This window comes from Hyperoodon ampullatus (assembly GCF_949752795.1).
Source record: "Hyperoodon ampullatus genome assembly, chromosome: 8".
Taxonomy (NCBI): domain Eukaryota; kingdom Metazoa; phylum Chordata; class Mammalia; order Artiodactyla; family Ziphiidae; genus Hyperoodon; species Hyperoodon ampullatus.
Window position 1 is genome coordinate 89,006,939 of NC_136921.1, and position 119,054 is coordinate 89,125,992.

The 119,054-nt window shown below is 39.2% G+C and overlaps 3 protein-coding genes across 3 annotated transcripts; 2 read left to right on the top strand and 1 right to left on the bottom strand.

The window, feature by feature from the left end:
• Window positions 1–20,956: 20,956 nt before the first annotated feature.
• Window positions 20,957–23,392, top strand: SP9 (Sp9 transcription factor; the record flags this gene model as incomplete). Its single annotated transcript, XM_079710419.1, has 2 exons — window positions 20,957–20,977; window positions 21,965–23,392. The coding sequence occupies 2 exons, from the start codon at window positions 20,957–20,959 to the stop codon at window positions 23,390–23,392; spliced, it is 1,449 nt and encodes a 482-aa protein (XP_079566545.1).
• A 10,001-nt stretch (window positions 23,393–33,393) lies between these two features.
• On the bottom strand, window positions 33,394–74,029 carry CIRSR (corepressor of RBPJ and splicing regulator). The gene is given in 11 exon segments (XM_079710625.1): window positions 33,394–33,728; window positions 33,730–34,383; window positions 35,593–35,678; window positions 36,739–36,845; window positions 57,165–57,282; window positions 62,286–62,334; window positions 62,709–62,773; window positions 62,861–62,871; window positions 63,677–63,750; window positions 69,046–69,140; window positions 73,893–74,029. Coding segments are annotated over 11 exon segments (1,371 nt in total). The 5' UTR covers window positions 73,965–74,029; the 3' UTR covers window positions 33,394–33,688.
• Window positions 74,030–76,017: 1,988 nt separating this feature from the next.
• Window positions 76,018–107,107, top strand: SCRN3 (secernin 3; the record flags this gene model as incomplete). The annotated part of the gene is made up of 7 exons (XM_079709825.1): window positions 76,018–76,176; window positions 78,481–78,662; window positions 79,918–80,117; window positions 82,786–82,998; window positions 101,846–102,008; window positions 103,298–103,472; window positions 106,937–107,107. The coding sequence occupies 7 exons, from the start codon at window positions 76,018–76,020 to the stop codon at window positions 107,105–107,107; spliced, it is 1,263 nt and encodes a 420-aa protein (XP_079565951.1).
• Window positions 107,108–119,054: the final 11,947 nt, after the last annotated feature.

Genomic DNA, 119,054 nt, shown 5'->3' on the forward strand with positions numbered 1-119,054 from the left:
CCAATCAAAAAGTGGGCAGAAAACCTAAATAGACCTTTCTCCAAAGAAAACATACAGATGGCCAACAGGCACATGAAAAGATGCTCAACATCGCTAATTATTAAAGAAATGCAAACCACAACTACAATGAGGTATCACCTCACACTGGTCAGAATAGTCACGATCAAAAAGTCTACAAATAATAAATGCTGGAGAGGGTGTGGAAAAAAAGGGAACCCTCCTACACTGTTGTTGGGAATGTAAATTGGTGTAGCCACTATGGAGAACAGTATGGAGGTTCCTTAAAAAACTAAAAATAGAGTTACCATATGATCCAGCAATCCCACTCCTGGGCCTATATCCAGAAAAGATGAAAACTCTAATTCGAAAAGATACATGCACCCCAATGTTCATAGCAGTACTACTTACAATAGCCAAGACATGGAAGCAACCTAAGTGTCCATCAACAGATGAATGGATGAAGAAAATGTGGTATATATATATATATATATATATATATATATATATACCCAAAGGAATATTGCTCAGCCCTAAAAAAAGAATGAAATATTGCCATTTGCAGCAACATGGATGGACCTAGAGATTATTATATTGAGTAAAGTAAGTCAGACAGAGAAAGACAAATATTATATTACATCACTTACATGTGGAATCTAAAAAATAATACAAATCAACTGATTTATAAAACAGACTCGCAGACATAGAAAACAAACTATGTGGGGGGAGGGATAAATTAGGAGTTTGGGACTAACAGATACACACTACTACATGTAAAATAGACAGGCAACAAGGATTTACTGTATAGCACAGGGAACTATATTCAGTATCTTGTAACAGCTTATAATGAGAAAGAATCAAAAAATTATAAATATGTGTGTGTATATATGTATAACTGAATCACTTTTCTGTATACCTGAAACTAAGACAATATTGTCAATCAACTCTACTTCAATTTTTAAAAAGCATAGTGTTAAGAAAAATTATAATAGATCATCAGGGAAAATTCAGAATGGGTGAAGATTACTAGGTATCTTCTCAATGGATGTTGTCTAGGTGATCCTTTGGGGTTTTCTGACTATATAGGTGTCTGTGGTTTTCATGATCTTCAGGCAATTTTACATCCAACTCTAAGTCGTATAAAACTGACGCAAATGAGTCTTGTCTGTAGACGTGACAATAAATTGTCTCTGGTGAAGATGCAATTGACTGTCACCATGTAAAAGAGATGATTCCAAACATTACATTTTATTTCCTGTAAATATTGTTTTATCACCTATTGGCAATTTCATTTCAGCATTCCTGGTTGCTACTATATGTGTTTGTTCTTTGAATTCTCTTTTGAAAAAGTTTTAACCTCTCACTGTTTCTCTCATTAATTATTAATAAGTTAAATAAGATCTTTGACCTGTGTGTTTTTGTATTTACATGACAATTATGATTTTGCCTTATTTTTAAGTATATTTTATTAATAGCATATATGAGTTATTATAATGTGCATTATTACTCTATTTATCATGTTTGAGAGGATTTGGAGAACACTTCAGACTGGACTTTGGAACAAAGTGCCTTTTTGCTAAACCTTGGCTTGGTATCAAATTCTCTATGACAAATCTGGCTGACCACCCGTTTTGTAAATAAAGTTTTGTTGGCACACAGCCATGTTCATTCATTTACATATAGAGTTGACAGTTGTAACAGAGACCATATGACCCACAAGCCTAAAATATTTACTATCTGGCCTTTAATAGAAAAAGTTTGTTGACTCCTCTTTTACTATATGACACCAACCTGCTTTAGCATATAAACTGCAAATGGAAATTCTATTACTTTTTTAGCTTGAGATGGTTAGGGTTTTCTGTACTTCCAAATGGATGTACAATGCCATTTGCAGGGATAGAGGGAACTTCTTCATTTTGGGAGACTGAATATCATAGTGTTTAATATCTCCCACTGGCCTTGAAGTCAGAGTGTCCTGGGTTTGAATCCACACTCTCTCACTTACAGCTGAGAGACCTTGATCAGGCTGTTAAAACTTCCTAACCTTTAACCTTCCTAAGCCTCAGGTACCTCATCCATAAAATAGGGATAATGATATTTTATATGGTAGTTGTAAGAATTAAATGAGCTGCAATATGTAAAGAGCTTAATACCCAGAACATAGAAATCCATGTTGTTATCGGGCATGGGCAAACCGGAAAGCACAGAATAATTAGACTTATGCCTGTTTTTGTAACCTTCAAAATAAAGTCCAATATCTGTCACCAGCCTACCCAACTTAAAGCTTCTCTCCACTATTCCAAAGAAATTCTCTTCTTCTTACTCAAGAGGTAAAATACTTTGGTTAGTTGGGGACACTCCAAGAGGAAACCTCACTAAGGTATCACTAGCAAAATCTCATCTTTATTATGGTAGACTGATTGCAAAAACATGGCCCCAATTCTTCTCTTCCAGGTATGCATGTCTCTTCTGATGTGACTTTGCATCCCATGTAGAAGTGGGATCTATTTTCCCTGCCTTTCTCTACAGGCCTTGTTACTTGCTTAACCAGTAGAATACCGCAGAAGTGAATGTGCCAGTTCTGAGCTAAGGCCTGCAAGAAGACTTACACACTTCTGCTTGCTCTTTTGAACCCTGCCTTCACCATGACAAGCATGGGATAGCCTGCTGGAGAACAAGAGTGCAGAGATGAGTCATCTCATCCATGAACGTCCTGTTTCAATCAGCTCCCAGCTGACCTGCCCACTGAGATCAACCAAGACCAGCTCAGATCATCAGAACTACCTAACCAATGTATAGATTCATGAGCAAAAATACACATTTATTGTATGTCAAAATAAATTAATATCTGATAATTTCTATCACTGTAATCTTGGCTACTGAATGATTGCTCTCTGCTGTTATTTGCTAGGGGAGTGTTGAGCATACATATCTCACACATAGGACTAGAGTGATAATCTGAAAATGTGGTCCTAACTCAACCCTGTTGTGTCAGGACATTGCTGAAGTGATTGATCCAGATGCATACTCAGGTAGAGAATTTCCCATGAAAGACTTGGACAGAAGTCACAGCTCTTGGCTACAGAGATCGTGTAACAGTATTATGAGAACTTTTAAAGAAAAGAGGTAAGTAGTCATTCCATTTACAAAACCAATTCTTACAATAGTGACCATTAGAACCAAAATGTTTGCATGACAAAAGGACTTTTGAGCCCCCTCTGTCTGGTCTCCTGTTTAGAAATAGTAGTTAACAGAACAAAACTGAGTACTGTTAGAAAATGCACTGTTCCTTGGGACTCTAACAAGAAGTGACGTGATTATATTACGGCATGTTTTTCCCAAGGTAGTTAAAAAGAAAACAACATTCTTTTCTGGGTCTCTGGTATTTCCCTTGTAATTTTGAGGATGACTATGCCTTTGCCTTTCCACTGTACTGACCCTCTGCCACCCTGTGTCACTTTAAGCCAGTCATTTAATATGTACTATGGATAAGTTCTCATGTCTCTTCTAGCCCATGTCAGTTACAGGTACAAATTTTTTGCTTACCAATTTTTGTTCTCAGTCATCGGACATTTATTTCGTATCTATTATGTGCCAGGCATCTTACTAGTCACTGGAGATACAGCAGTGAATAATGAGACATGGCCTTTGCCCTCACATTAATAATGATAACAAAAATGACAGCAAGCATATCATTAACAATAACTGATACCATACTACATTATAGGTTCCAAAACACTTTCACAGGCATTTTTATGTTTGACCCTCGCTGTGGCACTGTTAAATGGTTAGGACGAGTTATTATCATCTGCATTTTACATATGAAGAAACTGAGACTCAGTAACATTAAGTAACTTGGCCAAGGCTACAAGGAACTCATATTATCACTTAGGATCTAGAAATGTCAATCCTGATTATTTACAAAAAAATATTTTATAATGAAATGTTTCAAACTTACTAAAAATTGTAGGATGATAAATCCCATATACCTAAAACCCCAAATTTTAAATTATCAATATTTTGACCATATTTTCTTCATCTTTCCCCCATTTTTCCTTTGCAGAAATATTTTAAGCAAATCCAGAGATCATGTTATTTCATCCCTTCATACTCAACATAAATCTTTAAAAAGTAAGGCATTATGTGGTTAACATAACCACAATGCCATTTTCACACTTAACAATATCAATAATAATTACTTTGTCTCATTTAGATACAATTTTTTTTTTTTTTTTTTTTTTTTTCTGTACGCGGGCCTCTCACTGCTGTGGCCTCTCCCGCTGCGGAGCACAGGCTCCGGACGCGCGGGCTCAGCGGCCATGGCCCACGGGCCCAGCCGCTCTGCGGCATGTGGGATCCTCCCGGACCGGGGCACGAACCCGTGTCCCCTGCATCGGCAGGCGGACTCCCAACCACTGTGCCACCAGGGAAGCCCTATATACGATTTTTGATGTTTGCTTGGAATAGAATGAAATTTAAAAATAATTTTGCTATTCACATACTGACTAGCCCAATGTTGTACAAATTTGCCTCACCACAACAGTTTGTTGGATTCTAGATCATCCCTCCTCCCTCAAAGCACATATCTTGTGGTAGAGGATACTATTTGGCCTCTAATGTCTCATCTCTCCCTCTTCCTTATAGATTTGTTACCTAGAAATATGGTCATGAGGAATAAAGACTGTATTTCCCAGCATTCCTTGCAGCTGGATGTGGCCATGTGAGTAAATTCTACTACTACAGATGTTAAGTGAAGTGTTAAATTAGCTCCTGGGTAACATTCTTTTTTTTTTTTTCAAGATTTATTTATTATTATTTTACTTTATTTTTTGGTTGTTTTGGGTCTTAGCTGCGGCACACGGGATCTTCGTTGTGGTGCGCAGGCTTTTCTCTAGTTGTGGCGTGCAGGTTTTCTCTAGTTGTGGCACACAGGCTCCAGGGTGCGTGGGCTCTGTAGTTGTGGTGCATGGGCTCTAGTGGAGGTGTGCGAGCTCAGTAGTTGGGGCACACAGGCTTAGTTGCCCCGCGGCATGTGGGATCTTAGTTCCCTGACCAGGGATCAAACCTGCACCTGCATCCCCTGCATTGTAAGGTGGATTCTTTACCACTGGACCACCAGGGAAGTCCCCTGGGTAACATTCTTAAGGGGAAAGACTATGTTTTCTTTTCCTTTCCTCCTTTTTGCTGACTAGGATGTAGAATCAGTAGCTGGAACTTAACATCTTGACCTATAAGGCTGTGTCCTATGTAAAATAGGTGAGACATCAAGAGAGGCGGAAGATCCCTGATGATCATGGAGCTGCCATATCAGTTTAGAAGTAAGTTTCTATTTTGTAAACTTCAAGCCAATGTTATTTATCTTGGTTTCTGGTTGTTTTGACACATGTAGCCAGATGAATCCTAACTTCTATACACGTCTGTGTACATCTTCCCCATTCCTCAATTATGAAGGAACTAGCACACAGAAAAAGGGGTTAGCTCTGAGCTAATGCCTCCAGATCCAATTTAACTATTCACTGAGATGTATTCCATTCAACTTGATGCTTTAAAATGACAAATTGCCAACTTCCAAAACTCCTTTCCGTTGAGTCTGTCCTTGTAATATGATCAACATCTTTTCTGTCTTCTTAATTGAAAGATCACCCAAACGCACCAATTGTTTGGTTCTTGAAAAAGGTGTTTTGTTCATAAGATTTGCAGAAAGGATTTGGAGAAGAGTGGAAAGGGCCTGAACTATTGTATGCATAGCAAGCATTGGATGGTGAAATCAAGTCCAGCCTTGTGACCTGTCTCAGATCTCTGAAAATGCATCACTGATTTCAGAGTTGGTCTGGGTGAGCTGCAGTGAGCTGTCACAATTGATATTGTCATTATCAGAAGATCACAGTATATGTACAGAAGTGAACTATTGTTAACAGTTCTACATTTAAAAAATTTCTTATGGAATTTTACAGCTGACAAATCCACCCCGATGACACAGTGAAATAGGACCAGGATGTTAAAGCATTTAAACATGGGTTTTTAATTTGTTAACCAAACATTAGGACATTTCCTCAGTCTTTTTTCATATTAAAAAAAAAAAGACTTGCAGTAACAAAGAAAAGTATTAAAGTTTCTTTCAAAGGTGCCCGCTAATTTCGAATATTCCAAAACTTTGCATTATGTAATCGAATAGAAGCTAATAAAAAGGAGTGCACAACTGAGAGACTGGGCATTATATTTTTCTATTATCATTAATTCTCTATTAAAACAGTCTATCACATTTTACTTTGAAGAGATGCGAGTGATCGAGTTATTAGATCAATACTTTTATTACAGTATTTTGAGCCAAAAGAGAAACTCTGGTAGTTACTGAAATTCTGTACTTGCTGTTGTTCATCTGCTGATGAGAAGTTTAAAGAATTGTAATGCGCTTGCCAATTATGCGTGTGAGAGCAAAATGTTAATCAAAACACTGCAAACTTTACACTTGCAAGAAATTAGTGGAAAATAATTCTTAATAAAGAAAGCATAGGGAAGATGTAAAATCCTGCTTTACATCTCAGACTGACTATTATTTTTTAATGGATAACACAAAATATTTATTTCTCACTTCTATGAATTCCAAAATGGGTGTTCATGTTTGGTGAGCAGCTGCAGAGGAAAGACTTTATTTTATTTATTTATTTTCAACACTTCATTTTTTAAAATAAATTTATTTATTATTTATTTATTTATTTTTGGCTGCGTTGGGTCTTTGTTGCTATGTGCGGGCTTTCTTTTTAGTTGAGGGGAGTGGGGGCTACTCTTAGTTGCAGTGTGCAGGCCTCTCATTAAGGTGGCTTCTCTTGTTGCAGAGCACGGGCTCTAGGTGTGCGGGCTTCAGTAGTTGTGGCACATGGGCTCAGTAGTTGTGGCTCATGGGCTCTAGAGCGCAGGTTCAGTAGTTGTGGCACACAGGCTTAGTTGCTCCGTGGCATGTGGGATCTTCCCAGACCAGGGCTCAAACCCATGTCCCCTGCATTGGCAGCAGATTCTTAACCACTGTGCCACCAGGGAAGCCCTATTTTTTTTTTTTAATATTTATTTATTTAGGCTGTGCCGGGTCTTAGTTGCAGCATGCGGACTCTTAGTTGTGGCATGCAGGATCTAGTTCCCTGACCAGGGATCAAACCAGGGCCCCCTACATTGGGAGCATGGAGTCTTACCCACTGGATCACCAGGGAAGTCCCAGAAAGACTTTAATTTTCAACTGCCACAGACAGTGAAAAATAGCTCTCAGATGTTAACTCTCTGCACTCTGTTAGGAAGCTCCCTTTACATGTATATACACATATTATTGCAGACAGTATTTTCCAAAAGGGACTGAAACAGTATCTTATACCCTGAGTGCTCTTTTTACAATGTGATCTTAACACTCCTCCCATGGAGAGGTGGAGTTTATGTCCTTTCCCCTCAAACCTGGGCAAATACTTGTGACTGTCCCAATCAAGAGATCACAAAAATACCATGCTATTTCATCTTGCTCTCTTGGGACACTGGCTCTAGGAATTCACACGCATGCTGTGAGGAAGTCCAAACTAGCCCATGCAGAGAGACCACGTGGAGAGACCATGTATAGATGTCCCGACCAGCATCCACTGCCAGATGTGTGAATGAAGAAGACTCATCCTGATGATTCTAGTCCCTGCTCTTTGAGTTTTCCCAGCTGAGGCTTCAAATATGGTGGAGCAGAGACAAGCCGTCTATACCCACTGTACTCAATCTGAATTCCGGACTGGCTGGGGGGAGGAGAAACAAGGAGATGTTGGTCAAAAGGTACAAACTTCCAAGTCATAGGATGAATAATTTTGGGGGATCTAATGATGTACAGCGCGGTAACTATAGTTAACAGTATTGTATTGTGTACTTGAAAGTTGCTAAAAAAGTAGATCTCAGGGCTTCCCTGATGGTGCAGTGGTTAAGAACCTGCCTGCCAATACAGGGGACACAGGTGCGAGCCCTGGTCTGGGAAGATCCCACATGCCATGGAGCAACTAAGCCCGTGTGCCACGACTGAGCTGCGCTCTAGAGCCCGCCAGCCACAACTACTGAGCCTGTGTGCCACAACTACTGAAGCCCGCGCTCCTAGAGCCCGTGCTCCGCAACAAGAGAAGCCACCGCAATGAGAAGCCACGCACCGCAACGAAGAGTAGCCCCCGCTCACCGCATCTAGAGAAAGCCCACGTGCAGCAACAAAGACCCAATGCAGCCAAAAATAAATAATAAATAAATTTATTTTAAAAAAGTAGATCTCAAATATTCTTACCATCACCATTACCAAAAAATAAAAATAAAAAGGTAATTATGTGAGGTGATGAATGTGTTAACTAATCCTACTGTGGTAATCATTTCACAATATACATTTGTATCATATCAACATGTTGTATACCTTACATTTACCGAACGTTATGTGTCAGTTATAGCTCATAAAAGCTGGGGGGGGGGGCGGGGGGGAAAGAAGCAGTAGATTCCTTTAATGATTCAAGTAGTTAAGAAAAAGCCCTAGCTGATATTGCTGTTTCTGCTTTTTTTTTTTTTTTCCTATTTTGACCTAGAGAGGAATGTGCATATGTTTGCAAAAAATTTTGTTGTTGTTCAGGGTAAGTTTACTGTACAGAAATTACATTTTCCGCAAATGGAAGCAACATTCTCTCTTTCCTCTCTTTTTTTAGTTCTTACCCTGGCTCAAAATGTAATTCCTCAAGTCAAAATATTTTACATAGATAGGGCCATCTAAAATAAAAAGGAAGGACTGGAACCTTAGTTTTGTCGAGCCATTACATTACCAAGGAGGACTTCCTGGGCCAGGAGACTCGTAAGGGGAGGCATCTTACCAACAGGAGCAGAACTGCCCAGCACTTCTTTTGCTACCTTTTGGCTCATTCACACCATAGCCCCAGGTCTTGAAACCAATCTTCCTTCTAGTCAAGAGAAAGGATTTGGATATTTGTAATTTATAAAGTCAGTTTGTTTGTTTTGTAAAGAAAAAGGAATCGAGAGTTGTGTGCATTAGAAGCATGATTGCGAGGGGAATTTTATTCAGAAGGAAATGCATGAATATTCTTACAAATGCTCATAGTCTAGTTGCTCCAAAAAGCCCTAATGTACAGCTTTTTTCCTTGCTGATTCTTCTCTACTTCACCTCCTTGAAATACTAACACATGTTTTATCAAGTCTATAAAACTCAACGCTATGTGCATCACCCCCTCGCTTATTCCGTCATCTCACTAACTAATGTCATTGCCCACTTTGGCAACTGCTCACCTACCAAGGTGTTTCCAGAAAGATTCCATAGTAGACTATTGGCTCTTCTACTCACTTTTCCCCGCCTCTTGCTAAGTCTCAAGGGACTGATCTAATGCCCTCTAACCATCCTCCCTCTTATTTTTTAAATAAATGAAGCCTTTAGGTTTTAGTGTTTCCTCTCACCTAGAAGCTCCACTGGCAGGTTGAGGCCCTTGTATGGTATCCAGTGATAGATGCTGAATCCCATCCTTACTGGTATTTGCTCCTTGGAGGTAAAAAAAATAAATGTTTTATAAAGCTCAAATTGGCCTTATCAAACAAAACATCTGCTAGATCAGTGAATGACGGGTGACAGCAGGAGACAGCAGTGCTGGCCTCTCCAATAGAAGTCACTGCAGTTAATGGAGGCTATTACAGGAAAATTCTGGCAATAAGTTTTCTTTTTCTTTTTTTTCTCCTCCAGACAGCTAAAAAATTTTTTAAAGAAAAAAATATATTCAGTTGCTAGGGTAACTGTGGTTTCAAGACTACCGTAACAAAAGCCAGATATCACATATCAAACTACCAAATTGTTAATTTGACTGGTATTTTAAAATAACTACTTAAAAGAGATGTTTTTTTCCTTATCTAGCTATGGAGAACAGAGAAAAGGGGAATATAGGAGGAAAATAAGGAGGAAAGAAAGAAAAAGGAAACTGGTAGGTTCGTTTAAGAAATGTTTTTGCTTTGCTAAATATTTGTTGGAAATAAAAATCCCTTCACCATGTTACAGATACATATGAATGCAGGAATTATTTAGTCAGATTCAAAACAGAAGGAGGATACTGGGTTATCCTGTTTTCAATTTCTCTTCCCACATTCAAACCCTGCCTGGGTTTGAAATGAACAGCTTTCTGTGTACGCTTAGTAAAGGAACTAGTCACTTAGGGGAGTTAGACATGTTCCGAAATCTTTTATGGGTGATTGTGTTTTTCCTGTGTCTTGCTTTCCATCATTTGATTTAAAGGGAATATAATAAAGCCATTAAGCACTTGGACTCTGGAGTCAGACATGGCTGGGTCTGAATTCCTTTTCTATCTCTTACTAAATTCCTTTAACCACTATGAGCCTGTTTCTTCATTTATAAAAAGGATAAATGATTAGGTTACTTCAATAAACAAATTGCAAGGAAAGAAAAAGAGGGAGAGGGACCTCTGATTAAAAGAGACATGAGAGACTAAATGTGTGGATATTGCTTAGATCTGATTTTGAAAAAAAAAAAGCAATTGTAAAAAATCATTTATGAGATAATTGTGAGGACTTGAACACTGATTAGATGTCTGATAATATTAAGGAATTATTTCAAATGTGTTTATGTACGATTATAACATGGTATTGTGTTTTCGGTCTTTTTTTTAGTTGTCCTTTGATATTTTGATAGTAATGGAATATTTACAAGTAAAACGATATGATGTCTGAGATTTGCTTTAAAATAAGGGAGGAGGAAATGGATGGGGTAGGGATTAAAGAAGGCTGGCTATGAGCTGACAATTATTGATGCTGGGTGATCAACATAGAGGGGTTCATTATAATATACTCTCTACTTTTAAATATATATTTGAGATTTTCCATAATAAAAGTTTAAAAAGAGAGATATCAATAATACTCATAATACTTACCTGATAAGATTATTGTGTTCATTAAATCACATGCTGTGTGTAAAGCACTTGGCAGAATGCTTGGCATATAATAAGTGCTCAACAAATGTCAGCTATTATTGTTAGAGACAACATCTCCTGTTTCCCATGTGCAGACCTGTGAAAGCCAGACCATGAAATGTGTTGCTGACTGGAGCAGCTAACCTCACTCCTTCCCAAACAGGCAGCTGCTAGCTGTTGTTGCATTCGTCCTCCTCCAACCTGATTTTGTACTAGGCCCCGTACTTTCCACACGCACTAAAATTCTGTATTATAGTAGCTGTTGATTTTGCTTTTAGTTCCACGGTAAGTTTTAGCTGGGAATTTCAATGGAAAATGGAAGGCAACTATTAATAAGTATTGAGCAGTTGCTAGGAATTTCCCTACACAGTTTTATTTAACCTTTCTAAAAATCCTTCGAAGTCGAAATTATTAGCTTCATTTTCGAGAGGAAGAAACTGAGAAGCTTCCTGGCCCACCCAAGGTCACAGCATTAAGTGGTGGGCCTTAACTCACACCCAGGTCCTGAGAGCCCCAAAGGGCTTGTGCTGATCCAGGAGCCCTGGCCATCAGCCTCCTTGCCTTTCTTTCCTTGTCCTCGCTTAAAAACAACCACAGTCCAGAAAAAGTTAAGTTGTCCCCAGTCAAAGGAGTCCGATACCATATTTATCTGTCCTGTGGACTTCCTGGCAGGCTGGTTTGCCGCAGGGTGGTAAAAGATCTGCACATCTGATAAGGAGAGTCACAGGCTTGGGTGGGAGCTTGAGGCTGGCAGAGGGGATTCTCAGGAAGAAGTATTAGAAAGAAAAAGGACTTCAGGATTGCCCTGACATTTGTGTTTAATTTTCCTCTTGTTCTAAATGCTATTCAACTTTTATGGGAAGGAGAAAGCAGAGAGAGATACCTTATACGAGAGCATTCAATTCCAAAAATTAAAACCAGGCAGCTACCATCCAAAACCGTGGGCCCCAATTCAAGCCCCAGCTGTCATTTAGTTCCGTGGTTACGCCGACACCCTAAACTTGCAAATCATCAGTTGACTTTAGAATCCAGCTTATTGAAAGCGGGTCAATTCCGTGCTAGGAGAGTATCTGATTACAACCGGAGTTATTGGTTGTTTATATCGAACATTCCCGGGAATGGAGCGGAGAAAGAGACACCAGGAGAAACAAACTCCAGCGACCAAGTGCCCAAGGAGATAGTGCCTCAAACTAGAGGCTCAGCCTCTTGGGCCCCACTCCAGGGCGTCGGGAAGGGTTGGGTTCTTCCAAAAGCCGCCGGGAAGTGGCCTAGCTAATTAACCCTTTCCCTTCAGAGCCCAGAGGCCCTCACTCTTAAGGCCACTCCCGCAGCCGAGCTGCAGGAAGGAGTCGACACCACCCCTCGCCAGAGCGGACCGCCCACCTCCCCAGGCCTGCCTATTCCCTGCTGCGAATCCGGGTCTCTCCGCCTAGCGCTGGGCTAAGGTCCTCTTAATTAGGAAACAATAGCTGTTTAGGAAGAAGCGCAAATATCCCGAGCTCTGCGCGCCCAAGCCTGGCATTCTCGAGAGTTCCCGCGGGGCGAGGAGCCCGGCAACTCAGGGCAGAGGGAGATGAAGAGACGGAGCCCGCTTGCGGAGGCCTGGGCGTCAGGAAGAGCCCGACCTGTCTCCCGGGGCCCTGCCCTCAGCCTTCCCGTCTGGCGGGGACCTGCCGGGTGGGGAACCACCCTCTTCACTGCTGCAGATTTGGAGGGGAGGGGCCAGAAGCCCTGGGGGAGAAGGCGCGGAAGGCGGGATTTAGCCCCTCGGATGTCAGGGCGGTCCCCAGTCCAGCCTCAGGCCCCCGCGCCCGGCGCGCGGGGTCACAGCCACGAAGTCCTTTTCTTCCCCGAAGGGAGCCGGCCCTCGATCCCTCGGAGGGTGGAGATTCCTCACGTTCCCTCTGCTCGCTCCCCGGGGTGGGAGAAGAGCTGTGGGATTAGGCTGGAGTGAATATTCCGTGTGCTCTGTAATCACACACACAGTGAAATCTTCACCGTTGACTTAAGTTACTTGGCGCTGCGAGGGCTGGGGCCCCGCGTATTGATTAAACGCAGCCTCTATTTACCTAAACAACAAATGTAGAGATTAGCAACGTTCACTTGATCACAATAATGGGGTTGACAATTAAGGGGCAATGCATCCCAGATGTAACCGAGCCTTGGAGGAGGGCGGGCGGGCGGCAGGCTTCTTGGAGACGCGCGCTCGGGGGTTGCGGCGGTGAAGGTGCGGAGCCGGACGTAGAGCAGGGGGCGGCGCGGGGAGCGCGGCAGCGAGGCCTCCGGCCACGCGGCAGGGGAGCCCCGCAGCTGGCTTTGGGGGACCCGAACATCCCCACTCCCAGGGTGGCATCTGGAGCGCGGAGTCTGCCTCCCTGCGGCGATGTCACCTGCCTCAAGGCCGTCTCGCCTGCTGCCGCCTGGCAGGGAAGGAGGATCGACGCCGCTGACGCGTGCCCGAGTGAGTGTGTCAGTGTCATCAGTGTGCATTCTGCCTGCGGCAGCGGGGGAAGTGGGAGGGGCAGGAGGAGGCGCACGTGTCTAATGTGTGCGGAGCCTGCCTCTGCCCCTCCGTGTACCCGGCTCTCGATACTTCAATAGGCGAGTCAGGGTGGAGGTGTCAATCTGGCCTCTCGATGGGGGTGGCTGTGACAAGAGAGGACTCTAGAGTGGCTGAAATTCAGAAAGCATGAAAGTGTCGGCCCAGGACAGGCCTGTTCTCGGAGATGTCACAGGAGTACCTGGGTGCTTGGTGGGACTCTTAACCGACCTTCTTTCTCAATCTCTCACTAAGCTGTAGAGCCCTGAGAAGTCCTGGGAAAGGGGGCGGGGTGGGGAATGAAAGGAAACAACTCAGGAGAGTAAGATATGGGGTAATAAAGGACAGATGAGAGCGGTTGGGGGGAGAGGGGTGTGTGTGTGAGGTCACCATCCGCCTAGAAGAGTTTCCGTATCCTGGGCTCCCATCGCAGGTTGGCTGCAAAAGACACAGGTGGCAACTCTTCCAATGCATGTAGTTTCTCTGTTTTCCCCCTCTTCCCTCTGTGCCCCATTATCAACCCGGAATGCTTCCCATTCCACATATAGACACAAACAAAATGATTTGTCCCAGACACCCGTGGACAAGCCAGGACGAAGCCCTTTCCCGCCAAACCACTAAGGCCGGGAAATAAACTGCGCCTGCCGGGGCTCTAGGCGCTGGAGCCCGCGAGAAGACTTGAGTGGTAAGAGGATATAGAGTATTGGAAAAAGGGAGGGAGAAAGGAAGAGAGAAGGTTGGGAAAGAGAAGAAGAGAGAGGAGAAAAGGGGGAGAGGATCTACAGGGACAGTTGGACGTGGGGCTCGGTTACTATCGTCCCCTCCGCGCCCAGGGTCTTTAGGCCCGCTGCCTGTCCCCCATTTCGGAGCTGAGGGCGGACTGGGGGAAGGGGAGATAAGACAAAGGGAATTCTCCCCTGGGAAGTGTGAAGTGCGTCTGTCCTCTCCTTTCAGGCTCTGGAAAAACTGGCTGGAATTTCCTTGTCGTGAGAAGACCGACGAGTCTGCGGTTCAGGAGACAACTACAAACAGACTTTGGGGCGGGAAGAAGGGCGGGAGGAGGGGACTGGCAGGGGCCTGCTTTGATCGCTTTGGCTCGGTTGTAATTTTGTCTTCGCCAGTTAGATTAGCTGAAATAGTCAGCCCGAGCGAGGAGGTCGGTTCCGAGGAGTTCTCTCCCTCCCCGCCCCCCCGCCCCCGCGTCGTGTGCAAGCGGGGAGCTGGGTCGCGGCTCCTCCCCGAGTCGCGCCTGAAACTTCAAGGGCTAATGGTTGTGTGTTCCTGCCGTAATTAGGAGGCCACACAGCACTCGAACACTCCGTTAAAACAAATCTGTAAGTCATCCTCCCCCTCTCCGGGGACAGACCCGGGGAAAGGAGGCAGCTGGGACTGCTCGCGGCAGTGTCCTCCGCTGGGGGAGTGGCGTCGCTGTGAACCCCGGCCTCGGTCCTTCTAAGCTCTTCCTTAAAAAGGAGAGAAAAGGGGCAAAGAATGGGCACCTCGCCATCCATCGAACGAGCCAGGGGAGCCTGTGTCTTTGCTTGAAAAGTTTTCAGAATAAATCGCTCTGGTGGTTCTAAGCAGTGATGAAGAGAGGCTGGGCCCGTGTTTTCTCCAGAACATTGCGATAATGTGAAGGATATGGAGTCGTCCTCCCCCCACCCACCCCTTTTCTTTTTCCTCTCCATATAAACCAGCCATATAAATCATTTGCATTGTTTAAGGTACATTGATCAATCTAATGGCTTGTAATAGGCTCCTAATTGCCACTTGCAGAGTTCTGAAGGCTCCGGTTTGAACGGGGAAGGTTCTCGATTCCAGACCAAGGAAGAGCACCACGGTGACCAGGTCATCTGCAGTCTCAGAGCCTCAGGGGAGGGAGGAAAGGGGGCTTACTAGGGATATTTGCTATACCTTTTTTTCTTTCTTTTTTTCAAATTTCACTAATGAGCAAAGCCCAGGCTGTGATTTATTGATTAGTGTAGACAGGATGATTTTGCTTTTATCAGACAAGAAATCTTCCTTATTTGCATTCCTTGTGTCTGTATATAATACAGTAAAAAAATTCCTTAGCCACAAACCGCTCTTAGTCATACCTTTTCTTTTTATTTACTTATTTCTCACAGCGTAGGATCAGGAATTGTGATAGGAAATAATATGGGGGAAGGGGATGCTGTTAAAGGAAGGAAGAAAAAGCCAAACTTTCTCCAGTATGGAGTCCCGGAGATATGCCTAAAGTCCTGTTTCACAACTTGCAGTTGTGCCTCCTTCAAACCCTGAAAGGAGGAGGGAGAGTTGGAAGTCTCTTCAAAGCCTGCCTATGAAAGTGTGAAACTGAGGAAACTGGTACCCTGGCTGGGAGAAGCTGATGAATGACCAGAATTCCCTGGCCTTTGGCTTTTTAAAAAATATTAGCTTAAGGTCTGAGTGAAAAGATTGCTTTAATATCTCCAAAGATGGTTCGATTAGAGTTGGCTGAGACACAAATGTGCTCCATTTTGGTAGAAATGCCCTAAAAGAGAAGAAGGAAGCCAACAGTGAATGGCACATTTGCTTAGGTCTAATACCCCTCTGTGGTAGTTGGTGAGGGAGGGAGGAAGGTAAAACCCCAAGCCGAATAGGCCCCCCATAGTTTCCAAGTAAGGCAGTAAACAAATCTATGATGCTTGTCGAATAATCTTCCAATAATTGCAGTCATTAAAATCATCACACAGTCTACAGTCACCTTCCTTCCTTTGACACACCAGAGTCTTTCCTTTAATTGTTCATGCATTTTTGGCTCAGATAAACAGATCAAGGCAGGCTTAAAATATATGGCCCAGATACATCTAGCAGCAGAAAATTAGTTGTGTAGCAAATGTTTGGAGTGTACTTAATAGACTAAGGGTTTTCAGTTTCTCCAGTAGACCTTATAGACAAAACGGATGTGCATCTCCTGCCATCTCTAAATAGCAGTAACACTTCTGAGATGGAGAAAAGATGAAAGTTCCAATGGCCTGGTGATCTTTCCTGGCTCTTTTATTTGCAAGGGTTGGGATGGAATGAGGGTGTTATAGAACAAATATTAAATGAAAGCTCAATGGAAATTGTGGGAGAGTTCCTCAGTTTTCAATTTATTTTCTCCACCCAGTTGATCTCAAGGCTAGTGCTTTTAAAAATATAGATATGTTAACTATAAAAGATTCCCTTCTAATCAAAAGCTGCATTTCATTTTCACCCACAACTGACAAACTCCAACTGAGGAAAAGACTCACTGGACTCAACAGGCACTATAGTCTGTATTGGCTTCCTCAGCCCCTGTTCATGGCAGGTGACTGTGGTACACAAGGGCAGCTTTTCGTGTGTGTGGTTTTTTTGTTTTGTTTTTTAACTCATTATTAATGTATCTCCCCAAATCCCACACTGTGCTGACCTGATAATCACTGCTGTAGTGTAGATCATGCAAATGAAAAGCATAATTAATTGCACAAATTACCCAGAAAGGGAGAGCTGTGGCTAAGCAAATAAATAAAGGCATGCCGGAGGACGACAGGTCAGATCAATGCTTTATACGGGCTCCTCTCCCTGCCTTCTCCTTTCCCTGCTCCCGGGCACCCAGGTCCTGGTGGCTGAGGCTTTGGCAGCAGCCAGCAGAACCCAGACGAGAACCTTCGGTTCCTCCTCCCCAACCCCTCCCCTCCTGCCCACATCCTCTACTCTCCCCAACTCTACCTCACCCCACCCCTGTGCAGTACATCCGCTGCTCAACTCTGCGACTGGCCAAAGCCCCTGGGAGACTGGGCAGCCACCTAATATTTCGAGTTATTCAGAAGATAACTGTTCCTCCCCCGTCTCCCTGTGCATCAGGGAGAAGCTGCTTTTTTTTTTTTTTTTTTTTTTTTTTCCCTGTGGCGTAGGAGCTCCAATCCTTCGGATCCGCGCTAATGACGGAATTGTTTCCCCGGTTTTGCCCACTAAATGCAGCAACTTGAGCAGTTGCTCAGATCAAAGCTCTCGGGAGAGGCAGGATGGGGGAAACAATATTTGTTCAAAGGAAGTGAACTCTCTCCTTTAATTACCCCATTCTTCTTTATTAGGATTCCTATTGAAATTTTTTGCAAAAAAATTATGTTGATTTAACCATAGTGTATTTACGATGTAAATATATTCCAAGATGAAAACGTCACGGATCAATTGTAAAGGACCCGGATACATAATTTTAAAAAATCAGTTTCAGTGTATATGAGGTTCTCACCCCACTTTCGCTGCTCAGTCAGATTTGTTTATGCAGAATCGACATTTAATAGTGCTAATTGCACTCCAGTTAAATTGCCCTGATTGCAGAAAGGGAAGCAATTTTCGTGCTCTCTGTCTGGGTTTGGAAGAAATTGTTTTATATTCACCTCTTTATAAAGAAGTGGAGATAAGGCACCGGGGCCTTTGCACAAATTGCACTTAGAGGCTGACTGGCAGCATTCAGGCGCTATAATAGAGCATTATTTGGCCGTTTTGAATAATGTAAAGCGTTTGCTGAAAGCTATTCTCCTGAAAATTGCTTTAACTTTTAAAAGGGTGATGATTCACTCCAAACCAGGCCTTTGTTACATTGTCATTATTTCCCCAAATGTTTTAACAGTCAGCTCAACACTTCAGCATAACACATTGATCTTTGTTTAAAAACTAGATTTTTTAGAGAATGAAAAAAACTGTCACACACACACACACACACACACAAACTGGACTTCTTCTGAAAGATTTCCATGGGGGCCCCACTTTAGAGTTGAAGTGCCCGGAGCGTCTGCCTGCGATCGTTTGGAAGATTTCCTAACTTTTATTGTGATCCGGTGATGTGTATCTAAAGGAATATCCGAGTGCCCACGTAGAGAGTCTGACAGCTGGAACTACACTGAAAACGGAGGGAGGGGGAGGGGGAGGGGAAAGGAGGAAGAAGAGGAGGAGAAGAGACAGGCAACCAAGGCGCCGGGAGCCCGAGGTGCCAGCGTGAATTGTTTTAAATGGTTGACTTGAAAATGTCACGAGTGCTAAGTGGCTTTTCGGATTGTCTTATTTATTACTTTGTCAGGTTTCCTTAAGGAGAGCGTGTGTTGGGGGTGAGGGAGGATGTGGATGGGGGAAACCTCCGCGCTTCTCCTCCCGGGGCTGCACTGGGTGAGTCGGCAACGCCTGGCTGCCACTTAACAATCCCTCTATTAGTAAAATCGACGCGAAGACTCTACGCGAAGCCGAGCACCAGTCTGACCTTCCAGGGCAGAAGTCACCTGTTGGGAAGGGGTCCTGGGTCCCACTGCCGGGCTTTCTGGCTCTTCTGGGCTGCTTGGACTCCCCCTCACCCCTCCACCCCGAGTGTCCCGGGGGCTTTTCACACCTTTCCCCGCCCCCTTCCCCCGCCGATTGCTACCACAACCCCCCCCCCCCAGGGCACAGAGCTTCATTATAGCCGCGCGGGTCTTCTCACTCTCTCCCCTTTCTCTGTCATACTTGCCTCGGTGCTTTCGCCACCTTAAATCAAAGTGCGGGGGGAGGCATTTTTGAGCAAAGATATTCTAACGACTAGCAAAGAAAGCAACCCAGATAGCCTTCTCCACCTACGAAGTGCTCCGGGATACACGCAGGCTCCATCTCAGGGCCGAGAGAAGAGCCACGGTGGTCGCACTCTTGCGCCAAGAGATATTGCAAAAGAAGGAAGAAAACGCTGGGGGCATAGTTCCACGTCCTCCTCACATGCTCCCCCTCCTCAACAACTCGCCTTTTGCACCCAAGCATCTGAGGTTCGTGGTTTAAAATGTCTTTGAAAGCAGGATGTGGGCTTTCAGGAGAATGTGGTACATTAAAACCAGTACCCAGGTCTGTCGAGGGCACTGGTATTTCTGGTTCAAAAGCTGCTCCTGGCTGCCCAGAAAAAGAAAGAGAAAGGGAGACCCAGAAAGAAGAAAAACAAACAGCTCAGCGGGTGCCGAGGGGCTCCAGGATGCTCAGTTGTCCGTCTGAGGACGTGTCTCCTCACACCGACAGGATCCGGAGAGGACTTCAGGATGCTTCCAGCCTGCAAAATGTGGAGGCGCCCACGTGTGGCCTCATCCCAGGCACTCGTGGACAGAGGTCCGGGAGAGAAGCTCCCTAAGCACGTCCACGAAAGCAGGGCTAGGGGCGAGCCCACTTCTCAACCCGGCGCCCTTGCCCTGCAGAGGAGCCTCTAGGCCTAGGCGGTCTGCAGTGGGAGTGGGCTGGAGCTGGGGCAAGAAAACTCGTTTCCAGGCTGAAACGTGACATGCAAATTTTCACCGGGTTAAACAAACAGCCTAGCAAGCTGCAGCTTCAGCGGGGGTGGCGATGGGGGCGGACGCGGCTCGCGCGGGTCTCTGTTTCCAAAGTCGTTACACTGTGAAAATAAGCAGCTTCGTGCAGCGTGTTGTATGGGCTGATGACTCCCACCCCCACGCCAGTCCCCAGCGAAACCCGGCAGATAATCAGCACGTCCCACTGTTTAGTCATATTTGACAACTGGGTTAGCCTGGTATCTAGGCGCTGGCGAAACGGTACAAAGGGTGCCCTCAATTACCACTAGAAGCTTCTGGTGTGAGTGGCACTTGTATTACCCCCCGGGTCAGAGGCCAGAGCGACAATTAGGAAGTCACTTAGGCCGCTAGGGGAAATGGCGGGATGCGGGAGGCTCCAGGCCCTCCCAGCAAGTCTGTGGGTGTAGACCTGGACGGAGAGGCCTATTTCTCTCCTCTCGGAGGAGCTGTCCCTTCGCCCCCTTCTCTTCAATGTGACTCTGAGAGTAAAACTGAATCCAGTGGGAATAAGGAACTAGGTAGACAAATGACAATGATAAAATCGCAAGCGAGAATGATGGATTCCAGCTGAAGTTGTGCTCCGCAGGCGAGAGCCTGGACACACAAAGTGAGCGCTGACATTTCCGTCTCCACTTGGGTCTTGCTGGTGCGGCCTCAGCCTCGGGCCCCCTCCCCTCCTGCCTCCTTTCCCACAAGTGGAGAGTCGAGGACTGTCAGTCCTAACTTGCATCATCTCGGGGAGGTTCGGGGGTCTTGTGGCTCGGTCTCAACGATAGTTAAACCTGGCTTGGTGCGTGTGTGTAAATTTTTAATTGCACTGTAATTTCTTCAATCTCTAGCCCGCGAACCCCCTCCCCCCCCGCCAGCCGCGGTGACTGGCACGCGCCAGGAGCCCGGGCTCGGGCCCCTCGGCGCGTCTGATTGGCTGCGGGGCAGCTCCAGTCTGCTCTGCCTGCGCCCTCATTGGGTGAGAGGCGCCGCCAGCGGCACTTCAAAGCGGGTGCTCCTAGCACTTAGGCTGAGTTTAGCCGGCGGGAGCCCGGAGTCCGCTCGGCGCGAGCGCGGGGACACGGGAGCCGTGCGGTACCCGAACAGTTCTCCCGAGCAGCCGCCAGGTTCAGCCCCGCTCCCGGCCCCGCCGCGCCGTCCAGGGACCTGCTATGGCCACGTCTATACTTGGGGTAAGTCGGAAGTGCGGCATTTGCTTGTTTTAACTGGAGTAATTTTTCGTTATGGCTTCTCCGGGTCCGCGCCTCTGGAGAAACTGTTGCTGCCCGACTGCAGCCTCAGCTTCTTTTAGCACTTTCCACATTTCCAGGACTGATTCTTCCCAAGTTATTGGAATCCAGGAGGTGCCTTTGTAAGAAAAGGATTTGTTAAGCAAGTCCTTTTAATATTCGGTTTTAGAGGTTTCTTTTCTGCACCTCGTGATTTATACCCCATCCCCCCTTGCTTCGGGGATTGTTGCAATTACGCGACATTGGTGTTTCCAGAAAACAGCCTTAATTGTTTTGCAGTCCATGTAGTCACGTTAACAAACATTTACACTTTTGCGGATCCCCAGTTCGTCTGTGACTCTGAAATCCATCGCGGGGGTCGCTTCTACTCGGACTTCTTCTTTTCCTAATTGTGTGTGTGTGTGTGTAAACATTTAAAATGTTTTCTGTTAAAAAGAGTCAAGTCCTAGACACCCTTGGGAAGAGTGCCCCAAGTTTCCCTCACCCCCGGGTCGCTATTTCCGCCGCCTCTGCCCTCACCTGGCGTTGGTTGTCGATGTGTTTACCTCCGTGCTTCACCCCGAAGGGTGATTTGGGGGCTTCTGTGAGAGGAGCGGGCTTATGGCGAACGGAAGGCGAGCGACTCGAGTCCGCTTTGGGGCAGGGTTTGCAGCGACTGAGGCGGGGAGAACCGAGACAGCTTTGATTTGCAGTCCCACTGAAGAACAACTTTCCAGCGCCGGGCCCCTCGCCCTTGTGATCGCCTCTGCCCCGCGCGGGGTGCGGCGCATCCTCGGCGAGCGTGCGGGGAGGAGGCGCGAGCCAGGGAGCCACGACCCCCCGGGACCAGCCGCGGGAGGACGAGGCTGCTCACGGGCGCACTCTGTGTCTTCCTCCCACTTGTTCCTGCCCTCCTCCTCCTTGCTCCCTCCCCCACCCCACCCACTCTAGGAAGAGCCGCGCTTCGGAACGACCCCGTTGGCCATGCTGGCGGCGACCTGCAACAAGATCGGCAACACGAGCCCGCTGACGACGCTGCCGGAGTCGAGCGCTTTCGCCAAGGGCGGCTTCCATCCCTGGAAGCGCTCCTCGTCCAGCTGCAACCTCGGCTCCAGCCTCTCGGGCTTCGCCGTGGCCACCGGCGGCCGCGGCTCAGGCGGCCTGGCAGGCGGCTCTGGCGCAGCCAACAGCGCCTTCTGCTTGGCCTCCACGTCCCCCACGTCGTCCGCTTTCAGCAGCGACTACGGCGGCCTCTTCTCCAACTCGGCGGCGGCCGCGGCGGCGGCGGCCGGGGTGTCCCCGCAAGAGGCGGGCGGCCAGTCGGCCTTCATCTCCAAGGTGCACACGACGGCGGCCGACGGCCTGTACCCGCGCGTGGGCATGGCGCACCCGTACGAGTCGTGGTACAAGTCAGGCTTCCACTCAACGCTGGCGGCGGGCGAGGTGACCAACGGCGCGGCGTCGTCGTGGTGGGACGTGCACAGCAGCCCAGGCTCGTGGCTGGAGGTGCAGAACCCCGCTGGGGGGCTCCAGAGCTCGCTGCACTCGGGCGCCCCCCAGGCCTCGCTGCACTCGCAGCTCGGCACCTACAACCCCGACTTCAGCTCGCTCACGCACTCGGCCTTCAGCTCCACGGGCCTCGGCTCCTCGGCCGCCGCCGCCTCGCACTTGCTCTCCACCAGCCAGCACCTGCTGGCCCAGGACGGCTTCAAGCCGGTGCTGCCCTCCTACTCGGACTCCAGCGCCGCCGTGGCGGCCGCCGCAGCCAGCGCCATGATCTCGGGCGCCGCGGCCGCCGCCGCCGGGGGGAGCTCGGCGCGCTCGGCCCGCCGCTACTCCGGCCGCGCCACCTGCGACTGCCCCAATTGCCAGGAGGCGGAGCGGCTGGGCCCGGCCGGGGCGAGTCTGCGGCGCAAGGGCCTCCACAGCTGCCACATCCCGGGCTGCGGCAAGGTGTACGGCAAGACGTCGCACCTGAAGGCGCACCTGCGCTGGCACACGGGCGAGCGGCCCTTCGTGTGCAACTGGCTCTTCTGCGGCAAGCGCTTCACGCGCTCGGACGAGCTGCAGCGGCACCTGCGGACTCACACGGGGGAGAAGCGCTTCGCCTGTCCGGTGTGCAATAAGCGCTTCATGCGCAGCGACCACCTGAGCAAACACATTAAGACGCACAACGGGGGCGGCGGGGGCAAAAAGGGTAGCGACAGTGACACGGACGCCAGCAACCTGGAGACGCCCCGCTCTGAGTCCCCCGACCTCATCCTGCACGACTCCGGCGTCAGTGCCGCCCGGGCGGCGGCGGCGGCGGCTGCAGCGGCGGCTGCGGCGGCGGCCTCGGCAGGAGGCAAGGAAGCCGCGTCTGGCCCCAACGACTCTTAGAGGCCGGGCGAGAGGCGCGAGCGAGCGAGTAGAGACAGCGAGAGCGAGCGAGAGGTTCGGAGGGCGAGCGGGGTATGGACGGGCGGGAGCTCCACGGCCGCCCCCGGGCCGGCGCGAGGTAGAGCGGCATCCGGCTCGCGGGCCGCCGCTTGCCGGCCACGCCAGGCGCTCCCCTCTGCTGCCCGAGCCCAGACGAGAATCAAACGCGTGGTCCAGGAACAAAAGCGAAGCATCTTTCGACACAAACAACACTTTAAAAAGCTGCACGCACAGACACACACACACACCGGAGACCTACAACCACAAGCACGCACACGAGCGCGCGCACACACACTTACCACTCGCACAAACTTCTCGAGCGAAGAGCAATACACAGAAACGCTCCCTCCTCCCCCACCGCCCACCCCCTTCCACCACCCTTCTCTTTCCTTTTTTCCAAAAACAAGCCACCACCCTGCAAAGGACTGTCAGAACATTTGAGAACAAACGGGACCTATAAAAACAGACCCTTTGCGTGGATTATATTATATATAAAATGCTCCAAGTCCTGCTTGATATCTACTTACAATAAGACTTTTTTTTCTTATAAAAGGAAGCATCAAAAAAGGCCGAAGGTGAGAAATTAAACTGGAAGTCTAGTGACAGTTTCTCTGTATTTCATAACAATCTGTATAAATAGGGTTCAAAAGATTGTGTTCTCTTTTATTTTCTTGTAAATGTTCATTCGAATAGAGTTTTTTTGGTGAATTCCTGAAATTCAGGGAGTTTTTTTTTTAATTTTCTGATGCACTTTGTGAAAGTCAGTATATATGTAAAAGATATTTAAAATGTTGAGTTATCATTTCACTCACAAACACGTAAGTTAAGGTCATCTAAAGAAATTAAATGCGTTTATCTGTATGAAGAAAATCTTGACATCATATTTTCACTTTGGTATTATTAAAGGACTCTGAACAATACACTTTCTTTTTTTTTTTGATCCTGTTACCCCCTCAATAACCTTTAAGTGGACCGACTTTTTTTGTTGGGAAGAATTTCCTTAATGTTAGTTTTAGGTGATGTAAGGTTTATGTGAGTTATAAAAGCGATACATTTTTGAGAAGTGAGAATTATTTATTTGTATATTAACAGCGTAAATTAAATTAGGTTATAAGAAGGTGTAGTTGTATTAAAACGAGAGAGCTCTCAAAAGGTGACATTTTAAAACTCTGGAGCCCCTTCAAAAAAGCAAAGGTCCTTGACAGCTTTAACTGGGGAGGTGCCTACCCCTCCCGGAGGGGTCAGACGAAAACTCCAGTGGGTTTGTTTGTTTTAAAAAAGCAGTTTTAAAACAATCTGTGAAAGGAAAAAGCTTTTTAAAAGAAGTCGTAGCTCCCAAGACCCTCTACGTTGGGAGGTGACTCAGGGGAATAAATCGCTAGAGTCAATACCCCGGAAAAGACATTTCATGCCTAAATGAAAATCTTGTTAAATGTTATTAATTTTGACTTAGAGCACACAGCAGCCCCCTGTGCCTTGTATTCCCTTATTAGGGATTCATGTCTTATCAAATATCTAATTAATCTCCTAGACATCATTTGTTCTGGCCAACTTTATCTCAGCTGGTCCACGGGGAAAACTCCAAATATTCTCCGTGACAAAGCTCCCTTGAAGATCTTTTTAATTGTCTAAATTAACTGCACCAAATTTGCATGTCAAACGGTAAAGGGCAACCTGAGATAAAATGTAAACGTTTTAAAAGCCCCCAAACTAAGCACTTGATTTGATAACTAGGCTTTTTAATGTTATGGAAGACAACTGCTCCTTTCCTTTTCAAAGACGGCTGATCTATGCAAATAGTGAATTGGAAATGCCTAGGTCCCCGCGCCGTCAAATGGCCCTCGCAGGTTATTTGAATATCAGTGGCGCTGCTTCTGAAAAGGTTCAAGGATGCTCTCTGACTTCTTTGTGATTACTCAGTGCGGCGTCTTATTCTGAAGAAAAAAAACTCAGGAATAATTAAAGGCTGGGATCAGGCCTGGGAACACATTTGGGACAGGAATCTCATTTAGACAGTCTCTTTCAAAATAAGGCACAGTTAAATTGACCAGAAGGCAATTATTGAAATGAAAATTATTTTCACTCTCTTTGTCTTCTGACCACCAACTTAACAGCCCCAGTTTAAAAGAGAGGGAGAGGGAGAGACGAAAAGAACATTGGTAAATGAGATAATTTCCCAATTCGAAAAAATGTTAGTTTAGAAAATAAAGTACATATTTACAGAATAAAAATATTTCTAAAAAGCTCCCCACACAATGGGAAATGCAAGTAAAGTCAGCCGCAGTGGGGGGGAATTTTTATTATTATTATTATTACTGTCTTGGGAACTTGAATGAATGTTTTTATTTTTAGGGGGGGGAAATAAATTGTTGTTATTAATAGTCAACCAAATTTTTCTCGCAAACTGCAGTGAAAAGCCAATTAGCAAAGTAGCGATAAAACGTACAGCGAAGGTCCCCAGAGGGGCGTTTGCAGCGTGGCGCTGGGTGGCTTCTTCCCGCTCCTCCTCCTTGCTGTTCCCGCAGCCTCGGCTGCCCCTCTCTTCCTCGAGTGTTTCTTTTCTTTGGCCATTTTCGCTCCCCGCTCAAACAGTTTATCACCGGGCGCCCCAGCCCACACTCCTCGCGCCTCTGGTCCAGGTCTGGCCTGGAGCAGCTGGCCAGGGGGACGTTCACCCTGGGGGCTCGGGGCCGAGGTGCTGGAGGCCGGGAGGGTGCCTGGCGTGTTTGGGGGCTGAGGGCGGGCGGCGCGGAGGTGAGGGTGTGGTGGGGTCTCCCGAGGAATGAGGGCGCCCGGGCGTCTGTCCCAGGCAGCTTTGTTTCTCGTGGATAATAAAAGCAGATCAAAGGGCCTGGCCGTGCAGGTCCCGCTCGCCGCGCGGCTCCCTCCGCAGCCCAGTGATCAAGGCCTCTGCGCGCTGCCTCTGCCCCGCGGGTCAGCCGACGTCCATCACCGCGGCTCCCGGGAACGGCGGGCGGCGGCCGGGCCCGAGCGTCCAGCCAGGGGGTGGGGCAGAGCTCGCGGAACCTGCACGCGGAGGGAGCGGGCCCCTGCCCCCAGCCGAAACCAGCAGGCAAGGCAGACCCCCGCCCTCCTACCCAACCCCCAGCCCCAGGGGGCTCTGGGGGCGCGGGTATACCTTGACTTGAGCGGGCAGCCACCCGCTGCGGCCGAGCAAATTGGAGAGAGCGTGCGTGGGAGGAGAGCCCACGAACCCGGGAAGAGTTCGGTCTCCACCCGAGGTGGAGCCGCGTCTCCCCTGGGCCACCTGGGGGCTACGGGGCCCGGGCCGCTCTGGCTCCTGGGCCCGAGAAAAACGGGAGGCCGCGGCCAGGGGTCGGGGCGCAGACGGGGGCTGCTGCTCGAAGGCCGGTGTGGGGCGAGGGGCGCAAACAGGGGTCCTGAGTCCGCTCAGGCCCGGGTGAGGGGAAATGCGATTTCGTTTCAGCCGGTTTCTCCCAGCGTTTCCTGTGCTGTAGCTTCCTGCGTAGTAGAGGAACGAAGACCAAGTTTTCCTCGGCTCTTCGCCTAGCCAGCGCCGATCCACACCCTCCCCCGGCGATTTCCTTTTCTGGCTTTACATTTTTCCCCTCGGAGTGAATTGGATCCTACCTGATGAAGGGAGAAAAAAAGAAAGAAAGAAAGGTTTTTCTCTCCTCAAGGAGGGAAAACAACATTATTTTGACACGATTAGATGGTGCACCTGAGCGGCTTGTCTGGACATTCCGTTAAATCGTTATAAGTCGTGTAAAATTGAATTTCTTTTTATTCAGATGGAAACTTTATTTATTTTAACTCTAATCTTATTTGCATCTATTATCTGTATTCACCAAAGCTCTCTCCCACTGCAAAAATGCAGATGAAGTAAATCTTACATAAATCCCGCCCATTTGTGTAATTGGTATACTAAGTGTTTATTTTAAGTGAGAATAATTTAGCTACAAATTTTCTTAAGGAATAACATTCTTAACACATTAAAAAAACTGAAAACTCTGATTTGCTTTTATGTTTGACAGTCGCTCTTGATTCCCTTAAGAGGAGCTTGGCGAGTGCGGCTCGCTGGCGCCATCTAGAGGTCCGGGCTGGGAAGGCCGCGCTGTCCGCCCTTGCTCGCCGCTTCGAGCGCGGAGTCGGCGTTTGCCGCGAGCTGCAGCAACCCAGCGAATCGAGCAAAGAAAAGCGAGTTTTTGTGCTTCGTGGGGGACAAGCCCCGCTACTGGGCGGCACTGCTTAGTAATGGCCGGGATTACTGCTCCCAGGAAAGGAAGTCTTTTCTGGAACTTGCTAACTGAAAATCCAAACAAAACACTATAACGCCCTGCTTGGCCCTAGTCTTAGAATTGGCGCACTTAACATTTCCTTCAAGGCAACTTCAGGGTCTTCCAACTTGGAGTTGAGCACGCTGGGCGCTGTCGGCGGCGACGTGGACCCCGGCATGGGGACCCGGCCGTGGCTGCAGCGCCCCCGCGCTCTTCCCCCCAACTACCCGGATCCGAAGGCTCCCGGTCGGCGGGACCCACGTGGGTTATCTGGGACCGACCGAACCAAGTTGATTAAACCAGGCAAGCAGACCGTCCCAGGTCCCCAGGTCCCCATGCCCCCCTGTGAAGGAGAGGGAAGCGAGGGACCCGCAGTTTTCTCCAGCCGGGACCCGGGGATGGCCGAAGCAGCCTCCTGCCTCGCCTCTGTCCTCCAGGAGCCGTCCCGCCCGAGTCGGGTGCTGGGGGCTGCTGGGCAGGCCGGGGCCCTGCGGGGCGCGCAGGGCTCCCTAGGGCTGCCAGAAGTCCCGAAACCCCTGACCCCAGACCCTTGCGAAGGGTCCGCACTCCCTGCCGGCGCAAACTGACCCCTTTGACCCCCACCTTTTCCCTTTGAAACCCAAATCTAAAATCGGATAACACTTGGGGGCGTTGACCAACTTTCTCTCCACTCTGCCTCACCCTCCTCCCGCCGCCCCTTTCCCTCCTCTTCCTAGTCCACTACCCAACCCCTCGTCTTCAGACGTCGTACAGTGGCTTCTTCCCCTCCTTTCTTGTCCCCCACCCTTCCCGCACGTTTATTGTATTTTAATCTTGAAAGCTACACCTCCAAATCCCGCGCCAGAGGCCGCAGAGGCGCCGGAGCCCGCAGCAGCTAGAGCCGGCCCAGGCGCTGGGGCGCCGGGCTCCCCGATCTCGCGCCAGGGAAACGCCGTGCGTTTCCGGGAACTCGCAGCCACCTTTGCAGCCGGTAACTCGGTTGGGTTTGTATTTGCTGTTTTAATACAAACCCCGCCGCACTGCCTGTTTCAAAAAGATGTGCTAATTACTACTTGGATAGCAGGGCGCAAAGTCCTTGTCCATTTCCCAGTACAAAGTAGGTTGCTAGAAAATTTGAAATTGCCTTTCAGCCTAAAGCTGCCTTACCTGAATGTCATAATTACAGTAATTATGTACATCCAAATTACATGCTAATTAAATTAGAATCAAATCGTTCTAAATCGAAATCAAATGAGGTAGTGAAGAATTAATCAATGACAACATAAATAGAGAGCTTCCTTCAGAGATATTTATTGTAACGATCCAAGGAGGGATTTGATCTGAAAAAGTCACCTGTTTATTTACTTTCAAATTAGTAATCAGTTATTATCCCTTCTCCATAATTTTAACCGTTCGGGGTTATTTACCCCCACCCTTTCCAGACGCTGGAGTTTATAGAAATATGCATGAGGTAAATACATACAGACATGCCTACCCTATATGTTATTGATATAAATATATACAGTGTGTTTGCAACTCCAGTTAAGGGGAAGGTTTCAGTAGGTCTGTGGAAACATGTTCCGTCAGGGCCTGTTCTCAGGGACCCGGGAAAGAAAAACAAGGTTTAAGATTTTCCAAGACCCTTGCACTCATACCAGGGATTTTGCATTGTTTTGCAAACATCTAACCGTTTCAGGGTGATTCATTTATAAAAGAAATGCAAAGTGATGTGTTGTCCCCTCCGCCCCCCTCCTCGGCAACCCCAATTTGTTTTCTGCTTGCAGATTGCTGGCGAGAGTCAACATTTTCACTTTTGCCCCAGGAGCGAGAGATTAGCAGCGGCGTCCTAAAGCGCCCTCTTCACCTGTGGAGCCCGAGAGACAAGAGAAATTCGCTCGCTTTCCTAACTAGTGAAGGCAAGTCCACCCTCTGACCTGCGTAGGCGAAAGGCGCTGGAGGCCGGGCGAGCTTAGGCTGGAACTGGCAGGCGAGGGCGCGCGGCGGCCCAGGAGTGCTGGTCCCCAGGGCGCAGCTCCCGTGGTCCGCAGCCTGGAATTTCTTCTGAGTGGGCCACTGGCAGGGTCGCGGGGGAGGGAGACCCTTGCCGCGAGCTAGCCCGCATCCTTTCCCGTTACACTTTGTCGGTGGGGAGTCCAGCGGCCTCCTCGCACGGGAGGCGCATATTCTAGGAGGGAGACGCTCCCCCTAATTCTCAGGCTTTCATCTGGGTTTGAGGTATGTTCAGAAGGTTGCCAGGCGCGCGTCTAGAAGGAAAGCACCACCGTACGCAGGGGTGGAGGCGCCTGTGGGGATGGGAAGGGGCACGCCAGCCCGGCACTCACTCCAGCCCCCTTCCGGCCTCCGGTCTAAGGCGAGGTCCTTGGAAGCCTCGGTCCGGTCAGCACCCAAGCCGCTGGACCTCCACTTCTGACCACCCCCTCGGGAGGACCTTCGAACCGAAAGGACTGGGTTCTTTCCGTGCCTACGAGTCGCGGAAAGGCGACTCACGGGCAATTTGGGCCAGAGTGTGCGTTTTCCATGACAAGCCGTTCCTGCGTTTCACCCCACACCTCGCTTCATTGTTACTGTTACATTCTGAGGGTGATGTTCAGTGTGGCGTGAAGGGAGGAGAAAGGGGGAAGGGCACGAGGATCTGCTTCCTTTTCTGTCAGCAGGAACGGGGTTTGAGGAGCTTCATCAGCTCTCAGTTGCCATGGCATTTCCCAAAACTTAAGAGTTCCCTCCGTCTTATTTGTTCCTCACAACTTTAAAAAAGCGTTTCTCCTTTTGGATCCGAAAAACCCGCTCCCAAGGTCTGCAGCTATTGCATACCTTTAGCTCTTTTCAAGAAGTGGTAACTATCAAGGTTTTCTTTTCAGAAAACCGAAATAAGATTTCTTAATACCCCTCAGCTACTGAAGCTAAAATGCAGCTTTCTCCCTGATCTTAAACACAGGGTGTGGAGGACGCGGCCTTGTTGAGCGGCCTCCACCTGCGTCTTGGCCGAGTGGTCGTTAGGTAAGGAGAGTCAAATGGCGCAGGTGGATTTGAAATCTTTGAGATTCAATGCTAAAACATAGTAAATATTTGGTGAATGAAACTGGGAAACGCCGAGCTCCCAACAGCGTGGACTGATGTGATTCACTATCAGCAAGCCATCTCATGGAAGAACAAGGAAGGTCTCTCCAAGCCTTTCAGATAAAAATCTTTCTTCACATTAAAACCGTATGATACAAAGTAAGATCTCCATTTCCTACTGCAAGGTAAGCGGACCTGCCGCTATGCTGCAGCAACCTCTGCCTATTTTGGCACATTTATTAGATGAAATTATGACTAACTTACCACATAGACATTCAGATAAACAAGTCCTAACCTAGTAACCTGATCGTGCCTGACCATTTGTAAATCGACAGCACCTCCTACAGGAATTAATTTGCTAGTGTTAAATTATGTTAAATGTTAGGCCAGGGAAAAGGGGAGGAGGGGACCCCAATAATGTCTCCCAAGTTGGCCAGTGCAGTGCCAGGCCGCTGGACAAATGTCACTAGGCACACCCAGATTTCTTTAAAAGAATTTCTCTATTAAGGGTAAGAAGAATGACATATCACCAGACTTTTCCTGTGGTTTTCTAAAAAAAAAAGTCACTCACTGTTGGGGACTCTTGTTCTTGAATCGTACTCATTAAACTTGGAGGATTCTTTTTTGGCGTTAGTACTTAGGGGAACCTCTACACATACAACTAGATATCTTTTTTATTATGAGGTTTATCTCTTTGGTTTTTACCTTGTATTTCAAAAGCAAAAGTGTAATTAGATGCTTAACATTTTATTTAAAAAAATCACTTTCAATTCCTTTTACCCTTATCGTTAGAGTGTGCAGAACAAGTCAGGTGAGCCTCTTAAAAGCTATTTATTACCATGTTATGATTGTATGTGAAAATGCCTCCCTTCAGTTTTTAAGTTTGCCAAATTGGAATGCTAGCCCCTTGGGGCTGTCTAGCATCCTTTGGTGACCAAGTCTGAAATCCAAACAGCAAACCAACATTTCCTATAATTACATGGGAATTTTTCTCACCACTGGATAGATAAGAATGTTGGGGCTATCGGTACTTTATAGTTTCTCAATCTTAACTGTGAAGGATAAGTAAACCAGAGATTTGAAAAATTCTTGCAGCCACTTATAAAGTTAAAAGGGGACCACACTTTTGTGGAAGTCAAAGTGTTAAGAAATGATAATGTATTTAATTCATTTTAATTACAGGACGCATTTCAACATTTCTCTTCATGAACACTGTTGGTTCAGAAATCCTTTAAGGCAGTAAATATTGCATAGGTTTTGATATTATAAAAATTATAAAGTCTAAAAAGGCATAAGATAGAAAATAATCAGTGCAACACTGATGAACTCAAGGTGTAAATTAGTGGTCTTTATCAATCTCAAATGTATGCTTTTTTTAAATGAAGAGGGAAAGGGATCTTTGAGGTGCACCGTAAGTTATTGAAGAGTACCGTAGAAAGAATTCAAGTTCTCCCCTCCCAACTCTCTTAAAAATGTAAATAATCAAAGGGTTGCTTATGCCTTTAGTTAGCTGCTTGTAAATCAGAGGACATCTCTGTGTGTGCATATACAAGACAAAGATATATATACCAGACTACACAGAGAGGTTTTACTTAATTCTTCTCTCAAACTTCTTTTCTATAAAATTTATGAAACTAGGACTTCCATTCTCAAAACCATCCAAACTAATCAATATTTGTATTGTATTAAATAAAAGGTGTTTTTAAAACGTGGAACCCTGATAACAATACTTGTGTCCATCCATGATGGTTAGTATATATTTTTTGGAATGGCATGTTACTTGTAATTTGAACTAAATGATTTTTTTCTATAGTTTTCCTTCACCATATGCTTTGAAACACAAGGGGAGACTTGCAGCTAAATTTAAACATACCTTATATACCTATACTTATGAAATATATCTAAACAGTTTACACTGGTTCATTTGTGACGTTATGTAAATGCTTCACCTTTAGAAGTAAAATCTGTAATAGCTGAATGTCAGTAGTAGAAGGGCCATCTGTCCTAGGTAGAATAATGGTCCCTTAATGACAAAGCAATCCCAATCCCTGGAACCTGTGAAGATGTTAGGTTACATGGCACAGGGCAATTAAGGTTGCAGATAGAATTAAGGTTGCTAATCAGTTGATTTTGAAATAGAGTGTAATCACTCCAGTGTAATCACAAGGGTCCCAAAGAATGGAAAACAATGCAGAATGTGAAAGTGTCAGAGTGATTAGATGTGAGAACTTGACTTTGTTAGCTTTGAGATGGAAGAAGGGGCCAGGAGCCAAGGAATGCAGGCAGCCTCTAGAAGCTGCAACAGGCAAACAGACTTTCTCTAGAGCCTCCAGAACCAAACCTGCTGACACCTTGATTTTAGCCCAGTGAGACCCATTTCAGATTTCTGATCTCCAGAACTGTATTCAGTTAAGACTGAGGTTATTTGTTATGGCAGCACAGAAAATTAATAAATCATCCAAATGTAAATAGCTTCTGACCCTAGAGCAAAACACCTGAAGGAATTTAAAGTCTTAAATACTGACCAATCCATTACTTAATTCATAGCAGTGAATTCCTACAATGATTACACTTGGCTTCAAGTAAATTCAAATCTTAAAAGTAATAAATTTGAATTGAAAAAAAATAAACTATACCCATTCAATGTACTGTCATTCTTTTAATGATGTTTCAGAATAAAGAAAATGTCACGCAGTTACATGGGGTTTTTGTTTTAGTATAGGACACAAGAAATATTAATGAACAGAAAATATTTTTACAGCCCCAAAATAGATCACTTACAAATATTTGCCAAGTTCATTCTTATGGGATTCATGTAGTTTTGTAGTTGATATAACAGTTTACAGAGATGAAAAATTAAAATAGAGCTTTTTTATTAGAAAGACAATAGTACATAATTTAGCCCTTGCTAAAGGTATTCAAAAAGAAAGTGGAGATATTTTTATTTCCAGGTAATTGTCACATACAAGTCTCTATTCTCTACTTCTACATTCTCTTTGCATCACTCTAGTGTGCCTGTCTCCGGATAATGCTCTGTGCATTTTCCCTCCTCTGTATCTATCTGTGTCATGGCTTCTGGTGTCATTTCTTCTGTCCCACTCTTCACTGGGACTTCGCCGTGGCCGTCTTCTTGTTTCTCTTGGCTTGTAACCACCATGACTTCTGCTTCGGCTTCTCCTACTCCTCTCATCCCTGCTCTGGCTCCTGCTGCCTCTCTCATTTCTTCCAGATCCTCTCTCCTCTGGACTCTGGTTATGGCTTCTGGGCTTTCTGTCAGAGTCAGAATGCCTCCACTTGCTCTTCTCCCCAGAATTCTCTTGTTTTAAAAACCTAGGCTTTTCCTTGTTACTGTGACTGCTAGAACGTTCTTCATCAAGTTTTCTCTTCTTAGACTTGTCCGTCTCTTCAGAACCACTGTTGTAATTCCCTGAACGCTTGTTTTTCTTTCTTTTCTTCTTCTGTATTTTTTTTTCTTTGTTGTCACTCTCACTGCTGCTTTCTGAAGTGCCACCAGAGGAGGAAGAGGAGGAGGATTTGTTTTTATGTTTTTTGTGTTTACTTCTGCTCTTCTGAAGCTTTTTCTTTTTTCTATCTTTTCTCTTTTTCTTTTTTTTCTTCTCAAGTCGATCCAATTTCCTGTTATTGGGGAAAAAGTGACAGGCTATGTAAAAACAGTCCTTTCACCGACAAATATAAAATTTTGAATAGACAATATAGTTTCTTAGAAGGTATAAAAGTGGTATTCAAATACAAATACATTCTTTACTTTTATTAAATGACAAATCATTTTCTTCCCTGTAAATTATTCAAGTCACATATACTATAAGTTTAAATTAAAAAATGCATTAACTGTCTCAGTATACTTTACTCAATAGCAATGACTATTAAAAAATTCTTAATGAATTAAAATTTGAAATTATATAGTACCCTAAATAAATGGTCATCCTGGCATAAAGAAAAGTTTGTAACATTAGCTGGACCAACTGCAAACTGAAATATAAAGCTCTAATCAGATGAAACATTAATTTTATGTATGTACTATTTTAAATATGGAAATACTCATCAACATTACACTATCAAATTTCAAGGGCATTTTCTCCAGAAAGTCTGAATAAGTATAATACATTTTACATTTTTTTAATATTCTATTTTAGTTACATAAAATAATCACATATTAGTTTTCAACAATTGTTTAGACTTATAAATAAATAATTAGGACAATTCTATTATGGCATTCTGAATTTCTAAAGAGTATTTCACATTCTCAGAAAAGTAACTTGTTTAAATGATATGTTTGAGTTACTCTGAAATAAAAATGTCTTCACTGGATTCTGTCCAGCCATTCTCAAAACTCCACATATTGAAACATCATGAGCTCCCTCTATTGGACTCAGCAGACATTTCTTGGATTCTTTAATGCAGAGCTAGTCTGTTTAACACGATTCATACTGACTTTAAATTTAAGCATTTTTCGGCATTCCTCATAAAATTGTACAAAATGTAAGAAGAGTAATACATGGCCCACAATTTTCTAAGAACAAATCGTATGCAAAGATATATACAAATCTATGAAAACTAAAAGCTACAAATAAATCTATTTCCAAATTAAATGTTCTGAAAAGTGCAGTGACTTTGCGGTATAAACTGAGTATATAATCTTACATTCATTTTCATATTACTGAAAGAAAGATAAAATTGTACTACTATAGCTGAAGAATAAATCAATAAATGAATGTGATACATGGTTTAAGTACCTTAAACTTAGGATCAGAGTTGAATATGACACTAAGATGAAACATAAGAAAAAATGTAGTTGAATTCATTAAACAGACACTTTTTAATCACCTGAGAAGTTTCTGTTTTTGTTTGGTTGTTAGTGACTTTAAAAATTCGACTTCTGGATCTTCTTCACCCTCACTTGCAACATATTCCTAAGTCAACAAAGACATCATTAAATTGCCAGATTACAAGACAAGTTAGTTATCAGACAGGAAAGGAAACATTTACAAATAAGAAGTTTTATATTAGGGACATACTGTAAATGAGTATGACATTTTGGATTGGAAAGTAGAATTAAAAAATTTTTGTAGTCTACCTGCCAAGGAGGATCATAATGCCCTAAGAGGTTAAGATGACTGCTTTGCCACCATTAACAAACTTTATCAGGAGAGGACGACAGAGAAGCATAGACAAAATGTTTATAGCATGGCTTCTACTCTCTCAATTTTCTTTTTAATTTAATGGAACATAAAAACCAGGAAGATCATGAACTTTAGGGGAAGGTCAAAACATCCACAATTTTTGCCTTTACAAATTCAGTAGTACATTATCAAAATATTAAACAGTACAAATACATGATATATACGTTATACGTACAATCCCTAGCAATGTTTGAGAAGGAATGTGACTCTTTCAGAGCAGCACAAGTTTATGCCAGTGGGAGTCTGGGTTTTAGTCTCAGCTCTGTCTCTAAAAAGCCACATGATCTCAGGGAAATCACTTAACTTCTGTGGGCTCCAGTTTCCTCATTAAATGAAATAAATGGTTTGTATTAGAACATCTGCATTTAACCCTTTAAACTCAACCATTTTCTGGATCTATGTACACTTTAAGCAAGTAACTGTTGAAAATATTTTCCATATTTTTTAGGGGTTTGCTTTTAATACACTTCTTCCCATTGGTTCTGTTTAGTGTCACTTCATGGGTAAGTTAGCAGGAAGGAAAAAGTAACAACCTTATCACCAGATCAGTTAGATATTTTATCTACATAAACCCAGAGGAGCAGGTTTGTTTATTAAAATATAGCTTTAAAAACAATTTCTCATTTAGGTTAAAATAATAAGCAAAATCAAAATACGTTTTAGGCATTTTCTTTGCTCTATGTTGACTTCCTATGGATATATACACATTGGAAAACATTAAGTAGCAATTCACAAGCAATCATATTTAGATTTATAGACATTTTCAGCTTACTGATAAAAAGATCATTACCTGTGATGGATCATTTGCGGTCAAGTTTCTCCCCAATACGTTTCGTTTCAGTGCAAACCCACTGTTTCTCATCTCCGCTATTAGCTCCGAGGGGTGCATCGATGGTCCTGTTCACAAAAATCACAGTTTGAATGTATCATTTATATCTCTCTCTACCTTTTTCGGACTCCACAGTAGGAATGGAGCTGAAGCTTTGTTAAGTAAAATCACAGCTAAATCAACTCAATAATCTTCTGCTGAGCAAATAATCAGATATGATTTTCTAAAACAGCAGTCTGGAGATTCAGAATAGAAAATAATTGCATTTTTCTTACGTGCTAGGGGATTCTCTTATGTAACTTTGTCATATTGAAAAAGATACACTTAAGTGTTATCTGCTTGGTAGTTTTTAGTATAAAATCAAAGCAAAGTGATAAAAGACTGCAATTAAACTTTTAATAGTTATTCTCCCAGTAAGAATTCAATTTGAAAGATACACATATGCTACGGTAATGATCAAGTACTTTAGTTAATCTTGCATATATACATTTTCAGAGTTTGAAACTTCTAGTCATTAGTTTGGGGTTGGTGACAAGCAATTTTAGGCTAGCTATAGGTGTGTATGTGTTATATTTTCTACAAGCTGTTGTTTCCACTTTTACAAAATCCCCAAACTTTTTGAAAAGTGAGCTTGTTTTTGGTCACATAATATGCTCTAAAGACAAATAATATGGACTAACATAGATATAATTAAAAATAAAAAATTTTAAACATCTGCACCCTTCCCTCAAACATTATTATGTTTACATAAGATAGGAAAGATTCTTTCCTCCTTCTTTTGTATATTCCAGTTTCATTTTGTTTTCCCTGCAAGTAGCAAATAATGACAACATTTCATGGAAGCTTTTTAGTTTCTGGCCTAAATCATTACACTGGCTTAAAAGAACTGTACTGGGCAATGTATCTGGAATACAGGGAAGAATACGACAGTTCCTGCCAACAAGGAATTCATAAGGGAGGGTGGGGGATAGAGAAACATTCAGAAACTGATACTCTAGTTTGTTGATTAAATACGTCATCTAATTTCTTTACCTTTTCCCTGATTTATTGGTCTTTTACTACTTATTTTGCATGCTCACTTACATGTTACCATAAAAAAACAAAAGGCAATAGGCAATATAATTCAAATCTGTTCTCTTGCCAATAGCATCTTTGGTAAAAAGTTTGGTCAGACAAGTTCAGGTGTAGGTTAATAACTTTTATTGGACTCTGGGCTTTACCATTCTACTCATATTACCAAAAACAATTGAAAGCTGGCTATGGGTATTAGGGAGATAATTAGAAAAAACTGCCTATTACTGGTGTATGGGAAGTATTAATAATGTGATGCTTTAATTTACTGGGGGGAAAAAGCGTTATTTAATTGAAAACAAAACAAAAACATCATAAAGCACCATCTTTATTTCATTGATATTAATATTTCATTTTAAAACAATACTGGATTTTTGGTTTGTTTTTCTTTTATACAATTAATTTAATTTCCTGTGGATTACTTCAATGACTTCTAGAAAAATTATTCAATTTGGTTGATAATACTGATAATAAGACGTTAAGTAAAAAACTGAATTTTATAAATTCGTTTATTTTATTTATTTTTGGCTGCATTGGGTCTTTGTTGCTGCGCGCGGGCTTTCTCTAGTTGTGGTGAGCGGGGGCTACTCTTCGTTGTGGTGTGCGGGCTTCTCATTGCGGTGGCTTCTCTTGTTGCAGAGAATGGGCTCTAGGCATGCGGGCTTCAGTAGCTGTGGCACGCGGACTCAGTAGTTGTGGCTCGCAGGCTCGAGAGCACAGGCTCAGTAGTTGTGGCACACAGGCTTAGTCACTCCACGGCATGTGGGATCTTCCTGGACCAGGGATCAAACCTGTGTCCCCTGAACTGGCAGGCGGATTCTTAACCACTGTGCCACCAGGGAAGTCCCAAAAATTGAACTTTAAATATTAGTATGAAGTGCCTCTAAATGGCATTGAAGTGCTAATACAATTAATAGCTTTAAATTAATTATAGAGTGTTTCACTTTGGTGGCTTCTCAAATTTCACATGTAGGAACCTAATTTTATAAAGTAGAAAATGTCTTTCCTGAAGTGTCAAAACTACATTTCCTTGTCAACAACTTTTTTAGATGTTCAATGAATTCAGAAAGCAAACATGCTAAGAATTAGGATTAAAAACCACTCCAGTAAAGGGCTAAAGAGCTTGGCCATTATGATGAAAGGGTACTGATTTCATCAGTTTTCATCAAAAGATGGGTAATTTTAATAAAATGCTTTAGAAAACATGCTTTAAAATTTTTCATTACAGTACTTCCAACTACTTCAAGAAAATGATCTCTCCTTCCCCAGGCTGACAGAGATTATTCAGACTGTAAAACAAACATTACTCTTCCATCATTTGTATTTCTCCAAAATCTCAACTGAAATTTTGTAGTACATATGCTTAGCATATACTTCCACACTGTAAGACTCTAAACAATGTTTAGTGAAGTACCTAACAAATAGTAACTATTATTTTTGTCAGTAGCTATAAAACTTCTGTGATTATTATATATTTTTCACAAAAAATGCTCTTAATAGTAACATTTTTCAAAATCCAGTCTTACTCACTTCTTTTTGTACTTAAACTTTCTCCTTCTATCATCAAAACTTCTAGAAAGATATGACAAGTCAGGTTTAATTAAGATATGTTCAGCAAGGTATCTTTATACTTTCATGTTACTGTGATAGTGGCTATGTAGAGTTAACCTGACAGAAATGACTCCAGCTCTCTGAGAACTCAAAATTTAATTTATATAATATGAATAGATTATACAGGTATGTTGAAGACAGATTTTACAATATGTTCAAATGAAAAATGACTACTTTTTTTGGATGCCTTTATAATTTAAATTACAGATGGAGCTGGGGTTCAGGAAGGTTTGGTTTGCTCTTAAATTTGCTATGGAAGTATGATTCTAGAGAACTCAGAAAAAGGGCGTTTGTTTTAAAATGTAGATTTGTGAAGGCTCCTTTCTAGATCACTTCAGTCAGGCTGGGTTAAGCCTCCATAGCTTGAAAACCAGTGTTCCAACTTAGAAAAGTTGGTCCACTGAAGAAACTGTTTTCAACATTCATTAATTTTGCAAACTTTCTTTGCTGTGATGTGGGTAAGCACCAAAATACTAATTGTGACTATGGTATTCAGTCCTATGCCCTTATTAGACCCAGACTATTTTCTACTAGAAAAAAACATGAAGTCAATGTCACAGAAAAAATAAATTCTCAGAAGGCAAATTATGGCATACAAAATTATGTTTGTAAAGGGTTTAATCTATTCATTAAGAGCATTCATTTTTATAGAACGAAGCAATAGAAGGTAAAAATTGTTCTGTAGTAAAATAGGTATTTTATCAGAGAATAATATAGGAGTCAAAAGTGCTGGCCGTGACAAAGGCCCTGTCGCCGACTTCCCAATTAGAGGACAGCAGTCCCAGGTGAATCCCACAAATGGCACAGGAGGGAGACTAATGCTGAAGGCAGAGATATTCCTGTGTCTCACTGTTAGCCTGGGCCCATCTGCTCTTCCCAAGGACAGAGCTATCTTCCTTCCAAAGTTCACTGTTCCTTTCAAATAAAGCATTACCTTCTACAGTTTTATGGTATTCAGTGGGAAAGAGGACACTGAGTTACAGGTTAAGTATGGCTGTATTAGAAATACTTTCCCCTCCTTCCCCCAAATTCAGTACACTAATTTATAGGAAGCTACTGCTTCCTGAGACTAAAATTCTATTCCTAGAGTGAATATCATTTTGTTTGTGATGACAGTGGTGATTAATTATTTTCCTTCTCATTCTGTGTGTGTATTTTAACTTGATACAAAGAAAAAATCTCAAACCTAGGGAGAATAAAGAGTTCTATATATTCATCACACAGCTTCAACAATTATCAATGTTTTGCCATCCTTGTTTTACTTATTACCTCCAGGGTTTTTTGTTTCTTTTTTGATAGAGTATTTTAAATAAAATTTCAGACGTCACTTTGGTATATAAATCACTAATATGGGCTATTTCTTAAAAATAAAGCCCTAACACCTTTGTTACACTTATTAATAATGACAGTTTTAAAATCTAGTAGTCAACATTCAGATTTCCCCAATTATCTCAAAAAAAAATTTTTTTTTACAGTTGGCTTGTTCACATTAGGATCCAAACAAGTTCCACACATTGCATTTGGTTTATGTATCTCTTAAGTCTCTCTCTCCCTCTCTACTTTTGAGGTACAAATGACACATATCTTAAATCTCTTTTAATCTAAAAAAATGTAGCCACTTTTCCTCCACTCCCCCCTTATTGCTATTCATTTGTTGAAGAAACTGGGTCATTTGTACTGTAGAATTTCCCCCATTCTGGGTAGTGATGTCATTTAATATGTTCTTCTGGCCCTTGTATTTACTGTAAATGAGCAGTTAGATCTAGAGGCTTATTATTAAATTATTTTGGGATTTTATAACACATACTTTAGGGGAATAATGGAAAGTTTTCTAAAGTTTGGATTCAGGAAAATGACACCTGAAAAAAACCACATTTTTGCTAATGAACTAGACTAAGGAAAAAAGGCTGAGACTTCAACCTGGTATGTTCTTGCTTTCATCATGTATTTATTGTAGTCACAGTAACAGCGATACAACCTTAAAAATGCGTGGGTTTGAAAATAAACCCCCAAACACATCACAAATGAATTATGATTCTTATTTCCATGAAAAGTATGACATTTATTTCTTCCTTCTTTCTTACGGTTAAACTGACTATATATTGTGAAAAAGCCACTCCCTGTCACTAAATGTAAAACGGACACTTAGAAACACTAGTAATAGTACATGATCAAGAGGGAGAATTATCACAATTATCTTACATTTGTATCTGAATCCTAATATTACCTAACCTTTTTGCTTTAAAGAAAGCTTATAGAAAGTTAAAAAGACTGAAAAGGGGGGCACAGCGTGCAGCACAAGTCCCAGGGAAAAAGTGAACAAAGCTATTAATAAAGTGTGTGGGTGATTTTTATTTATATAGATGAGAATGTTTTATGTATGATTTTCTAAAGGTTATGCAAGAACCAATTGTACTGAATTGTAATAAAACTGCTCCATACTGAGAATTTTCCTGACACGTTGCCAGTTCATCTTAGTGGAGGCTGGAAACAATAAGGTTTCTTATTGCCCTTATCCTGAGTTCATACTGAAGAAAGCTAATTTGATCTCTATTAAGACATACAATGTAAAGGAAAAATTAAACATTTCATTTTTGTCTGTGTGTCTGGAAAATACACAGAGGCAGGGAAAGATGAAACTGCCCTTATTGTATGCTAGTGAAAAACACTTTATAAAAAACAACCTTGCCTTACAGAATCAATAATGTTAGAGATATTTGAGGTATATCTGATTATGTCTTTACACTTATATTTTCAACTTAATTTACATGCAGGTATTTTACTGATGATACAACTATCACTAAATAATAAAGTGAATAAAGGTAATAAAGTGAATTCATAGTCCTAGAGGACTAAGAAAAATCACTTGTGATGAACATGAAGTATTAGAAGTCAGCACTATGTTTTAAAGAAGTTATGAAAATATGAACACTCTTGAAAAGCTGTGCATCCATGAACCTCAAAAACAATATGTTGAGTCAAAGAAGTCAGACACAGAAGAACACATACTGTATGATTCCATTTATATGAAGTTCATGAACAGGTAAAAGTAATATATGGGATTAGAAATTAGAGTAGTAGTTGTAGGTGGAGGATGCCAACTGGAAGGGGATAGAAGGGTATTTACCAGGGTGACAGCAATAATGCCAGGGTGACAGCAATGCTCTATGCTCTGTATTTGTCAGAAACATTGGTTACATGGGTGCATACATTTGTCAAACTAAATCTACACTTAAGACCAGTGCATTTTACTTAAAAATATATTAGATCAGTCAACAGTAATTACTGAATGACTGAGTTACTATAGATTTTCACTACATTTCTATACTAGATCTCTCTCAAAATATGGAGAGAGCCCTGCATAGGGAATTTCAACTTATTCTTCCCTAGTATAAAACATAGAAAGTGATTTTACAAATCAATATGTATTATTGAGGGCTTCTTATTTTATCTCACTAGGTACTTGAGAAATAAAGAATGGAGAACTTGGTTTTTGCCTTCAAGCTTATAATCTTTTTTGGGAAAATTAGTTAATATAAAAGAATAAGAAAAATATAAATTGAAAATTTGTGTTATAAGATATATTCAGAGAATAAGATGATAAACAGTGATGTTTAGTATAGCTAGCAAAGCCTTACTCTTCAGCCACTCACTAAACTATTATTTACTAAGCATGTGCATTGTGGAAAGCATTGGGAATACAAAGATAAATAAGATACATTACATATTTCAGAAATCAATACTTTCTAGGAAAGAACTAGAAACTGAGTTTGACTTTCAAACTCATAGGATTTAGAAAAAGGTAAAAAATATGGCATTATAAATGAGTGGAACATGACGAAGGTTCATGTTAACTTAAGTCTGATTTGGGTAGAATTATTAATATTTACTAGGTAGACTACATTTCATTCATTCTCCTTTACCCAGGTAATCAGTAGTTAATTTCCTTTACTTGAAGTTGGCAGACCTTGAGTAGATGGAATGATATTAACAGGAAGAGTCATATAAAAGAGAGTTATGATTGGGATCTGAGAATCATAATACCCCTTTGAGATTATGGGAGGTATAGCCTCCACTAGCCCTACATATGCCTTTAACACAGAGCAAAGCCATTTACTGACAGTACAGGATTGCAATTAATTTGTTAATGGAATTTCAAGGCATAGCCACTCTAACAACAAATTTAATCACTGAATTGTAATAGTGCCTATAAATAGTTCAAAATGAGTAACCATCTGTAGTCACTTAAAATAGCCAAAATTTAAAGTACTAATCAAGAGCATCAATTTGACCTTTGAAACACTATGAATTGACAAGTTTTACTGAGTAATCTCTTTAGTAGGTCAATATTTCTTTTTAGATAATTAGTTTTCTCATGCATTTAAAAACATGTTGTTCCCGATTTATCAATTTTTTTTAAACTTCTTATTTTATGTTATTATTTTTTTTAATTTAATTTTTATTTTTGGCTGCATTGGGTCTTCGTTGCTGCGCGCGGGCTTTCTCTGGTTGCGGCGAGTGGGGCCTACTCTTGGTTGCGGTGCGCGGGCTTCTCATTGCAGTGGCGTCTCTTGTTGCAGAGCACAGGCTCTAGGCACGCGGGCTTCAGTAGTTGCAGCACGCGGGCTCTAGAGCGCAGGCTCAGTAGTTGTGGCGCACGGGCTTAATTGCTCTGCGGCAGGTGGGATCTTCCTGGACCAGGGCTCGAACCCATGTCCCCTGCATTGGCAAGCGGATTCTTATCCACTGCACCACCGGGGAAGTCCCTAAAACTTTTTATTTTATATTGGAGTATAGCCGATTAACAATGCTGTGATAGTTTCAGGTACACCACAGAGCGACTCAGCCATACACATACATGTATCCATTCTCCCCCAAACTCCCCTCTCATCCAGGCTGCCACATAACATTAAGCAGAGTTCCCTGTGCTATAACAGTAGGTCCTGGTTGGTTATGCATTTTAAATACAGCAGTGTATACATGTCAATCCCAAACTCCCTAACTATCCCTTCCCTCCACCCTTCCTCCCTGGTAACCATATGTTCGTTCTCTAAGTCTGTAAGTCTGTTTCCGTTTTGTAAATAAGTTCATTTGTATCATTTCTTTTTAGTTCCTGCGTATAAGCGATATCATATGACATTTCTCTTTCTCTGACTTACTTCACTCAGTAGGACAATCTCTAGGTCCATCTACATTGCTGCAAATGGCACTATTTCATTCTTTTTTATAGCTGAGTAACTACTGACAAGGGCCTAATTTTCAAAACACACAAAGAGCTCATACAACTCAATAACAAAAAACCACACAACTACATATTAAAGGAGAGAAGAAATGGTGCCTGCCTAACTTTCCTTTTTATTTTGAGGTCAATCCTTTATTAATTTTAATATCTACCTATTTGAAGAGTTTAGCTTTAAAGGGATTCTGGTAACACAAATACTTTTTCTGCTGTAGAATTATGTTGAAGGATTTAAAAAAATTCTGCCATCAGATGTAGGGCTATCTCAGTAGCTATCCTGGGAGGATTCAACTTCTTCAAAGAGTTACATAAAAGAACTCCGTAATAGATACGGGTGGGATGTGCCAGAAGGACAACAGAGTTTATCATCTTTCTTTCTAAACAAAGTCCCTCCAGCATGTTCCTAGGTGTCCTTCTAGTACAAGCTTATGATCAGACAAATATTTTGTTAAATTTCCCAAACATATTCTCAAGCAACAAAAATTCCTCCAACATGAGAGGTTGATGGAAAGATGGAGGAGCAGCATGTGGGAGTACTATTGCAGGAAACTGCTATTAGTACTACAGCTTAGTGTAATATTCTTCAACAAAAATTAAATCAAGACTTAGGGGAAATAAGGCAAGGAAAAGAGCACCGATATGTAAACAAACGTTTGCAACAAGTATAAAATAATACTTTCCTCAATTTAAGCTATTCTTAATTTTCATATTGTTTAAACGCCCTAAAACCTTTGGCGTACACAAGACTGGTTAGAGAAACCTGAAATATTAAGTACCAATCATCATTTTAGCTGTTAGTGGTATGGCTGGATCTCATACTTAGGCGTTATAAAGAAAAACAAATTTTGTATATGTCAAGAATATCCAGTGATACCATTTTGCATTTAAAATGTACTTTTATTAAAAACATGAAATTTACCATATTATCATATAGAGTCAGTTCCAAATATTCTTAAAATTAAGTTTAAAAAAACGGCAGGGGGCTTCCCTGGTGGCGCAGTGGTTGAGAGTCCGCCTGCCGATACAGGGGACACGGGTTCGTGCCCGGGTCCGGGAAGATCCCACATGCCGCAGAGCGGCTGGGCCCGTGAGCCACGGCCACTGAGCCTGCGATTCCGGAGCCTGTGCTCCGCAACAGGAGAGGCCACAACAGTGAGAGGCCCGCATACCGCAAAAAAAAAAAAAAAAAAAAAATGGCAGGGACTTCCCTGGTGGCACAGTGGTTAAGAATCCTCCTGCCAATGCAGGGGACACAGGTTCGTGCCCTGGTCTGGGAAGATCCCACATGCCACAGAGCAACTAAGCCCATGCACCACAACTAGTGAGCCCGTGCTCTAGAGCCCGCGAGCCACAACTACTGAGCCCATGTGCCACAACTACTGAAGCCCGTGTGCCTAGAGCCCGTGCTCTGCAACGAGAAGCCACCACAATAAGAAGCTCGCACACCGCAACAAAGAGTAGCCCCTGCTCGCCGCAACTAGAGAAAGTCCAAGCACAGCAACAAAGACCCAACACAGCCAAAAATAAATAATAAATAAATTTTAAAAAATCATTTAAAAATGGCAAAGTCACTTTAAATATATAGCAACTTAAACCTAAAAAAAACAAAAGTTAAATAATTAGTACAATATGAATCTTATGTTAACAAATTTTGAATCAATGTTTCTTCACTTTTATGTTGCTTTTACAACTTTTAGGCTTCAGTCCAATATATGAAGAGCCTGAAAATCCTCCCATTCTCACAACAAGTAAAAAGCTGAAAAAACTGAAAATCAATAAATCTTATAGATCTATCGGAGAATTGAGGTCACAGAGCAAATCACTGCCCCCAAATGGGAGAGACAGGTGATACAGAGACTCAGTTTACCGAGACCAGAAACCAACAGAGCCAGCAATTGGTAGAAATACTTAAAGGATAACTGACTATTCTTGGAGACTGAGCAAGGACTAGTTTGAGAGATGAAAACTCCTGGGGGCTCAACCTTAAAGGGGCCCCAACACTTCTGTGAGTTTTACTTCCAGAAGTCCCACCAGGTTCTCACTGTGAACATCAAATAACAATCCCCTTGTACTTCCAACAGTGGGAAGGGAAAAGTAATCATCTTGAAATACGCCCAGAGCATTTTGTTGTCCTGAACAAATGCTTACCCTCAAAGGAAGCTATTTCACCAGAGCCTAACCTATGTGGGTGAAGAAAAAAAGCTGAGAAGTTGGGGGAAAAAAAGCTGAGAAACACTTGTGAAGGTTACAGCCCAGGGGCAGAAGCTCACTAAAAAACTGAAACCTAGTCATAGGATTATAGAATGCTTCCCCTCCCCTCATATCTTACCACTACAACAGTAGGGCTCCTGTAAAATAACAGAAGATTACAACTGAAGCCAGGCTCAGCCTCTATTAACAGAGTCTGTAGGGAAACCCAAAGATAACAGAGGAGACCAAAACAATGACACCAGAGGATATTTATCCTCTAAAATCTACAGCTATAGCAAAGAGTAAATACAACCTAACTCCTAGCCAGATAAACACAAAACCTCACACTAAAGGCCTATTTATCTCAGTTCTGTCTACCTGATACACCATGTCTGGCTTTCAACAAAAAATTACAAGTATGCTAAGAGGCAAAAACCACAGTCTGGAAAGACAAAGCAAGCATCAGAATCAAGCTCAGCTATAATGAAGATTCTGGAATTATCAGATTGGGAATCTAAAATAACTAAGCTTCATATGCTAAGGGCTCTAATGGAAAAAGTGGACAACATGCAAAACAGATAGGTACTGTAAGCAGAGAAGTGGAAACTCTGAGAAAGAATCTAATGGAAATGATAGAAATAAAAAACACTAATAGAAATGAAGAATGCTTTTGATGAGGTCATCAGTAGACTAGGCATAACTGAGGAAAGAATCAGTAAGCTTTAATATAGGTCAATAGAAACTTCTCAAACTGAACAGAAAATTAAAAAAAAAAAGGGAACCCAGAATATCCAAAAACTTTAGGACAATTACAAAAGGTGCAACATATGTACAACAGGCATACCAGAAGGGAAAGAGAGAAGACAGAAAAGAATAGAAAAAAATATTTGAAATAATAATGGCTGAGATTTCTCAAGACTAATGATAGACACCAAACCACAAATCCAGGAAGCTCAGAGAACATGGAGCAGGATAAATACCAAAAATCTGTACCTAGGTATATGATATTCAAACTGCAGAAAATCAAAGATGAAGAGAAAATCTTGAAAGATGTCAAAGGGGGAAAAAAACCTTACCGAGAGAGGAACAAGGATAAGAATCATGAGACTTCTCTTAAGAAACCATGCAAGCAAGAGGAGAGTGGAGTGAAATATTTAAAAGTTGAAAGGAAAAACCTACCAACATAGAAATTATCCAGTATCTAGTAAAATTAGCCTTCAAAAGTGAAGAAGAAATACTTTCTCAGGCAAACAAAAATTGAGGAACATGTTACTAGTAGACCTGCCTTTCAAGAAATATTAAAAAGAATTTATTCAGAAAGAAGGAAATGACATAGATCAGAAACTTAGATCTACATAAAGGAAGAGCATTTGAGAAGAAATAAAAGGTACAATATTTTATGTTTTTTATTTTTAACTGATCTAACAGATAACATATTATTCAAAATAATAACAGCAAGAATAAACTGGATGCATTATAACTTATGGATAAATGAAATATATGACAGTAATGTTATAAGAGACAGGAGAAAGGAATTGTGTTATATAACAGAAATTGGTTTACTGTGTTATATAACAGAAATTGGTTTACTCTGTTATAAGGTACTGGCACTACTCATGAAGTGGTACAGTGTTATTTGTAAGTGGATTTAGATTAGCTGTAAATGTATATTGCAAATTCTAGGGCAACAACTAAAATTTTTTAAAAATTAAGCATAATTGATATGCTAAGAGAGGAGAGAAAATGGAATCACATAAAATACTCAATTAAAACCAGAGAAAGCAGAGAGTGGAAGACAAAAACAAAGAACAAGGGCAACAAATAGAAAACAATTATAAATATGGCAGATTTTAATCCAATTATGTCAATAATAGATAAAAAAAGATCCAACTCTGTGTTGTCTACAGAAACCCAAGTTAAATATAAAGACACAGAGAGAGAGATTAAAAGTAAAGATATGGAGAAAGATATACCATGCTAACACTAATAAAATAAAGCTGGAGTATTACACTATTGTCAGATAAAGCAGATTTCAGACCAAGGAAATTTATCAAGGATAAAGAAAGACAATTACTTCATGAAAAAGGGGCTCATTCTCCAAGACATAACAATCCCAAATGTATATGCACCTAACAACAGAGCATTAAAATATGTGAAGCCAAAACTAACAGAAGTGTTTTTAGAAATAGACAAATCCCCAACTACAGTTGGAGACTTCAGTGCTTCTCTATCAGAAATGGACAGATCCAGCAGGCAGAAAATCAGCAGGATATAGTTGAACAGCACCATCTATCAACCAGATCTAGTTGTTATTTATTGAGTACTTCATCCAACAACAGCAGAATACACATTAAGCTCATATGGCAGCAGTCCCCAACCTTTCTGACACCAGGGACTGGTTTCATGGAAGACAATTTTAACACAGACAGGGGGTGGGGGGTGGGATGGGATGGTTCAGGCAGTAATGCGAGTGATGGGGAGTGATGAGGAGCGGCAGATGAAGCTTCGTTTGCTCACCCACTGCTCACCTCCTGCCGTGTGGCCCAGTTCCTAACAGGCCGCGGATCGGTACTGGTCCACGGCCCAGGGGTTGGGGACCCCTGTCATATGGAACAGTCACCAAGACCACATGCTGAGCCATAACCTTAGCATATACCTTAATACTAAAAGAATAGAAATCATACAAAGAATGCTCTCAGACCAAAATGGAATTAAACTAGAAACGAATGACAGAATGATAGCCAGAAAATCCCCAAATATTTGGAGATTAAATAAACACACTTCTAAATAACACTCAGATAGAAGAAGTCTCAAGAGAAACTTAATATTTTGAACTAAATGAAAATGAAAATATAACTGCTGTATAATAAAGAACTCTGCCCCCAATTCATGGAAGGGAGCCTCTAAATCTCAGAGTTTTCTTGAGTGATAGGAGTGTCTTTGTTATTCATGGTGAGCCCCTAGATAGGTTTGCCAAGGAGATGACTCAGGATGGGGCTGGCCACACCAGAAAGGCTAACCATGTGATTAAAGAGTTGAAGCTTTGAGCCACATATCAGCCTGACCTCTGGGGGAATGGAGAGGGACGAGAGATTGAGTTCAACCACATGGCCAATGATTCAATGAATCATGCCCATGTAATTAAACCCTAATAAAAACTCTGGGCCGCCTGGATGAGTTTCCCTCGTTAACAATACTCTGTGCATATTGGTGTACATCAGTAGGTAAGGAAGATGACATGTCCAGACCCGTGGAGAGAGGACACTGAAGCTACGTGTTTGGGGTAGGGAGAGGCAAGGAAATTTTGTGTTAAAGTGTGAAATTTTTCTTTTCTACATATTGTATGATTCCATTTATATGAAATGTCCAGAATACGCAATCAAAAAACAAAACAAAACAAAACAAAAAAAGCAGAAAGTAGGTTAGTGGCTGCCTAGGACTGGGGGAGACGGGGGACTGGGGATAAGAACTGAGGGGCGTGGGGTTTCATTTTGAGGAAATGAAAATGTTCTAAAATTGACTGTGGTAATGGATGTACAACTCTGTGAATATACAAATTCAAAGCCATTGAATTGTATACTACAAATGGGTGAACTGTATTGTATGTAAATTATAACTCAATAAAGCTATTAAAAACACTTGCTCAAGGAAATGAAAAGACAAGCCACAGACTTGGAGAAAATGTTTGCAGAAGACATATCTGATAAAGGACTGATACCACAAATATACAAAGAATTCTTAAAACTCAACAATAAGAAAGCAAATAACCCAGTTTAGAAAAATGGGCCAAAGGCCTAACAGATACCTCTCCAAGAAGATATACAGATGGCAAATAAGCATATGAATAGATGTGCTGCATAACATGTCATCAGGGAAATGAAAAATAGAACAATGAGATACCAATACATACCTACTAGAATGACCAAAATTCCTAACACGGACAATGCCAAATGCTGGTGAGGCTGTGGGGCGACAGGAACTCCCATTCATTGTTGGTGGGAATGTAAAATGGTGCAACTACCTTGGATCAGTTTGGCAGTTTCTTATAAAACTAAATATACTCTTACCACATGATCCAGCAATCACATTCCAAAAACCTGCACATAGATGTTTATAGCAGCTTTATTCATAACTGCCAAAACATGGAAGCAACCAAGATGTCCTTCAGCAGGTGAATGGATCAATAAACTGTGGTACATCCAGACAACGTAATATTATTCAGCACTAAAAACAAATACACTATCAAGCCATGAAGAGACATGGAGGAACCTTAAATGCATATTACTAAGTGAAAGAAGCCAATCTGAAAAGGCCACATACTATAGATTCCAACTGTATGACCTTCAGGAAAAGGTGACACTATGGAGACAGTAAAAAGATCAGTGGTTGTTAGGGGTTAGAGGGGAGGGAGGGATGGATACTCCGAGCACAGATGATTTTTTAGGGCAGTGAAACTACTCTGTATGATACTATAATGGTGGATACATGCCATTATACATTTGTCCAAACCCATGGAATATACAACACCAAGGGTGAGCCCTAAGGTAAACTATGGACTTCGGGTGATAATGGTGTGTCAATGTAGGTTCATCAACTATAACAAATGTACCACTCTGATGGGTGATGCTGATAATGGGGGAGGCTATGTATTTGTGGAGGCAGGTGGTATATGGGAACTCTCTGTGCTTTTCTCTCAGTTTTGTTATGAACCTAAAACTGCTCTTAAGAAAAAATCTATTAAGAAAAAACACAAATAAGACTGAAACAAAACAAACAAAAAGATTAAGTAGTAGACATACAGATATATGTGACCATTAAATCTACTAAAGCCAAACCAAACAAAACAAAACAAAACAACCCACTTGCTTTGTTGAAAACCCCCACTGTGGATTTCAAAAATGATGTTTAATTTCAATATACATTAAAAACATGAGTAGGTAACAGAAGGTAAGAGGCAATGATAAGAGTAAGGGCTGGGCTTCCCTGGTGGTGCAGTGGTTGAGAATCTGCCTGCCAATGCAGGGGACACGGGTTCGAGCCCTGGTCTGGGAGGATCCCACATGCCACGGAGCAGCTAAGCCTGTGCGCCACAACTGCTGAGCCTGCACCCTGGAGCCTGCAAGCCACAACTAGAGCCCGTGTGCTGCAACTACTGAAGCCCACGCGCCTAGAGCCCGTACTCCACAGCGGAAGAGGCCACCACGATGAGAAGCCTGCGCACCACAACAAAGAGTAGCCCCCACTCACCGCAATTGGAGAAGGCCCGTGCACAGCAGTGAGGACCCAACAAAGCCAAGGATAAATGAATAAAATAAATAAATTTATTAAAAAAAAAACAAAAACAATAACCTAATCTTAACCTTAATAAGCAAACTAAAACCAAAGCAAAAAGAAAGAAAGGAACAATAGATATTGGGGTGAAAATTTATGAAATAGAGAATAAAATACAATAGAGAACATCAACAACAACAACAACAACAAAAGAGTAAGGGCTACAGAGTATAAACAAAAGGCTGGTGGGCCAGGCATTTAGTTATGTTGTAATATAGAAATATTTTATAAAAATTCAGTCACCACTGAAGCTTATAAGTTTTATATATAATTTTGATGTATCTAGAGTGGACAAAAACTTATAAAGTTAAGATGATCTTATCAGTAGAAAAGATATTCTAAACCAGCTTAGCCAAAAGAAGCATTTTGATTGCCTAATTTAACTTTGTAAAGGAGAAGTAAATCTTATAGCTGGTCTCTGTAAACCTCACAGCTGGAACGTTCTAACAGCACCTTGCAGTTTCCAGTGATCAAAGTAAGTTACTTTATATACTAAACTAAGAATTTCATAATAGAAATAATGTAACACCAGGGGGTGCAGTTATCATGAAATAATTACACTCCTGGGAGATTACAGGCACAAGGCTGTACCCCAGGGGTGTGATTATCCCATGATAACCGTATCCACTGAAATTGCCTTATTGCAAAAATAATCTCTATTCACTGGTGAGACATTATTCAGTAGGTGATTTTTTTTTAATGAAAAGTTTTTAGCTTGAATCAGCAAGTGGATTAGGAAATTGGCCAGTTTATTTTTCATTGCATTCAAATTTGGAATATAACATCATTATTTGCTTTCCTATTTGATACAGTAGAGTATTTTTGATTTGGTTTTGAGAAACCTTTAGGAGTTTCTAATAATGTTAGTTAAGTGGTGTTGCTAAATTCAGGTCAAACTTTAAAAGGTGTTAAGTGAGCAAAACCATTTTAAATAATTTATTTCTATGTATAATTCCTCTAATATTCCTTTAAAAACTATAAATGTATAACCACTGTTAATATTTTAGTGTATCTCCTTCCAGGCATTTTTATTTTTCTAAAAGTATCTCTCTATATGTCTACCTAAAGATATAAAGAGAAACATGAATGGAATCCATGTAATTACCTTGTTTTATAATTTTTTTTATTTGACCAAATGTTGTAAACAACATCCATTCATTAAGAAATCTTCCTATCATTTTTAATGGTTGCATAGTATAGTAATTCCCCTGTGGCAATATCCCATAATTATTTACTTACATCCTTTTATTAGATATTTAGGTTCTCTACCTGTCTTACTATTATACACAATGCTTTATGACAAAAATCTTGGGATGTATCGATGATTATTTCTGTAGGATAAATTTATGACTGTGTAATATTAGTAAAACATAATTTAAACGAACAAACAAGGTCCTGTTTCCCAAATCTTCCGTTGTTCTTACATACAGCTGAAGCTGATGGTTCTCAACGCTGACAGTGCATCAGAAATAGCTCAGTAACTTTCATCATCTTATGTGGTATCACAGATGGTGAAAGTTACTGATCTATTTTTACCATAATCTTATCATAGAGTTCAGTGCTTTGAGGTATTCTTAGAAAAGTAAGACACAGGATTTAAGAAACTTAAAATACTGCTTAATTTTTTTTTTTACTTGATATATCCTGGTATACCCTCATGTGTCAACATAGATCAATAGCTTGATTCATATATCTATATCTAATGGCTATATGGTATTCCATTTTGGCTATATTGGTATTCCAATTAATTCCATAATTAATTTATTTTAAAAATTAAAAAAAAATTTTTGGCCACGCTGCACATCATGCAGGATCTTAGTTCCCCAACCAGGGATTAAACCTATGCCCCCTGCAGTGGAAGCGCGGAGTCTTAACCACTGGACCGCCAAGGAAGTCCCCATAATTAATTTTTTTAAAATACACCAATAAGGCTTCCCTGGTGGCGCAGTGGTTAAGAATCCGCCTGCCAATGCAGGGGACACAGGTTCAGTCCCTGGTCCAGGAAGATCCCACATGCCATAGAGCAACTAAGCCCATGTGCCACAACTACTGAGCCTGTGCTCTAGAGCCCACAAGCCACAACTACTGAAGCCCGCGCACCTAGAGTCCATGCTCTGCAACAAGAGAAGCCACTGCAATGAGAAGCCCGCACACTGCAACAAAGAGTAGCCCCCGCTTGCTGCAACTAGAGAAAGCCCATGTGCAGCAACGAAGACTCAATGCAGCCAAAAATAAATAAATAAAATAAACTTATATATGTAAAAAAATACATCAATAAAGTGTATGTGCCCGGTGCTATTCTAAGCACTACACGTGTATTAACTCATTTAGTTCTCTTAACAACCTTATGAGGTAGGTACTAGTATAATACCTATTTTACAGACACTGCAAACTGAGGCACAGAGCAGTTAAGCAGCTTGCTTAAAGTCACATGGCTACTAAGTAGAGAGCAGGGGTTCCAAATCAGGCATCTATGTACCTCCACACCTCCACAGTCTGAACTTACGGTTCCTTCTGTGTGGAAGGTTGTTCCTTCTGCCTGAGATACCAAATGCTCTTCTCCCAGATCCTGCGTGGTTGCATTTTTCTGTCATCTAGGTCTCAGCCTAACATCACTTCCTCAGAGGGGCCTTTCCTGACCACCTCATCTAGTTATTCCCCATTTAGCTCTTATCACAGTATCCAATGTAATTTTAACCACAGAATTTATAAATACCTAGTACTTTCTTATTAGTTTATTTTGTGTCATTCCCAATAGAATGAAAGTAAGAACCTCTTCTGTCTTGCTACTGTGTTCTGAGAGCCTAGAAAAATGGCTGGCACAGAGTAAGCACTCCATACGTGGTTGTTGAATAAATGAGTGAGTTTATTTTACCAACACCTTACTGACAGACATTTAGGGTTATTTCTAATCTTTACTACTATTAACCTTTGAGCATCTACCTTATCACTTTCTTACTATAAATTCCTGGACATTGAATTTCCAGTAAAACGATATGCATGTTCTTAAGACTTTTGATACATATCATCAAATAACTCTTGAGAAAGGCTGCTCCAATTTATCAATAGTGGATTAAAATGTTCATTTCATCATACTTGCTCCAACACTGGATGTGTTTTTCTTTTAAACCTTTAGCACTGGTTCTTTTTGTTGCTGTTAGTAGACTTTCTAATACAGATTCAAGAGAAAGCAGGTCTGTTAGTTACTAAATAAAGGGCTATCCTAGTCTACAGTCTACATCCTAGTCTCCTAGTATCCTGGAGTCTATCCTACTCATTCTCTCCAAGCAGAATCAAAGTAAGACAAGGCTGAGGAACAAAGACAGCAACTGCCACTGCCTGCCCCTAGCCAACACAGGGGTCAGGTAGCTGGAAGAGCACCACAAGGATGGCGAAAGAATGAAGAAAGATGCAACCCCTTCCAGCAAACAGAATATACCTTTCAAACACAACAACAGATCCCTGTGACTACCAAAATAAGTGGTCAGAGATATTTGCGCCAATGGGTTCTTCATCCTACTTTGCCCTCATTTTCTTTGGGGCTTTATTTCTTTGGGAGCTTCTCTCCCGTCTTTCATCAGTTGAGTGAGGGCAGGGGAGAGGGAGCATAGTATGTGGGTTTTAAGAGTACCTGCACTTTGGCATCAACGGGATGTTCTTTTGTCAGAGATTGCCAGACCAAGGTCTGTATGGCTATTTTCTCACTACTGAGCAGTTTTCCCTTTACTTAAGATGTGGTTTTTTAAACTTGTTTAAAGAGCAATAAGGATTTTTAAAAAATCAGTTGCAATATTCTGTCTGTACTTCCTCTAGCCATCCTGACATTCGTAACACCATTAATGAGACAGTGTCAAACCTGATAATGGATCAAATTCCTAAACTCCTAATATGAGAACTGGCATCTTGAATCCTATAGCCTGCATCTGGCTTGCTGGAAGAAAGCCCAATGTCTAGCTGTAGAAGAGGGCTGAAGGTCATATGCTGATTGAGGGTGAACCCTGGGCTCAGAAGTGGCAGTGGAAGCCTCAGGGAGCCTAAAGAGGTGCATCACAGGCCTAGATTAGCTGAGAGGTTGGGGCTTCACGCCCAGAACATTTGCTTCAATACAGCAGCTCTGCCTTTATATGTTCTATACACTGGGATTACGTGTAGGATTTATTTTTAAAAATTTTAAAAAGGTTCTATAGCTGTTTAAAAAATTCTGAAAATCTCGAGTTATATTATCATCCTTATTTTAAAATGAACTGAAACTCATAAAGGTGAAATGACTTAAGGTTACAGGGTTAAGCAGGTTATTGCTATTATGATTCACTATGAGTTACTGTTGGATTAGCGTGGCTGTCTCAACAACATACTAACAAGGCACCGATAAATTTAAGTTAAAACTTCTCAGTTTTAGTATCTTTTTATAAAAAGAACCCAAATGATCCAAACCAAATTAGACCAATTTTTCTTAAGTAGACAATAACATGCAGGAAGGTAAATAACTTTCAAGTAAAAATTAATTTTAATATATCTAACATCTTTAAAAACTCAATTTTGATTTTATCTCAGAAACAAAAAGTGCAATTGTTGAGGCTTTTGTCCAGCCCAGTTCTACAACTCGGAAGGACATGAATATGAGAAATAGCCATTTCTTCCTTCTATTTTTAGGTTACCAACCTGATAAACTATGTTTAATACATCTGTTACTTTTAAAATCAATTTCACAGGGCCCTTGGCTAAAAAAATTAAATTCTAATATACAGCATTTCAAATTCAAAACATATGATCAGAGTTTCCTGTTGACCATCATATTTTGGGTATGTAACCTAACCCCCAAAAACCAAACTAAACCGAATCAAACCAATACCCAGAGAGACAAAAAAAAAAAGTTATTTTAGCTTCCCTTGTTTGCCCTCTTATAAATTCTAAAACAAACAAATAAATTACGTCCAGTGCCTACCTGAGCCATCAGTGGGAACTGAACTTGCATTAATTCCAGAAAGACCAAACAAAGGACATTCTCGATCTGTATTGACATGACCCCACTTGTGACATTTAATGCACCTCACATTTCGAACCTGAGAAATAGTAAACGTTAATTATTTTGGTTACTAAAATACTAATAATCTAACCAATGTTCAACTCCCCACTCCTTAGCAGAGTTTAAGTTAAATTAGTCTTGTTTTTAAAAGATCTCCAGGGAAAGAGACTCTACAACTATATTTGGTAATGTAATTCAAACACTAAAATCTTTTATCATAAATTATGCCTAAAAGCCAAGCTGAATCCTGTTTCTTTTTTCTAAAAATATTTATTTATTTATTTATTTGGCTGCATCATGTCTTAGTTGCAGCACATGGGATCTCCCTTGCGGCAGGCAGGATCTTTCATTGCGGTGTGCAGGCCCTTCTTTGCAGCATGCGGGCTTCTCTCCAGTTGTGGTGCACGGGCTCAGTAGTTGTGGCGTGTGGGCTCTCTAGTTGTGGCACGCGGGCTCTAGAGTGCACGGGCTTACTTGCCCTGCAGCATGTGGGATCTTAGTTCCCCAACCAGGGATCGAACCCGTGTCCCCTGCATTGGAAGGTGGATTCTTTTTTTTTTTTTTAACATCTTTACTGGAGTATAATTGCTTTACAATGTTGTGTTAGTTTCTGCTGTATAACAAAGTCAACCAGCTATATGTATACATATATCCCCATATCCCCTCCCTCTTGCGTCTCCCTCCCACCCTCCCTATCCCACCCCTCTAGGTGGTCACAAAGCACCGAGCTGACATCCCTGTGCTATGTAGCTGCTTCCCACTAGCTATCTGTTTTACATTTGGTAGTATATATATGTCAATGCCACTCTCTCACTTCGTCCCAGTTTACCCTTCCTCCTCCCCATGTCCTCAAGTCAATTCTCTACGCCTGTGTCTTTACTCCTGTCCTGCCCCAGATTCACCAGAACCATTTTTTTTTTTAGATTCCATATATATGTGTTAGCATACGGTATTTGTTTTTCTCTTTCTGCCTTACTTCACTCTGTATGACACACTCTAGGTCCATCCACCTCACTACAAATAACTCAATTTCGTTTCTTTTTATGGCTGAGTAATATTCCATTGTATACATGTGCCACATCTTCTTTATCCATTCATCTGTCAATGGACACTTAGGTTGCTTCCGTGTCCTGGCTATTGTAAATAGTGCTGCAGTGAACATTGTGGTACATGACTCTTTTTGAATTATGGTTTTCACAGGGTATAGGCCCAGTAGTGGGATTGCTGGGTCATATGGTAGTTCTATTTTTAGTCTTTTAAGGAACCTCCACACTGTTCTTCACAGTGGCTGTTATCAATTTACATTCCCACCAACAGTGCAAAGGGTTCCCTTTTCTCCATACCCTCTCCAGCATTTGTTGTTTGTAGATTTTCTGATGATGCCCATTCTAACTGGTGTGAGGTGATACCTCATTGTAGTTTTGATTTGCATTTCTCCAATAATTAGTGATGTTGAGCAGCTTTTCATGGGCTTTTTGGCCATCTGTATGTCTTCTTTGGAGAAATGTCTATTTAGGTCTTCTGCCCATTTTTGGATTGGGTTGTTGGTTTTTTTGATATTGAGCTGCATGAGCTGCTTGGATATTTTGGAGATTAATCCTTTGTCAGTTGCTTTGTTTGCAAATATTTTCTCCCATTCTGAGGGTTGTCTTTTTGTCTTGTTTACGGTTTCCTTTGCTGTGCAAAAGCTTGTTTCATTAGGTCCAATTTGTTTATTTTTGTTTTTATTTCTATTTCTCTAGGAGGTGGGTCAAAAAGGATCCTGCTGTGATTTATGTCATAGAGTGTTCTCCTTATGTTTTCCTCTACGAGTTTTATAGTGTCTAGCCTTACATTTAGGTCTTTAATCCATTTTGAGCTTATTTTTGTGTATGGTGTTAAGAAGTGTTGTTTTTTTTTTCTTTTTAAAACTACTTTATTGGAGTATAATTGCTTTACAATGGTGTGTTACTTTCTGCTTTATAACAAAGTGAATCAGTTATACATATACATATGTCCCCATCTCTTCCCTCTTACGTCTCCCTCCCTCCCACCCTCCCTATCTCACCCCTCTAGGTGATCACAAAGCACCGAGCTGATCTCTCTATGCTATGTGGCTGCTTCCCACTAGCTATCTATTTTACGTTTGGTAGTGTATATATGTCCATGCCACTCTCTCACTTTGTCCCAGCTTACCCTTCCCCCTCCCCGTATCCTCAAGTCCATTCTCTAGTAGGTCTGCATCTTTATTCCCGTCTTACCCCTAGGTTCTTCGTGACATTTTTTTTTTTAGATTCCATATATATGTGTTAGCATATGGTATTTGTTTTTCTCTTTCTGACTTACTTCACTCTGTATGACTCTAGGTCCATCCACCTCACTACAAATAACTCAATTTCGTTTCTTTTTATGGCTGAGTAATATTCCATTGTGTTTAAGTGCCACATCTTCTTTATCCATTCATCTGTTGATGGACACTTAGGTTGCTTCCATGTCCTGGCTATTGTAAATAGAGCTGCAATGAACATTTTGGTACATGACTCTTTTTGAATTATGGTTTTCTCAGGGTATATGCCCAGTAGTGGGATTGCTGGGTCATATGGTAGTTCTATTTTTAGTTTTTTAAGGAACCTCCATACTGTTCTCCATAGTGGCTGTATCAATTTACATTCCCACCAACAGTGCAAGAGGGTTCCCTTTTCTCCACACCCTCTCCAGCATTTATTGTTTGTAGATTTTTTGATGATGGCCATTCTGACCGGTGTGAGGTGATAATTCATTGTGGTTTTGATTTGCATTTCTCTAATGATTAATGATGTTGAGCATTCTTTCATGTGTTTGATGGAAATCTGTATATCTTCTTTGGAGAAATGTCTGTTTAGGTCTTCTGCCCATTTTTGGATTGGGTTGTTTGTTTTTTTGATATTGAGCTGCATGACCTGCTTGTAAATTTTGGAGATTAATCCTTTGTCAGTTGCTTCATTTGGAAATATTTTCTCCCATTCTGAGGGTTGTCTTTTTGTCTTGTTTATGGTTTTCTTTGCTGTGCAAAAGCTTTTAAGTTTCATTAGGTCCCATTTGTTTATTTTTGTGTTTATTTCCATTTCTCTTGGAGGTGGGTCAAAAAGGATCTTGCTGTGATTTATGTCATAGAGTGTTCTGCCTATGTTTTCCTCTAAGAGTTTGATAGTGTCTAGCCTTATATTTAGGTCTTGAATCCATTTCGAGCATATTTTTGTGTATGGTGTTAGGAAGTGCTCTAATTTCATTCTTTTACATGGAGCAGTCCAGTTTTCACAGCACCACTTATTGAAGAGGCTGTCTTTTCCCCACTGTATGTTCTTGTCTCCTTTACCAAAGATAAGGTGACCACAGGTGCGTGGGTTTATATCTGGGCTTTCTATCCTGCTCCGTTGATCTATATTTCTGTTTTTGTGCCAGTACCATACTGTCTTCATTACTGTAGCTTTGTCATATAGTCTGAAGTCAGGAAGCCTGATTCCTCCAGCTCCATTTTTCTTTCTCAAGATTGCTTTGGCTATTTGGGGTCTTTGTGTTTCCATACAAATTGTGAAATTTTTTGTTCTAGTTCTGTGAAAAACACCATTGGTAGTTTGATAGGGATTGCACTGAATCTGTAGATTGCTTTGGGTAGTATACTCATTTTCACAATGTTGATTCTTTCAATCCAAGAACATAGTATATCTCTCCATCTGTTTGTATCATCTTTAATTTCTTTCATCAATCTCTTATAGTCTTTTGCATACAGGTCTTTTGTCTCCTTAGGTAGGTTTATTCCTAGGTATTTTATTCTTTTTATTGCAATGGTAAATGGGAGTTTTCCTTAATTTCTCTTTCAGATTTTTCATCATTAGTGTATAGGAATGCAAGAGATTTCTGTGCATTAATTTTGTAGCCTGCTACTTTACCAAATTCATTGATTAGCTCTAGTAGTTTTCTGGTAGCATCTTTAGGATACTCTATGTATAGTATCATGTCATCTGCAAACAGTGACAGTTTTACTTCTTCTTTTCCGATTTGGATTCTTTTTATTTATTTTTCTTCCCTGATTTCTGTGGCTAAAACTTCCAAAGCTATGTTGAATAACAGTGGTGAGAGTGGGCAACCTTGTCTTGTTCCTGATCTTAGTGGAAACGGTTTCAGTTTTTCACCATTGAGAACAATGTGGGTTCCTGGCTGTCGGTTTGTCATATATGGCCTTTATTATGTTGAGGTAGGTTCCCTCTATGCCTACTTTGTAGAGAGTTTTTATCATAAATCGGTGTTGAATTTTGTCGAAAGCTTTTCTGCATCTATTGAGATTATCATATAGTTTTTATCCTTCAATTTGTTAATATGGTGTATCACACTGATTGATTTGCGTATATTGAAGAATCCTTGCATGGAAGGCGGATTCTTAACCACTGGACCACCAGGGAAGTCCCTCCTATTTCTTTTTGTGTGTTACTTTGTGGCAATAAAACAATGTCATCCAAAAAGATATGGTAAAATACCAAAGAAGAATGATGTCATGGCTTAATGTTAAATCCTCTCATTTGAAAAAATTAACCTTTGAGGTTTCAATTTCCTAAACCAGGGGCTGGCATACTTTTTCTGTAAAGGGCCAGATAGCAAATATTATAGGGTTTATGGGCCAAAGGTCTCTGTTGCAACTACTCAACTCTGCCAATATAACAGTAATATGTAAATGAATAAGTAAGGCAGTGTTCAAAAAAATGTTATTTATAACAAGGACCTGGCCCTCTGATGATAGTTTTTTCTGGTTCCACACAGTTTTATATATTTTTTTGACCTTGAGCTAATTCTCCAAATTCCTTGAAAACCACAGAGACCATTATCATTATAGCCCTCACTACAAAACTTTGAATCCTATCTTTTATCAGTTTAGTACATTTAATATTTTCTCTCCTAGTCCTTCTATTATCTGATACAAATAGAAACCACAGAGCCCCTTTTCAGCTTAAATACCCTTTGGACAACAGTATAAAGAAGTGTTTATAAAAAAAACTTATTCTTACAGTATAAATATGTGTCACTTGCCTGAATACCAAAGGGCTGATCTCTGATGTTCATGTCATCTTTGGCATATCTATTAAGGAGAGAAAATGTACAAACTCAATATTAAGAATAATTTAATAATTAAACTAAAAATAGTTTTATAGTTCTGAGTAAATTATGAAATGTACAACTTCAGTAAATAAATAGAACCATAAAATCTATTTAGTATTTCCAAACACCACTTCATTATTAAGTATCCAGTCTGATGATCTGTGATTTTAAAAAATGAAAAAAATAAAAATAGAACTAAAGACTATAATCAAGCAAATGAGTTGCATAAGACAAATCATTAAAAATAACTTTTCACATTAGTTGCTTTCTCTAATGAATAAAAAGGCAACATAGATGGGATATTACCTAAATTTAATGATACACATTTTATCTTAAAAGAAAACCAGCTCTTACTTTTCTCGTGGGGCCCCTTTTTGCCATTCAAATTTGTATTCGGTCTCTCCTTCTGTTTCTTCTTTCTAAAAACATTCATTAAAGTCTTTCAATTTTTCCATAAAATTATAATCTGTTGCAAATAAATCCAAACATAGAAAACAGTACTTTACCTCTTTGTTTTCTTGATTGCATATCAAAAACATGGGAGGAAAAAAAGGTAGGTCAAGTTAAAAACTTCAACATAAAAGTCTGCTATCATATACGACACTATGATATCATGGTATTTAATTGTAACTTGTAAGAATGTATTAGTTTGACTTTTTTTCTTTCATAAGATAAAATTCAAATCACTGAAGGATAAAAAACAGTGAATAAGAGATAGTATTTAATAAGCACATTTATTTCTAGTCTTTAAACTTTTATATTTTTCATTGACAGTGAATATTATGCTTTGTATTTACAAGTATACTCAGTAAGAAGGACTAAATACACAAATTATAAAAGAATAAATGTACTTCTGGTGATGTTGAGATTATTTTCCTCCCCAAAGGACAAGTCATGAAATTATTACTAGATTAGACAAATATTTTTAGTATTTATTCTACTGTTTTTTTGTTTTGTTTTGTTTTTTCTGCGGTACGCAGGCCTCTCACTGTTGTGGCCTCTCCTGTTGCGGAGCACAGGCTCTGGACACGCAGGCTCAGTGGCCAGGGCTCACGGGTCTAGCTGCTCCGCGGCACGTGGGATCTTCCCGGACCAGGGCACGCACCCATGTCCCCTGCATCGGCAGACAGACTCTCAACCACTGCGCCACCAGGGAAGCCCTCTTCTACTGTATTGATTGCAGTATTTTAAAAAATTATTTTGCAAAAATAATAGCAATTTTAAAAGATGAAGAGCAACTTCTAAACAATGTCTGTCATAATAATTCGCAATCTTTAGTTGCAAACACATCAAAGACTTAAAAAAAGGAAATGACCGAGTACCTTTTTTAGCCCCTGGTGGAGCCTCATACATGAAATTAAGGCCATTCTTTACACGTTCATCTCCCATAAGCAATCTAAATAAAACAAGACATAAAGTTAGCAATTTTTTGTAGGAGGAAAAAATTACAGAAAAACTGTCCCTCCATACCCCTAAATCCTAAGGGAATTAGGATTAAATATTTTTATTAGAGATAAAGTTCCAGAAGTTTACTCCACTGATTAGATGACATCTGAAATATCTGACTGGAAATTCCAACAGTGCTGCCTCTTTAGTAACTAGTTGTAAATTCTGAGACTTTCTCGTTACCTGAGAGATCCCGGCACTCCCAACTGAAATGAGGGAAAAAATGCCATGCTTCCCCTCACATGCTTTTCTTAAACTTTGAAATGCTGTGGAAATAGGAACAATTTGAAATCCTATACGCCAACACAAATTTGCAATTAAGTTAAATAGTGCCAACATTTTTCCTTAATTGTGAGGAATCAAACAGTTCTAGAAAAATAAGTCTCTCTGGAATTTCTTTAGGAAGGCAAATCCAATTAATTCTTAAAAGAGTCACAGGCAATAAGAGAATCAAATTCTTTAGCGAGGCCAATGAAGAGAGAATAGTTTAAAGATAATCTACAACAGGTTAATTACTATGATGGACTGCTGCATCTTAAAAATCATTTTCTTTCTTTTTTTTAATAAATTTATTTTGTTTATTTATTTTGGCTGCATTGGGTCTTCGCTGCTGCGTGCGGGCTTTCTCCAGTTGCAGTGAGTGGGGGCTACTCTTCGTTGCAGTGCGCGGGCTTCTCACTGCTGTGGCTTCTCTTGTTGCGGAGCACGGGCTCTAGGGGCACGGGCTTCAGCAGTTGTGGCTCGCCGGCTCTAGAGTGCAGGCTCAGTATTTGCGGTGCACGGGCTTAGTTGCTCTGCGGCATGTGGGACCTTCCCAGACCAGGGCTCGAAACCGTGTCCCATGCATTGGCAGGTGGATTCTTAACCACTGCGCCACCAGGGAAGCCCCTCATTTTCTTTTTTATCATTTCCGTTTTAACACCAAAAGTTCCCTGTTTGGGTTCTGTTTAGAGAGATATGCTGTGCTTTTTAGAAAAAAAGCTCTGCTACAAATTGAATCAATGGTCAAGTTAAAGTTTTAATTCATAAGATCCAAGTAAAGTACTGATTATAAAGAGGAAGGCTAAAGAGTGAACAGAATTTCCTCTTATTTGGAAAAGGCTATCACAAAGGATCTCCTACATGATTATAGTTCCTCACTTCTTATTCCCACTGGTGTTTGCAAGAAGAGGGCAAAAGGATGACAGGATCTACCTCTATACAGTGGGATATTATTCAGCAATAAAAGGGAATGAACTACTGACACATGCTACAACATGGATGAACTTCAAAAACAATGAAAAAAATGTTTTTTAGGGCTTCCCTGGTGGCGCAGTGGTTGAGAGTCCGCCTGCCGATGTAGGGGACAGGGGTTCGTGCCCCGGTCCGGGAAGGTCCCACATGCTGCGGAGCGGCTGGGCCCGTGAGCCATGGCCGCTGAGCCTGCGCGTCCGGAGCCTGTGTTCCGCAACGGGAGAGGCCACAACAGTGAGAGGCCCGTGTACCGCAAAAAAAAAAAAAAAAAAAATGTTTTTTAAAATACATTTAAAATTTTTTAATTTTTAAATTTTAAATAATTATATTAAATGAAAGAAGCCAATCGCAAAAGACCACATATTGTATGATCCCATTTATATGACATTTCCAGAATAGGTGAATCTATAGAGACAAATAAATTAGTGGTTGCTTAGAGCTGAGAGGTATTGGGGGGCAAAGGGTGTGGGAATGGGGAGTGAGTGCTAATGGGTACAATATTTCTTTTTCGGATGATGAAAATGTTCTGAAATGAGTTATGGTGATGGCTCCAAACTCTATAAATACACTTAAAACCAACATATACTTTAAAGTGTATAAATTGTATCTTATATTAACACCATTTAAAAAATTAAAATGGACCACATGAAAAGCTCAACATCACTAGTTATTAGGGAAATGTAAATTAAAACCATGAGATATCATGTTGTACTCATTAGGATGCCTATTATCAAAAAAAAAAAAAAAGAAGGAAAATAACAAATGTTGGTAAGGATGTGGAAAAACTGCATTGCTGGTGGGAATGTAAAATGGCACAGCCCCTATGGAAAACTGTTCGGTGGTTCTTCAACAGCCAAACACAGAATTACCAGATGATCCAGCAATTCTACTCCTAGGTAATACCCAAAGGAACTGAAAATAGGGAGCTGAACAATATGTGTATGCCAATGTTTATAGCAACATTATTCAAAACAGCCAAATGGTAGAAGCAATTCAAGTGTCCACTGATGGATGAATGGGTAGACCAACTGTGGTATACACATACAATGGAATGTTATTTGGTCATAAAAAGGAATAAGCTGTGATACATGCTACAATATGGATGAATCTTGAACATGTTATACTAAGTGAAGTACGCCAGACACAAAAGGACAAATATTGTGTAATTCCACTTATATGGTATACCTAGAATAGGCAAATTCATAGAGACAGAAAGAAGAATAGTGGTTACCAGGGGCTGAAGGGAGGGGGAATGGAGTTATTGTTTAATGGGTATAGAGTTTCTATTTGGGGTAATGAAAAAAATTTTGGAAATAGACAGTGGTAATGGTACCAACACTGTGAATGTAATTAACACCACTGAACTGCACACTTAAAAATGGCAGATTTTGTTTTATATATTCCCACCCCTGAAAAAGCATTTCACTTATACTGAAACAAAAATAACAAAATCAAAACTGGAATATCAGTTTCATTTTGTGCAAAACTCAACAGGTATACAAAATAAAAGGAAAAACTATGATATTGGCATTTCTGTTTTAACTTCAACTAAAAACCTGTACAGATTCTTTTTTTTTTTTTGCTGTTGACTCTAAGCAGAGTGAAATGTACAGATTTTTGGACATCCTTTTATTTATCCAGTCAGAAAATAAATGTGATTGTCATCTTTAAAAAAAAGTATGTAGGGATCAATATCCACAAACATTAAGAAACATCTAGGACAGTTAAAAACTTAAAAGGGAAAAAAATAGAGTACTAAGGAACAGAATTGGCTATCAAGGACAAAACTTTTGAATGGGAAAAAAGAAAAATGTAGCAAATCACTCCAAATACTCATAAATTTGCTTTTATATACTCATAAATTCAAACAAACAAACCTAAAAGCAATGAACACACCTAGTGTCTAGATCCTGGTATGTAAATATCTTCCTCCAATAAAAGGAACCAATAAAACTGCTCCAATGTTGGAGCAGGGAAAAATAAAAGACAAATTTTTGATGATCTTGTAGTGCCAGGAAGAATTTTTTTTTTTTTTAAAGGGATGGGGCATGTTAAATGGACATAGGAGTCAAGCTGACAGAGCAGGCAAAGGCCAAAACTGGAACAATTTGAGCAAAAAAATAAATAAGAGTACTAGATTATAACCAATTAAATAAATATCTGAGTCCATGCTGATAGGAATAAATGATTAAATAAATAAGTGAGGGAAAGGGAAAAATCCTCCTTCCAGAAGAATTCAAATTAAATAATGTAGAGGGACTGAAATAGAAAATCACTATTAGAATACCACAGTAATAACTGATGCAGGCAAGATCTATCAATGAATACTGACATCAGTGGGCAAAGTTCAGAATATGTGCATAGCTTCAAATATTTCCACCTCCACTATCTCTTCATTGGTGTAACTCAACTATATTGGCTGTTTCCTGAACATCCTCTCCACCTTCCTACCGTGATCATCCTTAATAAGCTTTTACTATATGTAAATCACAGTCTCTCAACGGTAGTGCTATTGACATTTTGGACTTGATCATTCTTTGAGTGCACTGTAGGCTGTTTTACAGCATCCCTAGAATCTACCCACTAGGTGCTGTTATCACCCAACCCCTGAGTTGTGACAATCAAAAAATGTGTCCAGGGACTTCCCTGGAGGTCCAGTAATTAAGAATCCGCCTTCCAAAGCAGGGGACACAGGTTCTATCCCTGATCGGGGAACTAAGATCCCACATGCCACAGGGCAACTAAGCCTGTGTGCTCTAAAGCCTGCGCGCCACAACTAGAGAGCTGGCAAGCTGCAACTACCGAGCCTGCATGCTCTAGAGCCCACACGCCGGAACGAAAGATCCCACATGCTACAATGAAGATCCCGCATGCCGCAACTAAGACCTGATGTGGCCAAAATAAATAAATAAATATATATATTTTAATTAAAAAAAAAATGTGTCCAAATGTTGCCACATGTCTCCTAGGGGTAATAGTGGCCCTCAGTTGAGAACCAAAGATCTAAATCCTTACCATTCTTCACAGTTCAGCTTAAATGTCACCTCTTTTATGAAGTCTTACCTTGTTATCCCAAATGGAATTCTTTTCTTATGCTAGCATGCCACAGTTTTTATAAAGTGTGTTTTCAATCAGTTATTACCTTCAGCCTTGAACTATATGTATGTACATATCCCTTACTAGATTTCCTTGGGGGTAGAGAGAAACTATGCAACACAATTTTATAGGCCACTACAACACCATTTGTTGTCTTACATGAAGTAGGCACTCAATAAAAGTTAATCAGATTAAATAAATTAGTGAGAAAAGTACTTAATTAAACTAAGCATTTTATTTCCTTAATTTTGCTCTCGATATACTATATTTTAAAAAGAGTATTTAGTAATAGTTTAGTATTACTTCGCTTAAGTTCCATGTTTTGATGAAATATACGACTGAGTGGAAGAGAAAATATGACCTATCTAACTAAAGCACCACTATTCATTTGCTTGATTAACCAAGAGAAATCAGCTTCAGGGTTAGACCTGCAAATACAAACATAAATGACAATAGCTAAAGGGCAGGTACTGTACCGTAGTAAACCAATGAAGAACTCTAGCTCTGATCCTGCCATTAACAGAACAATGACATGCAGGTCAAGTAGAGACACTTCAATTTACTTCTTGAAGCTGTCCTGTGCGCCTTTTCATTTCAGTGTATGTTGAAGAAATATCTTTGTAAGAGGCCTCAGTAGTTCAAGTATAGATATTTATCTTTCTTCTAAGTTTTGTATAAGTTGGGACTTCCCTATAAACTGTATGTGGAGTCACATCAATCAATATTTTATGTGAATTATGGGTAAGGTTGGAAAAAGTGCCCATCTATCAATATAAGAGTAAAGACAGTTCACAGGGAATACAATCCTATCATTGGGGTATTCAATTCAATAAAGCTAATTTAATATATGATTCAGTAAAGGATATTCTCATGCAATTGACTATTCTAAAAACACCAGCATAGTGGAATTTCTTACCTATTGTCATATGATTCTTGTTCTTTAAGATATTGTTGCATTAATTCTTCTTGTTTCTTCTTATCATATGATATTTTCTGTTCTGCCATCCATACCTAAATTAGTAAAGTACAAAACTTAAGTAGGAAGTTTACTCTCTTTTATAATAAAATATAAAATGCTATTGTATATAGTTTACAACATCATCTATTTTGGTCATAATGTCGTTATCACAAAACAACAGTTGAAAACCTGATTTGTGCTTTTATATAAGTCCTTAAATATAATCATTCAGAACAGCTAAACTTTCAGGCAAAAATGTCAAACTTGAGAACCACGCTGAGCACTTGGGGTACAACTGCTTCTTGCATTCAATCCCTCTGTTGTTGTTTCAGAGATGAGAACAACCATCTCTCTACATGGAATATGTCTAGTCCAAAAAACATATAGGGCACAACCAGTAAGGTTAAATGGTGCCCATGGATGCCAGTGGGTGTCACTGACATCCCAAGAGAGGAGAAATGGAAGACAAATAGGAGAAAAAAAGGAAAGGAGATGAAAGGTAGTTGCAGAAAAAAGGGAAGAGACAAGAGAGGAATCAAAGAGATGCATCTGACGTCCTGCAGTTGCTCAAGGGCACCACCACCACAGGCTGAATGCGTCCCTATGTGAAATTCTCAGAATCGTAAAAGTGGTGAAGGTAAAAAGCCCACACAACTGATGCAAGGATATTTAATCATGTTACTTCCAGGTTTAAAAGGTATCAGTGACTTCCCACCTCCTATAAAGTAAAGGACAAAATGTTTGATAACCATTCAACATAAACAGCAAGGCAAAACTTTCTCTCGCAACAAGCTAAGTTTTAAGAAGGTAAATTCAAGGAAAAATACTTACACTGATAAAATTATAATTATTAAATGTAGGTGGGGGCAGGTAAGTGTGGGGAGAAGGATGGGGGACAAGACTGACATTATTTAGATGCAAAACAGTAGTTATCAGTATTTAATAGTGCTCAGATAGGAAGCTTCTATGGGCACCACAATCTGAGATTAATATGGAGATAAAAGCAAAAATAGAAATGAAAAGAGAAACCTTCAGGGACAGATATACCAGAAATTTCTTTTGGTATAAGTTTCTGAAAGTTTCTTCCACTGCCTTCATAACATAATATACATAACATACATGCCATAACCAACATAACATTACCAATGTAATGTTATAGTAGAAGAAAAGTCTACACTTGGGATGGGCAGTAAAAAGCACATGTTTGGGGCTTCCCTGGTGGCGCAGTGGTTGAGAGTCCGCCTGCCGATGCAGGGGTTCGTGCCCCGGTCCGGGAAGATCCCACATGCCGCGGAGCGGCTGGGCCCGTGAGCCATGGCCGCTGAGCCTGCGCGTCCGGAGGCTGTGCTCCCGCAACGGGAGAGGCCACAACAGTAAGAGGCCCGTGTACCGCAAAAAAAAAAAAAAAAAAAAGCACATGTTTGGAATTTTCACCGTAGCTCAAAATGCAAACAGTTGCAATAGAAAAATGCAAGGTGTCATTGCCTGGTCAAACAATATATTAAAAATAACATTCTAATGATTAACGTATTACTTCTAACAATAACTACCATTTATTTAAAGCTTTAGATTTTACAAAGTTATTTTACTAGTCTCAATTGCTCAAGAGCTTAAATACATGAATATTTATGATGAACTAGAATAAAAAGTAGTAAAACATATTCTTGCCTACATAATGCTCAGAATCTGCTAATAGAAAATCATACTAACTTTTCCGTATGTTTAAGATATTTCATAATAAAAAAGACAGGAATTGTGTAAATAAACAGTAACAATATTTGGGCCTGGGCTAAGGGCAGGGGAGAGGGACACATGGTGACTGTGTTTTTCATAACTGATGTTTTTATATGGTTGCATTTACGCCAATAAATCCTCAGCTGGGAAAAAACAGTAACAATAAAAATTGATATTTGGAACAGAGTATGTTCAACATGAAGAAATAGAATAAGACAGTGTTCTAGGGGGCAAGGAAGAAGGCTGGTATAATGGAATGCTTTATAGCCAAGTTTTGGTTTTTAGAAGTTCTTTATTTTTTAAATGAAGTAACTATATTCACAGGTAGCCAATATTATTCTTGTTTTGTATATTCTTCCAAAGATGTTCACAAGGACATACACATAATATATATAATATAATATAAACACATGCATTTTTTGGTCATTCTTTTCACAAATGGTAACATATACAGCATATATATACAATATGCTGTACACAGAGAATATGTATAAAATAAAATTCTATACCATGAAGATCATTCCCAGATCAGTAAACAAAACACTTTCTTGTTTTCTGGGGGATGGGGTGGTGAACAATATCCTTCTTTTGTGGGGCTACACCACCATTCATTTAACCAATCTCCTGCTGTACTGATGGGCATTAAGAAATTTCCAATCTTTTACTATTACAAACTCAGCTGCAATAAATAACCCTGTTACACAAGTAGCTTCATACATGTTAAACAGGATTTTGAAGCGGATCAAAATTTTGCCAAGGGAAAAACAGAGTGAGATATTACCAGCAGGGGGAACAACTCAGACAAAGATCCAAAAGTGTAAAACAGGAATTAAGTAGCTTGATTTTACTGGAGTATAAAATCTATGGTGGGAGAATAGCAGTAAGGCATGAAGAAGGAAAAATAAACTGGAGCCTGGTTACCTGGACTTAATCCTGTAGTATTTTAATAAGGAGCTAGAAGAAATCAGAGTTGTGCTTTAAAATGACTACTCTATGGAAACACCCAAATATTCATCAAATGATGGATAAATAAAATGTGCTATATCCATATAATGGAATTATTCAGCAATAAAAAGGAATGTAATACTGATACATTCTACAACATGAACTCTGAAACATTATGCTAAGTGAAAGAAGGCAGTCACAAAAAAATCACATATTGCATGATTCCATTTATATGAAATGTCGAGAATAGGCAAATCCACAGAAAAAGCAGATTAGTGGTTGACTAGGGCTGGGGAGGGGGAAGGATTAAGGACAAATGGGGAGTGACTGTTAATAGATATGGGTTTGGGGGGGTGATGAAAATCTTTTAGAACTTTTGTGGTGATGATAAAATTCATAAATATACTAAAAACTACTGAATTGTACACTTTAAATGGGTGATTGTATGGTATGTGAATTATACCTCAATAAAACTGCTAAATAAAAAAATAATTATTCCAGGGCTTCCCTGGTGGCGCATTGGTTGCGAGTCTGCCTGACGATGTAAAGGACACGGGTTCGTGCCCCGGTCCGGGAAGATCCCACAGGACGCGGAGCAGCTAGGCCCGTGAGCCATGGCCGCTGAGCCTGCGCGTCCGGAGCCTGTGCTCCGCAACGGGAGATGCCACAATAGTGAGAGGCCCAAATACCGCAAAAAAAAAAAAAAAAATTATTCTGATGGCTAGATGGGTAGAGAATGGATTTGAGAGGGGTCAAGACTGGCAGCAGAAAAACCAGTTAGGAAATATAACTGTCTAGGTGAAAGATGATGAGGGTCTAAGCTAAGATACAGGCAGTAGTGACAAGGAGGAGAGATGGATTCAACAGATATCTGAGAGGTAAGACCAACTTAGCTGACAAGATAAAGGAGTGATGGGAAAGGACGAATCCTGAGTCTCTGGCCTGGGTGACTGAATGAAGGGTTGTGTTACTACCTGTATTTCCTACTGATATGAGAACAGGAAGTATAAAAAGAAGAGCAGATTTAGGATAAAAGGTAAGTTCCATTTCAAATATGTTGAGTTTGAGATGCCTGTAGGATATCAAGATGAAACTGTCTAGTATATAGTTGTCTTCAGGTGCCTCCAGCTAAGGGGAAAGATCTCGCACTGTAGATTTGAGAGTCAGGAGTAAATAAGGGGTGGTTAAAACTATAAAATTGGCTGTGATTGTTTGGGAAAGCATACAGAGTAAGCAAGACATGGGCCAGGGATGAAACTCTTGTTACCACCTGTATTTTAGGAGCAGGCTAAGGATAAGGGTGTGTGTAGGGGCAATTAACATTTTATTGAGCACTCCCTCTATGTGTTGGGCAGAGTGCTAGGTGGTGGTACTTGTTTCAAAGTCTTTATCTACACCATCTTATTTAGTCCTCATAACAATTTTCACAAGTCAAGGCAACTGATACTAATCATTCTTAACTTATAGATTAGGACACTGAGGATCAGGGACATTAAATATTTTGTGTAAGGTCTCAGGGCTAAAAGTGACTGTGCTGGAAAAAGAGAATCTAGGTCTGGTTTCAACGCTCATACTCCTCCTACCTCACCATTCTGCTTTCCACTACTATAATATTCAACACAGTTTTTCTGTACTGGACGTAGTAGACCTGTAAGTAGTTATTTAAAAAGCCAAAGTTCAATGAGGTCTCCAGACAGACGGTACATGATCAAGTGGGATAAAAAGAGTAAGCAAGGTGTGACTTTATTTCCCTTTTAAGATCTATCTTAAATAGACAGGGAGTCTTCTTTGTATAGGACAGCAGAGCTCAGAAGCCGTGATCTCTGGGATTCTTAAAGACAACATCAGAATCTGCTGCGGGAAGTTATGAGGAAGCCGGTTATCGGTCTTCATATCTTAAAGATTTACATTCTAGCTGACAAAACCGAAAGAGCACACAGAGCCGCCCGTCTCCTGGCTGATGTACAACAGAATAAACGTCGAGGGCCAGCGGAGAAGGGACGAGAACGCCAGGGCTTTAGGCATGGAGAAGAGGGGACTGTCCCAGGGATCCCAGAGACTCCACCACTCTCACCTCCAGGAACCCCTGGGAACCCAGGCGCCAAGGGCCTGCTCCTCGTACTCACTTTTTTGATGTTGGATTTGGAGGCAGGATGAAAGTCCTTCTTGCACATGAAATTGGCGAAGGATTTTCCCATTTTGGAGCCTGAGCTGGGGAAGGCAGCCGCTAGATCTGAGACCAGCGTAAACAAACTCTGCTGCCTAACCGGAACTGCGCCTCCCGTGGCAGAGAGAACTTCCGGGGTCAAAAGGGACAGCTTCCGGCAATTAGCGCCTGTGCCGCTCCCTGTTCGCCCCTTCCTCCTTTCACTTTGGGCCCCTCGGAGGCCAGGTGAGGGGGGTGCACGGGGGTGGGGCGAGCATAGTAGTTGTTGGAAGCGGGAAGTCGGGAACTGTGGCGCGGCGGGGCCGAGGGGCTCCTGGGAGGGGCTGCTGGGGGCTGGGAGGGGCTCCTGGGAGGGGTCCGGGTCGCGGCGCGGGCTGCAGTTTGAGTGCAGCCAGTTTGGGTGAGGAGCGCTGGCTGGGTGGCGGCTTTTCTACAAGGAGGTGCTTGAAGTCCGAGCCCTTTACTCTGTGAACTCCATTTCGAGTTACATAAACTTTTCTAAACCAACTTTTTCCATCTGTGTTACTAAAGTAGTAATTCTTGCCCTAACTGTAGCGCGTTTGTGAGCATCAAACGATGTGATGTTTCTGAAACCGCTTGGTGAACTAAAGCATATAAAGTAGAATGTCAACTCCAAAGGAGCGAGGACTCTTTTGTTACCAGTACGGTGCCTGGTGCAGAAAGATATTCATGAACACTTGTTAAATGACGAATACATTTTAGGAGTTAGTAAAGGCCCTCAAGGCTTCCCCTCCTAAATGGGCTAGGTGTCTTACTAACTGGGTGGCATGTTTCCTTAGCTTTCCTTATTACCGCAGTTTGCTCAGATCACCTAGTGAAGCTTGATGGCTCTTGAAACTTCACGGTTTTGAGTGGACGTGGCTGTAGGGGATCCACCAACCAAATCCTCTCGCGGGAGGGGGTGAGCGTGATGTCAAGAATAAGCCTTTTGTAAGAAATTGACTCTTCTGATGAATAATAATAACAGCTTTAAGTGTCTGATATGTTCTAAGAACTGAAAAACGCTTTACACACTGTCTTATTAAATTCTCATAACAGCCCCCAAGATATTTACCGATGAGGCAGGAGACTTAGAGATTAAATCGCCTGCCAAAGTTAGGTAGTGGTGGAATTAGCTTTGGAACACAAATAGAAGCGATCTAGGATATAAAGGTTGAAATTCACACGGAAAAGAACAGAAGCAATGGTGACCGTTCTGTTTCCATCATTGAGGAAAAAAGAAAAACCCTTAGGTGTTTCAGGCTGAAGTTGTTTCTTTCTTACCTGAGTCATTGTGTTTTCTTTTGAATGAATCATTTATTACATTTAAATCTGAAACTCTAAAACAATGTGCCATTCTGGAAGCAAACAAATTCTACTAAATTGAGGATTTAAGATTCTCCAAATTACAAATGAAGACATGATCTTCATATTAAATTATACAACCAGGATTCACAAGTTGAATGTGAACATCTTCCTGGAAATGACAACAATTTGGAATTTTATTGACATGTTTTTGTATTTGTCCGATTCAGTGAGTCTGTTTCAAAATTTCAGTCTTATTAGTATTGTAACCATTCAAAAGAGACCCCTTCTTCCCATCTTTGAGGAAACACTGGGTATATAATACTGTGACTTTTCCGTAAGTGCCAGTGATGAGAATACAAAGATTAATAAGACATACTCTCAGCTTGCAAGGATCTCACTGTCCACTAAGAAGACATATATATACAAATATAGTCTTTATAACAGTAGAGCTAGGTACAGGTGTTCCCAAATATGGAAATAGTGAAAGGAGATTCACGGAAGACTTCAGGAGAGAAAGAGCTTAGAGAGTAAATTTGACCTATAGACTAGAAGAAGGTACTTGTCATTCCTATTTTCTTACTAAATCTTGTAGTACTAGATTCATTCCCAAGTCATTTTCTTACTGATACGAAATATGAAACTTTAATGAATATCCTATGTTAGATATGGCAGTAATATCCCCTGGTCATCAAGTAAAACTCTTTGTTTTGTATATACTAAAAATTCTTTTCTCTTTTTATTTTGAATCTTCCATATGATTTTTAGTTTAAAAAAAAATGGAACCTTGTTCCTGTGACACTTTTGTGGCACTACCTCCAGCAACAGTTAATAACAGGATTATTTTTGGAAAAAATTCAGATAGACCCTGTGATGAAGTACAGGAGGTAGTTTATTTTCCTGCTGCAGTTCATGACAATCTGAAGGAACATCTTAAGGTAGGTGAAATGCATGTTTTGTTAGCAATATTTTTCTTTAAAAATATCATGAACAGGTTTTTAAAAATCATTAGCCATTTGGCAGAGGCTATAGAAGTTAAAAATTTAAGAATTGAAATTTGAAAAATAATTTGAATCAGAACTAGACTTCTGGTCTTTAATTTCAATGATTTGGAGGAAGCTGAAATAACAATAATAAGAATTGTTAATTCTTTGATCACATATTTGAATGCTTACCATATGCAAGCATGTCGAATAGGGCAAAGGGATTTAAAGCCTGCTGTCAAGACTAGTTCTGTCTTCCAGGAGCTTAGAGTCTAGTAGAGGAATAGGATGTGTATGTAACTAACCACATTGTAAAAAAGGATGGTTTAAATGCTAAATTTAAGTAAGGGCAGCAGTTGTGACATCAGTGGAGAAGCAAGTAATTCAGACTAGGAATTAAGGAAGGCTTCACCAGGAGTTGGGGTTTCAGCTGGAGTTTGATGGGCAAAAAGGATTCTGATTGGTGTAGAATAGGAAAAGTCATTCCAGACTCTGGAAGTAACAGTTTCATCATCAAAAAAGGTTTTTGGATCCGTTGGTAATAATATCAACACTATGCACTTTATGCAGTCATTTGATAGCATACAGGTCAACTAAAGGATCCTTTAAATTTTTTATTTAAAAAATCCATTTAGGGCTTCCCTGGTGGTGCAGTGGTTGAGAGTCCGCCTGCCGATGCAGGGGACACGGGTTCGTGCCCCAGTCCGGGAAGATCCCACATGCCATGGAGCGGCTGGGCCAGTGAGCCATGGCCGCTGAGCCTGCGCGTCCGGAGCCTGTGTTCCGCAACGGGAGAGGCCACAACAGTGAGAGGCCCACGTACCCCAAAAAAAAAAAAAAAAAAAAAAATCCATTTAGCATGGAACTTAAAGTAAAAATTTCATACTATGCTTTTATTCCTAAGTTATATATTTTTTAGATTCCGTTTTACTGATATTCTAATACCAAAATATATTAAATATTAGACATTTTTATGTATACAGTTGTTCCTCCACATCCATGGGGGATTGGTTCCAGGAGCCCCTAGGATATCAAAATCCTTTGATGCTTAAGTCCCTTATATAAAATAGCATATAAATGCACATAACCTATGCACATCCTCCCGTAAACTTTAAATTATCTCTAGATTATATATAGTACAATGTGAATGGTATGTAAATAGTTGTAAATACAATGTAAATGCTGTCTAAATAGTTGCCAGCAACTGTCAAATTCAAGTTTTGCTTTTTGGAACTTTCTGGAATGTTTTTTTTTTTTTCCTGAATAGTTTCAATCTGTGTTTGGTTGAATCTGTGGACGTGGAACCTGTGTGTGTGGAGGGCTGACTTTACTAGGCCAAATTTTTTCTTTTGCTGAGATTATTTATTCATCTTGGGTCCATTTCTTTTTTTTTCTTATTTTTTATTTATTTGGTTGCACCAGGTCTTAGTTGCGGTAGGCAAGCTCCTTAGTTGCAGCTCATCAGCTCCTTAGTTGAGGCACATGGGTGCCTTAGTTGTGGCATGCGAACTCTTAGTTGCAGCATGCATGTGGGATCTAGTTCCCTGACCAGGGATCGAACCCAGGCCCCCTGCACTGGGAGCATGGAGTCTTATACATTGTGCCACCAGGGAAGTCCCTTGGATCTATTTGTATTTTATCTCTTCATATTTAAGTCTCACCTATCCTCTAAGCCAGTGGTTTTCATTCTTTTCACTGCTGTGGACATACTCGGTGATTCCCACATGTGACATTGGCATCTATATATTTAAGGGCTACCATATGGAACTTACATCACCAATCAAGAAACACTGGACATTGAGTTTGAGATCTGTTTCCCTACACTTCAACTCAGATACATCTTTCTCTACAAAATGTTTCAAGATTCCACAACTAGAAACTATCCCTTTCCTGAGCTTCCATTAACACCCCATCTTCACTTTTCTTCATACTCTTTATACTATATATTTCATTGTATCTTAGGTAATGTAGAAGTCTTAGTTTCTTGACAGCAAGATCTGCATCTGATTCATCTTTGAAACCAATATATCTCTTAACAGAGTGTTTTATCGTAGGAGATGCTTAGCAAATATCTGAATGAATAAATGCTCTAGGGACAATTCTGAATATGTTTTAAGTGTAATGCCTCTGTTATTGAAATTTTCAATTTAGTTATAATCTCTTTCATAATCGTCATGTTTTCTGATGGATTTTAAGATTCTAGACTTTGATAACTTTTCTTTTTTGGTTTTATTGTTATTGTTATGACTTTCTCTACAGTGTACTTACATAGAGATTGATCAAGTTCCTGAAACATATGCTATTGTCCTTAGTCGCCCAGCTTGGTTATGGGGGGCAGAAATGGGAGCCAATGAGCATGGAGTTTGCATTGGGAATGAAGCTGTATGGGGAAGAGAAGAAGTTTGTGATGAAGAGGCACTACTGGGCATGGACCTTGTCAGGTTATTTTTTTGTTATATTTTTGCACTGTAGAACTTGTCTAAATTTAAAATTTGTTGTAACTCTTAACATGTTTTTTTTTTTTTTTTTTTTTTTCGGTACGCGGGCCTCTCACTGTTGTGGCCTCTCCCGTTGTGGAGCACAGGCTCCGGACGCGCAGGCTCAACGGCCATGGCTCACGGGCCCAGCCGCTCCGCGGCATGTGGGATCTTCCCAGACCGGAGCACGAACCCGTGTCCCCTGCATCGGCAGGCGGACTCTCAACCACTGCGCCACCAGGGAAGCCCCAACATGTTTTTATCTTCCCTTTTTTTTTCATTTTTTTGGACTTTGATACTTTATAGTTTGTGTTAAAAATTCTTCAGGGGGGGCCTCCCTGGTGGCGCAGTGGTTGGGAGTCCGCCTGCCGATGCAGGGGATACGGGTTCGTGCCCCGGTCTGGGAGGATCCCATATGCCGCGGAGCGGCTGGGCCCGTGAGCCATGGCTGCTGAGCCTGCGCATCCGGAGCCTGTGCTCCGCAACGGGAGAGGCCACAACAGTGAGAGGCCCGCGTACCACAAAAAAAAAAAAAAAAAAAAAAAAAAATTCTTCAGGGGGCTTCCCCAGTGGCGCAGTGGTTGAGAGTCCGCCTGCCGATGCAGGGGACACGAGTTTGTGCCCTGGCCCGGGAAGATCCCACATGCCGCGGAGCGGCTAGGCCAGTGAGCCATGGCCGCTGGGCCTGCGTGTCCGGAGCCTGTGCTCCGCAACAGGAGAGGCCACAACAGTGAGAGGCCTGCATACCACAAAAAAAAAAAAAAAAAAAAAAAAGCTTCAGAATACAGGCATGCAATTTCAAGACTCTCAAATATCATTAATTAGGAGAAGGGAAGGAGTTGAAAATTATGATTCATTGGAAGTACCTAACTTACTTTATCAGACTGTAACTAATTCTCACAGTCACCTTATGGGGTATTATTATTATCCTAATTTTACAGATGAGATACCTAAGGTTCAGAGATAAAGTGATTTGCCAATAAACTCCCAAGTTGGAATTTGAACGATGATATTTTTGACTCCAAATCTTTGTTTTCATGATTCCAAACTGACTTCACTACTTCACAAGGAATAGTTTAGAAGTTGGATTTCAGTGTATCTGTTAACTTGAAAGGATTTTTACTTGGAATATAAACACAAAATCTCATGTGCATGAAATTATTTAAGAAACATGATGGAAATTTATTTTAATCTGAGAACTTTAATATTTTTATTTTAGACTTGGTCTTGAAAGAGCTGATACAGCTGAAAAAGCCCTCAATGTCATTGTTGATTTATTAGAAAAATATGGCCAGGGTGGAAATTGTTCAGAGGGCAGGATGGTATTTAGCTATCACAACAGTTTCCTGATAGCTGATAGGAATGAAGCCTGGGTTCTGGAGACTGCAGGGAAGTACTGGGCAGCAGAAAAAGTACAAGGTATGGACAACTTTTCATGATTTAATTTGTTTTACAATTAATAAAAAACTTCTTAGTTGCAGACATTGAATTTAGTTGTTTTTCAAGATTTATACTCCAGTGCAATGAAGGCGAAAACTGAAGGGGAAATGAAAAATTTGAAAGAACATACATTGAAAGAGCACTATAAAGGGCTTTCTTGAAAAAGAGGAAAAGGTGGTGTTATGTCTTTTTAATATATATGATATTAATTTCATATAACCTGTATACATTTTCTGTGCAGTAGCTCTTGGCTGTTTTATACTACTTTTTCACTTTTTTTTAAAGCCCTCCCCTTTTTCACTTTTTTATGAAGTGAAACCATTTCTTTACCATTTTTTCCTGTTTTAACTTTGGGCTGAACTCCAAAATTTTATCATGTGTGGATATGGAGGTGAGGACAGGGTAGTGTTATTGGGGGTTGGTGACTGTGGGTTTAATCGTTAGAAAGAAAATATTGATACAATAGTAAAGTATAAAAATTTGATGTCATTGAGTAAATAACACAGTTGATTGTTTTGGAATGCTTTGTTTTTTTTTTCTTGATTTCTTTGTAACCATATATTCCTCTCATTTTTCAAGTGAGTAGGTCCAGAGATATGAAGTGATTTACTCAAGGCAGTGAATGAGAGACTTAGAATTTAAACCTTTCCATCCTGACTCTCAGTTCAGTATTCTTTCACTAGAGTACAACCTTGTGCTTAAGCTTGACCATGTACTTCTTGTGTAATTACCTCCTGGATCTCATAGTTTTACAAGGGGGATAAGATACACATGTGAAAATATTAAATGGCAAGTGAATGACACACACACATATATGCTATGAACATTTAGAGAAAAGTCATCGTGAGCTGGAGAAATTTGGGAAGTCTTCATGAAGGTAGCCTTGAGCTTTGGAGGATTTGGATGTTGTTTTTCAAAACAGGTCATTGACAGTTGTTTTGATGGACATTTTATTTTATATTTTGCATGTGTGTTTATTAATACACAAAACTGAATTTAGACTCTTTTCATTATTGTGATAATTGGCCTGATTATACCATTAATTACTTTTTATTTTGTCAAGTGTGCTATATCCAAGAGAAAAACGAATTCTGTTGAAAAAGATAGCCCCACCGAGCCATCCAAAACAAACACCTTCACTGAGTCTGATTATCCAATTGTAGATTAACTTTGCCAACTTGTTTCTCTTCCTATTACTAAATTAGCCCAAGAACTAAGTAGTTTAACTATAGGGAATTATCTACTCGATGGAAAATTCTTCTTCTCTTTGATTCTATCATGACTTAAGTCTATTTTTGTAGTGAAAATATCCCAGGTATGATTTCATTAGAGTAATTAAATTGATTTCTACTTGGCAGACTATCATTCCAAATCTGTTTTAAAATGTTATTAATTTTCATTTATCATGATCTATTTCATTTATTCTGATCTGTTTAGAACAGACTTTTATTGTTTCTTCTATTTTGTATTTTAGTTGAAAATTTTGTTATAACTTAGTGCCATGATATTTTTAGAAGCCTTATATTTCTGTTCTAAACTTATGACTATTTTTTAAACAGTAATTCATATAAAAGACTAATATCTAGAATATATAAAAAACTGTCAAAACTCAACAGTAAAAAGACAAATGACACGAAGAGACATTTCACCTAAAAGGTTATACAGATGTCACAAAAGAACATGAAATGATGTTCAACGTCATTAGCCATTAGGGAAATGCAAACTAAAACTACAATGAGATATCATTCTACCTCTATCAGAATGGCTAAAAATTTTTAAATGACACTCCCAAATGCTAGTGAGAATCTGGGGGATGGTACATTGCTAATAAGAATGTACAGTCACTCTGGAAAACAGTTCGGCAGTTAAAAAAAAACCTTAATACGCAACCATTATACAACGCAGCAATTGCAATCTTATGCATTTATCCCAGAGAAATAAAACTTAAATGCACACAAAAACCTGTACATGAATTTTTAGAGCAGCTTTTCCCATGACACCAAAAACTGGAAACAACCTAGCTGTCCTTTAACTTGTGAATGTTTAAACAAACCATAGAATGTTTATAACATGGAATACTAGTCAGTAATAAAAAGGAATGAATTGTTGATACATACAATAACCTGGAATAATCTTTAGGGAATTAAACTGAGTAACAAAAGCCTAAAGATTGTATATTGTATGATTCCATTTATATGATTTTCTTGAAATGACAGTTATAGAAATGGATAACACATGGTTGCCTGGGGTTAATGAAGGGCTGGGTGTGGGAGATAAGTGGGTGTGGCTATAAAAGGGCAACATGAGTGATCCTTGTGATATTCTGTACCTTGACTGTATAAATACTAGTATTTTGGTTGTGATATTATGCAAGATGTTACCATTTGGGGAGACGGTGTAAAGGTGCATAGCTCTCTCTTTAATTCTTACAACTGCATGTGAATCCATAATTACCTCAAAATAAAAAGTTTAATTTAAAAAAGTATTTATTTATCTATTTGAGTCTGTAATAAATAGATGCACATGGTACAACATTTAGAAGCCTATATTTACATTGAAATAATGATTAAGGATCATAATGTACAGAGATAGATATATTACATTAAATATGACTTTTCTTCTCCCTTCCTCTCTTCTTTGAAAATAGGGGGAGTTCGTAATATTTCTAATCAGCTTTCTATAACAACCAAGATTGATCGGGAACACCCAGACATGAGAAGCTATGCTAAGCAGAAAGGTTGGTGGGATGGTAAAAAGGAGTTTGATTTTGCTGCAGCATACTCTTATCTTGACACAGCCAAGATGATGATTTCTCCAGGCAGATACTGTGAAGGCTACAAGCTTCTGAATAAACATAAAGGTAATTTTAAATAATATTAGAATGAAAATGTTATTTCATGTAAATATAATGTGGGTATAATAAAGTCTGTTTTTTGAAAAATTATTCTAAGTAAGATATAGTTTTATTAAAACTGAAAACAGGGAATTCCCTGGTGGTCCAGTGGTTGGGACTCTGTGCTTCCACTTCAGGGGGCACGGGTTCGATTCTTGGTCGGGGAACTAGGATCCTGCAGGCCGTGCAGCACAGCCAAAGGAAAAACAAAAAGAAAAAAAACCTGAAAACATTGTGATACTGTAAGCTGTTTTTTGAGATGAGTGAAGTGCTATATAATTGTGAGACGGTAATAATTCTTTCTGAAAGACAAGTTCAGATTTGCAATCCTCAAACCCTTTTTTCAGTTCTTAGTAATATTCTTAAGGCCAAATTTGGATTACTTTTCTTCTCAGAGTTCATTGGAACATGGAGATGGTTTTCTTTGACTATTGCTGCTGCTTCTTTCATTTATCTTTTGATAGTACCCTTATTGGTTATTTTCTAATTTCAAAAGTTATATCTATAACTTGTCAAGAAGAAAAACTGAGCAGATATAAGGATTCTCCCTTTCCACTCTTAAACTCTAGAAATGTTGGATAAAATATATAAACATTAAGGACATATATAGATAGGTTTAAACACAAGAAGAGGAAATCACTAGGTACCAAAAATGAAGAGAGAACCCATAGTGTCAGCAAGATTTGAGGTGTCTCTTCTCCATACAGTTCTCCTTCTCTCTGTGTCAAAGGGGAGATTGTGGACCACATATCATCCTTAGAGGCTAGTTTTAACATCCATGAGAATGTAGGTGCCTAGCTGAAAGACCTCTTTGGGGAGCAGGAACTGGACTAGTTACTAAGATTAGAACTCTGCTCCATGCCCAGAGTCCCAGCCTGGAATTGAGCTGTCTGCTGTCCCAGGCTATGGGTCAGTACATTCTCTTGTGAGTGACTGAACTCTGAGCTACATGTATTTTGTAGACTCAGCTGAGGCTACCTGTGCTGTGCTGAGAAACAAACTGGTTTGGAACCTGCAAACCACAGGTCTGCAGAATTCCAGCATACCTGTGTCTCTATGAATATATGACAAATACTCAAATTTTACTCAAATTTCCCATCCAGATGAGAAATCTGCTATAATGAATCTTCATGTAACTGCCGTTAAAAACATGGACATTCAGATGAAAGGATGTAGTTTCTACATTTATTATGGATAGTTTCTATTATTATGTCCTCAAGTTCATTGATCTTTTCTTCTGCATTATCTAATATGCTGTTAATCTCACTTAGTAATATTTTCATTTCAGTTATATTTTTCATCTCTACATGTTCTATTTGGTTCTTTTTGTATATCTCTCATTTCTCTATTCATTACCTTCATGTTTTTCTTTAAATCCTTGAGCATATTTAGCAGACAGCTGTTTTATAATAGTTGTTTTAACATCCTTGTCTTCTAACTCTATTATCTCTGTAATTTCTGCATCTGTTTCTGTTGATTTGATATTCTTCTGGTTTTGGGTCACATTTTCCTGCTTATTCATATGTTTAATAATTTTTTATTAGATGATGGACATTGCAGATTTTAATCATTGAGTTCTGGATTTTGTTTTACTCCTTTAATGAGTGTTGGACTTTGTTTTATCAGTTAATTTCATTATTTAGGGAAGAGTTTCATCTTTTTTAGGCCTATTTGCTTTTCTAGGGTAGCTCTAGAGTAGCTATTATACCAGGGCTAGTTTAGTCCCACTAAAGGCATGTGATCCTTCTGGGATCTCTGCTGAATGCCTTATGTATTAAATGAGATCTTCTTATTCCAGCTAGTAGGAACTCAAAAGATTCCCAGCCCTGTGTTAGCTTTATGTATTTTTTAAAAACTCATAGTTTCCAATAATTGCTCTTTCCTTATAATTTGTCCTTTGTTTGGTCTTGTGGAGTTTCACTCTATGTGTGTGTGCAAATTGGTATTCAGCCAGAGGCTCAATGGACCCTCTGTACAGGTTGCTAGAAAGTTTTTGAGAGGTAGCTCATTCCTCTTTCGTGCTCTGCTTTGCAAATTCTACCACCCTGACCTCCCTGAACTTCCACCTCTGTTTCCTCAACTTAGAGTGATCTTTGGGCTATGTCTGGGTCCCCCTCCCTGTACTGTTGTCTGAAAATTGCCTCCAACAACACTGAGCTCCTGGAGTCAACACAATGGTAGGGCTTACCTTATTTGTTTCCTTTCTCTCAGGGATCATAATCCTACACTACCTGTTGTCCAATATCCAAAAACAGTTTTATATATTTTGTCCAGTTTTCTGTTTGTCTACAGTAGGAGGGTAATTCTAGCCCCTACTGTTCCTTCATGGTTGGAAGCAGTTCTATTTACATTATACTGAGTGTTTTTTGCAGTACAGAAGAGAAATGCAATTCATATCCAGTAAGATATGTTATTATTTTGAACTGCACACAGCACAATTATTGGACATTCATTGAGAGTTAAATAAATAGATGATTAGTGTTTACACACTTCCCATCATGCAGAAGTTCTTGGTTGATTGTTACATAGGTTTTACAAGTATTTAGTAATATTTGGGGAAATTGATTGAGTTTTTAAATATGGGCTAGGAATACATTATTATTTTTTCCATTTAAAATAATGGGTTGTAGGCTCTTGCTATTCAGTGTTTATAACAGTTTAGATTCAGGTAAGGAGGCTGTATGTATTTTATTAACCACCCATATGGAAGCCTTCATTATCCATGGTCTGCCAGGACTCTCCCAGAAATTCCCTTTGAAGATGATTTCACAGGAAAAAAATTATAAAAAAATTATAAACACATGAGCAAATACAGTACTAAAAGAGAAACAATTCATAGACCCAACAAATACAGGAAATTCACACCCGAGAACAAATTAGCTGATTTAAAGTTAGCTAATGATTAAATAATATTAAGGAATTATTATTTAAAAATTCAGATATGGTCATTGTATTTTAGCTATATTTATAAAAAATTCAAATGTGGTCATTGTATTTTAGCTATATTTATAAAAAAATTCCTTTTGTATAGATAATGTACTGAAATATTATGGATGAGATGATGTGACTGGGATTTTCTTCAAAATAATTTGATGGGAGAGATTTGATAACTGTTGAAGCAGTAATGAATATTTGAGGATTCATTGTATAATTTTTCTGAACTTTTATATATTTGAAATTTTCTATAATAAAAAGTTAAAAAAATAAAATTAAAATGTTCAAAGATATAAAGGAAGGAATGAAATCCATAAAGGAAGAGTAGGAGATTATGAAAAATAAACAGATAAATTTGAAAATTCTAAAATGTGCAGAAATTCTAAAAATGAAAATTACAGTCACTGAAACAAAACCAAAATTGAATGTTGTAACAAATATTCAAAGTTAAGCATTTGGAAAATGCAGGTAAACAAAGAGGAACAAAAATTACTCATAATAAGTACTCAGCACTCACTTAACATTTAAATATTTTTAATTGCAAAAGTAAAATATATCATTGCTAGCAGATATTCTTTGTAGCCATATTTCCCTGTATACATATACAGCTTATTTTTAAAAATAAAAATAGGCCAATACTGAATATATTCTACTTTAATCCACTTTTTAGTTGATGGTATATTTGGAATATCATTCCACATCTTTAGTTATCATTCATTTGAAATGTTTTAAAATTTCCCCTGTGATTTCTTTTCTGACTTGTGAATTATTTAGAAGTGTGTTATGAATTTCCAAATATCTGGGGGTTTCCTAGATATCTTATTGTTATTGATTTCTAATTTAATTCCACTGAACTCAGAGAACATACTCTATATGACTTCAGTCCTTTAAAATTTACTGAGACTTATTTTATGGCCTGGCATATGATCTGTTTTGCTGTACAAAATATGCACCTTGCACTTGTTAGGTATAGAGTTTTATAAATATCAATTAGGTCAATTAGGTCAAGATGGTTACTGTCATCATCTACATCTTTAATGATTTTTTTTCTTGTTTTATATATTACTAAGAGAGGAGTGTGAAAATCTCCAATTATGCTTATGGAATTGTCTGTTTCTCCCTTTAATTCTGTCAGTTTTTGCTTAATATATATTAAAGCTCTGTTATTAGGTGCATACACATTTATAATTGTTTTGTCTTTCTGGTGAATTGGCCCTTTTCTTCATGAAATATTATTTCTCACTGTTAATACTGTTTGTCTTGAAGTCAACTTTAGCCCAGCTTTCTGTTTACTGTTTATATGACATATACTCACCTATCCATTTGCTTTCAAACTATCTGTATCTTTATATTTAAAACACATTTCTTGTAAAAAAAAATATGGTTTAATCTTTTTTTTAAACCATTCTGATAAGTTTTGCCTTTTAATTAGAAACTGTAGTTCATTAACATTTAATGTAGGCTGGTTCTGGTTCCAGATAAGATGCTGTAAGTAAACTCTATTCTATCTCTTTTTCTGAATATAACCAAAAGCCTGGAAATATTGTATGGAACAGTTATCTGAGGACCTTTAAATGTAAAAAGGGACAGGCAATAGGAGAAAGAAACCAGAACCCAAAGTATGAATTCATCCAGCAGTGAGTTTCATGGTTTTTTTCCTTCCATATCACCTGGCCTGCTTTCAAACAGTATGATTCCTGGAACTATGCACTGGGTGTGGACAGAAAGTAGGCCCAAAATCTCATAACATAATGTTATAATCTAAATGGTACAATCCAAAATTACCCAATATATGAAAACTAGGAAAATCTCAACAATTTGGAAGGGAAAAGACAATAGATACCAATGACAAGATGATCTAGATGTTGGGATTATCAAATGAAGACTTTATTCAGTTATTTTTTTGATTGAAGTATAGTTGATTTACAATGTTGTGTTAATTTCTGCTGTACAGCAAAGTGATTCAGTTAAATGTATATATATATATATATCTCTATATATCCTTTTTTATATTCTTCTCCATTATGGGTTATCATAGGATATTGAATATAGTTCTCTGTGCTATATAGTAGGACCTAGTTGTTTATCCATTCTATGTATAATAGCTTACATCTGCTAACCCCAACCTGCTATTCCATCTCTCCCCCAACCTTCTCCCCCTTGACAATCACAAGTCTGTTCTCTATGTCCATGAGTCTGTTCCTGTTTCGTAGATAGGTTCATTTGTGTTATTCAAATGAAGACTTTAAAGCAGCTATTTTAAGTGTGAACACTCCCAATATGAATGGGAAAGTAGAGCATCTCAGCAGAGAAATAGAAGCTATAAAACAGAACTGAATGGAAATTTTATAATTGAAAAACACAGTAACCAAAGTAAAAAATTCCTCTGATGGGCTCAATAGCAGAATGGATATGACAGAGGAAAGTGTCAGTGAATTTGAAGATAGATCAGTAGAAATTATCTAATATGAACACAGAGAGAAAAAAAATTGAAACAAAGAAACAGAACAGAGCCTTAGGGACTGTGGGATAATACCTAAACATCTAGAGTCATTAGAGTCTCAGAAGGAGAGAAGAGTGTGATGCAGAAAAGTTTTAAAATAAATAATGGTTGAAAACTTCTCAAAACGGCAAAAGACTTAAATTTACAGATTCAGGAAAGTTAGCAAACGTCAAACAAGATAAATGAAAAGAAATCCATGCCTAAATGCACAAACTGCTGAAAACCAAAGACAAAAAGGCTTAAAAGCAGCTAAAGAAAAATAACACATTATATGTAGGTAAAAAATGATTTCTGTGTGTTTTTCATTATAAACCATAGATGCCTAAAGGCAATGAAACAACATTTTTAAAGCTCTGAAAGAAAAGAATTCTGTATCTAGACGAAGTATTCTTCAGGAATGAAGGTGAAATAAAAACATGCTGCCATGTGGGAAAACTAAGAGACTTTGTTGCCAGTATTCCTGCTGTAAAAGAAATGCTAAAGGAATTTTTTTAGATAGAAGGGAAGTGATAGCACAGCGAAACATGGAACTTCAGGGATGAAGGAAGAGCCACAGAAATGGCAAATATTGGGGTAAATATAATACCATGTTTCTCCTCTTAAGACCTTAAAAATGTGTCTAACAGTTATAAGCCAAAATTACATTTCCTATAATATACATGATAATCACAGTATAAAGAGGGGAGTACATATGGTGTTAAGGTTTCTACATTGTACTTAAAGCTGTAAAATATTGATTCTAGTAAACAGATAATTTAATTACATATATTGTAGCCTTAGAGCAACTATTTAAAAAGCTATGTAATAAGATACAGTAAAAAAAAAACCAAACACATGAATTAAAATGGAATACTAAGAAAATATTCAAAAAGAAGGCAGGAAAGGGGAAATGGAAGAATAAAAATAGAAGCATCGAACATAAAACAATATAACGTAGATCTAAAGTTCAACATATCTATAATTACATTAATTGTTAAATGGTCTAAACATACCAATTAAAAGATGACGTGTGTCAGACTGAAGTAAAAAAACAAACAAACCACGACTCAGCTATATGCTGTGTACGAGTGACTCACTTTAAGTAGGCGAAGAGTAAAAGAATGGGAGAAGTTATAGCATGTAAACACTGATCAAAAGACAGCTGGGTTGGCTATATAAATATTAGATGAAGTAGACTTTAGAGCAAGGTACATTATCAGGGAGAGACATATCACATAATCAAAAAAGGGTCATTTCAGGGTTATTATTTTCTCCATGGTAAATGTATATGAACCTAACAACAAATCTTCAAAATATATGAAGTAAGAACTAACAGAACTGATAGGAGAAGTAGACAGTTCCACAATTATAGGTGGAGACTGTAATGCTTCTCTCTCAGTAATGGGAAGAACCAGTGGACAGAAAATCAGCAAGGATATGAAAGAATTGAACAGTATATCAACCACTGGATCTAACTGATGTTTATAGAATTCTCCACCCAACAACAGTGGAATGCATATTCTTTTCAAGTGCACATGGAACATACACTAAGTTGACCATATCCTGGATCATAAAACAAATCTTAAAAAGAGACATAACAAAGTACAGTCTTTGACAATAATAAAATTATATTTGAAATCAGTTACATAAGGATATCTGGAAAATCCCCAATGCTTGGAAATCACACAACACACTTTATTTTTTTTTAATTTATTATTTATTTTTGGATGCGTTGGGTCTTCGTTGCTGCGCACGGGCTTTCTCTAGTTGCGGCGAGCAGGGGCTACTCTTGGTTGCGGTGCGCGGGCTTCTCATTGCAGTGGCTTCTCTTGTTGTGGAGCATGGGCTCTAGGCACGCGGGCTTCAGTAGTTGTGGCTCGCAGGCTCTAGAGCACAGGCTCAGTAGTTGTGGTGCACAGGCTTAGTTGCTCTGCGGCATGTGGGATCTTCCCAGACCAGGACTCGAACCTGTGTCCCCTGTATTGGCAGGCAGATTCTTAACCACTGTGCCACCAGGGAAGTCCACACAACACACTTTAAATGTATGGGTCAAAAAAGAAGTCTCAAGGGAACTTAGAAAATATTTTGAGTGGAATGAAATGAAAATCAATATACCAAAATTTATAGCATGCAGCAAAAGTAGTGTTTACAGGAAAATTTAAAGCATTAAGTGCTTATATTAGAGAATAAGAAAGGTCTCAAATCAACAATGTAAACTTTCACCTTAATAAACTAAAAAAAAAAAAAAGAAAGAAAAAAAAGAACAAAAAAATCCCAAGCAAAGAAAAGAAAGAAATAATAAAGTGCAGAAATCAGTAAAATTGAGAACAACAAAACAGTGGAGAAAATGGATCAAACTAAAAGCTGGTTCTTTGAAAAGATTAATAAATTGAAACAGCTCCACAATGAAAAAAAAAAAAGAGAAGAAAACACAAGTTACATGTCAGGAAAACATATTATTATAGACCCCATAGACATTACGAGGATAATAGGGAAACACTATAAACAGCTCTAAGTGTGTTCAGTAACTTAGAGGAAATGAACCAATTCCTTGAAAGCCACCAATCACCAAAACTCACCTAGGAAGAAATATCAATAACTTTTGATTTAGCAATTGAATTGGTTGTGTTCTGTCTGCAAAGTCTGTCTCCTGGTCAGCAGCTCAAATTTCAGTTTTGTTCTTTTATCTTTAGCTGAGCTGCTATCATTCTCCCCCACATATGCTGATTCATGAAACAGATGGAGATTTGGGCAGAGTTTTTTTTTTACAAAGAATTTGGGGGTTGCTCTCTATAACTCTCACCTTTCTGCGATTCTCCCTTCACCTTCTAGTACCAGTAGTTGGCCTCTGGTTCTTCAGGCCAGAAAGACCAAGGTTTTCTATAACTGCCTGCGCCACATTGCACAGCATTGACCATGGCCTTCCCTCAGGCTAAAGCTGTAACAAAAGTGGGAAATTTACTCTGTGCTTCATCCCATCTTCCAAGTGTCACCTCTCCTCCAGAATTTTCCTGCTTTTGCTCACAGTAAAGAGCCTTAGTGTATTTTGTCCCAAGTTTATAGTTATCTGAGGGAGGGTTAGTATGATAGAAGCTTACTCAGCCTAAATGAAAGCAGAACTCCTTCCCATGTCATTTAATATTCTATGACATTCTTTTACTTATAAAAATAAATATATTCACATGATTCAAAATTCAGAGGTATACAGAAGTATACAGTGAAGCCTCTCCTTTCTAACATGCCCCTGTTCAGTCCTTTTTCCTACAGGCATTTCCTTGTATATGCCTTCAGAGATGATGTATGCTTAATGAAACAAATATGTATAGGTATTCTTGTTCTCCTTTTTACAGAAATGGTAGCATGCCATACACACTCTTCTGCACATAAGTTTTCCCTAGGTACCAATATATAATGTAGATCATTCTATTTTAATATATATAGAACTATCTCATTTTTAACAGATGCATAGTATTCTATTATTTTGGTATAATATTTATTTCCATGTGGTTGTATTTTATCATTATACAGTAAAGATTGATTGTATGAATCATACTTTAGTTAACAAATTCTCTGTTATTTAGGTCATTTTTAGTTTTCTACCACTGAAAATTTTACAGTATGCTCATAGCTTCTTTATTTTCACATCCATGATTATTTTCCTAGAATAATTTCCTACAAGTAGAATGTGGGGTCAAAGCATGTGCATGTTTTAAGGCTTTTGAAACTCATTGCCAAAATGACCACCAGAAAAGTTGCATCAGTTTAAATTTCCACCAGCAATATTTGAGTGCCCATTTTCTAATATATTTACCAATATAGGATATTGTTTTTGTTCCATCTTGTTAAATTTTTAAGCAAAATTGGCATGTTATTACTTTAAAATATATTTCTCCTATTAGTGAGGTTAACCATATTCTTATGTTTATTGAAAATTTATAATTTTTAAATAACTTTCCTGTTCTTAATATATTTTTTCCCCATTTTTATATTTGGTTACTACTAACTCTTAAAAAATTATTAGTAATGTACCTTTGTCTATTCGCCTCCAAATAATTCCAGAAAAATAACTTTTATTTAGAAGATTATTGGGTGGCAGATAAATGCTAAAAGGGTCTTTCCACTAATAAAAATCTGTGACTGATTTATCTTCCTTCACTTGAAGGATAAAATGGTTCTATAAATCAATCAGAAAGCAACTACTCAGAGATAGATAAGTCAGTGATTAATACTTGCTTCTCAGGTATTCATTAAACAAATTAATTATATGTATAGCAGAAAAAAGTTTGTGACAGAATGTTTTTAGAATGCCTTAACATCATTGTTTTCAAAGTATTTAATATCTTATATTTTAATTTCCAGAAGAATGTTGTCATTTGAAAAGTTTCCTATAAAGTTTCTTAATATTAGTTTGCCATTTTATAAGTAGGTTATTTAAACTATCTTTTTTCATATAGGTACATATGTAGAAAAAGCTAAAATATGTTATTCTAAGGATTTTGATTTTAGGCTTACTGTCATTGTAAAAGTAGAGACAGAGTACTGGCTGCAGCAGCACCTACTCCTATTTATTAAAAAAGTGTATCAAAGGCTAGACACTGTGCTAAGTGATTACATTATTTTCTTTAAGCAACCATGTGAAGTAGGTATTATCTTCATTTTACAAATGAGGAAGTTGTGTTTGTGCTCTTCATTTATCTCCTGTATGAAATTGAAAAAAAATGGACTCTCATTTGTCCTTATATTTCTCTCAGCACCTAGTTCAGTGTCTTGCACTAGTGTGTGTGTGCTTAATAAGTTTCTTTTTTTTGTTAAATTAACAAAGGATTATTAGTTGAATTGAATTAAATTATAATTTGCAGATAGTTTAACGAAGATCATTGTTGTATCCTTTTTTTCTGGCAATAAACCTAAAGGCTTAGGACATAAAATTAGCAGGTATTCTTAAAAAATGAAGAATAATAACACATAATTAAGGCGGAGAGGAAAATGTCAAGAATCATAAGGTTTAGGGTGATCAGACGAAAGGAAGAAAAAATAGGTAGAAAGAATTATAAATTAATTAGCCACTGTATCATAATAGTTAATTCTGTTATATTTAACTACAAAATAACTGAATTATAGATTTGAAATGCACAAAATATTATAGTAATAGATGCATCTGACATGAAACTTATTTTTCCCCTAAGTATGAAGTATAGTTCATCCAACTTTCTGTGCTTTGCCAAAAGAATAAATGTCTTTCCAGTACTTTTATAGAAAATTGTCTACTAGTACATTATGGCTAATTCTTCCTATGAGTTTTCTAGATGGAAGAGCCTACCTCTCTTCTTTACAACTATTCTTACCTGATAGCTATTAACTGTGCTGCATGTATATCCAAATTGTATCTATATTCACTCTTGTATTTTAAATAACTAGTTTAAATTGCAGTGAAATTGTACCCTGTGTTTTGCATTCATTGTAGTGAACCCTGCCACTGCAGTCTCAGTACTTATCCAGTGCTTGCAAGTGGATTACTTACAGTTATCCTACTCAAGTGATTATGTAAATCCTTCTTTCATTTTGAGAATTGTAGGTTTTGACTACAGAAAACATTTTCATAATACCTGTGTTAATGCAGTGTTATGGTTCTGACACTGTTTTCATTAAAACTTGCCATTTACAGGAATTTATATTTGAATCATTCTAAAATCTCACCAGGTGCAGAAGCTATGTGTGTGATAGATAGGTGTGGATGGCTTTTGCTTTACTGTTCAGTTTTAATATTAAGGGTTGTTTTCAGGTGTATCCTTTTTTTTTCTGTCCTGCATTTTCCCAAAACTAACAGAAAGATACTGCTCCTGCAACAAGTTGTCTATACATTATTTTTCTTGAATTTGAAGTCATAGCTATATTATGGAGAAAGTGAAAATTTGCTAGAAGAAAATTAAATACTCTATGGAGGAAAATATCATGCAGTGCCTCTACAGATTTTAATCTATAGTGTCCAACATTCAATAAAAAATTATCAGACATGCCAAGAAATAGGACCAAATGATTGAAAATCAAGAGAAAACAGACAGTAGAAACTGACCCACTGGTTATCCCCAAATTAGTTTTATCAGATATAGACTTTAAAATTAGTATGTTTTATATGTTCAAGAAAATTAGACAGGGCTTCCCTGGTGGCGCAGTGGTTGAGGGTCTGCCTGCTGATGTAGGGGACACAGGTTCGTGCCCCGGTCCAGGAAGATCCCACATACCGCAGAGCGGCTAGGCCCATGAGCCATGGCCACTGAGCCTGCGTGTCCGGAGGCTGTGCTCCGCAACGGGAGAGGCCACAACAGTGAGAGACCCGCATACCACAAAAAAAACCAAAAAAAAAAGAAAGAAAATTAGACAAAAAGATGGAGAATTTCATCAGAGAACTGAAATCTATAAAAGAGAACCAAATGGAAATAATAGAAATTTATAATAACTGAAATTAAGAATTCAGTAGATTAGTTTGACAACAGATTAGACATAGCAGAAGAAAAATATTAGTGAACTGGAAGATCAGTAGAAAGTTCCCTGATTGAAACAGAGATAAGAGTTTGGAAAATATGGACAAGAGTGTGAGAGCCATATAGGACTCATTGAAAAGGTCTCATATATATGTAGTTGGAGTCCCAGCAGGAAAGGAGAGAGAGAATATGGAGGGGCAAAAGCAAGATTTGAAGAGATACTGGCCACGAATTTTTCCAAACTAATAAAAGTCATCAAGCCACAGCTTCAAGAAGCTCTGCAAATCCCAAGAATAAATAAAAGGAAACCACACCTGGGCACATCGTAGTGAGATTGCTGAAGGGGGAAAATAGAAACAGAAGATCTTAAATGCAGTCAGAGAGAAAATATATATTATCTTCAAAGGAACAACTATAAGACTGACAGATAACTTTTCAAAAGAAGGGAAAGAATCTGGAAGACTATAAAATGACATCTGTAAAGTGATGGAGAAAGATAATGACTACCAATTTAGAATTCTATACCCACTGAAAATATCCTCCAAAAATAAAGTTGAAATAAAATTGAGAAAATTTGTCACTAGCCAATTGGCATTAAAAGGAATACTAAGGGTCATTCTTCGGGCAGGAAAAATGATCTTTTATAGAGGCAAGGTAAGCAGGAGTGAATGAAGAGCAACAGAAACAGTAAATACGTGCATGAAACTAAATGAATATTGTCTGTTTAAAATAATAATAATTTTATGACCAATGGCCATAGCTGCAGTGCTCAAATTCTGTTGTGCATTGAATTCATGTAGTACTAAGGCTGCGCTTCCCACAGGCTGCTCCTGGCCAATGACTGAAAGCAGCAGGGAGACTAAGGCAGGCCCATTCCTGGGGTCATTGGACTCCTCTGATGGCCGACTCTGGGTCAAAGACTCCCTGTGGGCCTTGCAAAGCTTTCCTTAGGTGGCATGGCAGTCTAGGTCACTTTCACCCAACGTTTCTTCCCTCTCTAGTAAAGCCAGGTTCGGACTTCTGTCACAGTCCAGCTTCCTCCCCATTTTCTCTCATAGGCATTTTCCCTCATAAAATCCTTGTACATTTAATCTCATGTTGTGGCATCTGCTTCTCAGAAGACCCAGATGAACACAGCAAAATTAATGTATGAGAATAGCACTAAAAACAGGAGGCAGTAATTGGAGTTAAAGTGTTACAAGGTCCTTGCGTTAACTAAGTGGTGAAGAACTAATTTAAGGCAGACTGTAATAAGTCAAGAGAAACTAATAAAATAATAAAAGAATATATAAGTAATAAGCTAACAGGGGAGAAATAGAATAGTAAATACTTGTTAAATGCAAAAGAGGGCAAGAAAGGATAAAAAGGGCTAAAGAATACCTGGCATAAATAGAAAAGTAATAATAAAATGGTTGATTCTGTCCCATGTGGAATTGCTCTTATATGGTTTCTAGCATTGATGTCATGCTTTTAGAATGGCCATTTCACTGTACCAGAAATGGTTATCTACATCTTATATTTATAGTTTGATTTTTTTAATTTATAATTCTTCTGGAATTATTCTAAAATAAAATATGAATTAGGATTACAGTTTTTTTCTCACTTCTCAAATGATTACCCAGTGATCTCAACACCACATTTTAAATGAATTATCTTTTCTGTTGATTTGAAATGCCAAACCAACTTTATCAAATATTAAATTCCTAAGTAAACCCAAGTGTAAATTAGATTACTGTATTTGTCCAGTTTCATTTAGAACAGTGTAAGTATACATAATAAGTGCTCAATACTTGCTTTATGAGCCAAAGGACAATATGAATGAATTTACAGGGCTTTTTTAATGTGGTAGGACAGATACCTCCTCATTATTCTGCTTTTTCAGAATTTTCCTGACAATCCTTGACTGTTCATTTTTCAAGGTTAATTTTACAGTCATTTTTCCAGCTTCTCCCCGAAGAATCTTTTTGAGGTTTGATTGGATTTGAATTAAAACTATAGATTATTTTAGGGGAGAGTTCACATCTAATAATATTGCCTTCTAGTCAAGAACAAGATATGGTTGTCCGTTTATTGAATTTTTCTTTTCTGTTCTAATTAGACTTTTATAATTTTATTTGTCTAGGTTTTCCATATTGACATTTTTTGTAGTTGTTAAAGAAATCTTTTATAAACACTTGCTCTGTGCTAGGCATGGGGCCACATAGTGGCAGACATGATACAGTCTATGACCTTCTGGAACATAGAAACTGGTGGACGGGAGGACACAAATGGTATTGTTCACTCTTTGGTTGTTTCCCTTTTACCACTGTAAATCATGTGAACATCTTATTTATTAAGTTTGTCTGCATTTCAGAATTACTTTAGAATAGATTCTATAAGTGAAGTGGGACCTACAAAATTTGCAGTCTCAACCTAAATGAGAAAACAGTGTCTCTAGTTCTCTTCTATAGAGCCTAAACAAATTGTTTCTTAATAAGAACTTCTTTTCAAAATTTCAGATTGTTTTAATTACTTTTTTGTATGTTGATCTTGTATTCTGTGACTTTGCTAAATGAATTTACTGGTTCTAGGAGGTTTGTTTTTCGGGGTTTTTTTTGGATAGACTCCTTGGGATTTTTATGTATAGACCATCATGCCATCTGCAAATAGGGACAGTTTAGTTCTTCCTTTCCAATCTGTATGCTTTTTATTTCCTTTCCTTGCCTTATTGTGCTGGCTAGGACTTCAAGCGTTATACTGAATAAGAATGGTGAGAGCAGACATCCTTACCTTGTCCCCAGTCTTAGGGGGAAAGCATTTAGTCATTTACCATTAAGTATAGTATTAGCTGTAGCTTTTTGTAGATGTACTTTGTCAACTTTATCAAGTTAAGGTAGTTTTCCACTATTCCTTGTTTGCTGAGAGTTTTATCATGAATAGATACTGAGGTTTGTCAAATGCGTTTTCTGTGTCAGTTGATATGATTCTTTTTTTTCTTTAGCCTGTTGATATGATAGATTACATTGATTTTCTAATATTGAACAAGCCTTGTATCCTGGGAATAAACCCAGCTTGGTCATGGTATATAATTCTTTTTATATATTTTTGGGTTCTATTTGCTAATATTTTGTTGAGGGTTTTTGTATCTGTATTCATGAGAGATATTGGTCTGTGTTGGTTTGTTTGTGCTGTCTTTGTTTGGTTTTGGTATAAAGGTAATATTTGCCTCATTAAATGAGTCAGGACATGTTTCCTGCTTTTTTATTTTCTGGAAGAGATTGTGTAGATTTGGAGTTAATTCTTCCTCAGATGTTTGATAGAATTCTCCAGTGAAACATCTGGGCCTGGAAATTTCTGGAAGTTTTAAAGTCAATTTCTTTAAGAGATATAGGGCTAGTCAAATTATTTCATATTGAATGTGCTTTGGTAATATGTGCTTTTCAAATAATTGGTCCATTTCTTCTAAGTTGTTAATTTATGGGTATAGAGTTGTTCATAGTATTCCTTTATCATGCTTTTAATGTCTGCAGGGTCTGTCATGATACCCCTTTTTCATTTCTGATATTGGTAATTTTGTAATTTGTGTTTTCTCTTTTTCTGTCAGTCTAGCTAGAGGTTTGTCAATTTTATTGATCTTTTCAAAGAACCACTTTTTGTTTCATTGACTTTTCTGTTTTCTGCTTTCAATTTCATTGATTTCTGCTTTTATCTGTATTATTTCTTCCTTCTGCTTGCCTTGAGCTTATTTTGCTCTTCTTTTTCTAGTTTGTTAAGGTGGAAGCTTAGATTACTGATTTCTACTTGACTTTTAAGTTTTTTTCTGGAGATTTAATATTTTTTTACTGGTAATGTGAATGGAATATTTTTCTATTATGTTTGTTAATTGGTTGGTCTTGATATATAAGAAAGCTGTGGAGTGTTTTTACTTATTTAATGGGACACCTCATTGATAGTCTATTTTTTCCGTAGTTTTAAAATCTATTCTCTTTGGTTTTTCAGGTAAGTAATTGTATGTTAGTGATCCTATTTTAATTTTCTTGTAGAATTATACTTTGGGGAATATAAACTTTGTACAAGCATGAAAAATTAGGAGGTCATATAAGAAAATTGGGGAGATGTAGGTACTTTAAAAAAATGACCTCATTTTAGTCATATATCAGCTGGTTAATGAAGCAAAGATTGCAGCAAGTTGTGATGGATGGTAGGAGGGATGTCCATTTTATCTGAATTTTCAGTCTGATGCCCCAAAGTTACAAGGGTTGCATAAGGAAGCAAAGGTAGTCTTAAATATAAAGATAATCACTCATGAACCATCTATTTATAAAATTAGTCCTCATTCAAACATCTTTCCCGACTTAAAACTATCCTTCCTCTTCTTTGCGTCAATATTTTTGTTGATGTCTCTTGATGATTAGTAACACAATACAAATAAAATACAAACTGAAAGTCTTACAAAAGATGCAAGATTTCCAGAAGCCCATGAAATTAACATTAGATAACTGATTAGGTCACATACAAAACCACTGGCAAATTAAAAAATGGACAGAGAGTTAGACCTATTGACAACTGAAGAAAAACTGAAAGCAGTAACACGACAAAGTGCTTCAAAAGAAAATGATTTGAATATTAAATAATTAAGAATAGATAACTAATAATAACCTGCTGTATAGCACAGGGATCTCGACTCAGTACTCTGTAATGGCTTACATGGGAAAAGAATCTAAAAAAAAAAAAAGTGGGTATATGTATAACTGATTCACTTTGCTGTACACCTGAAACTAACACAACCTTGTAAATCAACTATACTCCAAAAAATTTTTTAAAAAGGAAAAAAAAATAAAATTATTTTACACTAAAAAAAAAAATTAAGAGAAGGACTTGAGAAACTTGATGAAGTCCTCATATATTTTTGCAATCATTATCTGTATGATCATTCTGCAATAGTCAAATAAAGTCGAATTCTCTTACCATTTTGTTGTAAAACTTACACTTGTTTCATTCTTTGTTCTAAGAATTAGCATATTAAAATTTTAACCTTAATTTTGTTAACTATAAGCTTATATAAACTTATTTTTGTATTTTAATTTCATTTTAAAGACCCAGTCAATCCTTTTCCTCCACTACTTACCATGAAGTTTTGATTCTTATTTTAAATATGTTGCTTTAAGTGGCTATTTTCTGGTACCAGTTTTCTTCTGATAATGAGAATTTCTTGCATTTATTCAAAGAAAAGGTTTCAGACCTGTTCTGAAACTCTTCAGGAGAAATCTTTTCTTTTAAAAAAATTATTTATTTATTTATGTTTATTTATTTATTTATTATTTATTTATTTACACTGCAGCGGGTCCTAGTTGTGGCATGCAGGATCTTTTGTTTTTAGTTGCGACATGCGGACTCCTAGTTGTGGCATGCGGACTCTTAGTTGTGGCATGCATGTGGGATCTAGTTCCCCGACCAGGGATCGAACCTGGGCCCCCTGCATTGGGAGCGTGGAGTCTTACCAGGGAAGTCCCAGGAGAAATCCTTTTTGAATTGTTAACTGTAGTTACCTCAATTGAAATTGGATCAGGAGACTTTCATTTCTTTATATTCACAGAGCTGTATATCCATGTTTAAATCTATCAATATCTGTCTTTCTGTCTGCCTGTGTCTATCTGTCCATTGCCTAGGACAGTGCCTGGCATTTAATAGGTGTTCAATAAATATTTGTTGAATGAATGAGAACTAAACAGAGAAAATCCCATTCTTGTCTTGAGAGAATTTGTAATCTAATGGCAGAGATATGACCAATACAGACAAAAGATCAGGAATTTATAATCTGATGGCAGAGATAGGACCAAGATAAACAAAAGATAGGACTATTACAGACAAAAGACAGATGGAGAGGAAAAGTTTATTTCAGTTAAGCTTAGTAGTAATTTGAAGGAGTTCTAATGTGATTCAGGGAGAATTGAGTCATAAATTTTGGAGAAGAGAATTATTATCATGTGAGAAGAAGATATTTTGGCTACTTCTGGAGGACTGTATTGTGGAAGAGTAAGATTATTCATCTTGTCATGAGATAGATCCTAAATCACATCTTTGACTATGGATATATATAGAAAGAAACAGAGCTGTCTGAGGGCATAATTGGCTTTTAAAATTTTTTGGTGGAAATGCCTTCCAAATATGGGATTCTGAGGTTCTCTGTAACCATGGACATGTTGTGTTTGCTAAAGAGATAGATTTTCTTCTATTTTTCTCAAAAAAACTCCTTAAAGTATCAAACTTTACCTATGAAAGCAGAAAACAGAATATAATGCCATTTATTTTCATCACACATGATGGACATTTAAATTTTTAAAGTAGTCCAGTGGAACTATGTACATACAAATTCCATTAGCCAATAATGTCTTTTGCCTCCTTCATTCCCACTCAGGTTACAATTCACACTTTCATACAAGAGTATTAATGTCAGGCATAGAAATTATATTACAGGAAAAATAATTTGTTATTTTGTAAAGAACGTCTTATATAATATTGGAAACTAAGCACAATATTCTCTTAATATTTGGTTCCCAGAATGGATAGACTCAGATAATAGTTATTGATGTCATCAGTTAATTGTTAACTACATAGCTCTTAAAAATTTTTGGAAGGGCAGTGAGATTGAGTGTATTTTGCATTATTGATTTCTTCTTCTTAGGAAATAACAGATTTAACCTGTTACAATGTTTTGAGATTTTGTATATTTTATATTAGAAAAAAATCTTCCTTGTGACAGTGCAGTGAGTCTAGCAGTTATGATACAAGATTTGCTTATAGTCAATCTTACTTAATTTATACCTAGACCAGTGTCTCATATTATGTATTATCAATAGAGAAAGCAGTTCATAATTGCAGGATACCAACCTGCAAATGCATATGTATTTGATCGTCTTAAAATTCATTTCCCTAGGAAACATAACCTTTGAAACAATGATGGAAATTCTCCGAGATAAACCAAGTGGCATTAATATGGAGGGAGAATTCCTGACCACTGCAAGCATGGTTTCTGTTTTACCTCAAGACTCCAACGTTCCTTGCATCCACTTCCTTACAGGGACTCCTGATCCTGAGAGGTAAAGTCACAAAGTACTATAAACCAGGCAGGGGGTCAGGGGTAGGGTAGAGTCATTAGTTTGGTGATGATTTCGTCAGGCTAAATTTTTGTTGCACAAATACCACAATAATTTTTGAATGCATTTTCTTTTTTAAATTAATTAATTAATTAATTAATTAATTTTGGGCTGTGTTGGGTCTTTGTTGCTGTACGTGGGCTTTCTCTGGTTGCGGCGAGCGGGGGCTACTCTTCGTTGCAGTGCGCGGGCTTCTCATTGCGGTGGCTTCTCTTGTTGCGGAGCTCGGGCTCTAGGCTTCAGTAGTTGCAGCACACGGGCTCAGTAGTTACAGCTCGCGGGCTCTAGAACGCAGGCTTAGTAGTTGTGGCACACGGGATTAGTTGCCCCGTGGCATGTGAGATCTTTCCGGACCAGGGCTTGAACCCCTGTCCCCTGCATTGGAAGGCAGATTCTTAACCACTGCACCACCAGGGATGTCTCTTGAATGCATTTTCTATTCAGGTTTTAGTCTACCATTTCCCTATGTGTATCATTGCCATAACTATTCTCATTCATATGGGATGAAAATGTTTATAGTTTCTGGTATGCAGTTATCCCTACTCCCTCTTTCCCTAACTACGTTTAAAATTGTCAAGAAAAAAAAGTAGATTGGTTTTCTAATGCAGATTTCAGTGTTAAATATTAGATGATGAGTAAGAGTAAAAAGGTTAAATGATCTAGAAAATACGTACATGTAAAACAAAATATCAGTAGTTCAGGTTATATCTTAAGTAGTATATATACAGACTACCTTGATTTAAATCATTGGTATCTCATAAAACTTAATGCATGTTACATTTAGAAGTGATCTTATGTTCACTATCTCTTAGTATTATAATCTTTCATATTATTAAAGATATCTTCCAGAAAACGGAATAAAACTTGTGAATCCCTTATTAATACTGCTGCTTATTTTCATCCCAAATCCTAATGCTCAATCTGTTACATTGAGGATTGTTCTTACCCTCCAACAGCGGAGTTTGCAGTAGAAAATGATGAACTATAATTTTACTTGACACTGTTTATATGCCAGGCCCTTTGTTAGGTTCATGGGAATACAAGGCTAAATAAAATATGATCCCTTGCCCCAAAAGGAGATCCCAGGGAAGACAGGCATGGGTATAAGTAGTATGACAGGAACAATTAGTATGTTATAAATTAGTAGAAATTAGAGGGAATCTTAGAAGATTTAGAAAAATGCAGAATATTTTTATATCCCCACATACCAAACTTAATACTTTTTCTTCTAGATCTGTTTTTAAGCCTTTCATATTTGTACCAAATATTTCACAACTATTGGACACCAGTTCACCCACATTTGAAGACTCAGTTAAAAAGAAGCCACAGTTTAACATTAAGCCTGACAGAAGACACCTACTCTACCAAAAACATCAACAGGCCTTGGAAATACTAGATAATAAGCAGGTATGATTAGATTATATTCTCTGTTTTATCATTAAGAATAACTTAAGGGCTTCCCTGGTGGCGCAGTGGTTGAGAGTCCGCCTGCCGATGCAGGGGACACGGGTTTGTGCCCCGGTCCAGGAAGATCCCACATGCCGCGGGGCAGCTGGGCCCGTGAGCCATGACCGCTGAGCCTGCGCGTCCGGAGCCTGTGCTCCGCAACGGAAGAGGCCCGCGTACTGAAAAAAAAAAAAAAAAAAGAATAACTTAAAATATGATTCAATCCATATTTTGAACATGGACATATATACACTACCAAACGTAAGGTAGATAGATAGTGGGAAGCAGCCGCAGAGCACAGGGAGATCAGCTCGGTGCTTTGTGACCGCCTGGAGGGGTGGGATGGGGAGGGTGGGAGGGAGGGAGATGCATGAGGGAAGGGATGTGGGAACAGATGTATATGTATGACTGATTCACTTTGTTATAAAGCAGAAACTAATTAAAAAAAAAAAGAACTTTGAAATTTCAGCTTTCTTTCCTTTATATAAAAATAGGTTTAAAAATAGTTTAGATGCTTAGACTATAATAAAGCTATATTATTTTTGAACTTTGGTTTAAAAAATGGTTAAGAATGTATTGTGAATTCAGAGAAATTTAGTATATTAAACATAATAACAATAGCTAACATTTATTGAACACTTATTATACACCAAGCACCATGGTACTGTTACATGGGATATTTCATTTAATCTTCACAACCACTTTATCAGGTAGGTACTATTATTGTTTCCATTTTACTGATAAGAAATCTGAGACTTGGAGAGTTTAAGTAGCTTTCTTAGTGTATCTCACACCAAAAATTACAAAACCTCTGGAGGGGAGTTAACCTGGTCTCTAAGATAATGTTCTTAATCATATACCCTCAGATTAATTTTAATTGAAAATGACTTGACACCCCATAGACTTAAAATAATAATTATTATAATGAGTTGAAGTTTTAAAAAAAGATAAATGCTTATTATTTTTAAATGTAAGCATAATAAAAGATTAAACACATCACCCACAATCTCATCTCCAGAAATAAGTAGATATATATTTTGGGGGGACAGATAGATTGACGGGTAGACAAATAATTTTATAAAGTTCATACCTCTTCAGCCTTCCTGCCCTCTTCCATCTCTGCCCCAGAGATTAAAAAAATAGATTAGAAGGAAATGGAAGGGCTACCTAAAGGCTTTTCTCAGAACTCTCAACTGAGTCCTTGCAATGAAGGAAAAGATAGGTCATCTTATACCTTTTCTCACCTGCTTCTACCAGCTTCGCTTCTGATTTTTATTGCCTATAATAACTTTTACTTTGTGAAGGTATATACATTTACATTCTTTCTACATTAAATGAATTAGATGAATTTTCCTCCTCGGCAATTATTTACTTATTTCCTTTTTCTGTAGTATGTTTACATAGTTGCCATACTTTTCCCTCCCCGACCCCCCCGGCCCACCCCCCTGGCCCACCCCCGTGCTTATGCTTAAAGCAGACAGCTCTCTACAGATCCTCTATTTGCTATAGATTCTTGACACTACTGCTTTTTTCTGAGACCAGTTTGTTTTACTTCTGACCTACAGTGTAAACACCCTTTTGTAACCTAGTGGCATGGAGTGAGAGGCAAGTGTTTTGTTCTAGGAGCCTATTAAGTGCACTGACTAGGGCCCAGTGCACCAGGCCAGAAGTGTCATTCCCTCCATGGGCTTGGCCCATCCTCCAGACTCAGCACAGTGCTGTGAAAAATGATGAGCCCCTGGTTCTTCTTGCCTTTGCTCAAGTTCTTCAGTGATATGTTTCATGAATGTCTGCTCTGGAGGGATTTTCCCTCCTTCCTGAGCAGCCTCTGCACTGCTCTCATTGCTCATGATAGTTCTCAAGAGTTGTTAGCTCCCTTTTCCCCTTAAATACTGCTTCTGGGAGGTGGGTTTTGTAGACTTATTACTATATGCCCATTAAACTAAATTAAATTGCTGATTGACATTTTTCTAAGTAATAATGAAATAAAATTTAAAAGCAGTTACTATTTTAGGCTTTATTTAATAGGTATTAAATGTTGATTGACAACATGAAGCAGTGGAGAGACAATGGGATTTGAGGGAAGAAGTGTCAAAGAGCTGGGTTCTAGTCCTAGCTCTGTAAATAACTACTTTTGTGTTTTAGGGAGAGTCAGTCCTGCTGGTAGTTTAGTTAATATTTCTTGATTACTAATGAGGTTGAAAATTTCATATGTTTATTGGCCTTTGTATTTCCTCTTAAATGACTTGCCTATTATTTTCCTTAGTCTGTTTTTCAATTGATTCTTGGTTGTTTTTGTCTTTTGCCTCAAAGAGGCAAAAATATGTGAATAACTTTGTTGTGTAGAAAATTTTTAATCTCAGTTTGTTTATTTAACTTTTTTGTCAGACAGAAGTTTAAAATTTAATCAGTTGCATTTGTTAGTCTTTTCCTTTAAGGCCCCTTGGTTTCATGCTTCAAAAGGGCTTCCTCACCTCAAAATAAATATAACTTCTGTATTTTCTTTCAAATACATATATGTATATTTGCATTAAAAAATTTAGTTCTTTATCTGGAATTTATTTTTATGGGTGTTATGAAGTAGGGTTCTAACTTCGTTTTCCAAAGAGATGACCAATTATTCTAATACTATTTATTGATAAAATACATTTTTTGCACTGATAGGAAGTGCAGTGTTTCTTCAGAAAAAATTGCATACAATTTCATACCGAAGTATAGGTCAAAGTTAAGAATCCTTGTTTTGTGGAGTTCTGCCCCATTATGGTTCAAATTTTTTAAATTACGCTCACTTTCTAGTAACTCTCTTCTTATACACTTTTTCTGTCAGTATCTACCCTCTAACTGATGATGGTAATTCATTAATAACTTAAAAATTGCCCCTTTCTATAAGAATCATGACCTTTTTCCCCCTTGTTGATACAAGGAGGAATTATAGAGAAAATGACTTTTCTTTTAGGTGCTCTTTCCCTTGAATGCCACTGTTCTATTTCCTTTGTTTAATCTGATAATGCTGGTTTTAAATGTAGAAGATCCAAATTCATAAAAATATTTCAGCCTTAGTTTTCAGCAACCTTCCCCATCCACAATTAATATCAAATTTTCAATTGACCTGTTATTTGTCTTTTAAGTTTCTTGCTTATAGACTAATACTACATAATTGTTATTGTATTTTCTATTAAAAATAACTAATAGTTTGTGGTTAATAGATTAACTGAATCTAGAACAATGATTTTTCCCAAAGAATTTCATTCCTTCTTTATCTAAATAATAGGAGAAGGAGAACCGAACCAGAAGTTGAAACCAGAATGAACAAACCTTGTCTGTAGAGGTGGTTTGGAATTTTGTTAGACCCATGTGTGTGCATGTGCACTCATGCACACATGTGTGTCTGTGTATTTACTTATTTTTATTTTTTAATTGTTCAGGAAAAAGCCAAAACAATGTTGGACAACATGAGCAAACTGGAGAAGGAACTATTCAAAGAGATGGAATCAATCCTTCAAAACAAGCATCTTGATGTGGATAAAATTGTTAATCTTTTTCCTCAGTGTACAAAAGATGAAATTAGAATTTATAAGCCAAATATTAGTTCTTAGTGATCTCATAAATGGTCAGCAATCTTCCTCAAAATTAGAATCTGTTACCTTGGTAAATAATATAAATTAAGTTTGAGCAGATCTGATTATTCTTTAATAGCATTCAGGTGATAGCTTGGCTATTAAAACTACATGTAGCCTTGATGAAATATTGAGAAAGAAAATAACATTGGATTTGGACACATATATCATGGATAGCCAGGTATCACTTTAGGTACCAACTTGTATTTTTTTTTCTAACCACAATACCTTTTAAAAAATCACAGTAATTAAATATCCAATTCTGCATAAAGCATGAAACATTAAAATAATGTATACATTTATTATAATTATATATTGTCCTCAAATAATTTTCTCAGTTATAACAAGAAAGCAGATTTTTCTTTAGTAATGGAAAATATTGATTCAACTAATAAGTTTTTTTGTGCTTTAGGCAAGTATTAGCCAGCTCTAGCAAAATTTTCTAGATTTACATTGTTTTATTCCAGTCTTTTAATTATGCAAATGTTTTATTAAACTCAAACATGCTCTTTGTCAAGACTTAGCTGACCAGTGAGCTTTTAGCTCTAATTATCTAGCATTTTTTCGCCCATACCCCTTAACAGACTTTTATGTTAATATTTTTAGAAGAGCTTTCCTGGGAGATTATGAAATGGAATAAGCCAAGACCTTAGGAGGTATTATTTTGGTGTCTCAAATCTCTCTCATCTTTTACTTCTGTTCATTCAGTGAAAACAGGAACAGGAATGAGACAGTGGTGATGAAATATAAATATTAGCATATTATGAACATTAAGAATGTTATAATGTATAATGTATTATGAACATCATATATGAATAATAATACCTGTCCAAAGATTACAAAACTCTGTTAAAGTTACACAGGGATTACCAAGTAATACTCAAAGTTGGAAATATAAACAAAAGAAAAATCCAACTCAAAATAACACTATGTTGGGCTTCCCTGGTGGCGTAGTGGTTGAGAGTCCGCCTGCCGATGCAGGGGACACGGGTTCGTGCCCCGGTCCGGGAAGATCCCACATGCCGCGGAGCGGCTGGGCCCGTGAGCCATGGCCGCTGAGCCTGTGCGTCCGTAGCCTGTGCTCCACAATGGGAGAGGCCACAACAGTGAGAGGCCCGCGTACCGTGAAAAATAAATAAATAAATAAATAACACTATGTTTTTATTGGTTTCTAGAAATTTCCATTTTAGGTGTTTGATTGCATTATCATATTTATTGGTCACTATCACTGCAATTAGGATTATTACTAAAATAGTGGATCATTATATTTAAAGAGTCCTCAGAAATTATTTTTTAAATTCTCTCATAAAAATCATAATCTGCCTGATGGCTCTTGTCTGATGCAGGGCTGCCATTACAAAAGAAAACTGTATCAAACGCTCAGTTAATTCTGGTTTGCCTTACATATAATTCAGTGATAAGTTCTTCCTAAATCATGAAGCCCCTTGGGCAACCCCCATTCTCTTTTTTAATATGTGAGAAAACTAAGGGTAAGCAGTTCATTGATTTATTTAGGCACAGAAACGTGCCTCTCTCTAGGGCCCGCGTGTTTTCACTTTCTCCTTTGACACCATGCTAGACCAAACTAGTACCAGGCTCTCACCTGGACCACTGCAGTTAAGTTCTTCTGCACCCATTTTTGCTCTTTATCTTCATCCACATGGGTTACTGCAGCTAGAGTGATCTATTAAAATTTTAAATATGTTCATGAATTTCCCTCCTAAAACTTAAAAAAAAAATAGACTTGGGGGAGGGGAAAAATATACTTTATTTTTAGAGCAGTTTTAGGCTTAAAGCAAAATTGAGCAGAAAGTACAGAGTTCCCACATACCCCTGTTCCTCTATCCTCCCCTCCACCATCAACATCCCACACCAGAGTGGTACATTTGTTACAACTGATGAACCTACACTGACACATTATTATCACCCAAAATCCAGAGTCTGCATTAGGTTTCACTCACTGTACATTCTGTGGGTTTGGATAAATGTATAATGACGTGTATCTACAATTATAGTATCATACAGAACAGTTTTACTGCTCTAAATATCCTTTGTGCTCCACCTATTCATCCCTCCCTTCCCCTAACCACTGGCAATCATCTTTTTACTGTCTCCACAGTTTTGGCTTTTCCAGAATATTGTATAGGTGGAATCATACAGTATGTAGCCTCCTTTTCAGATTGGCTCTTTAACTTAGTAATATGCATTTAAGTTTCCTCTATGTCTTTTCATGGCTTGATAACTCATTTCTTTTTAGTGATGAATAATATTCCACTGTCTGGATACCCTGGTTGCTGATATCCACTACTGAAGGATGTCTGGTTGCTTCTGTGTTTTGACAATTATGAATAAAGCTGCTATAAATATCCATGTGCAGGTTTTTGTGTAGACATGGTTTCAACTCATTTGGGTAAATACCCAGAACACGAGTGTTGGATGGTGTGGTTAGAGTATGTTTAGTTTTAAAAGAAACTGCCAAACTGTCTTCTAAAGTGACTACTGTACCATTTTGCTTTCCTACCAGCAGTCAATGAGAGTTCCTATTGTTCCACATCCTCACCAACATTTGTTGTTGTCAGTGTTCTGGATTTGGGCCATTCTAATAGGTATGTAGTAGTATCTCATTGTTTTAATTTGCATTTCCCTAATGACATATGATGCAAAGCACCTCTTAATATGCTTATTTGCCATCTATATTATCTTCTTTGGTGAGGAATCTGTTCAGATCTTTTGCTCATTTTAAAAAATCAAGTTGTTAATTTTCCTATTGTGTCTAAAACTGTAAAGAGTCAATGAGATAAGTCCCAGTCCTTAACAACTATCAACAAAATCCTGCCAATCTGCCCCATCTATATCTTATTATGCTTTGTTTTTTTAAAGTTTCTATTCTGCTCTTTCAATTCCTTGAATGTGCTGAGTTCCTTCATCATGACTGTACCCTCTGCTTGCACCATTCATTTCATGTGCTTTTTATATAAGTAGTTCTTTCCATCCTTTAGAGTTTTGCTGAAACATGACTTCCTCAGGGAAGTTTTCGCCACTTAAGATCAAGCCTCTTGATACATACTCTGAGAGCCACATGTGATCCTGATCACAAGTGTAATTAAATGTTTAACATCTGTCTCTCACAGCAGAAGAAGCTTTATGAGAATAAGAACCATATTTTTTCCCACTGTTGTGTGCTTAATGTTCAACATTATGTCTGGCACAAGTTAGATGCTCAATAAACATTTAAATTAACATTCAAGGACTGATGGAGAGAATTTACACAGTCCTCTTCTCAGCTTGTAAAGTTGAGAAAATTAGCTAGACAATCTATCTGTACAACTTGATAGCCTTTTATAAGGCTGAGGTCAACCTGTTCCCTTTTTCCATATTCAAAATAGGAATAATAACTCCCCAGATAAAGATAAGGATTATTATATTTATAAAACAGCCAATTAATTTATAAAACATTTTGGGAGGCTTTCACTCTATAAATCCAATATGGTATTGGGCTTTGGTACTTCAGTGAGTAATTAATATCTTTTGGAATATTTTAGAAAATTTAATGTTTTCTTAAATTTCATGTGTTAAGAGTAAAAAATAGAGTAGCTGGGGCTTCCCTGGTGGCTCAGTGGTTGAGAGTCTGCCTGCCGATGCAGGGGACACGGGTTCGTGCCCCGGACCGGGAAGATCCCACACGCTGCGGAGCGGCTGGGCCCGTGAGCCATGGCCGCTGAGCCTGCGCGTCCGGAGCCTGTGCTCTGCAATGAGAGAGGCCGCAACAGTGAGAGGCCCGTGTACCGCAAAAAAAAAAAAAATATATATATATATATATATATATATACACACACATATATAGAGTAGCTGGGGGGACCTTCAAGATGGAGGAGGAGTGAGATGTGGAGATCACCTTCCTCCCCACAAATACAGCAGAAATACATCTACATGTGGAACAACTCCTACAGAACACCTACTGAACGCTGGCAGAAGACCTCAGACTTCCCAAAAGGCAAGAAACTACCCACGTACCTGGGTAGGGCAAAAGAAAAAAGAAAAAAGAGACAAAAGAATGGGGATGGGACCTGCACCTCTGGGAGGGAGCTGTGAAGGAGGAAAAGTTTCCACACACTAGGAAGCCCCTTTGTGGGCGGAGACTGCAGGGGGCAGAGTGGGGAGCTTCGGAGCCGCGGAGGAGAGTGCAGCAACGGGTGCAGAGGGCAAAGCGGAGAGATTCCCGCACGAGGATCAGTGCCGACCAGCACTCATGAGCCTGAGAGGTTTGTCTGCTCACCCGCCGGGGGTGGGGGTGGGGGCTGGGAGCTGATGCTCCAGCTTTGGAGGTCGGATCCCAGGGAGAGGACTGGGGTTGGCTGCATGAACACAGCCTGAAGGGGGCTAGTGCGCCACAGCTAGCCGGGAGGGAGTCCGAGAAAAAGTCTGGAACTGCCTAAGAGGCAAGAGACCATTGTTTCGGGGTGTGTGAGGAAAGGGAATTCAGAGCACCACCTAAACGAGCTCCAGAGACGGGCGTGAGCCGTGGCTATCAGCATGGACATCAGAGACGGACATGAAACGCTAAGGCTACTGCAGCTACCAAGAAGCCTCTGTGCAAGCACAGGTCACTATCCACACCTCCCCTCCCGGGAGCCTGTGCAGCCTGCCACTGCCAGGGTCCCGTGATCCAGGGACAACTTCCCTGGGAGAGCAGTGTGGCTCAGGCTGTTGCAACGTCATGCCGGCCTCTGCCGCTGCAGGCTCACCCCGCATTCCATACCCCTCCCTCCCCCTGGCCTGAGTGAGCCAGAGCCCCCTAATCAGCTGCTACTTTAACCCCATCCTATATGGGTGTAAACAGCCGCCCTCAGGCGACCTACATGCAGAGGCGGGGCCAAATCCAAAGCTGAACCCCGGGAGCTGTGCAAACAAAGAAGAGAAAGGGAAATCTCTCCCAGCAGCCTCAGGAGCAGCGGATTAAATCTCCACAATCAACTTGATGTATGCTGCATCTGTGTAATACCTGAATAGACAAGGAATCATCCCAAAATTGAGGAGGTGGACTTTGGGAGCAACTGAAGACTTGGGGTTTGCTTTCTGCATCTAATTTATTTCTGGTTTTATGTTTATCTTAGTTTAGTATTTAGACCTTATTATCATTGGTAGATTTGTTTATTGATTTGGTTACTCTCTTCCTTTTTAAAAAAATTTTTTTTTTCCTTTTTCTCTTTTTGTGAGTGTGTATGTGTATGCCTTTTGTGTGATTTTGTCTGTATACCTCTGCTTTTACCATTTGTGCTAGAGTTCTGTCCGTTTTTTTTGTTTGTTTGTTTTTTGATATAGTTTTTAAGCACTTTTTATCATTGGTGGATTTGTTTTTAGGTTTGGTTGCTCTCTTCTTTCTTTTTTTATTACTTTTTAATAATTTTTTTATTTTTTATTTTAATAACTTTTTATTTTACTTTTTTCCTTCTTTCTTTCTCTCTTTCTTTCTTCCTTCCTCCCTCCCTCCCTCCCTCCCTCTCTCTCTTTCTTTCTTTCTTTTTTCTCCCTTTTCTTCTGAGCCGTGTGGCTGACAGGGTTTTGGTGCTCCAGCCAGGTGTCAGGCCTGAGCCTCTGAGTTGGGAGAGAGACCTCCTGGCTCCAAGTAATATCAAACGGCGAAAGCTCTCCCAGAGATCTCCATCTCAACACTAAGACCCAGCTCCACTCAACGACCAGCCAAACAACTAGCAAGACAGGAACACAACCCCACTCATTAGCAGAGAGGCTGCCTAAAATCATAATAAGGTCACAGATACCCCCAAACACACCACCGGACGTGATCCTGCCCACCAGAAAGACAAGTCCAGCCTCATCCACCAGAACACAGGCACCAGTCCCCTCCACCAGACAGCCTGCACAACCCACTGAACCAGTCTTACCCACTGGGGGCAGACACCAAAAACAATGGGAACTATGAACCTGCAGCCTGCGAAAAGGAGACCCCAAACACAGAAAGTTAAGCAAAATGAGAAGACAGAAGTACACAGCAGACGAAGGAGCAAGATAAAAACCCACCAGACTAAACAAATGAAGAGGAAATAGGCAGTCTACCTGAAAAAGAATTCAGAGTAATGATAGTAAAGATGACCCAAAATCTTGGAAATAGAATGGAGAAAATATAAGAAACGTTTAACAAGGACCTAGAAGAATTAAGAGCAAACAAACAATGATGAACAACACAATAAATGAAACTAAAAATTCTCTAGAAGGAATCAGTAGCAGAATAACTGAGGCAGAATAACGGATAAGTGACCTAGAAGATAAAATAGTGGAAATAACTACCACAGAGCAGAATAAAGAAAAAAGAATGAAAAGAATTGTGGACAGTCTCAGAGACCTCTGGGACAACATTAAATGCACCAACATTCAAATTTTAGGGGTCCCAGAAGAAGAAGAGAAAAAGAAAGGGACTAAGAAAATATTTGAGGAGATTATAGTTGAAAACTTCCCTAATATGGGGAAGGAAATAGTCAATCAACTCCAGGAAGTGCAGAGTCCCATACAGGATAAATCCTAGGAGAAACACGCCAAGACACATATTAATCAAACTATCAAAAATTAAGTACAAAGAAAAATATTAAAAGCAGCAAGGGAAAAGCAAGAAATAATATACAGGGAAATCCCCATAAGGTTAACAGCTGATCTTTCAGCAGAAACTCTGCAAGCCAGAAGAGAGTGGCAGGACATATTGAAAGTGATGAAAGGGAAAAACATACAACCAAGATTACTCTGCCCAGCAAGAATGTCATTCGGATTTGATGGAGAAATTAAAACCTTTACAGACAAGCAAAAGCTAAGAGAATTCAGCACCACCAACCAGCTTTACAACAAATGCTAAAGGAACTTCTCTAGGCAGGAAACACAAGAGAAGGAAAAGACCTACAATAACAAAACCAAAACAATTAAGAAAATGGTAATAGGAACATACATATCAATAATTACCTTAAATGTAAATGGATTAAATGCTCCAACCAAAAGCATAGACTGGCTGAATGGATACAAAAACAAGACCTGTATATATGCTGTCTACAAGAGACCCACTTCAGACCTAGGGACACATACAGACTGAAAGTGAGGGGATGGAAAAAAGATATTCCATGCGAATGGAAATCAAAAGAAAGCTGGAGTAGCAATTCTCATATCAGACAAAGTAGACTTTAAAATAAAGACTAGTACAAGAGACAAAGAAGGACACTACCTAATGATCAAAGGATGAATCCAAGAAGAAGATATAACAATTGTAAATATTTATGCACCCAACATAGGAGCACCTCAGTACCTAAGGCAAATGCTAACAGCCATAAAAGGGGAAATCGACAGTAACACAATCATAGTAGGGGACTTTAACAACCCACTTTCACCAATAGACAGATCATCCAAAATGAAAATAAATAAGGAAACACAAGCTTTAAATGATACACTAAACAAGATGGACTTAACTGATACTTATAGGACATTCCATCCAAAAACAACAGAATACACTTTCTTTTCAAGGGCTCATGGAACATTCTCCAGGACAGATCATATCTTGGGTCACAAATCAAGCCTTGGTAAATTTAAGAAAATTGAAATCATATCAAGCATCTTTTCCAACCACAGTGCTATGAGACTAGATGTCAATTACAGGAAAAAAGTCTGAAAAAAATACAAACACATGCAGGCTAAACAATATAGTATGAAATAACCAAGAGATCACTGAAGAAATCAAAGAGGAAATCAAAAAACACATAGAAACAAATGACAGTGAAAACATGACAACCCAAAACCTGTGGGGTGCAACAAAAGCAGTTCTAAGAGGGAAGTTTATAGCAATACAGTCCTACCTCAAGAAACAAGAAACACTCCAAGGAAACAACTTAACCTTACACCTAGAGCAATTAGAGAAAGAAGAACAAAAAAACCCCAAAGTTAGCAGAAGGAAAGAAATCACAAAGATTAGGTCAGAAATAAAAAGAAGAAAACAATACCAAAGATCAATAAAACTAAAACTGGTTCTTTGAGAAGCTAAACAAAATTGATAAACCATTAGCCAGAGTCATCAAGAAAAAATGGGAGAAGACCCAATAGAATTAGAAATGAAAAAGAAGTAACAACTGACACTGCAGAAATACAAAGGATCATGAGAGATTACTACAAGCAAACATATGACAATAAAATGGACAACCTCGAAGAAATGGACAAATTCTTAGAAAAGCACAACCTTCCAAGACTGAACCAGGAAGATACAGAAAATATAAACAGACCAATCACAAGCACTATTGAAACTGTGATTAAAAATCTTCCAACAAACAAAAGCACAGGACCAGATGGGTTCACAGGCGAATTCTATCAAACATTTAGAGAAGAGCTAACACATAATCCTCCTCAAACCCTTCCAAAATATAGCAGAGGGAGGAACACTCCCAAACTCATTCTATGAGGCCACCATCACCCTGATACCAACACCAAAGATGTCACAAAAAAAGAAAACTACAGGCCAATATCACTGATGAATATAGATACAAAAATCCTCAACAAAATACTAGCAAACAGAATCCAACAGCACATTAAAAGGATCATACACCATGATCAAGTGGGGTTTATCCCAGGAATGCAAGGATTCTTCAATATACACAAATCAATCAATGTGATACACCATATTAACAAATTGAAGGAGAAAAACCATATGATAATCTCAAGAGATGCAAAAAAAGCTTTTGACAAAATTCAACACCCATTTATGATAAAAACCCTCCAGAAAGTAGGCATAGAGGGAACTTACCTCAACATAATAAAGGCCATATATGACAAACCCACAGCAAACATCGTTCTCAATGGTGAAAAACTGAAACCATTTCCTCTAAGATAAGGAACAAGACAAGGTTGCCCACTCTCACCACTGTTATTCAATATAGTTTTGGAAGTTTTAGCCACATCAATCAGAGAAGAAAAAGAAATAAAAGGAATCCAAATCGGAAAACAAGAAGTAAAACTGTCACTGTTTGCAGGTGACATGATCTGTACATAGAGAATCCTGAAGATGCTACCCGAAAACTACTAGAGCTAATCAATGAATTTGGTAAAGTAGCAGGCTACAAAATTAATGCACAGAAATCTCTTGCATTCCTATACACTGATGATGGAAAATCTTAGAGAGAAATTAAGGAAACACTCCCATTTACCACTGCAACAAAAAGAATAAAATACCTAGGAATAAACCTACCTAAGGAGACAAAAGACCTGTATGCATAAGACTATAAGAGACTGATGAAAGAAATTAAAGATGATACAAACAGATGGAGAGATATACCATGTTCTTGGACTGCTAGAATCAACATTGTGAAAATGACTATACTACCCAAAGTAATCTACAGATTCAATGCAATCCCTATCAAACTACCAATGGCATTTTTCACAGAACTAGAACAAAAAATTGCACAATTTGCATGGAAACACAGAAGACCCCGAATAGCCAAAGCAATCTTGAGAAAGAAAAATGGAGCTGGAGGAATCAGGCTCCCATACTTCAGACTATACTACAAAGCTACAGTAATCAAGACAATATGGTACTGGCACAAAAACAGAAATATAGATCAATGGAGCAGGATAGAAAGCCCAGAGATAAACCCTTTATCTTTGATAAAGGTGGCAAGAATATACAATGAAGAAAAGACAGCCTCTTCAATAAGTGGTGCTGGGACAACTGGACAGCTACATGTAAAAGAATGAAATTAGAACACTTCCTAACACCATACACAAAAATAAACTCAAAATGGATTCAAGACCTAAATGTAAGGCCAGAGGATACAAAAGTCTTAGAGGAAAACATAGGCAGGACACTCTATGACGTAAATCACAGCAAGATCTTTTTTGACCCACCTCCTAGAGAAATGGAAATAGAAACAAAAGTAAACAAATGGGACCTAATGAAATTTAAAAGTTTTTGCACAGCAAAGGAAACTATAAACAAGACAAAAGGACAACCCTCAGAATGGGAGAAAATATTTGCAAATGAAGCAACTGACAATGGATTAATCTTCAGAATTTACAAGCAGCTCATGCAGCTCAATATCAAAAAAACAAACAACCCAATCCAAAAATGGGCAGGACACCTAAACAGACATTTCTCCAAAGAAGATATACAGATTGCCCACCAACACATGAAAGGATGCTCAACATCACTAATCATTAGAGAAATGCAAATCAAAACTACAATGAGTTATCACCTCACACCGGTCAGAATGGCCATCATCAAAAAATCTAGAAACAATAAATGCTGGAGAGGGTGTGGAGAAAAGGGAACCCTCTTGCACTGTTGGTGGGAATGTAAATTGATACAGCCACTATGGAGAAGAGTATGGAGGTTCCTTTAAAAACTAAAAATAGAACTACCATAGGACCCAGCAATCCCACTACTGGGCATATACCCTGAGAAAACCATAATTCAAAAAGAGTCATGTACCACAATGTTCATTGCAGCTCAATTTACAATAGCCAGGACATGGAAGCAACCTAAGTGTCCATTGACAGATGAATGGATAAAGAAGATGTGGCACATATATACAATGGAATATTACTCAGTCATAATAAAAAGAAACAAAACTGAGTTATTTGTAGTGAGGTGGATGGACCTAGAGTGTGTCATACAGAGTGAAGTAAGGCAGAAAGAGAAAAACAAATACCGTATGCTAACACATATATATGTAATCTTAAAAAAAAGTTCTGAAGAACCTAGGAGCAGGAGAGGAATAAAGATGCAGATGTAGAGAATGGACTTGAGGACATGGGGAGGGGGAAGGGTAAGCTGGGATGAAGTGAGAGAGTGGCATGGACATATATACATTACCAAATTTAAAATAGATAGCTAGTGGGAAGCAGCTGCATAGCACAGGGAGTTCAGCTTGGTGCTTTGTGTCCTCGTAGAAGGGTGGGATAGGGAGGGTGGGAGGGAGATGCAAGAGGGAGGAGATATGGGGATATATGTATATGTACAGCTGATTCACTTTGTTATAAAGTAGAAACTAACACACCATTGTAGAGCAATTATCCTCCAATAAAGATGTTAAAAATTATAATAACAGCTGATAAAATAAATATTAGAGTAACAGGAAAAGAGAGGTTTGGTCATAAAATGAGGTTAGCTAATATTTAATAAGCTCATGGTTCCCTAAGGTGTGCCAGGCTCTTTATGAAAGTTATTAGATTTAATAAAGGTGCTAAAACTATGGAAAAAAAATAGTAGCTGAAATTTAAGGTTTTTTTTAGTCAATCCTTAGATGATGTGGTTTATTATTTACCATTACATAATAAACCAAGGGAATAATCTAATAAACTGAGTGTTTTAGAGAAAGCTAGTTTGATCTTTTATGAACACATCCATTTACATATTAATTTTCAATAAAAAAATTTGCCCTAGAAATAATTATGCAGTCTAGAATTTTGGAAATCTAGTTCCTATTTGTAAAATTTGCTCCAAAATATGTTCAACAGGGTTAGTGTTTTTCTCTTTTTCATTGATTTTAGGCTTTTATCATAACAACTGTAGAAATTTATCATCCCATCTTTTCCTGAAAAATGATGGTAACATTTCTGATCTGAACTGTTTCCAACCATAACTCATCACTTCACTACCTAGTTTAGTGATCTAAAGTAATTTAATATTTTACATGATATGAGGTATGATGGGGCAAAAACTAAGAGCTGTATTCTACTGCATAGCAAATGTAACATAATAGTTTTACATTATTTTTTGCTTTTAGAAGCTGACTGATCATTAATTGTTATTTCTAAAATGCCAAGCACAGTTTACCTTATTCTAAAAATACTGAAATTTAAATACAAGTTAGGCATGGAATTACTCATTGAGAACAAAGAAAAAGAACAATTGACCATGCTGAAGATTGGTGTAAAAGGGGTAGATTTT